Source organism: Nomascus leucogenys, chromosome 9 (genome assembly GCF_006542625.1).
Source record: "Nomascus leucogenys isolate Asia chromosome 9, Asia_NLE_v1, whole genome shotgun sequence".
Taxonomy (NCBI): Eukaryota; Metazoa; Chordata; class Mammalia; order Primates; family Hylobatidae; genus Nomascus; species Nomascus leucogenys.
In genome coordinates, this window is record NC_044389.1 from 38,070,968 (window position 1) to 38,215,146 (window position 144,179).

Sequence of the window (144,179 nt, forward strand, 5' to 3'; positions counted from 1 at the left end):
ATATGTTCAGGAAGGCAAATGTAGACTACAGAAAAGTAAAAAAGCATAGTCTCCCTGAGTTAGAAACTCCATGACTATGGTTAAATTGTTGTGTCAGTTTATTCATTTGATTTCAAAATGATATCAAATCCTAAAATCCCCACATTCTTTCATGAATTATTTGAATCTCTCAAATTTGCCACCTCTGTTTCCCCTGCTGCCTTAAACTAAGGTGATAAGTCGGCATGTTAGGTAACTGAAAAAAGTAAGTGATACATCCTATAAATCCTTTCTTGGCGATGGCCCAGGTACTACTTTAACTTAATACTGGCATATTCTGATTATTTTGTAATTTTAGCCTTTTTAGACCTGCTACTTCCTGGGGAATTTGTATTTGTACTTTAATTCTGTAACTTTGACATTCAGAATGATGGCTCAGACTTAGTTCCTTCATGGCTGCTCATTGTAGGTAGAATGTCTAGCTCTTCAAAATTTAATTTCTAGTCCCAATTATTTGGCTGGCAGTATACTAAGATTTCTTCCAATTCCTTGCATATAAACTTTGGGCACAAGACTTGCTCTAAATAGAATATAGCAAGACGTGGGGACTGGCAGTGATAGAAAAGGGATCATCGGGACATACACACTACATCTGTAACAGCTACTCATACCTCTAATGTGTTTTTGGGAACCACTGGTGATTTTCAAAAATTCTATAAACATTGATTATTTGATTGGAAGCTTTTTATTGTTTAGAAAAGGTGATTATCCTATTGATTCTGAGGAGCATAGAAAGAATGTCGTTACTTTTTCTTTATACTAATGATATTAAAAAGAAAAAAATGTATGAGAAAAACCCAATGCCAATAGTAAATTTGTATTTATTATTGCAAAGGACCCAGTGGCATTACCTGTTTGGCTCTGCCTCTGACCTTCAATATATCTTAAGAGTTTCAAAAAATATTCTTTTACTGAAAATGAATGAAACTGAAGCAGAGAATTTCAAGGAAGAGCTTGATGCCTCAAGGGATAGGCTGTACACAGATTAGTATGACTGGAAGTTGAACAAAGGGGCAGCCACCAGTTTCCCCTGACCTTTTCCTTTCACTCAGTGGCATTTATATGAGCTTAGACTGCAAGTATTCTAGAGATGGCAGAAAGCAGATCTGGACACAGCTCAAGCTATACTCATTCTTTTTTTGTTCCAAATCAAAGTAGCAAGTTATTTTTTTCTCTCTTTTTCTCCTGATCTTTGACAAGAATAATGAGAAGGAGGAGGAGGAGGAATAGGAGGAGAGAAAGGAAGAAAGGAAGGAAGGAAGAAAGGAAGGAAGGAAGGAAGGAAGGAAGGAAGGAAGGAAGGAAGGAAAAAAGGAAGGAAGGAAAGGAACTGCCTCACAGTAAATAAAAGACCCTAAAAAGAAATTCTAAATTTTATATTGGTAGATTAAAATCTAGTTTTTAATACTAAACGATAAGGAAATTAACTAAATATGAACTTAATCATATTCATCCTAATGGAGAGAAAATTCTCCAGAGTAGTAGAGAAAGATTTAGGAGGCACCAAAACAAAAACAGTTATGAGGAAAACTACATTTATGTTCAGTTCTGATATTTCCAATAACTCTATTTTTAAGTTTTCCTACAATATCGTACTTCTACAATAAGAAGAAAATGTTAATAGTCAAAAAATTAACACATCAATAGCTATTCTCATATACCACCATTTATGTTGAACTCATTAATTTCTCAAAACTTTACTAGCAATGAATTTCATGTTCTCAAGAAATGTTTATATTAAGGCAAAATTAAAGTATACATACAAGCATGCAGAATATATACCACAGACATACATACACACACACACTCCTGGAGTCACTTTGATGCATATCACAAAAACACAAAAGTCACTGGAGCAGAGGATGTTGATGACCCATCCCCAAATGAATTCATGAGCAATTTCATTTGACACTTACCAGCATGATCTCAGCTGTAGCCATTCATCTCAAACCCTTATTCCCTCTTGTCTGCCTGAGGACTATTGTCAACTTGGGACTTGCTTGAATTCAAGAAAGGACAAATTACAGGTTTTAGAGAGTTAATGTCCTTCCCTCAGGCAACACTGAAACCATGGAAAATGAAGTGGTCAATGAATAAGAGCAAGACCTCCATTCCTTCGGAGGGATAGTTCTGAATACTTTTCTACCTAGTTTCCCCAAGGGGCCACAGAGGGTTAAGCAACAATAGCCTATAGCAGTAATTTTATTAACACAAACTTTTCTGCTTCACCTTCCCTACTTTCATACTTGTACGTTCTAGATCACCACTTCCACATATTACTTGTACCCAACCTCTCATCTCTGAGTCTGTGTTTAGGCCCACTCAAACTTGGCATAGAATAAGGCAAATATACTTTGCTCATTTCAGTTACCTCTACTGTGAAATAATCAGTGCTAGATATAGAAAACCTGGTCAAACTGAACACTGACAGACTGTAAAATGACCTTCACATACTTACTGATTTTTCCTCTGAGGTTTAACAAGGAATAATCTACAAACAAAATTTAAAAATATTTACAGTGTATAATAACATATTTGGATGTATGTAGACATTGTGAAATTATTAAATCAAGCTAATCAATATATTCATTACTTCACATGCTTCTCCCTTATTTGTGATGAGAACATTTAAGGTCTGCTTTTCCTTTTTAGGAATTTTCATGTATAAAATCCATTATTATTAACTATTGTACAACACAGTGATTATAGATAATAATGTATTGACTGATTTTCAATTTGATTATTTCACATATATAAATCAAAGTCCTCTCATAATAAATAACCTTTTATCACAACTATCTAAATAAAAATATTTAAGAAAATTACACATTTATTTTTAGTAATATAGGATAGAACATAATTCTATAATAATAAAATACAGTAAATTTGCTTATCAGTATTATAACTTTTATTTTCTCTTCTGAAGTATTTCTGCTTGGCTCAAATTTCAGTTACTTAACCACTGTCGATGAATTCTGTTCCAAGTAAGTTTTATTTGTCTTTAGTTTCTCTCTTCTTGTCATAAAGAATAAAGTGCTTCCCTAAGAGGAAACTTAACAGAAGTGATTCACGCTACCTGCCTTAAAACAAATTTGTCTTTATATCCCTTTAAATTAACTTGAAATATTTATTCTACCCATAATACATGATCACTTACAGAACATGAGAGTGAGACTGTGCATTCGGGGTTGCCCACAGCCCAGCTCATTTTGAGTAACTGTAAATAGTAATACCCATAATTTTTTTTAATTGGCTAATGCTGTAAGGTGGCATCTGTCATCAGCATCCTCATATAAACTCACCATTGCCACAGCATCTGTTCCATCACACAATGTTCTATTTCTGTGTCTCGCACATTTAACTAGCAAGGAACAAATAGACTATTTTAAAATAAGTTGCCAGTGTTTCTAAATGAGAACGCAAAGCATATTTGCCAGAAAGGTACATGACAGGGCAGGAATAAACTATGACTTTTGACTTAAAGGAATATAAAAACTGAATTAGTTATTTCATTTATATTTAAATAGTAAGACTGGACAATTAAATAATTGGAGAACAGTTGTTGGATTAAAAGTACTCTACTTTTAAACTCACTTTTTCTAATATATGAACACAGTTTTTATTTTGTATCTGAAATCTATTAATATATAGCAAAAGAGTGTGATAAAGGTATTTGAAAGTGGGTAGATTTAGTCTAATGTTCTGTGCCAAAAACTTCTCCTGGGATATAATGAATTAGAATTAAAATATGAATTCAGCCATCCATCCATTCATTCATTCAATAAATATTGATTAATCACACTATGTGCCAGGATATAGGGACATAATAATTTAAAAAGCTGTGATAAAAGTACCTGGTTTCATGAAGCTTATGCCAGAGGAGGAAGGCAGAGAGTAAGTAAATGCATAAAACACTTAAAATAGGTGACTTCAGAGCTGTGAAGAGAAATAAAAAAGGCAATGGCAGAGGATGCTAGCAAAAGAGTGTGCTTCCTTAGAAAAGTTATCTAGGAATGGTTTCTGATTAAGTTGAAAATACCTCGTGAAGTTAATAATTAAAATCAAAGATTAAGAAAACATATAAACAGTCACTTTTTTCCTTTTAAAGGAGCTGATTGGAAAATATCTTGAATGGATAAAAGATAGTAAGTAATACACTAGGCAAAATCCAGTTAAAGAAGCCATCCCAAAGAAAGAGTCAGAAAGAACATGATCTACACACACATTTTTCAGCTTCATCTGCAATCCGAAGGCAAAATGTAAAAGTATGCAAGAAATCTCAAACAGGCCAGTCCCTAAGAGGGCTCACAATTGTGTATCAGTGCAAACATTATATTTTGATGCAAATCCTATACATAGCTTATATGGCAGTGGAGAAAAGATAGCTTTTTGTTTTGGAAAAAATGCAGCATAAATTATTACCATGATGTTAAATTATTATTCTTTCTGCTTTACAACTATTTGAGAACATTTTGCATGAGCAAAACATATGTCTAAATATAAAGAAGGACACCCAATATGTGAAAGGTAGCAGCATTTTGTGGCACATGGTGTGTCACTTGAAAGAAATGACATGATAAAATTCATTTTAGTCATTTATTTATTCAATTAATTTATCAAAACAGTATTCACTTCAGACTAAGGTGAATTGCCAAAAAAAGAGATTTATGGTTGTTATTGCTATCCACCAAGCATAAAACATTACTATTATTTCATTATGTGTTTATTATTTTTAAAAGCCTAGAAAATAGTACTTTATTTGTAGAACATATATTCTATATAAGCAGGAAGCCATGTTACATTTAAAGTAAGACTTTAAATGATACTACATTAAACTAGAATTTATTTTCTGAACAAATAAATCAATAGGTAAGTAAATCAATGGAACTATTTGAGCAAATGCAACCTCTTACTATAATGCTAATATATGATCTTTTCTTTTAAAATATTTATAATCTAGTTATAACAATACCAAATATTAAAATATTGGTGAAACACTAAAGAAACACTAAAACACAAATAACTAGGTATTATATGTAAGACTGAATCTACAAACTGGTGTTGTGTGCATATTGTCATGGTATCACACTCAGGAGTAAAAATGTATGGATTCTTCCTTTGCCACTGCAATGTTCTAACAGGGTAGGGTAATTTTAAGCCTCACTATCTACATGTTTAAAGAATGTAATATGTGAAGGAGAAATAGGGAAGGAGGGAGAGAGAGAAACAGACTCAAATGAGGTAACAAATAGGAAAAATATCTGAAACTCTTGATTTTGGTTTTCATCATCATTAACATAGTTTTTCAGAAGGGTACACTTATTGATTCATTCATCTGTTTATTAAACAGATTTTTACTGAGCCCCAGTTATAGGGCAGAAACTGCTTTGGACAGTGAACACATAGTGCAGAACAGACCAATCCCCTTCTCTGATCAAGTTTACATTCTATGGAAGGGAACAGAAAATTAAATAAACAGACATGTCCAATATCAGATAGTTGCAAGCGCTAGAAAAAAACAAAGTGCGATAAACAGGGGCAGCATAACAGCCTGCAGGAGAGCTATTTAGAAGAGGGCAATTAAAATTCTAGGAAATGGCAATAAGAAATTTGAATGACATGAGGGTGCAAACTGTAAGGGGTTTTAGGGTAAGAGCGTTTTAAGAAAATGGGTAAATAAGTGCTGGCATCCTAAGTGAAACAACTTGGTGTGTTGGAAACAGAGCATGAAGGACAATGTGAAAGGGACAGCATGGTAGGAGATGAGATGGGGGCTTCATGTACGGGGCCGGAGATGTAAAGAGGATGGAGATAGCCAGTAAAGGCTTAGAGAGAATGTGAATTTTACTATGATCTGGAAGGAATGTTGAGATTTGTGTGTTTGTGGGGTGGGGCGGCGGGGGGGGAGGCCGAGAGAGAGAGAGAGAGAGAGAGAGAGAGAGAGGCAGTGGCTCAATGATGAGATAAACATGAAAAATAAATAAAACAAACATTAAAATATCAAGGGTGGCTGGGTGAGGGGTCTCATGCCTCTAATCCCAGTACTTTGGGAGGCCGAGGCAGGCAGAGCACTTGAGCCCAGGAGCTCGAGACCAGCCTGGGTAACATGGCCAAACCCTGTCTCTACAAAAATACAAAAATTAATCAGGCATGATGGTAGGTGCCTGTAATCCTAGCTACTTAGGAGGCTGAGGCAGGAGAATCGCTTAAACTCAGGAGGCCGAGGATGCAGTGAGCCGAGATCACACCATTGCACTCCGGCCTGGATGATAGAGTGAGACTGTCTCAAAAATAGATAGATAAATAATAAATAAATAATAAAAATAAAAATAAAATATCAATGGAGTTAGGGTCATAATGTGAACTATATTAAGACTGTGAAAGATAGGAATAATGTAGAAATAAGCTGCCATTAAATGGCGGTTTTACATAAAAGTTACCTTGGCAATAGTAAGAAGGACGGTTTGAAATGATGAACACCTTAGATAACCTCATCTTAACCAAGCTATGACTCAAAAGCAGCCAGAAGATGATGTATCAGCCAGAGTAGCTAACTGATTTAACACAGAGATGACTAACTCTCACTGGATTTGCACCATTCATTTATTTCTTGCTTATAACACAGAAGAAACAGACCCTCATGGGGATGCTGCTTCACGGTAATCTGTGCCTCCAGGATTCTTCTAAATTGTAGCTTCCCCCACACCAAGGCCTTGAATTCCTCCCCTTCCAGCCAAATGATGGGAAGAGCATGGCTGAGGACATTGGAGGGTGTTTATTGTGTAGTCCAGGAAGAGGAGCAAATCACTTCAGATTCAATAAACTGGATTTAAGTGGTGAGGCCGCGCATCACTAAAAATGCCTGGCAACTGTAGTCCATTTGTGTGACCAGGAACAAACAAACAAAAAAGAGAGAAAATACAGTCAGAGATATGCACACACATTAGACATAAGTAAGTAGCACAAAGAAAATGTAGTCAAAAGATTATAAATATTAAAAAGAACAGCATATACAAAATAAGTGGTACAAAGAAAACATAAAATATACAATATAGACACTATTTCTCTTATTTTAATATTTCTATTATAATATAACCAAAAAAGTCATCATTGTTATAAAAACCATTTTGAACATCATTGGGGCAAAGTATAATAAAATGATCTTACTTTTATTAATGTATTAACTTTTGAATTGATTTTTATATTGTATTATTTCCTATCCTTTCATAGAGTAAATCAATGTGGATCATGACATTTGGATAATAGGATCATTTTAATCACTTATTTTTTCTATGTTCCCTAAGTGAATAATGCTGTTACATTATGTCTTCATTCTAAAATGCAATATGTGTATTCATCTGTGTAATTTTTGTTTATTGAAAAACTTTGTTTCTTACCAATTAGAAGCAAAGAGAACTTAAGTTGAGAAGTCTTTTCTTTTAATTTAAAGCAGAGATGTTATGAAAACAGCAATTTGGTATCTGAAACTATTTAGAAGCATCAATGAAAGCAGAATTTTTAAATATATAATAATATTCTTCCCAGATAATGTAATAGTTTTAAGTCCAGAAAGGATGTTAAAATCACATATGGCCTTACAAATGTGACCAATGGACAGTGCTGTATAATGACCCATGAAAAATTGGTTAAATTTCCTGTGCCCTAAACACAATTCATCATAGTAAAAGCAGCAGTAATAGTAATTATAATAAAGCAATTATACTTTAAAAAATTTATTTTGACATAGAAGTCTATTCTCAAACACAGGATGCATTAGGTAGCAGCAATTCTTCTAATCTAGAAAACGCAACACAGAATTACTGTTGATTGCATTCAAGAATACCAGTAATTAAACTTATTCCAGTAAAATAACTACTGGGACATTTTTTTATTGTACTTTAAGTTTTAGGGTACATATGCACAATGTGCAGGTTTGTTACGTATGTATCCATGTGCGATGTTGGTGTGCTGCACCCATTAACTCGTCATTTAGCATTAGGTATATCTCCTAATGCTATCCCTCCCCCCTCCCCCTACCCCACAACAGTCTCCAGAGTGTGATGTTCCCCTTCCTTTGTCCATGTGTTCTCATTGTTCAATTCCCACCTAGGAGTGAGAACATGCGGCGTTTGGTTTTTTGACCTTGCGATAGTTTACTGAGAATGATGATTTCCGGTTTCATCCATGTCCCTACAAAGGACATGAACTCATCATTTTTTATGGCTGCATAGTATTCCATGGTGTATATGTGCCACATTTTCTTAATCCAGTCTATCATTATTGGACGTTTGGGTTGGTTCCAAGTCTTTGCTATTGTGAATACTGCCGCAATAAACATACGTGTGCATGTGTCTTTATAGCAGCATGATTTATAATCCTTTGGGTATATATCCAGTAATGGGATGGCTGGGTCAAATGGTATTTCTAGTTCTAGATCCCTGAGGAATCACCACACTGACTTCCACAATGGTTGAACTAGTTTACAGTCCCACCAACAGTGTAAAAAGTGTTCCTGTTTCTCCACATCCTCTCCAGCACCTGTTGTTTCCTTTTTAATGATCACCACTCTAACTGGTGTGAGATGGTATCTCATTGTGGTCTTGATTTGCATTTCTCTGATGGCCAGTGATGATGAGCATTTTTTCATGTGTTTTTTGGCTGCATAAATGGGCTACAGTAACCAAAACAGCATGGTACTGGTACCAAAACAGAGATATAGAACAATGGTACAGAACAGAGCCCTCAGAAATAATGCCACATATCTACAACTATCTGATCTTTGACAAACCTGACAAAAACAAGCAATGGGGAAAGGATTCCCTATTTAATAAATGGTGCTGGGAAAACTGGCTAGCCATATGTAGAAAGCTGAAACTGGATCCCTTCCTTACACCTTATACAAAAATTAATTCAAGATGGATTAAAGACTTACATGTTAGACCTAAAACCATAAAACCTCTAGAAGAAAACCTAGGCATTACCATTCAGGACATAGGCATGGGCAAAGACTTCATGTCTAGAACACCAAAAGCAATGGCAACAAAAGCCAAAATTGACAAATCGGGTCTAATTAAACTAAAGAGCTTCTGCACAGCAAAAGAAACTACCATCAGAGTGAACAGGCAACCTACAGAATGGGAGAAAATTTTTGCAACCTACTCATCTGACAAAGGGCTAATATCCAGAATCTACAATGAACTCAAACAAATTTGCAAGAAAAAAACAAACAACCCCATCAAAAAGTGGGCGAAGGACATGAACATACACTATTGGGACTTTTAAATCTTCTGTCATTCTCTCGTATTCATACATGCTATCTTTCTCTCTCTCTCTCTCCATTACAATATACAAGTACACTTATGTAATGGTTGAAATATGATTTGAATTTTTTTTTTTTGAGATGGAGTCTCGCTCTGTAGTCCAGGCTGGAGTGCAGTGGCAGGATCTCAGCTCACTGCAAGCTCTGCCTCCCGGGTTCACACCATTCTCCTGCCTCAACCTCCTGTAGCTGGGACTACAGGTGCCTGCCACCACGCCCGGCTAATTTTTTTGTGTTTTTAGTAGAGATGGGGTTTCACCATGTTAGCCAGGATGGTCTCTATCTCCTGACCTTGTGATCCGCCCACCTCGGCCTCCCAAAGTGCTGGGATTACAGGCATGAGCCACCAAGCCCGGCCTCATTTGATCTTATCATTAGTAAGTTCTAATATAGATGGATGTTTTAATGATGTTAATCTAAAGCAGTGATTTTTAAAAGCATGCATTTTCCTTATATACTACCATAAGAATTTAGAATAAAATAAGTGTTCTCAAAAAGTTTCCAGGTTGATGATTAAATTGTAACAGTTTAAAGTAGCTAAGACATTGAAATTTTGCTTCTTTTAAATACTCATATTTAAAAGTGGACATATTATGTCAGTCCTTTAATTACATCCAATGGGATCTAACTATCAATGACACTCAACACACAGCACCACAGATTTAAAAGAAATACATGATTTGCACATGTTTGTTTTTGTCTTTAGATCAAAATTAAATCCCAATTCCTCCACAGGATTTTATTTGACTGTATATAATACACTTAAATATTTTGTTTAAACTCTTTCATTGTTTCTGTATGATATAAAATATGTGTTTAAATTTAAAATCATTTTTTAAAATTTCCTAGGAGCATAAGATAGTAAAAAGTAAAGAGTTTTTAAAAAGTTATTCTAGCTTGACATGTCTTTCCTATTACATATAAAAGTAACATACAGTTGATCAAAGATCTTCTATCATGTATCCATAGATGAATTTTATTTATCATGAGAACAGTGCAGAGTTCAACATCCATTCCATTTCTTTATGAAAAAATAGGTCTGAGCATGAAGAATCTATATTCATATAAATAAATGGATAGAACAAAAGTATTTGTTATAAGCATGTAACCGAATCCTTAAACCCTGAGTTTTGTACCAAAAATCATTGCTGATTTCCCATTAAAATATGTTTAATGAGCTGTCTCTGATAAAATTATTAAATCACTAAATTTGGTTCTCCTTCAATTTTGTTGAAAAGTGTGATTTAAAAAACACCTGAAAAAGCATTTGTTTTCTAGTCATCAGAATTATTCATTTTCCCAATTCTGACATCAATATCTAGTTTATCCTGTGTGCATCTGTGTATGATTGTGTGTGTGTGTGTAAAACACTGGAAATATTTACAGCTTGGCACAATACAAAGTAATTAGCCATTGAATAGATGAGAAGTATTCCTTTTTGGTATAAACTGGGAATAATCTTAATTGAAAGAGAAAGTAGGAAAGGAGTTGCTTGATTCAGAAGCCTTGTCAGTATTATAATATATACAGAAGTGAGGATTGGAAAATTAATTTCCTTAAAACCATCTGTGCTTTTATCTTATAACTCCAGGGTATGTATACTCCAGTTACAAGACAACTGGTCTAAGGAGGCTATTTGTAAATTCTTTGGAGTGTTTGAATATACAGACATAGGTTCCCTGCTTCATCCCTTTTTGAGTGGTCAGCATGTCACAGATGGCATGCAATGTGTCCTGTGTAAAGTGTAGAAGCTCCACATCCTGGAGAAACTGACAGTGTCACACTTAATCTTTTATTTTCCTAAGCATTTGGTGACTTCTTGAAGTTTGCACGTGCATAATTGAGTGGACTTACACACTATGATTTATAGTTTTAATTAACCAAACTCACAAACTATAAGAGTTGCTTACAAATATTTCTGCCAAATAAACATGTATTAAAGATAATATAAGATTTAATAATTCACATAAAATCAACCATCAAAAAATTGCAGCACTGACATTTATAAACCGAATTCATTATTGTTATAGGCCACACTGTAAGACAAAAGCGATGACAGTCTAAATTGAAAGGACAAGAGGTCAGCAAGATTTTTTCTAAGTCATCAAAATGATCATTTGAAGTATAATTGCACATATTAATTAATTAAAATAATTTTCAATAATCATTAACTCATCTGGATTTTGTGATGGTTTACAATGTATATAATCCATAAGTAAAGAAGCAGAATTACATACTTCATAAATAAATAAAAATGTGTTGAAATATTTGTCCAAAATATTTCAATGATAGAGTGTGTTATCAAAAAAACTGTGGGGCAATTAGTCTATAGAAAAAGGTTGTGTTAACTTTTCCATATGATGGAAAGAACAGTAGGTCACTAATTGCCTGTCCAGAAATTTATCACATTATATCCTCTCTATATAAGACACTAAATGAGAAAAGAGAAGAATCAGTGAGGTTTGGGAACAGTGCACTCTCAATGATGCTTATAACAATATAATCATGCTGCCCTACATGTATCAATAGTACAGGTGATATTATAATTTTCATAATAATTTATTTGTTTATAATTAAGGAAATGACTTGTAAAGCAACATAACATAAAGGTTGGGAAAAAGTATGTAATTAGACACAATTTTCTTTTAGAATGAGTGGTTTCCCAGCAACATTCTTAGTCAATGTAAATTCCAACAGAACTTCCAAAGTATTTGAGTTGTGAACTGAACACATTTTTGTTTCAACCAGGCATTCTTACCACAGAGAAGCAGAGGATTGCAGAAACAAATCTTTCCCAGTTTCACAAGCTGGCCACAGATATCTTCATCAATTCATTCACAAATACAGATTTTGCATTAAAGATTTTATGTGTGTGTCCTATACAGCTTGGTAGGCATTCTGTTTAGCAATAATATTGCCGTTAATTTATATGCTTTAGGTCAATGAACATTGAACAATGAATATTTTCCTTCCACTGCAAACCAAATTATAGACACTTAATTCCTAAAAGATCCATGACTTGAAATCCTATTGTGTTCCAATGTAATCAGTGGGCACCTAAAATGTCTTTCAATAGAGTTCCTTATTTCAGATGAGAACTGCACACAGACAGAAAGGATACAGAGAAAGTGCGATACAACTCAAAGCAAAATTCACACAACTTAGAACACCTAAACACCTGAAAAGAACTGGAATAAATAGATAGATTTGTCTTCACTAATTAGTAGTTTCCAAGACAGGGAAGATGTAAGCATGCCGGACTATAAGGTGGAAGCTGAAACTAACTAGAAAACAATAAAACAATTTAGTTCTATAAAAAGCTATAGGAAAGAATTGTAAAAATCGTGAAAATGGCTCTTCATCAGGCATTGAGCTTTCTCAGCCACACTTGCAAATACAATTATAGCAATTTTAGCAGTAGCTGTGTGCAAATTTGAATACCAATTATACATATGTAAAATAGGTGTACAGTTTTATTAGAAATTTAATGTATGTCTCTCCAAAATATGTTAACTAAAAGCTGCTTTTTACTTAAGTAAAATAGTAAAGCTGATTTAAATGACTTATAACTAAAACAAGGTTTGTTTTTTCTTTTTTAATTTAGACTTCTAAATGAAATTGACACCTAGGATACCATCAAAACTTTTTCATTAAGCTAGAAGAATAAAACTATTCCACTCAAGAGAAAAAAACTCAACATAAACCTAGATCCAAATTTAATCCTTGATATTATAGCGACTTCCATGATTTCCTTAAGGTAATGCCAAAAATATGAAGCAGTTTGTCTCAAATTATGTCTTCTTTCCCAATTTTGCTACTGTTCTAAAATAGAACATGTAAAAGAATGTTTAGTAAGAATGTGGAAAAGAGCAGAAAATGGGGGAAATGCATTAATGTATGTATTTATATAAATACATAATTTTGATATATTTTTGTGTTGCTAGACTAAAAATATGTATGTCTTCTAAATGCAAAAATACTTTAAAAATCACCATTTTATTTTCAGTGTTTTGCAAGTTAATATACCATTATCTTAGACCTTGAAAATATTCCTAAGACATTCAAGGATGTATGAGTTAGTCGTAATTCTAATATATGGTGCTTATAACAAAATTACAAAGTGTGATAATTTAGGAAAAGTTACCTGCTTATGAATTGTGAGACAGATAATATTAAAATCATTTAGGTCAATTCATAATACGATTTGAATACATAAAACATTTCAGATTATTCTAGAAATGACACTGTCAACAAATATGACTAGCACACATTTTCTGCCACTAAAGACTTCATGAAGTAAAGGAAGATCCTTGGAACCACCAAGTCCAACTGTTCCCTTGGAAGTAATAAAAATACACAAGAGTAGAGAGTCATTCATTCATTTTTTATTAAGATATAATTGACAAATAAAAATTGTACATATTCATAGTGTTCAATATGATGTTTTGATATGTATGCATTGTGCAATGGTTAAATAAAGCTAATTAAGATAATCCTCAGCAAATATTTTTCATATTTTTGTGGGGAGAACATTTAAGACCTACTCTCTTAGCAATTTCCAAGTACATAATCATTATTATTAACTATAATCACGGTGCCAAACTTATTTATCCTGTGTAACTGAAACCTTGTACCCTTTGACGAACATCTCCCCTGCCCCTGACAATTCAGTCTTTAAGATTGTGGGCTATTGGTAAATACTTAAATAAGAAGTTATATTTGAGCATATCATTGAAAAATGAAAAGAAACTCCATGGAGAAGTCAAAGGATATTTCATTTTATCTCATTGTTGACACATTCATGTATTTTTCTCTCCATCCCTTCAAATATTATCTAAATCATTAAAAAATTTTCTATCCATCAGGTTTTGTTTGAAAGGTCATTTTCTGGGTGAGATCATGCATGAACCAACAATACTAAATAGCTTTTCCCTGTTACTCAGCTTGAGTATCTTAACCTTTTTTTTTTTTTTTAAAGTTCTGGGATACATGTGCAGAACGCGCAGGTTTGTTACATAGGTATACATGTGCCATGGTGGTTTGCTGCACCTGTCAACCCGTCATCTAGTTTTTAAGCCCTGCATGCATTAGGCCTTTTTCCTCATGCTCTCTCTCCCCTTGTCTCCAACCCCGCAACAGGCCCCGGTGTGTGATGTTGCCCTCCCTGTGTCCATGTGTTCTCATTGTTCAACTCCCACTTATGAGTGAGAACGTGCGGTGTTTGGTTTTCTGTTCTTGTGTTAATATGCTGAGAATGATGGCTTCCAGCTTCATCCATGTCGCTGCAAAGGACATGAGTATCTTAACTTTTAATCAAGGAATTTAATCGTTTATATTTATTTCCATAACATTGTATTTGGTCCAATGTATAGTTTGATTTTATGTTTTTTTAATTCCTTTTTGTTACATCTTTTGTTTTGCTGACTTATTTTCTTCTGTAATTTTTAAAATAGGGTCCTGATTTCAATTCAAGTACTTAAATATTTTGACATGTTCATTTAAAAAAGATGAGTTACATTAATATTAAAATTAAACTATTTTTACACTCTTTTACTCATTTTCCTTATATTACTTTCCCAGCATTTTTCTTAGTTCATATTTAATATATCTTCAGGTTATAAATTTCATAAAGAAATAAATTTGTCTTTCCAGATTGTTTAGACTTAAACATTCTATTTTGGAGTTATAATTACAACAGTTATTTATATCCACTAACATCCTATCTCTCCCCACATAAGTTAGAGCTTTTGTACATTTATATTAGTTTTTACCTGTTGAATAGCCTTCCTTAGTTGATATTTCATTCATCTCTTTGTGGTACAGAAATTGTTAAAGGAAAATATATTAGGGTTTTGTTCTTTTGAAGTTATACATGGCTCTGGATGTTTTCTACACATATGAACAATATGTTTGCTAAGAATAATATTTTTGAATTACAATTATTTTTCTACAAAATCTCTATTGACTTTGCTTCACCGTCCTCCTGCATTAATTGTTGCATAGAAAAAACATGAAACCCCATATACTCCTTAGAGAAAAGACACTATCAAAATTTAACAATAAAGTAAATGAAAACTTTACTGAGAAACATTTGTCAAAGCTGAACTACTTCCTGCTTTGGGAGGGGAAGGGCAACAATATTTATCTCTTGCCAAACTTGAAATATTTCCATTGAAAGGTTTATAAGCATTTTAGGAAACAACTTGGCAATATTTAGTTAAGATTAAAATGTCCCTATTTACAATCCTTCAATTCAACAGTAAAAAAATGGATCATTAAATTGTGCATCAATCCATATGATCAGAATAGTGTAAAACTACACAAATAACCAAAAGATATACACATTTATTCACATGTATAGAAGCTGGAAATATAATGCTGAGATATAAAATCCAAATTGAAGAATGTTACATATAATATGTTAAGCATTTGCAAAATATTAAAAAAACACAAACCATATTATTTTTGCTTTAGTTTTATTTTTATCAATGTTATACATGCATGTAAGAATCACATAATTCTATATGGTTTCTGAGACAGTGATTCATTGTTCGTAACTTTGAATGAAATATCCAAAATCAACAATTTCAAACATTTTAGCTGATTATCTGTGCATATAACACTACCTCTAAATACTATGTACATATGTTAGCATCTCTATTTCTTAAAATTTTATGTATTATCTGTTGAATTTGCAATAATAAAAATAAGAACTTGATTTTCTTTCATTTCCCTCTACAACCATTCATTCCCATCTTTCCATCACTCCTACTTATCAAAAGTTTTATTGCATCTACATTAACTATTCACATTATTACCATGTGAATGCTATTGATAGGTGAGTCAAGATCTATCTTATGATTGCTTGTCATTTCCTTAAAATATCGTTTTTCCTGAATAATTGTCTGGTTCTTTCCACTTATCACTGAAATAACCCCAAATTATCTGCCAATGATCTTAGATGTTTCTCCTCGCATTAATATGTATCAGGCATTCCATCAATTTTATCTTTTTATAGAAATATCTCCAATAGCCTCTGATCTGTTCAATATGGACTGGTTGGCTGGATTCCATGCCTGAGGTACATATCTCATCTTGGGATCATCCTTGACCATATTCTGAAAATTCTGTTCTCTTTTATCTCAGTGCTGCATATACATTTTCTGAATCCAGTGTGTTGTTACTCCTTGATTTACACTCATGTTTTGATACAGCATATCAACCAGTACCTTCCTAAAAAAGGTTGAATGAGCAATACTAAGAAGATAAATGAATTCAATCTGTGTTGATAATTCAGCTGGATGAAAGAGTAAAGGTCTAAACTAATTTTTTTTCTGCATTTTGAAGACATGGCTCCATTGTGGTCTATTTTCCAGTCTTGCTGTAAAGTGATACTGATTCTGACTCTTTCCACATTTCTTGCTTTATTTTGTTATGTTTGTCTCTCTTTCTAGAAACTAATACCGTCTTCTCTTTTTCATTATTGTTCTGAAATGTCATGTCCATGTGCCTTTGCATAAGGTTATTTTTACCGATTTTCCTGATCACTTGGTATGGGGTATTGGCTTTCTTTATGCAAGCTTGAGCCCTTCATTTTTAGATGTTTTATTTCAATTATTTGACAATTTTATTACTTGCATTTCTGGAATTATTTTAGAATAATAATACATAATACTTTGGCCATTTTACAAGTCCTCTGAATTTCTTACATTCCTTTGTTGTTTCTCAGGTTTTTGCCTCATTGTTTTATTTTCTAAAAGTACAGTTAAGTGTTTTTTCACTTCAATCATATACATTTAATTTTCAAGAGCTCTTTTCTTGTACTCTTCCATTTTTTATGGCCATCTCATGACTTCAAAGCTGAGTAGGCATTTTCTCTTTTCACGTTCTCTTGCCCTTTGTAATGTTGAATGTGTTTGTTTTAAAAATATTCTTGGCAATTCTGTAGTTCAGTGAACAAAGGCCATGCGTGGTAGAGACACACTTTCTAAGATGTCCACCATAATCTCACCTTCTGATATTCTGATATTCTGGCTGACCCAAGGCCTTGCTTCTAATGAATTGAAGTTGGGCCTTGAGATGACTACAGTTCCATCCAACAACTTAATTTCAGCCTGTGAGAAACCATGAGCCACACAACACATCTATGCTGAGCCCAGTTTCTAGATCTACAGAAACTGTGAATAATAAATGTTGTTTTCAGCAAATAAGTGTTGGGATAATTTGGTTTACAGCAACAGGCAATTAATATAGCATATGATATTTACGAAGCTATTCTTATCTTCATTCTGCCTGATATAAACTAGAACAGAGCTTTCTGTATTACTTTTCTTAGTGAATAAAACTGCAGTTTTGAATGGGGTAAGGCAGTAGGCAATCTAGTTAGTTAAGTGACCAGATTAGTGACCAGAATCTGGAAACAGGATACTTTTGAAACACGCTTTCAACGAAACTCTGTTTTCATCCCGTCATTCCACTATCAGGGTTACCTAATACCACACATTTCAGAGGTTTCTTGTGGAAAAAGTCAGGTTGCTATTTAGTTTTCCTACCTGTTGATTTAGGATTTAGCTTTCTTGGTCTATTAGATTATTTACCACTCATTCATTTGCTGTTCACCTTCCAAAATATTTTCCTGTCTTCTTTTTTCCTGTTCTTTTGCCCTTTGTAATGTTGAATGTGTTTGTTTTAAAAATATTCTTGTTAATAACTTTAGTAAATTTTCAGGGGCCATCTAAAATGGATTCAATCTACTATATATAAAGCAAAAATTAATCAGTAGATTTTAATGATTTTAAACAAATATAAATTTAGTATTTATTCATGTGGGATTAAGGATACATTGATGTTTTCATATTAATCTTTGGAAATGTTTTGTTTTTAATATTTTATTGTCAAATTTGGGTTTCAAAAGCCTGATTAAAATATTTTATCTAGGTAATAAGGTTCTTGGGTTTTCATAGTATAATAATATTACTGCATGATAATAAACTAAAAGCCATGAAAACATCCAAAAGGGGAAGATATAAGAGGACTTCAAGTAAAACTCATAATATGAAATAATTAAGATGCTTGATTTTTACTTTGCAAGTGCTTTTTCTTTTTTTCCATAAAATAAACACTTTGCACACAAATAAATATATTTCCCCACAGTATGCTTGTACAAACCAAGTCACAATCCTATGCCCACATCTGTGATGATCTTTAAAAAGCGATCTGTTTCCATTTTCTTTAGACCAGCTACCTGACATTTCAAAAGATACGAAGTACTGCTCGGCTTGAATGAACTCAAAAGTATCTCTGCAAATGTATTTGAACACATCTTTTGAAATGTCAGTTTGGGACCAAGTGATATGAGTTACTCATTCAAATACTGGAATATAAGTGTTAGGAGTGTGGAACAATTTTTAAAGAGATAGAATAAGATTGAAGAATATATTTTGAATAAATCAATTAAGTAAAAGTTGTGTGGCTACTACTTCATTAAGATAATTATTTCTCTACTCTTAGGATGCTTCAAGTTTAAATATAGAAATACGTTACACCATTTATATACAAGGATATTCATTTGATATTTGAATTTTCCTCTTTTATTTATTTAATATTCCATTGGCTATTTCATTTCACTGTTTTTTTTTGTATATGTTGAATATTTTTGTGTGTTCTAATATTTTCTTTTTAAGGAGATTTATTATATTATTGGATCCAATTCATCTTGTTCTTGTTGGATAAGTTGAGGGTGCAATGGGCATGGCTATAACCACATATCATCAAAAATTGATGATGAAAATGACTTACCATACAGCCTAACAGTTGCCCCCTTGGGCATTTATGTCACAGATATGAAGACTTATTTTCACAAAGAAACTTGTACACAAATGTTCATAACAGTTTTATTTGTAACAGCCCAAAGCTGGAAACTACCCCAATGTCCTTAAATGAGTGAATGGTTAAATATGCTGTGGTACATTCATTCTATGGAATACTAATTAGCAATAAAAAAGAATGAGCTATTATTGACTTACAAATAACTTGGATGAACCTCACACAAACTATACTGAATGAAAAAGCAAATTTCAAAAGGATACAAACTACATCATTCCATTTATGTAACATTTGTGAAACAGCATAACAATAGAAATGAAAATTGGTTAGTGATCTCTAGGTGCTAGGGATAGCGGGCAGTGGATGTGTGGGTATAACGAGAGAACATGAGGGAATATTGTAGTAATGGTACAGTTGGGTATCCTGAGTTTCCTGATGGTTACACAAGGGTACCCATGAAATAAAATTACATAGATTCAGGTACACACACACACATTCACACTCACACATGAGCACTTTATAATATGTGAAATCTGAATATGCTCTGTAAAATGTGCCAATGTCAATTTATTGGTTTTGATTTTTAATTATAAATGTGTATTATGATAACATTGAGGGAGATTTGAGAAAGTGTACATGGGACTTCTTTATACACTTCTTTGCAACATCCAGCTAATCTATAATTATCTCAAAACAAAATGTTTACAAAAAAGTCACTTGATGTAAAATAATTCTGATAGGCAAAACATTAAGAGAAAATGCAATATTGCAAACGTTTACTTTGTGGAATCTTGTTGTTTTAAGGTTACTAATGTTTACTTCTTCTCACCTTCCGTTGGGGGCCAACGAAAGCTATTGTCCTTAGACTTGTTCACTGTGGATGTCTGCAGGAAGGCTTCATGTACATACCTATGAACAAGGATTCAAAAGTGTTTTTTTTTCCTTTTTTAAATATTGAAGGGAGTATTTCCATTCTGCCCTTTGCTCTTTTTGATTATTTTTCATAAACATAAAATGAAATTTGATGTTACAATGCAAATAATACTAGGAATATGTTTTATAAAGATAAAAAAGGAAGATTTTTTTTCCTAGGCTTTTGTTTTGTGGAAAATTTAGTTAATTTTTAAATATGTTTTTATAAAATAACTAATACACCATCATTTTCATAATTTATTAATTGTCATCTAATAACCAAGTTCAGAATTAACAATAAGAACTATTGATGAATTTCAAGCCACAGCTTTGGTTTGTGATTTATGATTCATGTCTAAGCCCTTTGTTAAGTCATGTACTTCCCCCTCAGTGGTCATCAGCACTGATGATTAAATACATTTTTAATTATCAAACATAAAGAACTGATAGTATCTGATGGAATCAACCAGTTTTACTACAAACCATCACTTACATTTTTATATTTGCCTCACATCCTTTTATCACTTTACGAAAATTATGTATCTCTTCTATCCACATAGCTTTCTGTGTTTTTATATAATTTTATAAATTTAACAAGTAGGAAAGGAAGGAAAAAGTATTATTTCAGGGATCAGTTTCATTTTGGGTCAGTATGAATTAAGAAAGTTTCTTATGGATTTTTTTGAATTATGATTGTTGAGGATCTGTGGGCAGAGCCTCCATGAGAGAGATTGGGCAATATATTAGTCTATCTTCATGCTGCTGATAAAGACATATCCAATACTGGGAAGAAAAAGAGGTTTAATGGACTTACAGTTCCACATGGCTGGGGAGGCCTCACAATCATGGCAGAAGGCAAGGAGGAGCAAGCCACGTCTTACATGAATGGTGGCAGGCAAAGAGAAGAGTGAGCTTGGGTAGGCGACCTCTTCTTTATAAAATCATCAGATCTCATGGGACTTAATCAGGCAGAGAAGGGTTTAACCAAAGACAATGCTTCAGGAAATATTCTTCTCGGTTGAGAAGATAAGAGTTTAGGTGCTTGAGGAAGAGGAAGATAGAAAATGGTTTTCAAAGATGAAAAAAGCCAGGAAAATGGACATTAGAAAACCATTTGATGAAAAACAAATTCTCTGTGATATTTTCTTAGTCTGTTCTCATGCTGCTCATACATACCTGAGACTAGGTAATTCATAGAGGAAAGAGGTTTAATTTTCTCACAGTTCCACATGACTGGGGAAGCCTCACAATATTGGTGGAAGTTGAATGAGGAGCAAAGTCAGTTCTTACATGGTGACAGGAAGGCAAGAGAGCTTTTGCAAGGAAACTCCCATTTATAAAACCATCAGACCTCATGAGACTTATTCACTACCACAGGAACAGTATAAGGGAAACCGCCCCCATGATTCAATTATCTCCACCTGGCCCAACAATTGACAGGTGGAGATTAATACAATTGAAGGTAAGATTTGGGTGGGGACACAGAAAAATCTTATCATTCCACCCCTGGCTCCTCCCAAATCTCATGTCCTCACATTTCAAAACCAATCATGTTTTCCCAACAGTCCCCAAAAGTGTTAACTAATTTCAACATTAAGTCGAAAGTGCACGTTCCAAAGGCTCATCTGAGACAAGGAAAGTCGCTTTCACCTATGAGCCTGTAAAGTGAAAAGCAAGTTAGTTGTTTCCTAGACACAATGGGGGTACAGGCATTGGGTAAATATAACTCTTCCAAATGGGAGAAATTGGATAGAACAAAGGGGCATCAGGCCCCATGTAAGTTCAAAATCCAGTGGGGCAGTCAAATCATAAAAGCTACAAAATGATCTCCTTTGACTTCATGTCTCATAACCAGATCACACCGATGCAAGAGGTGAATTCCCAGGATCTTGGGTTACTCTACCCCTGTGGCTATGCAGGGTACAGCCCCCCTCCTGGATGCTTTAACAGGTTGGCATTGAGTGTCTGCAGCTTTTTTCAGGAACACAGTGCAAGCTATCAATGTATCTACCATTCTGGGATCTGGAAAATGGAGGCCCCCTTCTCACAGTTCCACTAGGCAGTGCCCCAGTGGGGGTTTTGTATGGGGGTTCATACCCACATTTCCCTTCTGCACTGCCCTAGCAGAGGTTCTCCATGAGGGCTTCCCCCATGCAGCACACCTCTTCCTAGACATCCAGATGTTTCCATACATCCTCTGAAATCTTGTCAGAGGTTCCCAAACCTCAACTCTTGACCTCTCTGCACCTGCAGGCCCAACACAACATGTAAGCTGCCAAGGCTTGGGGCTTGCATCATCTGAGGCAGGGACCTGAGCTCTAGGTTGGCCTCTTTTAGCCGTGGCTGGGATGCAGGGACCAACTCCAGAGACTGCAGAAAACAGCAAGCCCTTGGATCTGGCACACAAAACTACTTTTTCCTCCTTGGCTTCCCAGCTTGTGATATGAGGGGCTTCCATGAAGACCTCTAACATGCCCTGTTAGAGGCAAATGTCTTGGTGATTAACATTTGACTCCTTGTTACTTATGTAAATGTCTGTAGCTGGCTTGAATTTCTCCTCAGAAAATGGGTTTTTCTTTTCTATCACATCATCAGGCTGCAAATATTCTGAACTTTTATATTCTGCTTCCCTTTTAAACATAAGTTCCAATTCCAAATCATATATTTGTGAATACATAAAACTGAACGTTTTAACAGTGCCCAAGTCACCTCTGGACTGCTTTGCTGCTTAGAAATTTCTTCCACCAGATGCTCTAAATCATCTCTCAAGTTCAAAGTTCCACAAATCTCTAGGGCAGGGGCAAAATGCTGCCAGTCTCTTTGCTTAAACTTAGCAAGAGTCATGTTTGCTCCAGTTCCCAATAAGTTCCCCTTCTCTATCTGAGACCACCTCATCCTGGACTTTATTGTCAATATCACTATCAGCATTTTTGTCAAAGCCATTCTCTTGGAAGTTATAAACATTCCATCTTCCTGTCTTCTTCTGAGCCCTCCAAACTGTTCCAACCTCTCTGCCTGTTACCCAGTTCCAGAGGTGCTTCAACATTTTTGGGTATCTTTACAGAAGCACCACACTCCTGGTACCAATTTACTATATTAGTCAGTTTTTACCCTGCTAATAAAAACATAAAGGAATTCATAAAGGAAGGAGGTTTAATTGCCTTACACTTCCACATGGTTTGGGAGGCCTCACAATCATGGCTGAAGACAAATGAGGAGCAAAGTAAAATCTTACATGGTAGCAAGCAAGAGAGCTTGTGCAGGTGAACTCCCATTTATAGATCTATCAGATCTCATGAGACTTATTCACTACAATGAGAATAGTACGGGGGAAACCACCTCCATGATTCAATTATCTCCACCTGGCCCTATCCTTGAGACATGGAGATTACTACAGTTCAAGGTGAGATTTGGGTGGGGACACAGCCAAACCACACCAGTCTCACACCATAAAACTTTAGGAAGTGAAATTTCAATTTTTACTAATTCTGTGATATAGTCTTCTCCTCTTTTCACATATTTCAAGAAAATTAACTATTCATAACCTACACATATGATAGCAAAGAAGAGGAATGTTACCAATTTTGAGGTAAACCAGTGTAGAAAGAAAATGGAATTAGAACTACACTCATTAAAGTTAGTGTGCTGGAAAATTTAGTGGGAAAAATGCATTGAAACATGAGGTACACAACAGAAATCATGCATCCTAGGAATTTTGGAAGACTTGTAAATGTTGTGCATACATTTTCTGTGGACAGAAAATGATTAAGTCAAACAAGTATTGTACCTAACTCTTTTTATAATAGGGGCAAGAGGCTAATTAAAGTAATTTTTACTGTACTATTTTTTGGTAATATAAAGTTACTAATTATTACCATCTTTGTACTCTTTTCTGTCTCTCCTTCTCTTCCACCTTTTTTCTTCCCTGTTCTCTCTCTCTCTCTCTCTCTCTCGTGTGTGTGTTTGTGTGTGTATTGATGACTGAATATACATTTTCATCTAAGATTTGTTTTTGTTTTTGTTTTTCAAGACAGAGTCTTGCTCTGTCGCCCAGGCTGGAATGCAGTGGCAAAATCTTAGTTCACTGTGACCTCCGCCTCCTGGGTTCAAGTGATTCTCCTGACTCAGCCTCCTGAGGAGCCAGGATTACAGGTGCCTACAATCACACCCAGCTAGTTTTTGCATTTTTGGTAGAGATGAGGTTTTACCAAGTTGGCCAGGCTAGTCTTGAACTCCTAACCTCAGGTGATCCACCTGCCTCAGCCTCCCAAAGTGCTGTGATTATATGCATGGGCCACTGCACCTAGCTTAGGATTTTTTTTTTAACTCATGTTTTTCTATTGTTATATGTTATAAATGCTAATTATTGAAAATGCAAAAATTAAAAGTATAAAAATCAATTCATCCCACCAGTCATATACAAATGTCAATAGTGGAATATAGCTCTTCAAACTTAAAAAAGTTTGCTTTTTATTAGCCAGGCTTTATACACACATATATATACATACACACACACACACACACACATATATATATTTATATACATATATTTATTTATATATTTATATATATAAAGATACATATAAAAATATAAATATTTATTTATATATTTATATATAAAGATACATATAAAAATATAAATATATATTTATATATGAAGATACATATAAAGATATACATATAAAGATATGTATGATATATATATATAAAGATACATATAAAGATATAAATATATATAAAAATGTAAATATATATAAATATATCTTTATATATTTATAAACATAAATATAATATATAAATATAAATATATAGATATATCTATATATTTATAAATATATAAATATAAATAGAGATATCTATATATTTATAAAGATATATATCTATATATTATATATATAAAGATAGCTTTAAATATCAAAGTATGGAAGTATAATACATATATATATATATTCTCATATTTAAATGGTCCTCCTGGGCTTTGTGGCTCACGCCTGTAATCACAGCATTTTGGGAGGCTGAGGTGGGAGGATGGCTTGGGGTCAGGAGTTCAAGACCTGCCTGGACAAAGTGAGATACCCATCTTTATAAAAAATTTTTAAAAATTAGCCAAGTATAGTACTGCAAGCGTGTAGTGCCAGCCCAGGAGTTCAAGGTTACAGTGAGCTCTGATTGCACTACTGCACTCCAGCCTGGTGACAGAGTGTCTGTCTCAATAAATAAATAAATAAAATTTAAAAAAATGATCCCTTAATATTCTATTATATTAATATACTATAATATATTAACCATTTCATATTAAAGATTAGAACACTTCTGTTTTTTGTCAGTTAAAAATGCCACTATGTTTAATCTTTTGGCCCATTTTAATTTACTCACAATATAAAAAATGTAATTGCTAGATCTGAAACTATGCATACCTTAAAAGCACTTGATGTTATTTTGAAACAACGATAATAAAGATGTTTCAGATTAACATCCCACGAACAGCATATCAGAGTACATGAGATTATCACTGCTAACTTTTAGCTAGAAGCTTGTTCAATAGACAATGAACAGTGGTATCAAAAGCCTGGGCTGGACTCACGGCTACTAGGGAGGCTGTATTCTTGGCTACTTGGGCAGCTGACATAGGAGCATCACTGCAGGTCAGGAGTTCCAGGCTGCAGTGAGCTATGATCCAGCCATTGCACTCTATACACTGTAGCCTGGGCAACAAAGGGAGACTCTGTCTCAAAAAAAAAAAAATCCTAGTTGCATATGTACCCCTTTATTATTTATGCTATTGAAAAAATTGATCAGTTTTCCCCTAGCAAATTATAGCAATTATTTTATAAAATATGTTTTTGTATGAGTAGATTAGCTATCAATTTCAAGTCATATATCAACTGAGATTAATAAACAGTTCTCTGAATGTGAAAAATATTACAGCTTATTTTTCACATATTTGCAAATACTTTTGGAGTCCAGAAAACAGGGTAGAATAGGTAGAATTTTAACTCTAACAGTAGTGTTACTTCAATTTTCTGACTCTTATGTCCACACATTTCCTACATTTTCAGTCCCAAAAGTCCATATTATCCCAGCATTCACATCGTCATCTGATGCCAGTTATCCGAGATGCTGGATGCAAACAACAACCAAAGAACTTCCTGGCAAGTCAATTTGGCTCATCATAAACTCCAGTAGCCTTGGCCTCATGCTATGCTGCAACATCTGCAGTCCTAGCACATTGATAAAACAATGATTAAAGAAGAAACCACCGCCATCAACAACCACCATGTCTCTTCGGCTCACTGTAATTCATTTGAACATCTTATTCTTTCTTCTGTGCTACATAACTTCCTATTAATAATCATGAATAGTGTGACAACTTTATTCTGTTCTCAATATTGATAGAAAAGAGATAAAGAGTGCTGATTGTGATATGGACATCTTTAATAGGTGAAATTTCTGATGAGTAAGCATTTCATGTATTGTTAAGTTATAAAATACTTTCTATATTTATATCCTCATTAATTTATTAAAATGGTATTAATGCATTATTTATTTAATTAAACACCCATCTGATAACTTGTTAAATTTAAATATAATTTAACTTCACATTAATAGGTAGAAATGTGAGTCATTAGCAAAAAGAAGAGATTCCAGGACTTCAGGAAAAAAATGCTTAAGAAATAATACTAAACAAAAAATATTTGCTGTTTTATGTTAACTTAAGACATAATATACACAATTATGGATACATTACAGTATTATCTATGTTGTAAACTTCAAGAGTTATTGATTGCTTAAATATATTTTAGTCAATATTTACCTTTGAAATCAAAATAATATCACCATACATCTATCCTCTTTAGAAAATTATGAATCTGAAAACTTCTTTAGGATATCTTATCGTTTCATTAGGGCATCATATAATTTCTCATCTAAAATCTACCATGGGTTAAAATTTTGCTTTGCTTGTATTTTTCTCCAAATTTCCCCAAAGAAAGAATCTAGCTAAGTGACAAAAACATTTAAAACTGATTTGTAAAAAATTGCTACAATTATATAATATGAGAGGAAAAATGCTCTTGAGTTTATGGAGTTTTATTTAAATTGTTTTAGTAAAGACTGTTGCTTATATTTTTTACCATGGTTTAAAGGGGCTGTGTGCCATGTGTTGAGCTAATATTATCTGACCACAGACGTCAATCTTGTTATTTCTTTGATTTGGTCCATTGTCTCCATCGTACACAAACAAATCGTGTGCATGTTTTTGCGTACATGAAACAGTATTTTTCTTTAAGTAATGCTTGCTTATGATCCTTCATTTCTTGTTTTCTCCTATTCATTTATCTGACCTATACTACCTATTTTGAAAATCACTTTTAGACTTAAACCTGAAAATTAAAATATTTTCATGTATTCATTGCTCCCATTCATGCAGAATTTTGGGGTAGTTCTCTTTTTCTAATCAACCTGTTATCAAATTTATTCTTTACTTCTGTTATGTAGGACTTTTCTCCAATAGACTCAATCCCATGGGTGAAAGTTTCTGTGTCTTACCAGCTGTGAGACTACTTGGATCACCTAATCTCATTTCCTCAGTTTTCTCATCATTAACATGGGGATAATAATTACACCAACATCAGGGTTGAAGTGTCAGCATTAAGTAAAATAGTTAAGGTAAAAATGTCACATAATGCTTTACACATAGCAAATCTTCAGGAAAAACTAGCAAGACTTTCTGTCAAAATTACTTTTCTTGAATCTTTGAATGCAGGGAAGATATATTTGGGCTTATTGATATACTGAACCTAACTATAATATTAAAACTTTTTATGAGGTTAGTAAACTTTCAAGGCAGCTTATCAAGGTTACTTTGAATATCCTTCCTTCAGGAATACTTAGTACTGAAGTCACACAAAAGCAGAGATCTTGGGAGACACTAACCACTTTCATCTTTTAAGGTCATAGTAGCCATTCCAAGCAATGAGAAATGCAAACAATAGGGCGCTGAAATCAATATTGATGGCGTGGCCTTTTGTTGTGCAAAACAATAAGTATAAAAGAAAAATATAAACCAAATCTAGTTTTCATGCAGTGCCATGGTTCAATGTAATTGTGTTTAAAAAAAAAAGTGTTAACATGCCAAGACATCAACACGTGGCCAAATGTGAATCTCCTTTGAGATTGAAGTCCAAGTCAAACCACCATCATTACCTTTTCTGATTAACCCTCCTTAGACCAAAAAATGATTTTCATTGTTGTCATCAGAACTTCATGAACTTTACAGCTTCAATGAACTTTACAGCTGTTCATTCTTTCAGAGATGTGTAATCAGTATTATTAAAGAACTATGAGAAAGATGGCTGCAATTTAAGGTGGAGAATAGAAAGAATTTTGCTTTCTGTATTCTCAATCGTGTAACTTAGCAATGTTGGGAGAAGATAACACAATTATGCCCATGCTGACCAGCGTCCCAGGTTTTCTTTGACAAACCAGATTTAAATTCTGTCTTTCTTCTCTTTAGATATAGTTAGACAATTTTATTCCACCTTTCATTCAGAAAATATTGGCATTGTGTTGATTTATGTAAAGCTATGAGTACTTTGAGGAGGAGAACAAAGTAACTTTTTTGTTGGGAAAAGAAGAATTTAGGCTTGAGTGCCTGGCTCTCCTAGGACACTGGGTATGATTTAGATGACAACAGTGTGTGTGTGTGTGTGTGTGTGTGTGTGTGTGTGTGTGTGTGTGTTGTGGTGGGGTGGGGGGTGGGAGTAAATATTTCCAGAGGTGGGATTTCTTTAGAATGGAATGACAGGCAGAAAAATCAGAGAGGCATGAGGTAATTTAGGGGAAAATTGAGTTTAACATTGTGGTATAGAATAAAAAATATATTTAAACCATTTGTGGTAGAAGGCTTTAAATTCTAGGCTGAAAACTTTGGTTATTTTGTGGCCAATAGTAAATAATTGGAGATAGATGAACAGGGTAGTCACATAGACATGCAACCAATGAAAGGGAAGAAGGCTTGAAGATTGTTTTCTCCAAACTCCTCATTTTACTGATGAGGATACTGAGGCCTGTAGAAGCAAAGGAACGAGCTCAAAGCCCCATTAAACTCATATTAGTTTTATTACATATTTCTGGGCTTTAGACATCATAGTTGGTATTCTGCTTAAATATTTTTAAGTAACTCAATTATAATTGTAGGGGAGAGGGGAGCTTACATTTTGAATGGTCCTCAAATAGAAACATAAATTTTAACTTTCCATCTCACTGTGAGGCTTTTTGCCAAACTGAGAGACTGATTCACTGCTCTTCCTCTAAATTTGCTTCATCCATTTGGAGCACATTATAATACAAAGAACCTGCTTTCAGACTTCTGGTGCCAAAACATTTCAGGAAAAAAAGAAATCAAAGATGAGCTTTCACCTCTTTACAAAATTGCATCACTGCTGCTTTATTCTTTCATCTTTATTGCAAATATTTAAACAAAAACAAATGTCACCAGCTGAAGATTGTGAGGAATTTATTGTGAAGACAAACAAGGCTCTAGATATGTCAAAACTGGTGAGCTGACTCACCTGTATTAGGTATGAACGGAAGCCCAAGCTTTACAGTGGTTACTATACATGCAATTAAATGAGATATCTTTCTTCTAAAATCAGACCTTTCTGTAAGTGCTTTCTCTGCAGCCTTTTGTTTTTTAATGCCTGTATACTAAAATTGTCCTTCAAATGTATCTCTTTGAAAAAATGAATAAATCGAGGGAATATACTAAAGCAAGAAAAGAGATAATAGAGGTGAAGCATAGAAAGTTGATAGTTTTAACTGTTTTTTTCACTTTGTAAATCTCCCAATGCTACAGGGCACAATCAATTAAAATAATTAATTTTTCAAAACCCTGAATTTATTTGACCGAGGCTAATTTCACTGGAATGTATGTCATGTATCTTCATATCGTACAATTTCTAAAATACTAAAACATTTTATCAATGAAATAAATGAACTAAATCGCCACCTATGAAAGTACCTGGCGCACTACAAATCTCAATAGTCAAATTCTTTGACTCCTTGAAATCTCAAACAATAAATAAAATAAAGAAATAGCCTCAAAAATAAAGAAAAAGCCTCTTTATTTACTATACAATTTATTTCTGAAGAAAACGTTGAGTAATTACCCTATTCCAGCCATCAAAGTATGGGAAGAACAGAAAGGGTCAGCACCCATAAGCGATATGGGTGTTTGAGAAACTAGCCACGGACCGGCAGAGCCCGCAAATGCGCGGCGATGTGGCGACGAGGTTGTTGGTGCCACAGTCTGGGGGGGGGGGGGGTAAGAGGGAAGATGCCACAGCCTGTGAGGGGCAGCAGGGAAGATGCCACACGGAGAGACCCGCGTCTCTAAGGGCCGCCGGCAGAGCGGGGGCTGATCTCCCTTCCGCCTCCCAGGAACCCCCGTCCTCGCCAGCGTCGTCGGGAGGATTCCTCGCCCTAATTTTCCCGGGAGGAAGACGCGCCTTTCCCGGAGACCGCGAGGCTACACTCACCGAGGCAGCCTCCAGATTACTTCGCTCGGTGGGCGTGTGACTTCGTGGAAGCAACTTACAGTAGATTCTCCCTGGCGAGGCTGCGAGCAGCAGAGGGCGGGGGAGCTGGGGAGAGGAGGAGGGAAGGAGAGTGGGAGGCGCCGAGCCGGGAGGCCGAGGAGACGCCGGAGCTCCAGACACAGCAGGAGCGCGCCTTGGCGGTGCAGTCTCCACCTCGCCTTCGCAGCCGCGCGCACTCCGCCTCCTCCCCGAGCAGCGGGAACCGCCGCAGCTCCCGGGCAGCCGCAGCACCGCTCCGCGCTCCCGCCGGCCGCCGTCAGTCCCGCCCCTCGCCAGCACTCAGCCCGCAGCTATTTCCTTCTGCCAGGCTCTTTGAACTCTGGATCTTTGCTTTTGCTCGCTGCTCTCCTGTTTTTCATTCTGCACCTTTTCTCCAGTCCTCTTTCTTTATCCTTAGCCACGCTGCTTTTTTCCTCCCTTTTTAAAAAATCGGGGATTTCGTCTTAAAATGATTTGTCTCCCTTACCTTCGTCCATTTCAACACTGAAGACTGCAAAGAACCTTCACCTTTCCCCTAGTGGCGTTTAAAAATTCTCAATCCGGAAAAAGTCTGTTTGAGAGGCAAAGGAACAGGAGTCGGGACCCTCTCGACACCCTTGATCCGAGCCCAGAACTGCACTAGCAACCAGAACTAATATTTCATTTAACCCCACCAAAGGGGAGGCCAGAGGAGCCAGAAGCAAACTTCAGCCGTCTCGGCGGATCCGTGGTTCCCACACTTGGAGGAGCCGCGTGCCAGAAGGCGTAGGACCCCACGGGGGGACAAGGAGGACTCCCGAGTCTCCCTCGGCCGCTCCGCGAGGCCGAAGCGGTGGACTGAGCCGCGCGGGACAGCGGCAGCGGAGGAGGCTCGGAGAAGATGCGGGGCTCGGGGCCCCGGGGTGCGGGACGCCGGCGGCCCCCAAGCGGCGGCGGCGACACCCCCGTCACCCCAGCGTCCCTGGCCGGCTGCTACTCTGCACCTCGCCGGGCTCCCCTCTGGACGTGCCTTCTCCTGTGCGCCGCACTCCGGACCCTCTTGGCCAGCCCCAGCAACGAAGGTAGGGACATGGGGGTGGGGACCGTGGCGACCTGGGGCGGAGGGGCGAGGCGGGGCCTGGGGAGTTCGGGTCTCAGCGCGCTGGACGCTGCTACTGCAGACTAAATCGCACTCTCATCTCAAATTGATGTTCGTCGTCCCCTTCCACCGGCCTTTTCGCTCCCCTCTGCGGTTTTTGGTTGCATTGTTTGACGTTAGCTGCGGAGTGCTGGGCAAGGAACATGCGTGTGGACAGAGGCTGGTTGGGGGGCTGGGAAGGTGGAAAACCTTGGGGGAAAGGAGGTCGAGGCCCGTACCAGGGGGATGGGTGCGGCTGGGGCTCGCTTAAGGCGCGTGGGGAAGTGACATTTCGGGCTCGAAGGAGTGGGAACTGTTGGAAGCTCAGCGACCAGGATCTCTGGAGCAGTGGGGCTTTTAGAAACCGTTATTTGAGGCCAGTGATGGGAAGCGTTGTGGGGGTGGCTGGATGCTTTTATTTTTGGGGAAAGTGCCTGCTGGGAGCTGTTATTTAGGGCATCACCAGCTGCTATTCTGGGGTGGGTGGCAGGAGCTTTTATTTCTCGTGGGAGGAGTATAGCGAAGGACAGAAGGCGCCCCACACAGTTGGGTGCCCTTCTTCTTGGGGGAGTTCATTGTCACACTCAAGCCAAGGTGGAAGAAGGCGAGAAGGTGGGATGCCGCGGGAGGAGGGGCGAGGGGGAGTGTCGCTGCTAGGAAGTTGCCGCTGAAACCCACCTGGGCATGTCTTAAAGAGGGAAAAGACCTGCTCTGGCCAGCACCTGACCCAGGAGTACCCAGTCCCCCTCCCTGCCCCCAATCCTTGCTCCAGACCCGGAATACTGTCCCTGCCTTTTTCTGGGAGAGCGGAGCCGGCGCGGGAGCAGCACCTGTGTCGCTCTTCGTGCTCCCGGAGCAGTGCTCAGCCCCTCTTCCCGCCTGCCTCTTGGACCCTAGCCCTCTGCCTCTGGGTCCCCTCCAGCCGCGCTTGCTCTTCTCCCACACCCGCACTGAGCTCGGGTCTCAGCCCAAGGGCGCGTTCCTCGCGGAGGGGCGGGAACAGTATCTCAGATCCAGATCTGTCAGCTCCACCATGAAAACACAGAAAAACCTACTCCCTTTGGCTAGAATGGTGAGGTTTCGGTTTGGGGCTGTGGATGCGACGCGTGAGGCTCAAAACCTTACAGAAATTCCTTCCACTCCTGGGCACGGGACGCTAGACCGGAAAGATGAAGCAGCAGTGGTGGAGTCGTGTGTGTCCTCGTGACTTGCATGGGTTCAGTCTCCGCTGTAGGAGAAGGCGCTGAGCAGCTATCCCAGCAATGCCAGCTCTAAAGGAAGGGTGTGAAAGCAGGGCAGATAGAGGCCCCCTTACCCTCAACCCATGAACTTTCTCTTTAACCTCTACATTTATTTTTTAAATGCTGATTAAAGGCTTATGTGTATTTATCTGCATTTATCTATATACATATATAGGTAATCTGTCATGCTTAAGCCAAACAGTTGGGCATTTTCCCTTTCTGATAAAGTTGAAAAGATGTTTCTGAGAGTCGTAGGCCTTTTATTAACACCTTATGTTAAATTCATTCTGTTAGGCGTCTGGAGGATTATAACAGATTTAGAGGAGGCTCTTTTATTAACTGTCTTATTCCACCGAAAGGGGCATCCTCGTTTGAATTTGAAGAGGTTTAACAGTAATATCATTCATCCTTTCGTGTTTCCGTTAGATTTCAAGTCCTCTCTCCAGGTGTGATGGAAGGGGAGAACTTAGGTGGAGATGAAAGGGAGTCACTCTTGGTTAAAAATGGGAAGAATTGAATTCTCAGGGAGAGTGACACTGAATGGGAACAAGAGCCAAGACTGTGCAGGGAGGAAGAGGCAGAAGGAAAGACAAGGAAAGGGAAGTAGCGCCGGTCTCCTAAGGTGTTGAAGGCAGAGCTGGAATCTTGTGGAACACAGCCTGGCTGTTGTTGCAGATGTAACACCCACAGATTGTATTGTCTTACCTCATCTAGTCCGTCACACAGCAAAACTTGGACTACACGGAGATGGGGCTTGGAGATCTAATCAAAAATGAGACGTACCGTACCACCTGGTGCTCTGAAAAAAGCCTGCTGTTTGGGGCACGTTTTGTAATATGTCACTATTATACTTAATTGGAAATAAAATTGTATAAATATCTATGTCATTATCTAATTCATCCTATCTCAGCTGAGCAGTTTTCCGTCTTTCCACCTAGTATCCTAGATCTTTATTTCTGCTCTGTGAAATATAGATTCTTCTCTTCTTGTTTCTCCATGCTATTGCTATAAATTGAGCAGCAGTGTATTAAAATATTTATTTATGCTAAAATATTCATAAAATGTTTGGGCTCTTTTAGAAATTCAGATTAGAGTTTTCCAATTTGTTTGTTTGCTTCTGGAGGGACTTTGGAAGGTCAGGGGGCAGAAAGATTTGATGTATATGCTGAACTCATTAATCACTTTTTCTCATATAATTTGACTTCTGCAATCTATAGATGCTTAGTGATTTCCCAAAGACTGTGTGTGTATGTGTGTGTGTGTGTATTATGAATGCTCCCATTATGTGAAAAAAAGTGTTAAAACATACAGAATAAATGTAAGTGTATATTCATAGCTGTTATTCTAGTCATTTCTTAAATTTAACTTTGTTAGATATGAGCAAGCAGAAGTGAATAGAAGAAGCCAAACATATATCTGGAATTTTGGACTGATATGAAATGTATTTATTTGGCATGTTTGAATATGTTGGATAGCAGACAATAAGAGGAAAATTTACCCTTTACTCTGAATTCTAGCAATTTATAAGATAAATATATCCTTAGTAGTTTTAGTATATTAGTCATAAACTACATGTGAAAGAAACTTTGATCTACAGTATAGTATTCAAAACTTTTTTATTATAAAAGATTTCGGAGGTATATTTAGAAACAGACTTGTCTCTGATCAAGCAGGACAAATATTAGCAAGTGTATCTGCAAGTGAAAATTTAAATAAATTTAGTAAGTAAAGGGTTCATGTCCACTGCTATGAATTTTGGAGGTGGCCCTGAACTTATTCAGTAACTGCCACTTTTTGCTGTCTGGAGATATATTTGTAAACAAGCATTATTTGACAAGTGCTTTTCACAGCAGGGATTCTTGGCCAATTACTGCTGAACAGCTCTGCATTGAAAATGATTCACCCGCAGTGAATCAAGCTTAATTCATTGAAGCTACAGTCAGTAATGTCCCAGTAAAGTGCTTCTGACAGTTGTCAGCAGTTTGGATTTAAAAAGTCCAGTTTCTTGTCTCTGAATGTTTTGTATGTTTAAGAAAGCGGGGTAGAAACACATAAGGTGGGAAGAAAAGGCTAAACTGCCTGAAAAACAACCATAAACTTGTAAATGTTTTCCTTGGAGAGATAAAAAAGGAAAAAAAAAGTTTGTTTTAGGGTTTTTCTTGGCTTATAATAGAACCAGGCCCATAAAATAGATTGGAGGACATAATAGATTTGTAAAACTAAATGGCTTTATTCTGTGGCCTTGTCATCCTGTTGTAATTCATTTCCTTTTAGATAAATCCGCAGGACCCCACAGAAAAAAGGACAGTAAAATCATTTCCTCACCAGGACATTACTGAACAAGAAAAGAGAGCTGTTACCCCTATTTGAATCATAGATTGTTGAAACTACAAGGGACCATGAATAGTTTTGGCTTTTTGCTTAATAAACCATGAAAAGGGGACCTAGGTCTTGACATTTTAAGCCCCTTTTGAGGTAGACAAAGATCTTCTTGGGTGTTAGGGTGACAGGTAAGAGGATTTCATTTACTCATATAAGACAGAGAGGACAGTGAACAATTTCTGCATTTAAAACAAAGATTTTCCTTTGATTGGAAATATTCTTCTTGTAATATTGTCATCTGGAAATACTGTTGGCTCTTTATTCCAATTCACATAAAATATAGGTGGTATGGAAAAAAAGGTTCACTTTTTACACCTAGAAGAACATTATTTACTATAACATATTTATATTATTATGCTCTATAAAATGTGACCACTTAGAGTATGTGTTTTTGTATCTTTACATGCAAAATCAAAATGAAATGATATAGCTATTTATAACAAACATTTCCAAACTTTTTAATTAAATATTTTATTCAGAATTGATTGCTACTGTTGAGAAAATAACTATGCTTTAGTTATTTCCACCACACTTTTGTTGATTGACTCCACCACTTGAATCTCCTTTGTCTGGAGTGCTTTTTTAAATGTATTTGCCTTAATGGCAATTAGTTTCTTTTTCATTTGATAGAAACCTTTCTACCTTTGACTGTAAAAATAGAGTATAATGTACATAATTATATTAGCTAACTATAGCTATTATCCTTTTTATGAGTCAAATTTAATGTTCTTTTTTCAAAAGAAAAATAGTGTTCATACTTCAAAGAAATAATTGCTGAACAAATTATTGATAACTCCTTAGACATTATTTTTTCAATTTAAATTAGCATATATTTAATATATTCTACTTTACTAATGAATAGTTCCAATTTAATTTAGCAGGGGTACCTATTTAAAGATTATGACATCATTTTAAACAATCTTAAAATATCTCACAATGGTTTTTATAAAGCATCAGAATTAACTGAGGTTTGAATTTCACGTCTTGCTTATTAATCATTAAAAATCGATCGTAGTATTTGCATTTTTGTTTTCAGAAAGAGTGAATTGTGATTATAAAAGCAACATTAGAGCTAAAAATATCAACTCTTACTTAGAAACTCAGTATGATTCTTACTGATATAATATCTCTAGTGAGTATATTTCAGGTGGAGAATGGCTCCTACTGCTGTGCCCTTCTGAGTAAATACATATTTATTTTATCAAAGGTTATGTAATTCATAGGATAAATAAGGGTTTCTTCAAAAGAGTTATTATAGTCCGTTGTATATTTATATACCTAATGGGATAGTTAACTGATTTTAAAAATTTATCATATGTTCTATCCTTGTGTAATTGGTACAGATATTCCTATGGGTGTACATAAAGGTAGATAAAAAGCAAAATGAGTTCTGAAGGCTTTGTAAACACAGATTAAAATGGGTTCATATGTTTTAGAAAAAATTATTAGTACCTATCTTTAATCAACAAAATGTTTATTGAGTGAGATGCATTAGAGATAGAAAATACATAAAGAACAAGAGATTTTCTGATGTACTAATAACAATTTTTGAAGGCACGATATGACAGAAAAAAACAATTATTAGATGTTGAAAATCTAGTCTAAATAATTGGTGCCACTGAAAATGTTTATTTCAAAATATGAATGATCTATTTTTTAAGTATTTGGTTTTGAACTTCCAAAACAATTAGCATGAATTCTTAGGACAGTTTTTCTCTATTTAATATTTACTTTTAGTTTCTGACTTTCCAGACATTTGTTTGTATTCAGTTAATGAGATAGATTTTAAAGTGTTTGAGCAAGGTAAAAATGGAAGCAGTGTAGCAATTTTAAATATAAATTTTGAACAGCATCTTATTTTTGACAATTCATTTATTAACATATGCAAAATGTTCTTGTAATAAAGAAGCTTTTACAAAAATAGAATCTGATGTCATATGAATTGTACTGTGAAATAGGTATTTCCACATGAAGCTCCAAATAAATAGTGGTGCAGTTATTTTTGAATATTAAGACTTTATTGGAATTTGCATTTTTCTTTTGACCCTATAGAATACCCATACAGAAGATTTATTCATTGCAATTATTCTTATCACATAAAAGAAACATATGGCTCTAATTTTAAAATTCCTATTATAATAACAATAAGAAATATTTAATTGAGTGGTTTAAAATGTAATTCTGATCAATTAATTTCAAGAATCAGATTTTAAAAATCACATTTAAACTATTTTATTACCATCTTAAACAACTGTTACCTGATATAATCTGTTAGTGCAAAGAAAAATACACGGAAAGAAAAAGTGCTATAGATACATAAGAATTTGAATTGTGTCTGGTGAAATTTGTAGTAATTGAAGGTCTTGTTTTCTTTTTTTTCCCCCCTAAAAGCTCAAATTTTCATCCAGTATCCCTAATGAGAATCTCAGGTGTTACAAAGTTCTAAAATAAAACTGTATACAATTTAGTAGGTGTCCCACTTGGAGTTCTTAAAAACTCTGTGGTTTGGTATGATGACATTTATTGTCATTTTCATGTTAGTGTAACTTTGTGAAATGATTTTAAATTTATAGTGATTTAAAGAAACCATAAGCAGTCATTTCTATATTTAAAAATTGCCTGAAAACCTCTTTCAAAAAAGTGTCTATGTTTTGCCTTTAGAGTGCCATTTAATTGTATCCCAGTTTAAAAAGTCCTAGTAGATTCTATTCATAATTAAACTTTTCTGTAGCTCTTCTTTTCCTGTAGGGTTTGCAGTCTTTAGTCTCTGATCAGCTTATGTGTTACTTTATTCATATCGCTTAAATTATTAGTTCTACTATAGGTGAGCATAACAAAACTTTGTCGAACAAAAGTAGAACCTAGGGCTTGCCTTCTTTCCTCTGTGTCTCTCAGTGATAAAGTGTTCATGCCTTTAATCGTTGTGTGTTTATTAAGCAGAGTGCAATAACTTGCCTGGGATTTTGGTGTATGTGCCCCTGGATGTGTGTTGAGTGTGTGGAAATGTTAGAAGGCTGGAAGAAAGGGTAGGAAGAGGGATGTCAATGTGGTATCACCACAAAATTGATATTAATAACAGTTTTGAGTATTGTTTTCAATCTTATTTTTAAAAAATATCACCCCTGCCCACACACACACTCTCACACACTCACATATTCTAATTTTACACTTGTTTTACTATGACCCTGAAGATAAAACCCCAGCCTAATGAAAAAAGAATAAATAAATCCCCAGTTCATTTTGTGTCATACATTTGTTGTTGTTGTTGTTGTTTCCTTCTATTTCTCTGTAAGATCTGTTTTGTTGAGTTATGCCAAACACTTGTTGTGTTGGACACCCCACAGATTAAATAATTGGGATTAAAGTGTCTGTGATAATTCTAATTATGTTTTAGTTGCTGGACTATTGCCCAGGCCATCTTCTGCATTCATCAAGCTTGTCTTCAGTTCTAAATAAACTAGCCACACAACTCTGTTAAGTAAATGATTCTGGTAAAAAATAAACAAAATTAAAGAGCCAAAACCTGAGGGTTGAAATATTTTACATATGCTTTGCAAGAACATGCTCCTACTTGGAAACATGTTTCAGCCTAAGTATTGCGAGATTTAGAGAAAATACAGTCTGTTCTTTTACTCAGAGATGGGTAATGTCTTTTTTCTCTTATATTAATTTTACACTCTTATTTTCGTTTGTCATGTCTCTCTTCCTTCCTCTCTTCCTCTTTCCCTCTTTCTCTTCCTCCCTCCTTCCATCCCCCACTAAGTCAAAACGATTTAAGAGGGTAAGAGCCCCTGCCTGTTTTGTTCCAACACCCTCAAGGAAGTCAAGATTTCAGATTGTATGTTTGTTAAGAAGAAATATATAGTTTTCTTGTAAATAAATTGTGGGACTCTGCCTACAGAATAGATTGTGTGAAACCCAGTTATACATTTTTTCACTTAATTCACGCATCAGAAGTTTTTAAGACATCTCTGTCAGTTTTGCCTTTCTTATAAGACTGCTAACTTATTTACTTTGCAATGACAGCACCTTCCCTTTCCAGGATGCTTGCTAATGTCTTTTCTATGGAAAGGCAAACTCAGTAGGCAGATCCGGCTGGCACCAGTTCAGCCCAGCAGTCCACAGCAGGAGCTTGCTTAGAGAGCCAAGTTCTAACTTTCACCCAAAGCTTTCACCATGTGTACTAGCAGAAAAGGTGAGGCTGACTGCCTACTCTCATGGAAGATGACAATGCACTGTCATCTCACTGAAGAGTTTTGCTCTAGACAGTGTAGTAATGCCATACTGGGTCTCCTAAGAGGGGGCATACAACCAGACTTCTGAGGTAGAAGATACTTGAAAACTGCTTTGTTTGAAGGATTTTAACCACGCCTAGTTTCGAACCATGGTATTTGATTTCTCTAGAAAGAGGGAAGGCAACAATAACATCAACAAAATTACCTTAATCATGCAGAGTTGAAGTCATTGTTTTTGATTTAAACTTGTGAAACAAAGTAGGGAAAGAATTAGTTGCAGTGGAAGTACAGACAAATCAACAACAACAACAACAAAACCATACAAACAAAAATAGTTAAGAAAATCTGTTTTGAATTAAAAAACAAACATGGTTTTACTTTTTGTTTGTGCTAGTCTCTAACACTTAGTAACTCTAAATTCTATGGCCCTTATATATTTATTTTAAACTTCAATTCAATTGTCTGTATTACGGCAATAATGGTACTGCCTACTTCATATGATGCTATGGACAACAAATGAAATAAAACCATTTTCCAATTATTAGAGCAATACACAAATACAGGTTGTAGAGGAGCAGAAGCAGCCTGGGAATATAACGGATTAAATGCCCTCCATGGTATCTGTGTGTTACTCTTTGTTTGCTGGGTAAGGATAAGAATAAAAGATTTTGTTATTTGAGGGAATTCCATTAAGAAAAGGAGGGCGTGGTGGCGGGCGCCTGTAGTCCCAGCTACTCGGAGAGGCTGAGGCAGGAGAATGGCGTGAACCCGGGAGGCGGAGCTTGCAGTGAGCCGAGATCGCGCCCCTGCACTCCAGCCTGGGGGACAGAGCGAGACTCTGTCACAAAAAAAAAAAAAAAAAAAAAAAAAAAAAAAAGGAGTAGAAAAATATTCTACTTTGCAAGTTGAACAGAAACATGGATTTTATGAACACTTTGCTCATGCCTCAAGTGGCCCATGTCCTTGGGGGTCCTGTAGCTTAATTTTTATTAACTTCATGATAATTATGCCTGTTGTGGGGTAGTTCAGAATGGGGAGATGTAGAGACCAGGAACACAGCTCAACCGTGGTCTTAGACAGTGGTATGGTCTTGAACCATCCACCTCAGATTCCACATAGTTAAAATGAAGATGTAAAGGCACACCCACAAGGTTGCTGTGAAAATAAAATAATAATGTACCTATGTAGCCTAGTACGTTTCCTAAGGCCACGTGGGTACACCAAAATGTTAGTCCCTGTCCTTCCTCCTTTTCTCCTGTTACTACATATAGAATATTTGAGGTATGATTTCACACTCACAGATCCTCATCTTCCTTACATTGTATGATTAAAACGAATCTAGGCTTGGAAAACGATCTGAGAAAAGGAATTCGTATGCACATTTTCCATAGAGCTATCCAAGGTAAAAACCAACCACATGATATCATCTTGATTTTTTGGTCAGTTTTCCTCATTATTTAACATTGAATATTGGAATTTGATTAGGAAATAAATGGAAACCATCAGTACAAGGGTCATGGGTTGTAAATGTTGTATTTTACCTCATTTGCCCTCAGGTAGACTGGTAGAGGGCAGATTTTTTTTTTTAATTTTTGCCACAAATCATATCAAGAAATATGTTCAAATATCTTGAATATTTAGTCCTATAATAATAGTATGTTATCAGTTTCACTTTTAAATAAACACACATATATGTATAAAATGCCATATATATAGTCTGTATAGAAATTCATTAAAAAGACATGAAAAAGTGCTGCTGAAAGTGGACAGTTGGAAGAATTAGATTCTTAGAAGTTACTAATATCATAAGTCAACACCTCTACTTTTAGTTTGAAATATATAGATTTCTTATCTGTTCAATTATTTGCAGAGTAAAAAATATTACCTGGAAATATAATTGAATTTTTATATTTTCAAAAGGTATTAATGTAATTTTATAAGGCTTATCTTTTTTACTTAGGTGAGCATAACCAGGTAAAATAAATTTGGAATGTATTATATTTAGATCCGCTTTTAAAATGTATGCATGTGCTTGCAGGCTCATGAATGCACACACGGGTATAAAGTAATCATAACTAACATTTATTACTGACTGACTGTGTGGGGGACATTGTTCTAAGTGGTTTCCATATGTATAAATTTATTTTCCTCAAAACAAGTCTTAAAAAATGTATGCAGACTTGGAGATACTTCCTCTCATACTTAGTCATAGCTACAATTTTTTCCCTCTCATTAAACACTTGATCAGCTGCTGGTCATCATACTCTTACACACTAATTTACCTCGTATTAACATCTTCTCTCTTCATTGTCCAGATCCCCACTGGCACAAGGGGAGAACTGTTCCCACATATTTTCCTCTTTCCAATTCACGGCATCTATGTTTTACCTTTCCTGTTTTTTTTTGTTTGTTTGTTTTGTTTTTTCTGTTACTCTAGTGTATAAACAATCCAGTTCCCAGTCTCTAGCCCAGACCAGGCACTATATCTCGGCTTGCACACCCAAAATCCTATGAAGAAATTGTTTAAGAAGTGCTATCAATTGCTGGTCACTACCTCTCGCTCTGTTAAAAATAGGGGAGAGCTTTTAAAATAGTTTTATTCTAACTCATGATAGATTATATTATTTTGGGCAGGACTACTTTTTATAACAAGAGAGAAGACAAAGGTTTCCTGGAAAACGTACTCACCTTTCATCTCCTGTCCAAGCCAACCCTTTGGATGCTTTTTTCCTCCTTTACATACAAGGTTATATTAAATATTTCATAATCAATATTTTGTAGCATATATTACGAAAAATGCTATTCCACATGAATCTCATAATAGAGCCTGTAGAATAGATTAGAGAAGCTCAATGTTATAAATTAGGGAACTGAAACAAGAGAGTTGGATCTATTAAAAAATTAGAATAGTATCAAAGCCAATTTCTTATTACTGAAGAATCAGTGCAACGTTTTAGCTGAGGTATAGCAAAATGGTAAAAACACGGGTTCAGGGACCTGGCTCAGTGACTTAGAGTTGTGTGACTGGGGCAAGCTAGTAAACTTCACTGTGCCTCTGTTTTCTTGTCTGTCAAATGGGATTATTATAACAATATGGTTTAGAATTGAAAAGATTGAATTATTATTAATAATGTGCTCCATAAAAGTTCTAGCATATAGTAAATAATATATATGTTAAGCATTACATGTATTAAAACAGTGTGGGTTGGCACTCTGACATTGAGCAAGGTCTACTTTTCTACATTAGTCAGTGAGTACTGTCTAATATTCATTGCAAATGGAAATGCCAGAAGAAAAACACTTGACTTCAGCTCAATAGCTCAAGCAGCCCTTATTTACTCCCAGGGTAAAACCTTTCAGTAGTCCTCCAGTGCCCTCAGGATAAAACCTAACTCCTTGAGCCTGAGTACAAAGTTCTCAGTATTTTGTTTCTGGCCCACCTCTCCTGCCCGTTCCCCTTCCCTGCACTCCAAGCTCCTGTAATGAAGAACTGCTCTTAGTAAGGTAGGATCCTATGAGCTCAGTCAGAAACACTCACCTCTTTTCTTCACTAAATAATCTGATATTTATGCTTAGATCTGTACAAGATTTTCCCAGGATTGTGTGCCCATTTTTATTCTAGGTGTTGCCTATCACACTGAGATGGAATTGTGTTTTTGCTTGTCTGTACATTTCTGATCTTTGATGGGAATAGAAATCCCTGTAAAAAGTAAAGGTTAACTAGAAAAAAAAGCTCTCTTCTGAACTGAGAATCACCACTGAAATAGTATGATTTTCTAAAGAAAGCAAGTTAGTTCCAAAAAAACTGGCAGTAAAATATCTTTTTTTTTTTTGCATATACCAAATGTATCAATATGAAGAAAGCTTGCCTGTCTGTAAACTCATTGAAAGCCAGCTCCAATGCTTGCTATTCCATATGGAGTGTCAGTGAAGTATGTTATAATCTATACATTTGTGTTTAGTGAACAAATATTATTAAGTAACTTACTTGTTTCTTTAAAGTCACTGCTGTTAAGTATACCCAGTCTTACCTCATTACTGTATTGCTGATGAAGCCAACATAGCTCTTTTCATTAATCCATAACTAATAGAGTTCAGAATCTCTGGTATTGTAGTCATCTTTCCTAAACTGAGAAGTTACCAACTAAAAGATTGTATGATTTGCCAACCAAAGTGAGTGAATTCCAAAAAATTTGTTAGTAGAATACTGTATTTTAGATTTACCAGAAGTATAAATGAGAAGAAAGTTCTACTGAGATTAGCAAGCTGCTAGAAAACAATTCATAGACATCCTGTGGTCACTATCTCTTTGTAATTTAATGAACTACAGCTTTCCCAAGACCCCTGCTTTCTTATGATAAATTCTCAGAATTCATGTAACTTGAACAGCTATCAGCCAACATAAAATTAATTTTTTTTGCTTTAAGCATGTCTTAATTTTACCTCCAGAAAAATAATTAATATAAAACATGTGTTTCTAAATGGTTTAAATTTCTTGGGGGGCAGAAGGATTTACTCTTTCATTTGTTCTAGATTTCTTGGATTATTTTGACTGTCACTTATTTTATGAAGTACTTTAGATATACAAGCTGGCAAGAATTCTTAATATTGGAGCAAAAACAGCAGAAACATTGATGTTATTAATTATGTGAACAGAATAGCATTTTAAGATAGATTTATGTGGAAGAAAGTTTAAAATGTGTGATAAAGACTAAGTACAGTTTGGTCAGCATCTGCTTAGCGTTTTTAATTAACTATTTCTCCAGAAAAAAAAAACCACACACACGTTTTCATTTACTCTAAAATAATATCAAATATATCCAAAATATCACAGGTTTAATATTAGATTCTCCTAATCTATAAGAGTTACTTGAATTAAATTTTCCTCTAGATGGGAGGGTTAAAATTATAACTGCTATGGAGACTATTATCACACAATATACAAAAAATTAGCCAGGCATGGTGGCGTGCACCTGTAGTCCCAGCTACTTAGGTGACTGAGGTGGTAAAATAACCTGAGCCCTGGGAGGTTGAGGCTTCAGTGAGCCCTGATCACTCCTCTTCACTTCAGCTTGGGCAACAGAGGGAGACCCTTTCTCAAAAATAAACAAATAATCTCACACACACACACACACACACACACACATATATATAATGCTACATGTAAATGTAGTATACTACATATAAATAGTATGCTTCATGAGAAAATAAATGAAGATAAAAATAATATAAATATATGCACAAGGAAACATGCATATGGAAAACTCATATCAAGAAAATCTCACTATCATCAATGCTAAAGCAATTATATAGAAAAGTTAAGCATAAGCTTTCAGTTACACAGTTCTCACTTCCTGATAGAAAACCTGTCAGTTCATCAGGTGACATTTTTTTTTTCCAACTCTGGGGTTTGAGAGAACCCCAGTGGTGTTTTTGTTTGAAAGATGCCATGAATAATATTTTTAATTTTCACTGATTATCTCATGGATTCTTGTATAAGTCATTGTGGAAAGCCACGGACATAAAGCTAGCAGTGGTTTTAGGGACTTTTTTTTTTTTTTTTTTTTTGAAGCAGCAGCAGCAGGTTCAAAAGAAATCACTGTGGAAACCTAATACCTAAATCAGGTAACAAAAGAATTATTGGGTTCCCTGGCTGTTTTTTGTCTCCTTTTTCCCTCCATATGCTTGTATTTCTGAGACGTCTTTTTAGAATCTCCAGGCCATTCTGAGCTCAGTTTAAAAACTACTGTGTTAAAATATAAAAGGATTGTTGTATAGAAGATCAATGTGATATAATCCTGACTTGTAACTTTCTATAAATCTGCCTAAAACAGAAATTATAATATCTGGTGAAGTTTACTTTAAACCAATGGTCCCTAATACAGAGGTACTCATTAGAGCCAACCTCAGAATGTTGTTAATTATGCTATGTCTGGGCCCACCTAAACTTATGGAATCAAAATTGATTAAAGCAAATTCTTTGGAAATCTATACTTTTGCAACTTGGAAATCTGTAGTTTTAGAACCCTCATAGATAATTCTGATCTTTATCGTTGTTAAAGAACCCTTGCTTAGAACGGAAGTACTTAAAGTGAGATGTGTACTGACACCAGAACCAGTCTGCAATTATATCAATATAAAGATTGAGAGTTAGCTTTTAGAGACTGTTATTGCAATTTGACATTGCTATGCAATACAGCTGTGTAATAGGTAGATTCACCTCATTGAGCCAAGGCATAGCTAGCTCACTTCTAACTCTAATTAAGTGAAGATAAGAATTACTTGGGTTGGTAGTTGTGCGGGAACTTCTAAAATGCAGTTGCTTGCATTTTCATCCCCACCTAATGTCCTGATTTTGTACTTTTAGAAGAGCCAATGGATTTATAGTTTAAAAAAAAGTACTTCTGGTGATTTGAATGTGGGTGATAGAAATACCACACTTCAAAAAAACTGTATATTTACTCACATGTATATATCACTTACATATGACTCATGCTTAGAAAATGCTATATAAATGGTTTCTATTGTTAATAAAAGAGAATATGAAAGTGTTCTAAGGATAAAGGGGATATAGATGATTATCAGGTAACACTATGTACATTAAGGAAATACAAGGTGCTAGAGAATTGTAAAAGCAAGTAACACTGTGCAAAAGAAAAATGAATTCTAAGTATGATTTGATGCATATTCAATGATATAACTACTGATTTGAAAAAATTGATCCTCAAGGTATATGCTTTGATATATATACATATATCAAAGCTTATATACATACATGCACACACCTATAAATAAATGTATATTCATATATATTTAATATATAAGTAAATATATATTAAAATACATATATATCCATAATGGTAAATGTTAGTGTAGATAGTTATATCCTATCTAATTTAGGATTTATAACAGAATAAAACTATCTAAATTAGATATTATAATTTAGATAGATAACTATAATTTAGTTAGATATAAAATATATACATTTATATATTTATATATAAATATATATTAAAATAAAAATATATATATATATGTATCTGTAAATGCTAAATGTTAACTTAGATAGTTACATCCTGAGAGTCTGATTTAGGAGATTCAGATGGATGACTTCACAGGTCATATAAATTCAAAGTAGTTTCTGTTCTCATGGCCGTGCTATTAGAAGACTGAATGATAATCAAGATACTTCCTGTTTTATTTACTGATGTATCCCCAAGGCTTAGAACTGATGTATCCCCAAGGCAGTTAAGTAGATACTCAATAAATATTTGTTTAATGAATGAACCCTCATTGTAGGTGTTATATTCTATAGAACTTGAACAAAAGTTAAGGCAATAAGTTGGACTTTCTCATCTGTTGTGTATATATTTTCCGCAGAACTGTATTAGGTTACAAATAGAAAAAACTATCCAACAGCGGCTTAAAAATAGTTTTTTTTTTCACGAAAGAAGTTTGAGGGTAGATGTCTGGTGACTTGGGTTCTGTGAAGACAGAAGTCTGGTTTTCTTGGCCTTATTCTCATGCTCATTGTGTTATGGTTGCAAGAATGCTAATGCATCTGCCAGTATCACAACCAATTCAGAATAAGAAAAAGGGAAAGAGAAGCACCAATAGCCATGTCAGCAGCATTATTCCTCTAGTTTAAACAACAAAACTTTCCCAGAAATTGGCAAGCAGATTGCTGTCCATATCTCATTGCCAGACTTATGTAACAAGACTACTAGATTCAAGGGAGGCTAAGATAATAGCAACATGATTATCATTGTTTGCTAAGACCCCTCTGATCCATGGTCTGATATGAAGCATATCACTGATATGATGATACTAAGGAAAGAAAAAGGATATGAGTAATTAATAGGCAGAAAACAATGTCTGCCACAATTATCACAGAAAAATGAAAGTACTTTTATTTTACATTATTTCTTTTATTTTACATTTTTTTTATTTTTTGTTTTCTTTGTAATCTTTGAGAAAGGACAAATAGCCAACTACTGCAGTCATTTTGTGACCAAAAATCGATTACATGTACTAGGTTAACTAGACAAAAGTGATTAATACTACAATAATTTTATACACTGTTAAGATATATAAACCATTGTATTTTAATAGACTAATTTTAAAATATTTTCCTGCTATCATGAATCCAGTTATTCTGAGATGGATAATTAGTTCCGAGTACTAAAATATTTGTGATCAGCCACCTAAAATCATTTGGCACAATGTTTGTAATTTGTTAGTATTTTTGTCTGTGTTAGTTTATATTTTGACTAGTTTTTAATGATAAAACATTAACCAAAGATTTAAAAATTTTAGATAAAAATCATTATGCAGGGTTTACATTAATATTAAATTTTGACTGAACTGCAAGACTGACATGAATATCAGCAAAAATTTGGGTCACTTCTCATTTTACATCAGGACTACTGGGTCATCAAGTTGTTTGCTTATTTTTGGTACGTGCCATCACTTTAAAATACAGACTGTGAGTTTGTGTGACTTTCTGTCTCCTGTAATCCTCATTTATCCTCCCCTGAAGTCTGGAAAGCTAATGATTATATAGGTTGTTTTGAAGTTCGATATAATTTGCTTAAGCATTAGGGGTAATTAAGGACTAAGGTAAGGATCCCTTCAAAACAAAGAATCAGCTTTGCTTACATTTTTTTAAATTCTATTTTAATATAGTAGTTTTTAGTGTACCTTTTGCCTTTTTAGGACAAATGCATATCCTGTTTTGCCCCCATTAACATGCTTAAAGCAAAGTGAGTAACAAAATAAAAAAAATAAGAAAAGAGGGTTCATTATTTGTTGCTTTCTCATTTGCTTTCTGGAATCTTGTAACTTACTTTTGAAAATTTGATTCGAAAATGTGATTTTTCCAGGAAAACCTAATGTCTGTTCTATTTAGATTTATATGCCTGAAGATTTTCATCTGATATACAATAAAATTGGAGCATTATGGTGATGCTGGCTTCTGTAACATAAGATTTTCAGTCATTGATCTCATAAAATTAATTGATATGTAGGATTAAGTGGTTCAAAAGAGTGAACCTTTGTATTTCACAAGTCAAACATTGGGGCGAGTATGATATAGATACAAGAGAAAGAGCTTTGGAGTTAGATATACTTGGATTTAGATTTCAGCTCTATGCTTATTAGCTCTGGTACCTTGGGCTCTTGCCCTATTAGTGTTCTTCACCTTCTATTTCCTCATCTGTAAAATGGGCAAAATAATATACTAAAAGATAATTGTTAGGATTAAGTGATATCATGTATATTAAGTACAGAAACATAGAATTTTAGTTTCAGTCACTGATGTTACAGACCTGAGGACTGAGGCCCTCAAAGTAAAATTATTTCCTCAAGGTCACACAGTAGCAGAACCAGAACCATAGAACTGATGAGGATTCTCTATGCAATGAAGCATTCCCAAAGTGAATTGTGAATATGCACATTTATTTCCAGTAGTGAGGACTTGACAATGTTTTGTTTTTGAAAGAAACAGCCTCATATTATCTATATACATAATAGGGTGGAATTAAGCTGCTTTATGTGAAGTATTCTGTGATGTAAAGATTTTCAAGCTTCTTATATCATCTAATGTTGGCTTTTCTTTATAGAATAAAAACAATATGTAAGATTATACAAAGTTTGGTTACCATACCTGACAAGGTAGCCGCTGAAAACCATATGGTGTTGCTCTTTTCATGCAATATGTTCTGTGAATATAGCAAACTGCTCATTAGTCATAATTTAGCTGTCAGTAGACTACTGTATTAGCTCTGCCTTAACACTTTGTACAGACGAACCAGTGGATACTGTCTCTGAATTCTTTTCTGCCATCTCCCTGGGTTTACACTTTTTTAGGCTATTAACAATTCAAAACTCTTGGTATACATTTCGGATTGATTTTTGCTTCCATCATAGTCATATGCTTTATGGTATGAATATTCTACTGCTTCATTTTTGAAGAGCAATGTCTGTAACTTCTTTGTGGTGATGAAAAATACTTTGGGGTAAAATAAATAAAGATGAAAATATTTGAAATAAAAAATTAAAGGCACTCATTATTTGCAGTAAACAAGCATAATATTAAGATCTAAAGGAACAATGAAAATCATGTCTTTTAGGAATCATTTCAAAGATAATGTGAAAATTTAAGTGACTAGTTTTTCAATGTCATTAGAATTCTGCGAATACAATTTATGGAAGTATTAACATGATGGAAGGAGAATAGACACTGGAACAGAGACGTAGGTTTGCCTTCAAGCTCTGCCACTTACAAGTTGTATGGTTAATATGTCTTCCTCTTCGAATAACAGCAAATAACTTCCCCATTGGATTAAGCAACAAAATTGATTTTTCTCACATAAAAGCAATTCCTGAGAGAGGCAAGTTTCAAGTTTAGATGGATTAACAACTCTATGATATAATTTGGAACCAGATACTTCCCATCCCTTCACTCTGCCAACCTTAATCTGTAAGCTTTGCTCCCCTGCTGATTCTACTTATTTTCTCTAGATGACTGTATCAGTTCCAGGAAATACATCCATTCCCAGCAACATCCAAGGCAGTCAGGAGTTTTCTTTACTAATATTTTCTACCAAAATTCCCTTCCTTTGTAGATCCCCTTCACAGATCATTGGAGAGAACTGAATCGATAGTGGGACCATATAATTGGAATTGAAATAAGTGCATTTTTGCTGAAATGGGAAAACAGAGAGACAAACAAGCTTGAATAAAACTGGAGAAGAAAAATCCTGGAAGGACTTGTGTCAAAATAATAAGAATATTACAAGATTGAAGTAAGAGAGGGACATGATTATATTGGTGGTTTACAAACATCTTTCTGGAAGCAGTATTTTGAAGAAATTGTTAAGGATCATACCTTTTTCTGCAGAGAAAGCAGTTAGGAGATTTTTCAAGTGAAAAATTATGGCAAGGATTTAACTGGACTGGTTATACTGTGGAATGAAACAGAGCAGGTGATTTAGAGTTATCATTGGCCGTGTTAGAATCAGTAGGATTTGGTCAGTGATTCAATGTGGGGCTAAAGGTGAGGAAAGGGTGACTCAGATATCTCAGATATCTGGATAGAACAACTAACAACTAGTTCTTTTTTTTTATTTATTTTTATTTATTTATTTATTTATTTATTTATTTATTTATTTTTTGAGACAGAGTCTCGCCCTGTCGCCCAGGCTGGAGTGCAGTGGCACGATCTCGGCTCACTGCAAGCTCCGCCTCCCGGCTTCACACCATTCTCCTGCCTCAGCCTCCCGAGTAGCTGGGACTACCGGGCGCCCACCACCACTCCCTGGTTAATTTTTTTTTTTTTGTATGTTTAGTAGACACGGGGTTTCACCGTGTTAGCCAGGATGGTCTCCATCTCCTGACCTCGTGATCCTCCCAAAGTGCTGAGATCACAGGCATGAGCCACCGTGCCCAGCCAGAGCAACTAGTTACATGGCATTGCACTCATTGAGCTAGGGAACATGGGAACACAACTTTTATTTTTACTTCTGTATAGAGAAGATACTTTGTTCATTTGGGGACAGGCTGAATTTGAGGATGATTATATACCATAAATGTGTTGAGAACCAGCAGTCAGTTTTACAAATTTACAGGGATTTTAGGAGAGACAGATGGACAAACTAAATGGATTTATGTGATCATTAACATTTAGGTTATAACTCAGAAGTTCGTGAGCTCCTCTGGAAGAGTCCTTATATTGGGGCATGTGCTAATATCTCCTTTAAAACCAACCATCCAGCAAACAGAAAGTAAACATATGAGCCATTCTCTATCCTTAATAGTCTGATTCAATATGCATGCACTTGTACCAAGACTTAGTTCTTTTAAAAAGCTCCTCTTAAATTTTGATGCTAAGTTTTAATCAAGAATTTTTGGTGTAGTGTGAGAACTGAAGGAAATCTACAAAAATGAGGCATTGATCAAAATCAAGATTTGAAGGGATGGTACGGTAAGAATAGCTTATAAAGGAAAGAGGAAGAAGTAGCTAGAGAGGTAAGAAAACCACAGAAATCTGTTGTCACTGAAGGTGAAAAGTGAGATTGTTTGTCTATCATGATCATGACCAAATGCTGCCAAAAGATAAGGCAAATTAGGAGCTCACAGCTACACAATTATCACTAGTGAATTTAGTAACAGAAGTTTTAGTAAAATAATGGGGATTGAAGCCAGATTATAATGGATTAGGTAAGGAATGAGGAAGATATGAGGAAATAATAGATAGGGGTGTTGACAATTCATTCAATAATTTGAGTTATGAAAAGGACAGAGATAGGACATTCACTGGATGGGAATGTGAGGTTTGTTTTTGAATATATTTTAATGAAAATTTTTAGAAAATACTTTGTGGTTAATACACAAAAGACCTAGTTACCCAAATATAGGTTTGTCAGGTAATGTTGATGGCTCATTTGAGGTCATTTACTTAGAATAAAATCAGTCTCCGGTTGTGCAGTTTTTCTCAAGCTATGTTCAGCTGCCTTGGTTCATGTACACACAAGGTAGATTCATTCCTGATTAGAGTCTTTGGATGTCCAGGGAAATAGGTGGTTGTAATAAAGTGATCTGATGTTTAGGTCTTAAGTAGGGGACTGACTTGGCTGCAGGAAACAATAAGCAGTGCTCATGGTCTGTTAACTAAGGTCTCAGTTACTGCTTTATACATAAATTGCCTAGTAGAGCACCTGACACATAGTAAGCATTCACCAAGTTATTTCCCCATATTCATTCTTCTTTTCTCTAAAAAAGACTATGCATATGGATTGCTCAGAATTGTAAAATAAATACTCTTCCATTCATTGTCTGTGAAAATACAGTTGGTTATGGCTTCCTGCCTTCAAGTCAAGGGATGCCAGAAATCTACATAACACTTCTAAACTTATAATTTTTCCCAAATTTACAAATCTAGTTTTCCAATGAGAAACACATGTCCTCTTTCTCTGCACTCATTTTGTAAACTGTTCTTTATTCCCTGCAGCAGTTGTCAAATTATGAAATTTAGCCTGAAAGCAAGAAATCACATCTGTGCTGAATGGGACCATGGAGAGAAGCTGGACAGCTGTATATCTGGGGTTTGTTCCCACAGATTAGTTAAATGTGTGTTATAATTGAATCCAGTAGCTTTTCTGATATTGTTAAATGAAAGTCAATAAGCAAGCATCCATCAAAAGTCTCTTGTATGCAATGTGACTTTGATTCAATGCCTTTAGAGAAAGAGAAGTCCATCTAATCTGCTACTAACCCAAATTATTCTCTTTTCATACTGTAGCGGAGGTTTAACTGACATTACAATTGTGTTTGTTAATGTGAAGATAATGGCAAAAACAGAAACAATATAAGTAAGAATATGCCTTCTAATTGTCTATCTTCATGTCATCAAGGATCACACATTCTCTTAAGGCTTTGCCCGCTGATGGTGTATGGTGGGATCACATGTCCTTGATCTATCTTTTGACTCTTCAAAGTCTGAAAACACTTTCATTCCAATGTGTCTATTTCCTGGAGAATCTAATACATTTTCCTGCTCATAGCGACTTAAGTTGGCAAGATGTTAAGGAGAAAGTAGTGGAGTCAGAGTGATACAGAACAAGTTAGAATGTTTTAAAGTTATAATCATTGAAGAACGTATTTGTATTATTAACCTAAGCTAAACTTTAATTATTAGAATGTGTGAAGTTGAGGATTTAGGAATCTTCTTATGCATATTCCATTTTATTTATTTGCTCTTTGCTCTCCTTGAATCCCAACAAATATAATGAGTTAGCAATCTGCTTTTTCTGAAAGTGAATTTTCTAAAAGCTTTTCTCTGTTCAAGAAAGCATTGAAATTGTTAATGTGAAGTAATACAATTAAAGCATACTAAAGACTACTTTGAATTAGTTTCTTTCATAATCTGTTACTTGGTTTGGCATTCAGTTAAAGTGACTTTTCCTTATTAAAAAGTTCCTGTATTAGTATTTTTCCCTATACATTAACTTTAGGAATTTGCAATTTAGTACGTATTCATTGATCCCTTTAAAGTTACTTCTCCTGGATAATCAGCCTTCTTAATTACTGATTAAAATACCAATACCAACCAACATGTCCATCTTAATCATAATTATACAATGGCTGAGGGAAAAGTCACCTGGAAATCTGTCTCTCAGTTGAATGGTATGACTCTATTTTAAAATATAAATAATAGAATGAAAAAATTTTTCATAAAATTTCTGATATCTAATGTCTTCTAGAATAACTGTGGCATCAAACATTTCCTCTAATTATATTCATTAGTGAGTTCTCCTGGACAAGTTTTAATTAAGTTGTACAATAAAGATCAATACTCGTGTATTCATTGCAATTTATAACAAGCATATATACTGTTCAGAACAATTTAATTACTGTAATTATAGCACAGAAGATACTTAGTGACTATGCTGTATTACTGCCAATCCCCACTTTTTAATAAATTTGGTAATGAAATTGGGAAATTGACTTCTGAAAATTCACATGTATATATACCCTATGTCTAAACTTCTTTTTTTTTTTTTTTTGAGACAGAGTCTCGCGTCTCGCTCTGTCGCCCAGTCTGGAGTGCAGTGGCACAGTCTCAGCTCACTGCAAGCTCCGCCTCCCAGGTTCACACCATTCTGCTGCCTCAGCCTCCTGAGTAGCTGGGACTACAGTCACCCCACACCCGGCTAATTTTTTGTATTTTTAGGAGAGAAGGGGTTTCACCGTGTTAGCCAGGATGGTCTCCATCTCCTGACCTCGTGATCCGCCCACCTCGGCCTCCCAAAGTGCTGGGATTACAGGCGTGAGCCACTGAGAGGTGACAGCCTGCTGGCAGTCCTCACAGCCCTTGCTCCTCTTGGCGCCTCCTCTGCCTGGTCTCCCACTTTGGCGGCACTTGAGGAGCCCTTCAGCCACCGCTGCACTGTGGGGGCCCGTTTCTGGGCTGGCCAAGGCGGGAGCCGGCTCCCTCAGCTTGCAGGGAGTGTGGAGGGAGAGGCGCGAGCGGGAACCGGGGCTGTGCGCGGCGCTTGCGGGCCGGCTGGAGTTCGGGTGGGCGTGGGCTTGGCGGGCCCCTCACTCAGAGCAGCCGGCGGGCCCTGCCGGCCCCGGGCAATGAGGGACGTAGCACCCGGGCCAGCGGCTGCGGAGGGTGTGCTGGGTCCCCCAGCAGTGACGACGCACCAGCGCTGCACTCGATTTCTCACCGGGCCTTAGGGGCCTTCCCGCCGGGCAGGGCTCGGGACCTGCAGCCGCCGTGCCTGAGCCTCCCACTTCCTCCATGGGCTCCTGTGCGGCCCGAGCCTCCTCGACGAACGCCACCCCCTGCTCCACGGCGCCCAGTCCCATCGACCACCCAAGGGCTGAGGAGCGCGAGCGCACGCGCGGGACTGGCAGGCAGCTCCACCTGCAGCCCTGGAGCAGGATCCACTGAGTGAAGCCTGCTGGGCTCCTGAGTCTGGTGGAGACGTGGAGAACCTTTATGTCTAGCTCAGGGATTGTAAATACACCAATCAGCACCCTGTGTCTAGCTCAGGGTCTGTGAATGCACCAATCGACACTGTATCTGGCTGCTCTGGTGGGGCCTTGGAGAACCTTTGTGTCCACACTCTGTATCTAACTGATCTGATGGGGACGTGGAGAACTTTTATATCCAGCTCAGGGATGGTAAACGCACCAATCAGCGCCCTGTCAGAACAGACCACTTGGCTCTACCAATCAGCAGGACGTGGATGGGGCCAGATAAGAGAATAAAAGCAGGCTGCCCGAGCCAGCAGTGGCAACACGCTCGGGTCCCCTTCCACACTGTGGAAGCTTTGTTCTTTCGCTCTTTGGGTCCCCGCTGCTTTTATGAGCTGTAACGCTCACCACAAAAGTCTGCAGCTTCACTCCTGAAGCTAGCGAGCCCACAAGCCCACCGGGAGGAACGAACAACTCCAGACGTGCCGCCTTTAGAATTGTAACACTCACCGCGCAGGTCAGCTTCACTCCTGAGCCAGAGAGACCACGAACCCACCAGAAGGAAGAAACTCTGAACACATCCGTACGTCAGAAGGAACGAACTCCAGACGCGCCACCTTAATTAAGAGCTGTAACACTCACCGCGAGGGTCCGCGGCTTCTTTCTTGAAGTGAGTGAAACCAAGAACCCACCAATTCCGGACACATCACCACGCCTCACAAACTTGTTTTTTTATATAGCTATCTTTGATTTTTTATTTTACTAGTAGGGAAAGTGGAGGCATTAATTACAGTAGTGGCAAAGTGCTTTTTCATGCATATTGTCATGAATACTGAGATTATGAAAGTGTATATAAGAACACCTGTAATAATTATATCGGTTATGTGAAAGATAATTTAATGGTGTTATGTAGTCAGATATTCTGTTTTTATTTTTATAAATATGACTAAAATTATTTTATCATTTTAATTTTCTTAAATAGGAGTATTATTTTGGTTCAAAAAGAAGGCCCCCAAATATGCTAACTTCTTTTAAATTTCTACTTTCACAATTCTTTATCTGGTACATTGATGAACAGATCATTCTACTGATGTACCATATAAAGAATTGTGAAAGTAGAAAATTTCTAGTGGCATCAATAGGTATGTAACAGGGTTTCTCAACTTTGGCACCAGTGAAATTTTGGCCAGATAATTCTTTTCTGGGGAGGTTGACAGTGCACTGCAGGATGTTTCACCGCATACCTGACTTCTTCCCATTAAATGCCAGAAGCAAGTATTCATCCACTAACGAACTCAGAAAATAGATAAATGCCTCCAAATGTGTCCAGACATTATTATATCTCCATGTTGAGAACCACTGGTGTATGCTGATTAGCCACACCCTCCGGATCTTCCCACTGACCAAATTATTCATTCATAAGATAAAGAGCTAATGAACTGAGGCTAGGTTCATAGGCCTGTGTCAAACATGGTGTTCTTCTAAGAGAATTCTGTGCATTCAATTTTTTAGAGATAGGAATTGAGTAGTCATAGAATATTAAGTAATAATACCTAACTCAGATTTAGGAAAGGCAAGATGAGAATAGTGTCCTGAAGAAGGAAGTTCCTGAAATATGTTTTGAAGGACAAAGGAAACGTTAGCAATTCAGAAGGTAAAAGAAAGATATGTATTTTAAAATTTGCACATTTTAGTTATTTTCTCTGAGAATCAAATCCTAATTTATTCTCCATTATATAAACAAAATCATAATGTAATAATATGCAAATAATCGCTAAAATGCCTAATTTTACTCTTTTTCTCAATTTCCATTTTATAAATGGGATGTGTAATTACCTTTTTAAGATTGTGAATTTTATGAAATCATTTGTTTCCAGAAAGACCGCAATTTTAGGCAGTAGTGGGAAGATACATACATGTATTTCTTGTGAATATCCTAGTCTATATACGAAGAAAACTATTTGACCATATCACTGTAAGATTATAGATTCCTAATGTAGTTATTCTCATGTATTCTGCAGTGTATTCCAACATTGAGAACACTCAAATTGTATTAACAGCCAAGCTAGTTTTTTGAGGTAATTCATTTAGTCCAACACATACATATTTTCCAGGAAAAAAAAAAAGGTAAAAATGGTAATTTAGTTTAAACCTAATTCAAGTGCGGTTAACTGAATCTTGAAAAGCCATCCGAAATTCTGTTGATAATAATTCATATTTCATATTAGTAAGAGGTCTACAAGGAATGCTGTGTTTCTCATGGTAGGCTGGTTATGAATTCCGGGAATTCCTATGCACACCAGTTTGCCGCCAAAGGATTAAGTTCCATTTGATCGCCATCATTAGCACCCTTAGTTTGCAGATTTGCTGTACTTTGTCTCATCTACACAGATACGCTGCTGCTCAATATAAAAGGTGAATCAAATGAATCATTAAGATGAATAAACATAAAATTTAGGTTCTGCAACCCCTTGGTATTTAGTCATGTCTAGACACAGCCCTAGTGTCCCAGAAAAACTAAAATGAGGACAAGGGCATTGAAGTTTAATGTAGCCTTATTCCCATGGAAACCAGAAAAGCCAACCATAGAGTAAAAAGAAGAGTATGGATCTGTCTGAAAAGTTAGATGTAGTGAGTGGCAGGATTTGCAAGGTCAGTGGGTATCAGAACAGTTTTTGTTTGTTTTTTTGTTTTTTAAAGAATAGTTTTTCAGTTAGGTCACCATTCCTTTAAGAAATTAATAGTTCCACAGATTAATTATTATTCCTTAAAACAAGTATGACTTGAGTAGGTTAAAAATGATATAAACATTATATTGCATGCATTTTATAGTTAATGAGGTCAGAAAATAGATGAATATAGTATATTTAGCAACAACCTGTATATGTGTATATATGGGTAATATTTAGTATATTTGTTTTTCTACAGATTTTGTTATTGATTTATTTTAATGTTACTAACATTATTATATACTTTCAATGTGGTTTATAAGATATGCATGTTCCCAAACGTGCTTTTGTCTCATTAATTTTTGCTACTGTGAAATAAATGATGCATAATAATAGTTAAATGTACATAATTTCTCTAAGATGTAGAAAATTTCCTCAGTCATAATAATGTTATATTATCTTATAAAGTATTACAACACATCCCAGCCTATCAACTGTTACTCCTTTCGTACTTCAGGCTTACACTTACACATAGAATCATCCTTTTAGAAATGGTAGCATTTCAAGATACTGGCTTTTGAATATAGCTTAAGGAAGCCTCAATACCTCTACACAGGAATAACTCAAGTGTTTCCCTTTCAGGTTCATATTCCAGGCTCATTCAAAGTTGTTCTGTTGCACAGCAGGCCAGGTAGAACCATGTGGGATAGGTATAATAGGTTGGAAAAATAATGATCTGTGATCCAGGGCTAAAGTATTTTGACTAGACAGTACCCTATAAGCTAGTTTGATTTCTCAGAGACAGTATGTAATACCATATGTATGATATGTATGAGTGTGTATGTGTGTGCATGGGTGTGTGTGTGTGTGTGTGTACATACTCATAAATGGCTTCCTTTTGTAATGACAATACTCAAACTTCCGTCCTGGAGTTTCTAAATATCTTGGGATTCCCATATATAATGTATCTGACAGTTCTACATGAAACATCCTTTTTAGACTATGGTCATATCTAAGAAGAAGATATCTTTGGGAATGCAATGGATTCTTAAGTATAACAACTATCTCAAGAACTGCTACAATTTCCTTGTCTTGGTTAAGGGTGTGTAGATTTATTTCTTAATTAAACTTGCAATTTGGATTACAGATTACTGTTAATATCACAAAAAATGTTACAAGCTTGGGAATAGTTTATTGCTGTTTAATGTAAATTATTTGTTAATTGCTGCATAACAGCTTTCCAGAAGAAAATAAAATACATTTAGCTACAATTTTATGGCTGCAGCTTAATCCCAAAACCTAGAGCTTTGTACAAGGCCGCATGAACCTTTCATTTTTGTGGGCTTACATTTTGTCTTTTTTTTCCTTATTAGTTTTTTTAATTTATTATTGTTTTGCAAGAAAAAAATTAGGGTAATGATTTGCTTTCAGAGAATTTTGCTGTGATTGTTCTTCAAATGTTTATTTAAAATCATTTGTTCTCTTGCATCAATATATTTTCTTTAAATTATACCCATTGTATTCATCATCATGAACGCTTAATTTCAGTTATGGAAACAACATGCAATTTTAATAACACTATTAAGATAGAGATACAATATTCATGATAATATACATTTCACTGAGTTTTTTGTTCTTTTCTTTTCAGTGAATTTATTGGATTCACGCACTGTCATGGGGGACCTGGGATGGATTGCTTTTCCAAAAAATGGGGTAAGTTTTATGAAAGTTTTTCTAAAACTTAAGCTGTGTGCATAAGCATCTTGATACTTGTAACACAGGAATGAATATGTACTGGATGCATATGTTGTTAAGACAGGAGGTGCTATGTGTGTGTTGGATGGGGTGAGGGAACTTCAAATAACTCTAATCAAAAAAGGAACACTAGGGAAGGGCTTTCAGTGACTCAAGAGTAAATATGTTATTTCCTCTCTGAGTATAGTTCCACAAAGAAATGTGAAGTTTCCTTCAGCATTTAGGAAAAGTTCACATTAAAACAACAAAGAAACTTTCAGAATTAGTTTATATTAAAGATAAAAGTATTTGATTTGCTATTAATTTGCCATCATCCTGGCATATTGCATAGGAAATAAAATTTAACAGGTCTGTGATCGGTGTTGATTCAAAGCTGGGACCAATTTAATTTTTACTTCGTTTACAGAATCAGGGAATAAAAGTATTACAAGAAATTCCTTTAAATGACACTGAAATAAAAAAAGATTCTAAGAAACTATTATAGTAGCATATACACATGCAATTCATCTAGAAAATTGTGCACACTTATATTTTTAGATGATATCAAAGGTTAATTTTAGAGTAATCAAATATTATAACAAATTTGGTTATAACAACCTAAAGAGGCAAAATTTTCATTTTCAAATTGAGTAAACCAGATGTGTGAATCAGTCCTTTACTAATAAAGTTATTGTGGAAATAACACATTTTATTAATTATTCTAATTCATAATAATTTGTATATTAACATCCTCATCTCAGTAGGCTTTTATATTTTTCATCAATTTGGTATTTCTTTTTAGTTGTTAAAAGTTACAGATGTATTTAAAGACATAATATTAAAAAGGAATGCTAGTAGATTTTTAAGATATTAGAACATAAAGGTAAGGCAAAATAAGAAAAAACAAACAAAAACATTGCATAACCCAGGTAGAGCCAGGCTCAAGATAACAGCATGTGTACTTTCAATGTGTTCCTCTTTTATCTTTCTCACACTCTTCCTTCTTCCCTTCCTTTCTTCCCTGCACCACTACACACTCTTTCTTTCATCTGTCATCACTCCATACAGAAAAATGGCTGGCTAACGTCTGTCTATGAGAACCTATATAGGTATTTTGTATTCTCCCTTTTTTCATGTACCAAAAATAATCTATTGAATGAATATTTTAAATTTTTTTCTTTCTGAGAGGATGGCTGATGTGCTGTGTTGAAATTAATTTTTTAGAATCCAGAGAAACTATATGAGATATTCTCTTTGAATTTAGTTTGGTGTTTTTCTCCAGTTTTCACTCCGACGTTATCCAAATAGAGCCTTGAAAGGGCGTATCTGGGAGAGTACATGTACGGTGTTGTAGTTGCTGTTGCAACTATAAATTTGAGGACAATTACTCAATTTTATACATGATTTCTGTATGAAATGCAATCAATTGCTTTATAAAAACATAATCCTTCTGTATTGGGAGTGGGATTTTTTAAATTATTCTAACAACTTCATGCTGTCTTTTTTTTCTATTATTATTGTTAATATAGTGGTGTATTTGTTCTGTTTTTTAAACAATGAGCATCCTTTTCAAAATTCTTGTAATTATGCTGAGTAATGTTTCCTTTGACATAGTGTACCAAATGTTAATATTGAAGACAGGAAAGTTAATTTAGGGGGGCTTAATGAATGTATATTTGAGTGTGAGAAATGTGTGTGGGATTCAGGCGTTATGTTTTGTATTATATCACTCAAATGCAAAATGAAGGAAAAAATGTATTATATTTAAGGGAAATGAATGTTCAAGGTATATACAATGATAGTAAAAATGTATACACTTAAAATATTTTTAGTTAGCTGGGCCATTTGTGATTAGATAAGCAACATAATCGTGGGTGAAATATAGATCATCAGAATGATGTACATAAAAACTGTGGGGTAATGAACTCCATTTTTTTTTCAATAAATGCCACAAGAAAACTGGAAAAAAAATGTTCAAGTCAATTGTTTTGGAACTCTGGAATTCAAATAACATCTTGGAGCAATATAGGGCATGCTTATTTAAGAAAAATGACTGAATCTTTTAAAAATAGCAAGGTTCGTGGCATTTTACTTGCTGCATGTCCTTTCTGCCTCTCTAGCTCTGAGGTAGTCTTGAAAAGCCACAATTCAGCCATCATGGTGAAAACCAGTAGCCTAGTAAGAACAGAAAGGAAGTAGGAGATTCTTCCCAGCCTCAATTTCAGAGAATTGTCTTTATTTGCCATGTCTGAGAACTCTCTAGAAGACTACATTGTAAGACACTCTTGATTTCACCTGGCTTAGAGCTCTTGAAGTAGCTTTTTCTCAGCTGGGAATTTGTCAGAAAGAGAGGCAATTGTCTGATTTTTCTTCTGTGTGAGGGGCTAGATAAAATTTGGGACAAACAATAGGCTTTTGCCAACCAGAAAACTTAGGGAAAGCTGGAAACTGAGATGTCCACATTGATTTTAAAATGTCTCAATGAATTATTTGGAATTTATAAGGCCATGCACATGTGTAGGGCTGTGTACATACCCAGGGATGTATGTATGCTCAGGAAAGACCTGAGAAAGACCTAAGGTTTTACTTGTGCACAAGCAGGAAGTGAAGGTTAAGGTAGGTCTTTAATTGCTTAGCTGAATATTGAAGGAATGTCCCAACATGCACATACAGACCCTCAGCAAAGTTGGGAACACTTACTGGTTTGAGATTAACAAAATATTCTGTCTAAGCAATACCTGGTATGTAAGCTAATAGAGCAATGACTTCAGCCGGGCGCAGTGGCTCACGCCTGTAATCCCAGCACTTTGGGAGGCCGAGGCGGGTGGATCATGAGGTCAGGAGATCGAGACCATCCTGGCTAACACAGGGACACCCTGTCTCTACTAAAAATACAAAAAAATTAGCTGGGCGTGGTGGTGGGCACCTGTAGTCCCAGCTACTCGGGACGCTGAGGCAGGACAATGGCGTGAACCCGGGAGATGGAGCTTGCAGTGAGCCAAGATTGCGCCACTGCACTCCAGCTTGGGCAACAGAGTGAGACTTCATCTCAAAAAAAAAAAAAAAAAAAAAATTGAGCAATGACTTCAATGTCTACACATGGCCATTGAAAAATACAGAGTTTACAGAATTATTTCAGAAGAGTCATTAAAGAAACAAACATTAACACACCCTGCAGAGTGGGGGAGAATCTAATTGTCAGAGTTGTCACATTACTTTATTTAATATGCCAGGTTTGCAATAACAAAAAACTGAGAAATGCAAAGGTAAAAAGAACAAAAACAATTATTAGACTTTGTACTGAAGATGCCCAGCTGTTAAAATATGTTGAAAGAAGTAAAGGAAAATATGTGTAAAGAACTAAAAGAAAGTGTAAGAGCAATGTATAATTGAATTCAAAATATCAATAAAGAGATAGAACCTCTTATAAATGAAAAATAAAGTGGAGCTGAAAAGTATAAAAACAAATGAAGAATTTGCAGTACAGGCTTAACAGCAGATTTGAGCAGAAAGAAGAAAGAATAACCCACTTGAAGATAGGACAACTGAGATAATCAAATCTGAGGGACAAAAAGAAAAATTAATGAGCAGAAATAAACAGAAACTTAGAGATCGGTAGGAAGAACACAGCTATAATGGGAGTCTCAGAAGAAGAGAGGCCAAATGGGTCAGAACAAATATTTGAAGTATTAATGGAAATAACGTTTCCAAATTTGATGAGGAGACATTAATGCACACATTCAGGAAACTCAACAAACACAAGCAGGATAAAGCTAGAGAGATTCACAACTAGACACATTATAGTTAAACTGTCAAAAGCCAAAGAGGGGGAATTTCAAAAGTAGCAAGATTCAAACATCTCACCTTGTATAAAAGATCCTCAGTACTTTGCACGGCTAATCTCTCACTAGAAATAATGGGGTCCAGAAGGCAAAGTGATGACCTCTTCAAAATGCGAGAAGAGAAAGACTGTGGAGCTAGAATTCGATATCCAGGAAAACTGGCTTTCAAAAATGAAGAAACTAACACATTCTCAAATAAGTAAACTCTGTCAACTATAAATGATCAAAATAAATATTTTTACTACCAGAAATATAATTTTAGAAATAGGTTTTACACATGTGCAACCCACATATTTTTTCTGAGAAAACTGCATCTTTATTTTCCTTTTATTCTCTCTACTTCATTTCCATAGAGAAATATAAACTGATTATTTTATTTCCCTCAAGTTTGAAAAATGCATTTTAAGTAACAACAGTTAATTTTACAATAGTTTATTTATGGTATTGTTTTATGATTTGATGTTATGTTTTAATAAAAACCACACAGTGCTGCTGTTTGCATTTATCCTTTCATAGATATGGCTTAAAATCATTTTATTTCAAATTCAAGTATGGTTTGCATATTAACATTGTTTTAAAGAAATCAAGTATAATTTGAATCAGTAAGTGGCCTTAAATATTTGTTGTATACAATATCTTACACCAGAGTCTGATTTATGTAAAACTTGGGTAAGAGAAGTGTTCCTGTCATTGAGTGAGTCTCATATAACTTAACCCTATTGCTCCATTCATTCAGGAAATATTTACCTGAATATTTTTTGTTTTTGAGACAGAGTTTTGCTCTTGTTGCCCAGGCTGGAATGCAATGGCACGATCTCAGCTCACCGCAACCTCCGCCTCCTGGGTTAAAGCAATTCTCCTGCCTCAGCCTTCCGAGTAGCTGGGATTACAGGCATGTGCCACCACACCCGGCTGATTTTGTATTTTATTAGTAGGGACGGGGTTTTTCCATGGTGGTCAGGCTGGTCTCCAACTCCCGACTTCAGGTGATCCGCCTGCCTCGGTCTCCCAAAGTGCTAGGGTTACAGGCATGAGCCACCACGCCCGGCCTGCCTGAATATTTACGTATATCATGTAAGTTATGAATTCTGCTCTAGAGATTGTTTTTTTTCTTATGCTACCAGAAAACTTACTTCGTTTTGTATTATTTACGTATAGTTTCTTCCTCTAAAGAGAATTCCTGATTTAAAGTGAATCAATCTTACTCAGATTTTTATCCCCAGTTGTGGAGATATTGCCTGGCATATTGCCTAATACAGATGATATATTTAATAAATATATATTAAGTTGTATTGGTCCCTTGGGAATTCAAAACGCCTTATAAATGATAAAAAAGCAATTGTATGAATATTCAATTAAAAGTACTACACTTTCTTCACATTTTTCAGAATATTCTTCTTAACTTTAGGCCTTAAGAATGGATATGTTTATTTCTTATACTGGTAGAAATGTCTACCTCAAATCTGGGCTTAAGAATTTGGCAAGAATTTAAGGGAAACATTATTATTCATTCCTCATAATCAGGCACACATACCATACATTTGTTAAAAACAATCGTTGCACCTGCAATACTTTTCTGTATTTGTCCTCTTTATTACACTGTAAACTCATAGACTTACTGTAATTATTTAATATTTGCCACTTTACAGTGTTTCTAAAACTTTACGCAATTTCCAGCTTGTAACAGAACTTCAATAAATATTTATTGGAAGGATAACTTATTTTTTATTTATAAAATGGGGCATAAATTACTTACAGTTTTCTGATAAACACGAAGTAAGTAAAACCTAGCAAAGAACTTGACACAGTATTGGCAGTCAGTAAATATCCTTTCCTTGACCTTCTATTGCATTTCTATTTTAATGCTAAGAGATCCACCACTCCATAAGGTTTTTTTTGTTTGTTTTAGCATATACGTATATATATATATATATATATGCAAAACTCATGGCCGGGCATGGTAGCTCACGCTTGTAATCCCAGCACTTTGGGAGGCCGAGGCGGGCGGATCACGAGGTCAGGAGATCGAGACCACGGTGAAACCCCGTCTCTACTAAAAATACAAAAAATTAGCCGGGCGTGGTGGAGGGCACCTGTAGTCCCAGCTACTCGGGAGGCTGAGGCAGGAGAATGGCGTGAATCCGGGAGGCAGAGTTTGCAGTGAGCCGAGATTGCGCCCCTGCACTCCAGCCTGGGCGACAGAGTGAGACTTTGTCTCAAAAAAAAAAAAAAAAAAAACTCATATGTGTATATATATATGCAAAACTCATATGTATATAAATATGAGTTCATTTTTAACACATAAAATTTGAAGATTTCATATAAAATCTGAATTTCAAGTTTCTGTTAATTGGATATTTCAGAAAGCCAGAGCCAGGAGCCTTTCATAGCTTGAATAGTCCAAAGCTGAGTAAAACTGCCCTATAGGAGAGTATGCAAATTCTCCTGTTTGACTTACTTACTACCCGACACTCCCCATTCATTTAAGTTACCAATCTGTGACAATGACAGCAATGAATAGTCATTTTTTTGCTATTGCAGAAGCATCCACATTTTTTTTTGTTTGTTTCGGGAGGGACCTAACTTAAAAAAAAAAAAAAAAAAAACTTTTCTGTGCCTGCTGGCATGGTTTCTTTTTAGTCTTTGAGTACTTCCCCTTAATTAGGAAACGCCATTTGAACGTTGGTATCTACATGTATTTTTCAACTGTTACATATGTGATAGACCGTATTTATTTGTGCGTGTTTGTGTGTGTGTATTTGTGTGCCTGTTGGTCTGCCTCATGATAGTAACTTTAACCCTCCTCTTTTTTCTTCTGGACATATCTAGCAGTACGATGTTACAGCAAATTTTATGCAAATTTGCTGCATTTTTTCATTCCACAAATATTTATCGGGCTCCTAGTGTATTTCCCTCAGTCTTCTAGGCACTGGGGCTACAGCAGTGAAGTAAAACATCCCAAATTCCTTACATCCTAGAGCTTAAGGGAGCATTATGGTCCTGTGAATGAGTAATCACGGAGAAAAAAGCGGTAGATAATACATTTTCTCGTATTGTTCTTTCTTTTTATAGATGTGCAAAAGTGTCAGAGAGATGATGGTATTTGATCAAGGTCACTCAAGTAGTTTGCGACACACCTGGGAAGAGCATGTATCCTGTATTTGGCACATGCAGTGTCATATCGCTCTTTCTAATTCTATCTTGCTATGAAAAAATACACTTTCAGTACATAAATATACACCAACATTGAGTACTAATAATGACAATGCACAAAGGGACACTTAATATTCTGTTTGTAGATGAACAAAAAATGAGGTTCAGTATGGGTAAGTGACTTTCCCAAGGCATTGCATTTACTTGGAGACCGAGTCCATTTCAATCCCAGGTCATCCAGCGTCCTGATTATTTAAAACCAGAGATGAGCTACTCTAAATAGTTAGGTTTTCAGAGTAATGACCAGGTTCTGGCAGGTACCCAGACGTTTAGTTTATACCTACAAGAGTCCATGCTAAAGAGGGAATTCACCTCAAAGAGAAGTTTTAAAATGTCCAGAGTGGGTTGCATTCTATCCACTGTTAGACCATAAATATTGAAACATATAGAACATAGCTACTCAAATTTCTGCAAGGTTTCCCCTTCTCATTGAGTGTCAAATGTATGTTAGCAAATTCCAAACCTGAATGTTAGAAAAAGATAAACAAAACCTTTAAGAACATAAATATCTTTCTTAAAAGGTAAAAGTTTTGTTTTATATAAATCTCATTTTTATTAAAATTATGAAAGCATTTAGAATCAATTTTAAAACTTCATAGAAATACACTAATCTCAATATTCCAATCAAATTGCTTGGCAGAATAATAGTAAACCCAATAGACTCTGTAAAATAAATATTTCCTCACTTAAAGCTTTCCTCCCTCTTTATCTTTCTGCCCTTAAGCTATCAATCTCATTATTCATAGCTTCACTAGCCTATATGTACACAACCTAAAAATGTATTTTGTTTTTGCTTCCTTCTAATTACATTACAATTGTTTCAGTCACTGTCTGGAACATTTTATATTGATTAATTTATATAGTCTAAGCCTTTATGTGAACATAATCATTCCCTGGAAATTTTTATCAAGTGTTTTCAAGGCTTATTCTTGTGAGAATAAAATTAATGGTTTGGTGTTTGCTTAGAACAGTTTGTGATCTCATGTCTTAGAAATTCCACTATTGCTCTTTTTTTCCATAAGCTACTGTTATGTATGATCACAAGATACACCTGCCTCCTTTGCTTTGGTGGAACCAGCCTTCTCCCCACTGAGTTGTCTGTGCTTCCTCTAACACACAGTGGGGAAACCGCTACATTCCCCTGAGCATCACCGCTCAGTTGTATTGCTAATTCTGCTTTGATTTTTGCTCTATTTTCTTCCTCCAGTCAAATAAAGAATATAAACATCATTTTAAATTTTTTTCTAATGCTGGTCTTAAGAACTTTTAGGATCATTCATAATCATTTTTTCATTTGAAGATTTCAGATTATTGACTTAAGTGGTATCTGTACTAAAATGGAGACAAAGTAAGTTGCTCTCTGCCTGGAGGAGACAGAAAAAATAACCCTACGTTGTAGATACTTCAAAACAGGAGTTTATGGCTTTTCTTGTTTTATTGTCGCTTTGTTCTATTATTTTTTTGAGACTGAGAACCCTTATGCTTACTTTTGAAGCTGGAAATAACTCAGGTTTTTACTCAAAATGGACTGTGAATACATTGTTAGTGTTTTATGTGTTTTCTGAATCAAGAAAAACTTAAGCTGGATTTTCCATTCTGGTACTCAGATTTTGACAATAGTGTGCATGTTTGTGTTTGTGTGCGTGTGTTTTGTGTATGATTCCTTGTCCCTCAAATTAAAGGCAAGAATGAGGAGAAGTATTTGAACTCTGCTGATCTCATATTTTGTTGAGGATCACGTGAGTTTTGCCAGAACCTTATTTTGGCTTTGCTTCCTACTGAAAGATGTACCCTAAAACTTAAAGTATAATAATAATAATAATAATAAATAAAAAATAAAAATAAAAAAATAAAACCAGCAACTCAAGTTGCATTGGTTTGGTTGAAACGAAAAAAAATAAATGACTAGCGCAGAAGCCCACCCTGAGCAAGAAGGGGCTGAAGTGGGTGAAAAAAGAGCACATTAGTGGATATAGAAAAGCTCTTTATTTGAACAGTGATAGAAAAGAATTCTAAAGGGAATGGATATTATAATATATAATGCAAATGCCGATATAATGAACAAGGCTGATCCAAAGTAGCTTTGGTTTCATTATTTTTTAGACAAATAAAAAGCATGCCCCATCTGTAAAATAATTAAGATAAATAATTTGTGGAACTCAAGATAGTCATTAAGCATACACTGAAGTATAGAAGACAAAACATTTGGCATTAGATTTCTCACATGGAAACTTAGCAATTATGAATAAAGTTCTTTAAAATGTCCGTCTCTGCTTCTGCATATAAGACAAGTGTTGCATTTAGTCTTTGATATATGCAAACACTTAAAATGAATTGATAATAGTCATAGCATATTCCTGCATAGTGTGATTGAGATATACACGCATTATTTGTTCATTAGCTTCGTTAGGTATCACTGTGTTTACCCTGGTTATATATTTAAAATCAATATAAATTAATGCCAATATTTTCCTCTTTAGAAGTTCTCAAAACAGTTTTCCTAATTAACAGAGAAACTCATAAATTGGAAAATGACCTTTATCCATAATATCATCTTATTAATCTCTTTTTAACCCAACTGCAATTGGCTAGCTAAATGTCCTACCCTTTAGATTTAAGTATTACTTCCTCAATAAAGTATGACATCCAGACAAACTGTTCCTCCTCATTAGCAGCTCATGCAGTGAAATCCATCTCTTATCCCCTCCATCCCAACCTGTATCTAATGTTTTTACTCCAGATTACAACGTGTACAGCTGTGTTATCCACACTTATCTCTTTGTCTAGTTTTGCATCCAACTGTTTATTATTCTGATTTTTTCTTCTTTAGATTGCTTTTTTCACTTGTTTGTAAAACAGCCAGAAAGCAAACATGTGAACAAAGAGTTTCAGGGCATTTATAGAGTCACATACAAGTTATTGTTTCCTACTTCTGTGACATGAGGTACCTGTTAACAGACTTGTACCAGATGCCTATTTCCCAGTATAATTTCCACAATCTCATATTGAGTCCAAATATTATCCTTTTCCCCATTATATATAGAGGGATACATAGGTCGCTGTCTAAGTGGTTCTCTGCCTAATGATATAGCCCATGCAAAACCTAGGCCTAAAGTTATTTTTCTTTTGAAAAAAAATCTCCTGACATTGATATTTGCACCAGTTTCCGTATGTGAGTGTAATTATTTTTTGTTTTGTTTTTTCCTTCCATCTTCCCATTTATTAATGAAAATGTTAAATAAAACCAGGCCTTGCAGAGTTCCCTGGGGACCAACCACCAGGTATTTTTCCAAGTGGTTTGATTGCTGTTTATCATGATCTTTTTTTAAACCGTCCTTCAGCTGTTTTCAATTCCTGTGACAGTGCTCCCATGCAAGTCAATTAGAATTAATTTTGCAAGCAAATGCTTTATGGTTCTGAGTACATAATCTCCCTCTCCCACAGAGAAAAAATATACTGTAATCATCCTGCATTCCTGTTGATTATTTCCATTAAAGGCAGCAGGGGAAGAGAGACTCCTTGCTTTTGAAGTTTTTTGAGGCTTTTGCTATTCATTGCCTTATTCTCTCTCTCTCTTTTGTGTTGTTCAGTGCTTGCACTAATGGGGAAAATGAGGGTCCAAACTGCCCAACCTGAAATTTTGGTCCTTTGTAGCCTAGCCATTGTTGTCTGTGTGATCCTATATCCCCCAATACCTTCCCTCTAATGAGCTAATTTCTTTCATCTTAACTCTACAAATGATTCATATGAATTTCTACTTCTGGTGTTTTCCACAAATCACTTGAAATACTTCTTACTCGCCATAAAATCCATCTTAATGATAATCCTTTTTTCAAGGTACAGCTCAAGTTATACAACATGAAACCTCTCATTACCACCCAGAAGTGTGGATACGTCTTTGGATGAATCAATATAGAAATTATTGTATATTGAACACATTGAAAATTAGATATTTATAGTGTTATCGATTGAATACTGTAAACTATTCTACTGTAAAGACCTTTTTGTCTTCACCTCTAGCACATCACTCTGTGCCTCAAATATAAATTTGCATTACCTATATCAGTTACTGATTGATAATCAGGTATTTAAATCTTTAGGAAGTAGTGATAGTTTGGAACCAAAAGGCTGCACTTTTTTTTTTTTTGCTGAAAATTGAACAGTGAAACAAAGATAGCAACCTTTGGATTTAGGGGTTTCTATTTATTTTGTATTGCGCTAAGCTGAACCAATCATACTTTACAACTTATTTTTACCAAAAGTGCTTATGCCAAGCACAGAGATTATGGTGGTAAACAGGACTCAGTTTCTGTCCTCAAGTATTAAAAAACATCAGTTTGAATGACGTCTCCTAGAGTTGTGACATATGCAACCTGCAGAAACATAAACACAACATTGGGGCTACTTCTCCATTGAGTTTGATCCAATTTACTAATGTATATAAATATTTGCATCCTTAGTGGCTGTATAGTTAATCTATATTAACTATACAGCCACTAAGACCTCTATAGGTCTTGACATCTGCTAATCTAGATCCCAGATATGATCCCATTCTTTACTACCTCATGTGTAGCAAATTAATCTTTTTGTTTCTTCATCTATATATTATGTATAATACGACCTACTGTACAAGATTGTTCTAAGGATTAGAATGATTCAATGATGCAGTGTTTAGCACAATACCTGACCCATATTGAGGACTCAGTGTGATGTTGGCATTATTCTTGTTCTTGTTCTTGGTTTCTGTTTTGGTTTTTGAGATATACATGCATTATTTGTTCATTAGGTTCACTAGGTGTCACTGTGTTTACCCTGGTTATATATTTAAAATCAATATAAATTAATGCCAATATTTTCTTCTTTAGAAGTTCTCAGAACACTTTTCCTAATTAATAGAGAAACTCATAAATTGGAAAATGACCTTTATCCATAATATAGTCTTATTAATCTCTTTTTAACCCAACTGCAATTGGCTAGCTGAATGTCCTACCCTTTAGATTTGATTTAAGTATTACTTCCTCAAGAAAGTATGATGCAGTGTTTAGCACAATACCTGACCCAACTTGAGGACTCAGTGTGTGATGTTGCCAAGGAGAGTCTGAGGCAAGTGTTAGAGCAGGAGTGGAAGTTTTATTAAAAAGCTTTTTTATTCTTACCGAATGATAGGTAGTGGTTGCGATAGACTTATAAGGTCATTATGTTTTGATCATTCTCTTCAGTATGTTTGAACTATATTTTAGTTAAAACTTAAAGATGGAAAAGATATTCACTTGTTAAATAAAGCATCTAGATAATTTATTAATAAACCCTTGAGTGGTTTCACCAAAAGTCACTCTGGCACTTTACTTGGTATTATGTATATAAACTTTCCTAAAACAATTAATTGTTTTTCACTGATATGAACAATTCAGTTTCACAAATCAAAACAGGAGTGCATACTAATTACAGCAAGAAGGGAAAATGCACAGTGAAGGCAGGGAATGTTTATCAAAAGCAAACTAAAGGATTGTAATTTTGTAGATTATTTGATGATAGGCTTACACAAATCTATGACAACACTCTTTGAAAACCTTTTTGTATGCATCACTTTACCCTCACCAAGAGCAGGGGTACAATGATGGGCATGTGCTCAATAATAAAATTGATCTTCAAAACAACTTAAGTGTTGTTTTGCTTTTTCTCTTAAGCAGTCAGGATATGGAGGAAGTATTTCATCCAAAAATTATTATTAAGATAAAATATTATCCTTACAGGGACAGTTTCCAGGAAATATTCTAACCTTAAGAGTTATCCATACAAACAAAGCTGATTTATTTATTTATTATTCTGTTAGTCAAAAGTCAGTTGGTTTCATTTAATGTAAAATGCAGCTAGGCAGGGGTTGCTTTCTCTCTCTGGTTCCTGCTTCTGACTGTTACCAGCGGCAAATCTGTACAGGTCTGCAGCAACCTCAATTCTTGCCTCCTTAGAAGAAATAATTTGAGGCAACCTAAGGCAGAAGGAGAGTCTGAGGCAAGTGTTAGAGGAGGAGTGGAAATTTATTAAAAAGCTTTAGAGCAGGAATGAAAGGAAATAAAGTACACGTGGAAGAGGGCCAAGCAGGCAACTTGAGAGATCACCGAGAGGGTGCACTGATGACCTTGGACTTGGCGTTTTATATGTTGGCATACTTCCAGGTCTTGAATCCCTTCTCCCCTGAGTCTTCCCTTGAAGTAGGCTGTCCACATGCACTGGCCTGCTAGCACTTGAGAGGGGCCGCATGCACAGTGTATTTACTGGAGTTGTACTCATGCTGACTTGAGGCATTCTTGCCTTGCCAGTGGAATGTCCCTCCAAGGTCATATACCAGTTAAACTCCATCACTCCTCATAATAAACATGCTTGAGCCCACCCACCCAGCTCCTGAGATCTCACAGGGAAGCTGCTGATCACCAGTTTCAGGTATTTTCTCTCTACGGAGAGACTATCTTTCCCTGGCACTAGCTGTGACCGAGATAGTTACTAACCACCTGACCATTACCTGATGATTACCTGACATTCCTGGTGTGTGTGTGTGTGCGTGTGTGTGTGAGAGAGAGAGAGAGAGAGAGCGAGTATGTGTAGAGGGAGGCCTCTTCTGCTATGCTTATGTCTGACAAGCTACCTACAGTAACTGACCAGTTATTTTTTCATTCTTCTCTGCAGACCAGATTTCTTTGCTTCACTTAGCTCATGCCCTTTCTGCAATTCCAAATTTGCCCTCCTATATTAAAGTGACTAGCTCACATTGACTGGAAATGTTCCAAATTCCACATTGAAATATTGTAATGGGCTCCACTTGGTTCACCTGTGCATCACTGATGCAAACAGCTCTAGCTGGGTAGGGGGAAGAGGGTGGAATCATGCATTATACACATTGCTGTAGATGTTGGCAGCCATCACTACAGTTAAGGAGAGCAGCTTTAGAAAAAAAAGTATCAAAAACTATTTGGGATTCATCTCAATTAGTGTCTCTTAGGAATTCTGGTGAGGAAGTAGTTCCATAAATATAAAATTGACTTAGTTATAAAAATAGTTACCAATGTGAGATATTTTATTCCCAAAAATTGTAGACAGATGCGTTGTTACAGCATATAATGTCCATTATATTTCTGAAGCCTGATCATACAATACATATGAATTTTATCCCACTATTTGTATATTTGGGATTTTTTGCAGCGATTGATTGTATGTCTTTTAGCTTTCATCATTCTTTTCCATGACAGAAATACTTCTGTTCCTCTGCGATGCTTTGACTGTATAATAATCTTATACTCCTGCCTCTATCCAGTTATTATGAGTAGGCAAAAAACTAATAACATCCTATTAGCTCATTGTTTCCTTAGAGCCTAAGAAAATCACCCTTGTGATTGCTGACCTGGTTCTGAAAGTCTCTATGCTGCATCTAACATTGGCTCTAGCTTAGAAGCATGTTGTAGATATGAAAATATAGAAACAAAAGAGGAAGACAACCTTTACTGTCTGTTTACATTGCTTTTCTTATGTGGAATTTATTTATGTTATTTTAACACTTCCAAATGTTATAAATATTTAATGACATATTTTATCAATGTGAACTCTTTGAGCAAATATATTCCAATTCATCTTATTTCTTAGCATTTTATCTAGAACACAGATAATGGAAATGGTGTGCATATACTTTATGAACACTGAACTTAATCCTTCATATATTCTACTCTACAATATATATATCAGGACAGGACAGCTGCCAAGGCTGTTAGAAGAAAAAATTTAAGAGAGTTTTGTATATTGGGCATGCATGGACTTTGGTTGATTATAACATGCGAATGTACGATAAGCCAATGAATCACACAGGCTCTGCTGTGCTAATAAATTGTTCAAATAATTCAAGACTATTCACAAATACTTCCAATCTGCACAGTTAAAGACATAACAATGAGTATAATCCTGAAATATAGTCACTTCATTAAACAAACTTCTCTGGTTTGCTGTTTGCTTTATTATGATGCCAGATTGAATAATGAAATTTTTAAAGGTAACTAATAGTAGTGGCTGTATGCTGCATTTATCTCATCTTTTAACGTTTTTTACATCCTTAAAATATATAGATTAAGGTTATTGTGATGAAAATAACGTATATAATCTCAAGGCTGTATCAGGAAAGCTGATGTTGTTGCAACAGTGGCATCAGTATGCCGTTATCCTGGAAGGTTAAAGGTAGCTATCCTGTCATCAGATATTGAGAGTTCTTTCTGACTAAGCAATCATCAGTAATTTTCTTGGTAGCATTATTCATACATTGAAGTTCGTTCCTGACACTTACATATATTGTGCTGTCCTTTGAAAGCAGAAATGGGGGTGAGGATACAGTATCATATAAGCAGTCAATAAAATGTTAAAATGAAGACTCCTCACATTTTCAGATGGAAGATTTATGACATAGCTATGAAAAATAATAAACTACAGGATTTTATACTTGGGATTCTTCATATTATTAGCCAAGTATGGTCAGTATGTTTCAATATACTTTAAAGATGTCCATTTTTTTCAATGAATTCAGGTGGTATAAAATTATGAAAACCACATCATAAAAACAGCAACAGTAACAAGAGCAAATAAAACTGACAACTTGAGTTCATACTGAGTTAAATTTGTGATTTATTTCAAACTTTAGCTCAGTTTACTCATCTATTAAAAAAGAACAGTTAATAAAAAGATTATTTTTAATACACATAGTTTATGCTTTTATTTTTTTGACTGATTTGAAGTCTGACATGATGGTCAATTATAACATGCATGAAGATATTAACACTAGAATTATTTCATAGTTAGACTTTGTGTAAATCTACTGAAGAAATTACTTCTGTGGTCCTAGTTGGGGTGATAAAGATGAATAACTGAAGTGTGGGTTTGGTGAAGTTTGAGAATGTAGGTGGCACTTTGCTAATTTTTATTTTTCTAAAAGAGTAACGAGGCATAATATGGTCAGACATAGAAATGGCAATGCTATCATGAGATATCTCTCTGTCTTTATCTTTCTCTCTCCTGCTCAAACTACACATTCCATCAAGTGCATATGCTTTCACAAAACGAGACAAACATTACAGTTGTGAATAACTAAAGAGGACAAAAGTTGCTGAATTGATACTATTTCCCAAAGTCATACTTTACTAAAAATTATCTGAAACAGAAAATAAATGTGTTAAGCCAAAGTGGTTCTACACTCAAGTTGAGTCTAGAAAATATCAAGTTAAATGGTATTAAGATTTCTCTACTTGCAGCATTATACTAAACTTTTAATATATTAATGGGCATGCAGGTTTTTCCAAATTATTTGATCAGGAAACATTTTACCCAGTATACTTAGGAACATCCTCATGAAAAATGTTTAGCAGAATGCAGTTTAGGAAACATTTTAATTCAAATGAGCTGGTTCTCCATTTAAAACCTTTCTGAATGCAGTGATACAGAGAAATAAGTGTAGAAAGAGTTTTTCTCTTTATCATAATGATGTATGGAGAACTGCCTAAGAATTGCTTTTCTATACATGTATGGAAATTTTGTCTGAGGCACAATGATAACAACTAGCTAGCCTGCACTGGGTATTATAACCTATGTATAGTGTTGGGTATGTTGGATGGCCAGATCCGGCATGTTCCACATCCATATCACAGAGACACAGTGACCTAGACTTGCAAGCTGTGGCTAGAGAGGATTTCAAGTCTACCTTTTTCCAGGGGGTAAATGAAATCAATTCCCTTTTAATTTACGTAAATGAGAAACCAAATAATTTATTTAGCTGATATTTTAACTATACATCTATATAATCTCATCTATTGATCCATAGTAGAAAAGAGAAGGCAGCTGTGTAAAACCCCACAGAAAGTTATATTGAACAAATGTCTCCTAAAAAATGTGTTTCCTCTAAATCTACTGCATTACATGTGAGCATGTAGATCGTCCACATGCAACTTTGATTTGCAACTATACATAATGGCCATAATGGCATATAACCTTGAAATCATGATTTTGAACTTAATTTCTTGATATAGTTGTAGATTCACTCATTCATTCATTCAGCAAATATTTATTTGTTCAAAAAATACTTATCCAAGTTCTGCAACTGGAGATTATATTACTGTGGAATTAAATACGTGAAGCAGTATAATTCTTATAAAGGTTTACAAGAAAATGAAATTTGAACTCTGAATTTAAATTAGTAACACCTAATTATTTGATCACAATAATGAAAATAGCTATTAGCAATATTTTTTATATACTCTGGAAAACATAGTAAGCAATTCTTGTGTTCTACAATGTGTTAAGCTTCTATTACAGTACTTATAACAACTCAAAAGTTCAAAAGTATTTTTTGAGATTTCATTAAATTATTATATTTTGTTCTTTCATTGTTTGTGATAAATTTAAATATCGAGCCATGTTTTACATAATCCATTTTTTCTAAATATAAAATTGTTACTCAAAGTGTGACTTAGCTATATGTGATATTCAATTAACATTTTTTAAAAGTGCATTCTTTTTTTATTTTTTTTTGAGACAGAGTCTTGCTCTGTCATCCAGGCTGGAGTGCAGTGGCGCGATCTCGGCTCACTGCAAGCTCCGCCTCCCAGGTTCACGCCATTCTCCTGCCTCAGCCTCCCGAGTAGCTGGGACTACAGGCGCCCGCCACCACGCCCGGCTCATTTTTTTGTATTTTTAGTAGAGACGGGGTTTCACCGTGGTCTCGATCTCGTGACCTCGTGATCCTCCCGCCTCGGCCTCCCAAAGTGCTGGGATTACAAGTGTGAGCCACCGTGCCCGGCCGTGCATTATTTAAATAAATGTTAAAATTACTGCAAAAGCATCTGCTTACTGGGATCTGGAAGTTGGTTGTGTTAGTTGAATGATGCCAAAATTTATTTTATTTATTTTAAATTGTAAATTGAATCAATTAGTATTATGTTGTGGACTATTTCTTTTCATAACTACAACCACAGTGACAAGGAGATTTTTAAGTTTAGTTCATTTTTTCCATGTTCTTTTGCAAATTAGGTCAAGTAGGTCAATTACTACAACTTACTAAAGATTATAATATTGACTTCATAGGAGAACTGAGAGAAAAATATTAAACACTGTTTAAATGTTTGATATCTTATTCTTGAATGTGATAGCTGGCATCAGTTGATGACTGGAGAAGGTGAGAATTTTCCTCTTGTATTACATACTGTATGATTGTATCTGCCTGTGAAAAGAGGCACATGTGTAAGATGCAAAAACCTTTTTTAGACGTGTATTTCTGTATACTTATGTAAAAAGAACAAGTAATTCATGTTTTTGGTATGACAAACTAGCAGTTTAAAAAAAATAGATCTATAAGGCACAGTAATTCTTTTCACTTGGCGTTCTCTTCTATTATCTCAGTCTATTATTCCATTCAATAGATTTGTTCTGCAACATAGCTCTATATTTTTATATTAAATAATTTATGTTCTGCAAAGTTTAATACGTTCTATCATATGAGATAACTTAAGTGTTTCCTTCATTATCTAAATCTTAAAACATCATTAGTGCTATATTTAATAATTGTGTAGTAAACACTGAAATGTGAGGTGTTCATTTTATCTATGCCAATGACAATTTTTTCTAAAGTGGTTGTTTTATTTTTAATACATTTATCTTTTTAACACTAACAGTCACTTTTATTTTGCGATGTGACATAAGCTGTTCTAAGCACATTCATCTCTTAAATATTTCATGAGTTAGGCACAATGATTATTTCCACTTTGTTGGTAAGAAAGCTGAGCAGTAGAAAAATGACTTGTACACAGTCATAGAGCTGGAAAGTGAAGCTGAGAATAGAATCCTAACAGTTTGGCTCCTGGATCAACATCAAGGCTCCTTTGCTTACATTATGAAATTCATCCTTGCTAGTAACCAGGTAGAAGCTGGGATAAATCCAATAGAGCGTTTTGTAACATTCAGTCAGAGAATTGAGGGGGATGAAATAAAGCAATTTTTATTCAAATGACCATTGTGTTTATTGAATTTTAAGGTTCCTTTACTTATGAATGATTTTCAATAGTTGGTACCCTAAAAAGCCTCAAATTTATTAAAATATTTTGAGAGTTATGACAATAGGATTTATTTTGTGATAATTTGAAAAGAAAACTCACCCTTTAGTAACAGTAAATAAGAGTTCTTGCCCGTCTGTAGGCAGCATGTCGCGCATCCATCAACGCGTGGCAACCACAGTCTGCAGTGAATTTGTGAATCGCTAATATGAAAGATACTGTGAATAATGACAAGTATGCCTAAAAGTGTTAAATTTTAAATTTTCAAGAGTCATGGAAATTGTTTTTGTATTTAAAATAATTCATAAAATTTTTATTAAATCTCATGATTATCTTATTCTCTAACATTCTCTGAAGCATAATAATTCTTTCATTTTACTATTACCTTTATTATCATAAATCTCTAAATATAAATAAGTCTTGGTTTTTACATCAAGGTTTTATTTACCTATTCTCCGATCTGTGTCATAATTGGTAATAGTGGAATGTGAAGTTAGCTGTTAGATCATGAATTTTATATTAGTTTTTTGTCCATCATTCATTTGTTTCTGATTGTACAAATATATACCTTTTTAGCATTTTCTAAAGTTTTGCTTGGCATATAGTCATTTTGTCAGATAAAACCTTAAATTTTCATTGTTAAATTTATTGCTAATGTTTGCCATAGTGTTGTCAAAACACATGGTTTATTGTTAAAGCATTTAATTCCTTTATTTGCATAAATGCGACACATATCCTGTATCACTTATAATCTTTCATGTGAATTCCTCAATAATTTTTGTTTTATGACAGAAGTTTGATGATTCTCATATTAGTAGATATGATCTATTACCATTATGTGATGAGGCAAAAATGTTTCCATCAGGCAGTCATTATGAAGTAACTGACTCCAGCGTTTTTAATGACTCAGTCTCTGTGCAGTGGCTTTTCTGAATATGCCTAGAATTCTAAAACTCTGAAGCCTCCTGCTTCATATACCCCTCTTGCAAAGCTGTAAGAGAAACACTGTATCTCCTCATAGCCCTTATCACAAACCTGATGCTATTACATTATAAGTTATGTTATATTCTCACATATTGTATACCTCTTATGATAGTATATTAGGTATAATATGTGAAGAGAACTATTTTCTTTCTGTTTCAATATTGTGTCTCCACAGCATAGTGAGTAATCAATGTAATTGTTGAATGAAAGAACAAATAAATGGATTTGAAGTTGAGATTGAAAGATTTTCTCTCACAGGAATTTGGTTTCAGGACTCTGGGACTGTCACAAAAGAATTATAGGTATCAGACATCCCCAATTATAATTTTTAATGTGATCCCCGTAGTAACAATATTAGATATATAAATTATATATTGTATATCTTGACAGCCTTTTGTGAGATTTATAGTGTACTAACCCGTCTTTTCTTAATAAAAGTAGGATTTTTTTGGTGGTGATACGATTTTCAAGTTTCAAATAATCATTATTTAACAAGGTTATTAACAAGTAATATAGGACTGCTTTTCATAAACTTAAACTACCTAAACCCATGTTATCCAAATCAGTTGATAAAAATTGTTATATGATGAATATATGCTCTTAAAGTTGAATGTTAATACACTGGCTTAACAGTTCCCAGCCTTGCTGAGTCTCTTTATGACATGCCAGACACTCAGTTCTTATTAATAATTAAAGTTAAGTGAGCTTGAGGTTTAAATATTCCACACACTTTATCTTGGAAGCCAGACCAAGTCCCTTCTAAGAGACAGCATTTGTTTCTTTTTTTTTCCACAGGTAAAGCCCAACAAGATCAATAGAATTATACAGGAGTTATGTTCATCATCAACCATTGATTTAAAAACAAAATTCAAAGGGTACCTTAAGTCAGAATCAATAAACCATCCTCTATTATCACTACCACATCATTAAAAATAGAATTCTAATACCAAAAATTGGCATATATTTCCTAAATAAAGAATAAGCTATTGCATTGAACAAATTTGGTTTTGTGAAATACTACTACATTTATTTTCAGTTTTTAAAGAATTAGTGAAGACTTTGTCATGGTCCATTGGCTAACATTTGGGAATTACAAAACATTTTATCTTCATTTAAAGGCAAGAACGCTTGAATTATTTTCTAGTTGTTTTTTTTTTTTTTTTCAAATCTGCCATGTTGCCTATGCCTTGAACATACTTTGGTGAACTCACCTAGTATCATATATGAAATAAGCTGAAGTGTAACTGTTTTTCCAGAAAAGCTCTTATGGTGCAATGACTTTACTGTTATTTCTAACCCAGTTTATCTATCCAGACAGTAGTTGGAAGATTTAATCAAAAACTATAATAAGTTTACAGTTCACTTTGGAAGAGAACACCAAATCAAATACTATTTAGAGTTGATTCTAAACAACAAAAAAAGTTACTTTTCTAGAAAATAAAGTAAGCTGAACAGAATATAGTTACATGGGAGTAATGTAAGTATTCTCAGAGCAAGTTGGGCCTGACTAAATAATTTTAAACTTAAGATACTCTTCGAAGGTTTCATCATACTACTTTAACTTCAGCAAAATAGAATCTAAGTGAAAATTTACTCAGATAATTTAATGGACTGTAGCCTTTCCTTTGAACTCAGAGTGCTGATCTTAATGTTCATGACCAATGCAGCTTTCCTTTGTTTATCTCTTACCATTCTCAGAAATACATTCACATACAGACACACAGACATACGTAGGGATGCAGACATATACAACCTAGTAGTAGACACCCAGAATGTTCCCAGGATTAAATCCGAAAACATGCCTGAACCCCTAATACAGACAGCACATGCTAGAACCCAGTGGAACAGTTTTCTGAAAACAACCCAACATTTGGACTCATGTCCTTGTCCCTGGGCACCTGACTATATTTCTGATTCTGTATATTAGTGTTTTTCCTGGTTTGTTATTTCTGAACACACCTTACTTTGATGTTGGTACCTTCATTTATTTGTTCTACAAAACATTTATTAGAAGCAAGTTTTGTACTAAGTACTATATACATTGTAAATGGAGAGATGGAAGAAACTTTCTGCTGCTCATAATTTAATGAGAAATCAGGCTTTAATATTAATTCATAAAAATTATTATGTACTTACAATGTGCTAATGACTATTTGCCATTAGAGAGCCAAATATGGGTATCTTATCATCTCCATATTGAAAAGGATTGTAGTCTAGTGAAAGTCACTTTGCCAGTACATTTTGGGCTCCATCCCACTTCTGGCCACAGTGAGATATGCTGCCTCTGGGTCTAGGTATCCTCCAGGTTGGGGCATATTGTCAAAACAGGCATATATAAAGAATGAGGCAATTTGTGTAAACAAGTGATGCTTCTCGATGTTTTTATTTCATCTTCTTCTGCTTAACCTTGGTAAGCATCCCTGCAGTATTCATCATTCAAACTAGGTTTTATCCTTATTAAGGGGAGAATCATTTTCCCAAGACCATATCTGAGGTTAGCAATTATTCAATTTGTTTTTTCTAATGAATTTCAGTGTATCATGGAAAAAAATGGTGACTTGGTCCATAGAGATACATATAAATGTCTGATTATATACTTGGAAGTATTGAAGCATGCAACTCTTGATATTCAGTCCTCACTTGCTTTTCCTCCTATCTCTGAGAAGGAAAGGCCCATACCACTTGCAGTTTTCCACTTTTTCCCACATATGGAAAAAGCATATGGGAAATTTATGCAAATCCATTATCCAATTCTTTAAGTTACCGGATGTTTTCTGAATACATTTCTTTCCATTTTCTTTGTTCCAGAAAATCTTAATTTCTTTTCTATTTTAGCATAAGCTTAGCCAAACAAAACTTCAACCAAGACCATGATCTGCCTTTATTTCACAATAATACATATATAACCTTTCAATAACTGAAATATCATTTTGAACTTCTATAATGTTTTCGTAGTGCAGATAGTTTTAGTAAATTTCTGTTGAAAGAATGTGAAAAGAAGAATCAACTCAACAAATATTCACTGACTACTCAGTTATTTTGCTGAAAATGTGAATATGTATATGTATATTTTCCCCTTCTCTCAAATACATTTTCATTTATTTTTAAAATTGCCACAGTTCAAATATCTTAAATTGAGTGTACTATGTCATCACATTTATTGGATTGTTGTTAAGACTTTTTTATAGAAATCTGGCTAGATGTTAGACTCATCAAATAGAAACAGTGTACATCGCAAGAAGTGAAGAGCCAGGATTCTGAAGTGAAGCTGGCAGATCATAGCTCCAAAACTTATTAAGTTGCCTAGTTTTCCCATCGATATAATAACAGCTTCTTCTTTGGATTGTTTTGGTGATAACTTGTGTTAAAACATATACAATGTTTAGGAAAGTTCTAGGCACATATTTCATTCTTGAAAAATTTTAAGCAGTTATTACTATCATATATTTAAAATATACATATTCCTCGGTCCAAGTATTCTGTAGATCTGGTGTAGTTTGGTGTAGATTCCAAAGAATTTGTTCTTTAACACACACCAGAGATAGTTGTGATACTATTGATAATTAAACTAGTGTTTAAACCTCTGTTCTGGGTCATTCAAATTGAGCATAGGGATGAAAAAAGGAGAAACTTTATAATATTATTATCAATTAAAATATTGAAGATATACTGTTATGAATAAGTATTTTAGAAAGAAATATAAGAAAAAAGAAAAACAATAGATTTTACATGCAAAAATTCTAAGCTAATTTTTCTGGACATGTATGTATTTTTATGTAAGTATAACTTCATTAAATTGAATGGAAATTCTGTGCACATAGATACTTAGGAAAATATCGCATATATATATATAAAATAATTAATGAGAATCAGTATTTCTCTTGCTGAATGTTTAATTCTGTCAGCCTAAAGTTATTTTAGCTGAAGAAGAAAATAAAGAGAAAAAAAGTACACCAGTCCTTACTCATTTTTCATTTAGTGATACTTTTTTAAAACCATGCTGCATAAATCAAATTTAATTGTTTAATGTCAGTATACAGGTTTTGTAGTTATATATTCCTTATGGTTACTGATTCTAATTTGAATAAAACTTTGTATCCATTATTAAATATCCCAAGGCTCCTCATTTAATGTCTTTCTTCTAAAAAGAGTCTATATTTTTAAAAATGCCTAAATATATGTGTATGCCTATGTATACATATCTAATACTAGTTTTTGAAAATCTGAAAAATCTTAACTTCTCAAATATACCTCATTGTTAGAGATAGTTTTTCAATTATGTAGGGAATATTAAATTGTTTATTATAGATTAGTGCAAATGCCTATGAAGTAATGTGTTATCAATAAGTGTACAAATGTAAACATCCAGCAGATTGTGAATGTAATTTGTTTATTCCTTTTTTTTTGTACGGAGTCTCACTCTGTCTTCCAGGCTGAGGAGCAGTGCCGTGATCTCTGCTCACTGGAACCTCTGCGCTCAAGTGATTCTCCTGCCTCAGCCTCCAGAGTAGCTGGGATTACAGGTGCTTGCCACCATGCCCGGCTAATTTTTGTATTTTCAGTAGAGACGGGGTTTCACCATTTTGGCCAGGCTGGTCTCAAACTCCTGACCTCAAATCATCCACCCGCCTCGGCCTCCCAAAGTGCTGTGATTACAGGCATGAGCCACCAGGCCCGACCAATTAGTTCATTCTTTTATGGCCCTTTCTGTAACTGACTTCTCTGATGAGGACAAGGATGTATTTTACTCATTTATTGGCTCTCTGTAGTTATGAATGGAATGTCTCCAATGGAAACTTAACAGAATTATAAATACAATTATCTTCTAACAAATTCAGGTTTATACTTTGTCACCAAATATAAGAAAAACATAAACAAGCATATTTGGGGCATGTTAGTATTACTGTAAAATTCATTGTAGAAATGAACTCTGTCAGCAATAAGGTTGTATAAAGCAATAAAGTAACTACTTAGAGGAAGATTGTAAAAAAAGTGTTTGTGCCTTGATCATCGTGTAGAGTGATCAGATCTAAAGCATGGCTCTAAATTCTTGTGAAAACTAATTAATTAAAGAGATACTGATATTTTCAATTAAAGCAGAAATTTAACTATGAATATTGAGACTTGTAAAATTTTTTTCTTTTAAAAATTTTCCAATAATTATATGCTTGGTACATTTTATAGTAATTAAATTTCTAATAATTTTCTTTTGATACCATTTACATGTTAAAAGGGTTGTAATTAAATACAATCAAATAATTAATGAAATTCTACAGCTTATCAGCTATATATCAAAGAAACTTTGGTATTTAGTTTTCTAATTTACTGTATTCATTTGGACCAAGTGAATTGGTATGTGTTAACTGGGGTCATTGGGGCTCATGTTCTCCTTCTCTGGGGGTAAGTGGAAGACCATCTGTGTCCCAGCGTTTGAACTTTACATTTAGCCCAACTAATTAGATCTTGTTCCCTGGCAAGATAGGATTTTCAGATACTATCATATAATTTTAACATTCTATTTTATATAAGAAGAAGAAAAATACTGGTTAGATCAAGCCTCCATCTCACATGATAATAAACCCTACTTTTATTTATATGAAGAGCTGAAGCTCTTAAATGTTATATTGCAACATTTGTGATGATTTAATAGAATTTTATAATCTTCTGAGACCTCCATGGGCTTCCCAACTGTCACTTCCTAGTGATAATTAGGAATGGAGATACACAGATAAATGAAATTCACAGTGATTCAAGTAGTACCCTTTTCCAACTAGATTCAATTCTCTTCACTATTAAACCTTCCCTGGAGCTGTCAACTCTTAAAAACATGTGACAGAATTGAGTTTAACCTTCTTTCTTTCCTTACTATTCTTCTAGTGGGGGTTATTATTGAGAATAAAAAAATAGTGGCCAGACCAAAAGGCTGGCAACATTTCAGAGTTGACATGCCAAGTGTTCTTTGACCAAATTACTTCTAGAAAAAGGAGGGATAAGTAACTGTCATTCAAAAGGTCTTTCTGTTTCCCTGCTGTAGATCCTAGTACACTATCAGTAAAGCAATTAAAGTAAAGAAAATCGCTGTTGGTATTTTCATTAATTCATCTATTCATTCATTCTTTCATTTTTACATGCATAAATTCAACCAACAGGTATTAAATGTATCCAGTTCCCTAAACATAATACTGGTGATGGAGAGGGCGATACACCAACAATTGATCACATCACTGGGGCAAATGGTTTGTCCCAATGACAAAATTGGGGCAAGAGAATGAATCCATTGGGGGATACAAATATGTACACTGACAATGTAACATAAATCAGGTGCACTGAAAAATGTGTGTAAGAGGAGTAAACAAGATTTAAGATAATATGATACGGTATTTCACTAAATGACCACACTTAGCGTAAGTGTGGTCTCGTAGCAGCTGTCAGCCACTATCATAACTTAGAATTTCTCCAAATATGGAGATGTACAGAAAAATGTAAATGTGTGTTATTAACAAAAGTTATCCCACAATACAAGTTTGGGAAATATTATATAAAACCAAATAGGATAATTTACTGTGTCACTTTACTATACATATTGCATACTATGCAGATTTACTTTACAGATATTCACAGAGTTCACAAAGATTTCAACTTAATATCTTGCAAATAGATAAACCAGGAAGAGCTTCATTGTGGTTTCCCTAAAGAACACTTGTTTTCCATGAAATATTTACTGAGATTATAGTTGTATAGCAAATAATTTAAGCAATATTACTTTAATAAGTACTTAAGTTTTAATTCAAAGTATAGAGAAATAAATGCAGAGTAGAATTTGGGGAATAAAAAAATGAATGTGCCTTTGAAAGAATATCAAAGAGGCTTCATTTACTCCATTCATTAGTCTGCCTCGGAACGACTGTTTTCCTATACTCTTTATCTTATTTTGTGAAGCATCATGGTGTAGTGAGTTAAAATATGAGCTTTGAAGCCAGATAAATCTGAATTCCAATTTTTGTTTTTATTGATCATTAATTATGTAACAACTTCTCCTGACTTTTCATCCTGTATATCTCAATTCTCCCTTCTCTTAATGCTCTTCTCTCTCTCTCTCTTTGTGTGTGTGTGTGTGTGTGTGTGTATGCATTAAGTCTGTACAATTCATCACCTGTGTAAGTTTGTGTAGTCACTACCTGTATGATGCCAAACAGAGACAATGCTACAAGATCTTTCATGTCATCCTTTTATGACTATGCTCATATATTGCTTGTTTACTTCTTTCCTCATCCTCAGATCTAACTTTTGGTAACTACTCAGCTCTTCTCCACTTCTAAAATTTTATTTAAAAATATTATAAAAATTGAGTCATAAAGTATTTAACGTTTTGGGTATGATTTTTTTCACTCAGCGTAATTCCCTGGAGATCCATTAGTTGCTTCTTTTATCAGTAGTTTGTTTCTTTTTATTGTTGAGTAGTATTCCATGATATATAATGTACTACAGTTTGTTTAACCATTTGCCCACTGAAGGTCACATAGGCTGATTCCAGTTTTCGCCTACCAAATAAAACTGCTATGAACATTCATGTACAGGTATTTCTGTGGACGTAAGTTGTTATTTACCCAGTACAGATGTTGAAGAGTAAAATTGCTCCTTTTAATGGCAATTTCACATTTCATTTAATATGAAATTTCCTGTTTTCCATGTGCCTGTACCATTTTATGTTTCCACCAGCAATATATAAGTAATCCAGTTTCTTCACATTCTCATCCGCATTGGTTGTCACTATTAAAAATGATTTTTTTATTCATTTCAAATAGGGGTATAGTGACATCTCATCAGAGCTTTAATTTGAGTCTCCCTGATGGCTAATGACATTTAGCATCATTTCATAAGCATATTTCCCATATTTATACACTTGTCAGTATTGTCTTTTCATGTATTTTCTGTACTTTCTCAGCGATTTATGTTTTATATTTTACTGTTTGTTTTGAGTGATCTTTCATTTGGAAAGTAGGTTTGCTAGATATAGAATTATTGGTTGATAGTATTGTTTTTCTAGCACTTTGACTGTCATTCTACTTTCTTCTGGCCTTCGTTGTTTCATCTGCAGTGTCAGCTTATTGTCGTATTCTTGTTCCTCTCTACCTGAGTTGATTTCCTCTTGCTGCTTTCAAAATTTTCAAAAATGTTTTAGCTTTTATCATGTTCAAGTATCTAGGCATGAACTTTTGTATGTACCCCAACTGGTTTCACAGGCATTTTGTATTTCTACCTAAGTTTTTTTTTGTCAAATTTGTAAAATATTAACTATTTAATTGACTATTGTACCTGCCATTTTTTTTCTCTTTTCCCTTCTTTTGAGACTCTCATTACATATATGTTAATGTGATACACTTTATTTTTCCTAGAGGTCTATAAGCTTCTGGTCATGAATTTAGCGTATTTTTTCTAGTTCATTTTATACTTTATCACTTTGTTATGAATGTAATAAAACACAACTTAGCATAACTGTATTCTTTTTAAAGTACAGTTTTCTGTTTTATAAATTTTACATTTTTCTTTATCATTATATACTTGTAAACTCCATATGACAATTACTATTAACTCTGGTATGATGATTTATAGCATGAATATAACACATTTATTTATTTCTATTGTTGGTTACATTAGTAGTTTATTTTTGATCATTACAGGGTTTCGGACTTTACTTTGGCACATGTATCTTTAGAAACACGTAAAATTCCCAGGTTTGAAACACTTTTAAATGCACCATGTATTTCCAAACGCTTCCCAAAGCTGGCTACTAATATATACTCCCAGCAGGAGCATTGAAGAGTACTTCTTCCCTATCGCCTTTATATCACTTGATTCCATTTCTGCCAAGTTTTCTCCTGATAAACAATCAGTTAAATGTATGAAGCATTAGCCTATATTTAGCATAAATAGCCAAAGTAGGGTGAAGAAATATTATTAAGAGCTTGTTATATCCAGGAGCCTTCTAATCCATCTTTGCTAAAGGATGGACTTATATAGCCGACAAACTATCAGATATAGTAAACAGAATAATAAAGGGAAGTCAGGGACATTTACCTCCTATGGGTAGCTTCTTTATCATATCAAGAGTTCAGTTTGCTCATATACAAATAGATATAAAAGTATGAAATAACATCTAAGATACTATGTTAAAATGTTCTATGTTTCTTTGCTATAACTAGATTTACTGGTTATCTGCATTTGTTCTATGTATGTTTTCTGTTATGAGAATACATGGCAAAAGGGATTGTGTTGATAAGCAGAGAAAAAGGCACTAAACAGCTTGTTTTAATATTAAGGCTAAAATCACACTGAAAAATTAATTTTACTATTGCCATCTGTGATTGATAACCTAAGCAACAAGCCTCAAGATAATTAAGGGACAATATAGTAAGACTAGGAACAAGTTGACAGAAGACACCAGTAGGAATAATAAATGTGAAGACTTAATTATTTTAATGTTTCAACTTCACTAAATCTGTAAATATATCATATTTTTCTAGAATTCTTGGCATTCTTAGAAACATCTGTTTTTATAGTAATTCTCAAGTAAAATATTATAGTGCAACAAAATGTATCGATTGTTGATAGATAAAAAAATTCTATAAATGTTGATCAATCACTGTCTTCAGATAGTCAATCCCTATTGTAAACTTCTATGGTCTAATGTTGGTCAGAATTAAATTTGCATTCAATTAATGATAAAAAAACATAAACACTAAATATTTAGAATTGTCATTGGAGAACTATCACTAAACATTTTAAACTTCCATAAGAGAAGTATACATTTATTCAAAAATATACTTTTGGTTGATATTAATTTTTTGGCCAGACACAAGCTTAACAAATTCAGGAGGAGGAATTTGCAATAGACATACGGCTGTTCATTTACTTCTATCTTAAATAGAGAAGCACTGGAATTCTTAATATATTTAACTAAGTGGCTAAACAAATCTCTACAAGGAAAACTACAGAATACTGATGAAATAAACCATAGATGACACAAACAAATTTAAGATCATCCCATTCTCATGGATTGGAAGAATCAATAGAGTTAAAATGACCATGCTGCCCAAAGCAATCTGCAGATTCAATGCACTTCCTTTAAAAAATGTCATCACTATTTTTCACAGAATTAGACAAAAAATTATGTAGTTAATATGACCTCCCAAAGGAGCCCAAATTGTCAAAGGAATTCTAAGCAAAATGAATGAAGCTGGAGGCATCACATTACCTGATTTCAAATTATACTACAAGTATGTAATAACCAAAACAGCATGGTACTGGCATAAAAATAGACAGATGAGTGGAACAGAATAGAGTCCCAGAAATAAAGCCACAGACCTACAGCCAACTGATCTTTGACATAGTTGACGAAAACATATACTGAGATAAGGACACCCTATTCAATAAATGGTACTGGGAAAATTGGATTGCTATATGAAGAAAAATGAAACTGGACCCCTATTTTTCACTGTATATGAAAATGGACCCAAGATGGATTATAGATTTAAATTTATGACCTGAAACTATAAAATCGTAAAACAAAACCAAGGAAAGCTCTTCTGGACATTGGCCTAGTTGAGTATTCATGACTAAGACCTCAAAAGCAAATGCAACAAAAACAAAAATGATAAATGGAACTTATTTAAACTAAAAAGCTTCAGAACAGCAAAATAAATAAATAATCATCAAACTGAATAGACAACTTGAGGAATGGAAAAAAAATTTGCAAATTATGTATCTGACAAAGGACTAATATCCAGAGTCTACAAGGAACAGAAACAACAACAACCCCAAAACAACACAAATAACCTTATTAAAAAGTGAACAGATATGAACAGATATTTTGGAAAAGAAGACACACAAGGAAAATAAATCATTGCGTCAATAATATTCTTGTACCTCTGTTTCTCACCGCATTATTCACAATAGCAGAGATAATAGAATTAACCTAAGTGTTCATCAAAGGATGATTGGATAAAGAAAATGTGGCATATATATTCAGTGAAATATTACTCAGTAATAAAAAAGAACGAAGTAATGTCTTTTGCAGAAACATGAATGGGACTAGAGGCCATTATCATAAGTGAAACAGTTCAGAAACAGTCAAATTCCAGATGTTCCCACTTATAAGTGGTAGCTAAATAATGTGTACTCACGGATATAGAGAGTGGAATAATAAGTTTTGGAAACTCTGCAAGGTGAGAGGGTGGGAGGGGGATGAGGGATGAGAAATTACTTAATGGGCAACAATGTTACCATTAACATTAAGAAATTAACATTAAGAAATTACTTAATGGGTAACTATTCCGGTGATGGTTACACAAAAGACCCAGACTTCGCCACTACGCAGTATATCCATGCAACAAAACAGCACTTATACCTCCTAAATCTGTTTTAAAAAATTAAAAATAAAGCCGTTCTCTATGGAAATGCCAGCTACTGACTGGACAATGCACTGACAGTAGATGGCCTCAGTTTCTTTTTCTCTTTTTTCTTTTCTTTTTTTTTGAGTCAGGGTCTCCCTCTACCGCCCAGGCTGGAATGCAGTGGCGCGATCTTGGCTCACTGCAAACTCCGCCTACCGTGTTCACGCCATTCTCCTGGATAGCCTCAATTTCTATAGAATGTCTTTAATACTGCTTTGGCAAGTGGATGGAGTGCACTTTATTATGTATTATGGCAATATAGCCACTTACATTTGAGAAAGCTAACAGCCCTAATGTGGCTGTTTTCCAACAAAAAAAAATGAGATGGAAATTTGTGTTGAATAGCCACTGATGACAAGAACATGATTAATGTGAGATATAGAATTGATTTATGGGTGCTGTTGTCAAGGCCTGCATCACAAGCATAATATTATCTACTGAAAAATGAGGACAGGCAGCATTATATTTTCGCATGTATTTTATAGAGTGGATATATAATCAAGAGTTTCACATGGTTTACTGAAATCTTTTTTTTTTTTTTGCCAGAACAACAAGGATGTAATTGTATTTATTTTGGCTGAAACATTAAGTGCACCAAAGGCTAATCTACTTTATTTTCATTAAGCTGAATCCCAAGTGAAATAGTTTCTTTTCTCTCATTTACTGAAACTTTCATTCTGCTTTGAAAATAAGGCTTCCCCACAGAATTTACAGCTATCTATAACAGGACAGTGCAATATTTATATTAAAGAATACCAATTATGTTCCTTTTCAATTTACATCTTATTGAGAATATACTCAAATATATTGAAATATATACTGAAATATATTGAAATATCACTAAAAGGACCATCTCTAATGTCTCACGATGACTGTTGCAAAGGAATTCTTAATCGTGGGTGTGTGCGCATGTGTGCATATATGTGTTTGTCATTTGAAGTCCTGAAACATGAAATACCTTAAAATCTACATGGTAAATTTGTACTCCAGCTTAAATAATATATAATTGAGATTGCAATCACTCTTAAGAAAGATATAAACTCACCAACTATGTAAACTTTCATAATATTACACAAAAGTTTATTTCTGTTGCTACAGTTGCATGATATCAAATGTTGGCCTAATCATCTCTTGGCATAGTGGGAGGCTACCATCACCTAAGTATGAAGGTGTCTCCATATACAGTGGTACCATAATGGACCTAAACTAGGTCAGTGGTTTATAAACCTATTTGTTATTTGCATCTTTTAAAATTATAACTCATGGCACACATTACTGACAAATTAGATCACATGTACCATATATAATAGGGTTGCTTTTTATAAAACAATAATGAGATCATTTAAGATTTTATTCAGTTTATTAATTTGTTAATTTCAGGCATGGTTACCTACTTTGCTCATTCTTTTAAAATTATTATTGACTGATAGTTTGCATTTGTTCTCATTAGTAAATTTTTCAAGGAAAAATATCCCATTTTATTTTTTTAATTAATTTATTTGTTTATTCTTCTATTTTTATTTTAGGTTCTCAGGGCACATGTGCAGGTTTGTTACATGGGGAAACTGCATGTTACACAGCCTTGGTGTATAGATGATTCAGTCACTCAGATAGTGAGCATAGTACCAGATAGGCAGCCTTCCAGCCCATACCGCCACACACACTCCTCTGTCAAGCAGTCCTCAGTGTCTGTTTTTCCTATCTTTGTGTCCCTGTGTATTCGGTGTTTCAATGAGAACATGCAGTATTTGGATTTCTGTTTCTGTGTTAGTTCACTTAGGATAATGGCCTCCAAATGCATCCATGTTGCTGCAAAGGACAGGATCTCATTCTTTTTAATGGCTGTGTATTAGACTATTCCATATATAGACTATTAGACTATTCCAATATGGACTGTTCCATAGTCTATATTTACCACATTTTTTTTAATCCTGTTCGCCGTTGATGGGCATCTTGGTTGATTCCTTGTCTTTGCTGTTGCGAATAGTGCTGCGATGAACATGAGTTCGTATGTCTTTTTGAATGCCTTATTTTAAAATTTGAAGTGTTCATGACATCTTTGATCTTTTATATAATGAGAAACTACTCAATATCTCTTATTAAAAGTAGAATAACAATAAATACATAATAAATACATAATCAGTCCTTATATTTATGTTTTTTGTTTTTGTTTTGGTTTGCATATTATGTTCATCATGATATTTAACTAAGAAATACTTTTCTTGATTAAATCATAAACTGTTCTAATTGTGTGTATTTTATCTGATATGCACTTTTGATTTTTCCATCCTTCTATTTATTGCTTCTGCACTTGGATAATTGTTAAAGGAATTAATGAGGAAAGGATCTATATGTTTTTGAAAAAATACAGTGACAACATTGAATGAAGAGAAAAACATTTTTTTCCTCCGGGTTGAAAAAAAAAATGTCTAGCTTGCCATTCACATGTACTGTTGAAAATAGATGCTCAATTGTCTGTGAATTTTGCTGCAAAAAGATTAATATTAACCTGAAAGTTTTAATCTCTGTGTTTCTCAAGTGATTTCATTTGTATTATGAATTGAATTTGAGCTCATAAATATTTGTGCTATTCCACAGGCAATAAAGTAATCAACTTCAGTTTTATTTCATACACAGAAAATTAATAGAGCCATTTCTAGCAATACTGCTGCATCATACTTATGAATTTTAAAGATGTTTTGAACAACTCAAACTCCTACTTGACGCAAGTCTTTTTTTTCCCACTAACATAATATTGAGGAAATATAACAAGGTTTTGATTCAAATGATTTTTGCTGAAAGTTGATACATTTTGTCATATTTATTTTCTAAAGAATCGTAGCTATTAGAGAAATTGAATTTCTAAAACAGAAACTGTGCTACCTGTTTTATTCTTTTAAAACCACATTTTTCTTGTTGTGATATGTAAAAATAGAGATGCTTCTGTTGCCCAATGGATTGCCCATTTTTTTCTTGATCCAAAATAAGGAAACTGAACAAGGAAGGATGGAATCTATAATTCTACAGCAAGGGCACATAATTTTGTCTTTTGAAAATGTAACCCAAATGTCCAACAACAATAGACTGGATTAAGAAAATGTGGCACATATACACCATGGAATACTATGCAGCCATAAAAAATGATGAGTTCATGTCCTTTGTAGGGACATGGATGAAACTGGAAACCATCATTCTCAGTAAACTATCGCAAGGACAAAAAACCAAACACCACATGTTCTCACTCATAGGTGGGAATTGAACAATGAGAACACGTGGACACAGGAAGGGGAACATCACACTCCGGGGACTGTTGTGGAGTGGGGGGAGGGGGGAGGGACAGCATTAGGAGATACACCTAATGCTAAATGACGAGTTAATGGGTGCAGCACACCAACATGGCACATGGATACATATGTAACAAACGTGCACATTGTGCACATGTACCCTAAAACTTAAAGTATAATAATAATAATAAAAAAAAAGAAAAAAAAAGAAAACTTAAATACCTGGTTCATTAGATAATGAATATTTTGTATATTAAAATGACCTCAAGTGGCCTTATATTTTATGCATAGTAATTTTAGCCTCTAAAAAGGAGAAAAAAATAATTTATAATCACAGATTTCTAATTGTAGATATTGATTTGGCTCTAGTATGCCAGTTGTTTGTGGCCTCAGTTTACTCATCTGCAAAAAGATGCAGTTGTATTCTGTAGTATAATTATGTCATGCATGCATTGCGTAACAGGAAATTGATCTAAAATTGATCTATATCTTTATACTGTTCTTCCAGGATCACCTTTAAATTAGTACACAATGTCTTTCAAAGGATTATAACCCAAGATGAAGTTTGCGCTTTTATTTGACCCTTTATTGTTTGAGCATTTGGGAAGCCAGTGTCTGAATTTCAAATTTTAGTGTGTAGTAAAACTGTTCCCAGGCATTTCTTTTTTTTCTTTTTTCTTTTTTTTTGTTTTTTCGAGATGGAGTCTCACTCTGTCACCCAGGCTGGAGTGCAGTGGCGCGATCTCGGCTCACTGCAGGCTCCACCTTGTGGGTTCACGCCATTCTCCTGCCTCAGCCTCCTGAGTAGCTGAGACTACAGGCACCCACCACCACGCCAGGCTAATTTTTTGTATTTTTAGTAGAGGCAGGGTTTCACCGTGTTAGTCAGAATGGTCTTGATCTCCTGATCTCGTGATCCACCTGCCTCAGCCTCCCAAAGTGCTGGGATTACAGGCGCCAGGCACTTTCTAAAACCATGAGGTGGTATTGCTTTTTTAAAATACTTTAAGCTCTGGGATACGTGTGCAGAACGTGCAGGTTTGTTACATAGGTATACACGTGCCATGGTGGTTTGCTGCACCCATCAACCCATCATCTACATTAGGTAGTTTTGCTAATGCTATCCCTCCCCTAGCTGCCTACCCCCTGGCTTCATCCATGTCCCTGCAAAGCACATGAACTCATCCTTTACTATGGCTGCATAGTATTCCATGGTGTATATATGCAACCATTTCTTTATCCAGTCTAACACTGATGGGCATTTGGGATGCTTCCATGTCTTTGTTATTGTGATCGGTGCTGCAGTAAACATGCATGTGCATGTGTCTTTATAGTAGAATGATTTAGAATCCTTTGGATATATACCCAGTATTTGGATTGCTGGGTCAAATGGTATTTCAGGTTCTAGATCCTTGAGGAATTGCCACAGTGTCTTCCACAGTGGTTGAACTAATTTACACTCCCATCAACAGTGTAAAAGCGTTCCTATTTCTCCACACCCTCTCCAGCATCTGTGGTTTCTTGACTTTTTAATGATCTCCATTCTAAGTGGCATGAGATGGTATCTCATTGTGGTTTTGATTTGCATTTCTCCAATGACAAGTGATGATGAGCTTTTTTTCCTGTATTTGTTGGCTGCATAAATGTCTTCTTTTGAGAAGTGTCTGTTCATATCCTTTGCCCACTTTTTGATTTTTTTTGTTCGTTTTTGTATTTTTGGGGAGGTAGATTCTGGATATTAGCCCTTTGTCAGATGGGTAGATTGCAAAAATTTTCTCCCATTCTGTAGGTTGCCTGTTCACTCCGATGATAGTTTCTTTTGTTGTGCGGAAGCTCTTTAGTTTAATTATATCTCATTTGTCAATTTGGGGCTTTTGTTGCCATTGATTTTGGTGTTTTAGTTATGAATTCTTTGCTCATGCCTATGTCCTGAATGGTATTGCCTAGGTTTTCTTCTAGGGTTTTTATGGTTCTAGGTCTTAGGTTTATGTCTTTTTAAAAAAATCACTGAATTAGTAATTTGAAATCAGGATATCTTCAGTAAAGTTTGCAAAACATAGTGTGTGAAACAAAACATACCATGCACATTTGCACAATGAAAATCACAATAAATGATATATAAAAATATTTTAATTAAATTTAAAACCTATATTTTATTTAGCTTTGAGGAACTTGAGAAGATATTATATTTAAAATATGTGACTCAGTGTGAAGAACAGCTTTCCTTGTATTTAAAGAGGCAGTTAGGTGATAAACAAGGTCTTCCTAGAAAGTTATGCTTTGGTCATGTCAGAGTAAAGCTGCAGGCAATTGATTCATTGCCAGATTTTTATGTCATTCTGAAAAGAAATCCCTAAGATGGTCCTAATATTATTTGACTGAAATATGAAATATGTCCATAGTTCCTTGAACTGATATGCTATATTCTGGGCTTTTGATTTACACAGAATGGTGAAGAAGACTACTGAGTGACAAAATAAAAACTTATTTTGAAAACATAGGCTCACAAATAAAATAAACTAAGTTATCAGTCACAATTAGTAAAATGTAACGCTAGTGAAAAATCATTCAACAGGTTAACAGGCAAAACTAAACTCATAAAAATTATATCAACAATGGAAATAAGACAATCTCTTTTAATAAATAGTGTTTTTAATTAAAAATTACAGAACTACTTTTTTTAATCTGCTTTTATAAACCTTTCTAATTTGCTGTTATAAAATTTTGATGATTTACAAAGAAGAAAATGTATTTTCTTGTTTTAAATATAGCACAAAACATTTAGCTATTTATTCAATATGTTTGAATTATTCCAAATTAGTGGGATCTCTGAATTAATAAGTTATATGTGTATATTTGATATTAATTCACTCATCATAAAGTATATATCAAGTGCCCTACTCTGTGCCCTGTTGTATCAGACTCTAAGATATAGTCGACGATAAGAAAATCATGCTTGCCTCTCCCTCATATTGGGGTTGAGTATTAAAATATATAGCAAAAGAAAAAAAAGACTTATTTATGGTTACATGGTGTCTGGAAAAAAATGTTGGGTAGCAATTAATGCAATGAATCAAGGAAGCCCATGCACAAATCCACACTTTGAGGCAGAGACATGCTGACAAGAAGACAAAGGAAGATATGCACAGAGGAGATGCCCAGTGGTCAGCTTGGTCTTGTGTGAACTTGAGTAAATCCTTTTTTCTGTCTGGTCTTCAATTTCTCATTTCTAAAGTGAACAATATGATTGGCTCTTTTAAGGCCCTTTCTGATGTTCTTTATTGAATATTCGATGCCTAGGATAGAGAGCTTTCATTCTCATTACAGAGTTGCATAGTTCTTATGCCAGAGATTGGATCTCAGCTTATACATCTAGATATTATAAGAGCTGGGACTAAAACTAGGGCTTCAGGCTTGTATTTTTCTTCTATACAAGACCAATACAGTGGCTTCTTTTTTTTTTTCAGGTGTCTACTCCAAAGTTTCTTACCATTGCACCTTAGCCTCAATAGATGACTCTCGATATAGAATCAAGATAAATAGAAACATAATAATGAACACAGAACTAGATAATGGGCACCCCTAATAACCTGAAAGGTTAAAATTGTCTCTGTTCACATGATGCTTCCTACTGTGAATTTGGGAACATAATGTAAGAGGGATTTCTGGCCCAGCCCAGGTGTCATGAGTCAGTATTTTCAAGTTCTGCACGAAGAAACGATGTATAGGCTGGGGGTCTGGAAATGAGAGCAATGCCAACAAGGTAGGAAACAGCAGGAGTTTGATACCAGAAGGCCAAGAGAGCAATGAGAGGCAGATGGGGCGAAACTAGTTCCTAACGGCTTGGGTAGGAAAAATTTGTAACTCCATGATACACATATGGTTATGAAAGTAAGTTCGTTCTTTCTTCCCCCCACCCTTCTCTGATGAATGTGGCTGATGTGAGATGCCTGGTCAGCAATGGGTTTAGAATGCAACTGACCTGGAATTTTCAGAGCCCTGAGGGAAAAGGAGTAACCCTAAGAATCTGGGAGATAAATCCAGCAAATCCAAGCTGTGTAACCAGTTATTTATTCTTAATGGGAAAGAATGGGCAATAAGGAAAAAATAAACATAGAGAAAAGCATGGGCTTAGGGGACAGCATTGAATAACTGCTAGACCTAAAGAGCAGAGCTACAGCCATCATATTGCATTCAGCAATCCATGCTTCCAAAATGTCCAGGTTCACCACTTCTAGTAATCAAAGGATCAGCAAATATTTTTATTAAATCATGAAGTCATGGAAAAATCCAACAAAAACGAACAGAAAATATTGATTCCTATCTGTGCCTTTTATTAAGTTACTGTAATATCCTGTACATGACATTTGTAAAAGTGTCTAGGAACACGTCTGCCACATTCTAAAGCTCTTGCTGAGTGTTACTTTCTCTTCATCCTCTTGGTTTTTTTTTTTTCTGTACCCGATTTTTGCTGAGGACAGCAAGATATTCTCTTCATATTAAAGGGCAAAGAAAGCTTAGAAAAATTCAAGGTTTTATTTCAGAGAGCCAGCCTACAATAAATAAAATATTTCTGTCCATTTCTTAGTATATGTGTCTCAATGACAGCAGATATTAGAGATGGATATATTACCCGTGTGATTCTCTGAATGGCTTATGGCCGTAATTATTTAAATTAAACTCATTCTGTTTGCTCACTTGAAATATTAAATGTGAGCCATCATTTATATTTTGGGTACTTGAAAAGAAAAATAAATAAAATCTCACCATGACAGTTTCTGAATTCAAAGAAAATTATAGTTTCCCTCTTCTTAATTGAGAATATTCAGAGAAGCAAGATGCTTATGCATGTACTTTGAAATTATCACCTGAAGCGGTAACTATTAAGCTGTCCTGTTAAGTGCTGCGTGGCTTGCATTTTTAATAATATTTGTGGTACCGTGGACTTTATAAGGACAAAGGCTGAATTGCTTGGCTTATGATCTTGAAAGATCCTGTTATTCTGCTTGCTTTTATTTGCTGGGAGGATCCTACTAGAATATATTGTCCAGAAATAGGTCATCAGTAAGTGATTCAAGGCAAAAAAATACATATTTGTGTTTTGTATTGGAATATTATCATAAAACAAATATTTAAAACAGAGATGAAGTAGCATTTTTATTTTCTTTTTATAGAGAAGAGGTTTTTGATATTATCTTTCATTTTACTAATTCAAAAAATATATAGTTAATCTTATTACGGTAAATTGATAATTCTTACCATTTTATTTGGTTAGTTGACATATTCTTTTGCATGAAATATTGATCATAATATTTGGTGCCATTTATAATATAAAGAGATTGATACTTAAATCACGTTGGAAAGGAAGTGTAAGTAGTTTAATGACGGAGTGCTGCAATAGGTATCTGGTTTAGAAAATCGGGAGCTAAGTAGAGTTTCTATACATTTTGAGAAGAGGACAAAAATGAGATTTAGTGAAAGAACTGAGGCTTTGGGTAATAACATAATATGGAAATTGTTTGGCAAGATAAAATCTTCATGTCTCTCTCTTGTGAATTTAAGGAGCTCAACAGTTTTACCTCATTAGCACCTTTTGCTTATGTCTGTCTGATGTGGCAGCTAGATTTCGAGAGGAGCCATCTGATGTATAAGATTTATTTGCATCCTTTGTGCCTCACATTTTTCACATCTTTGCTTTTAGAACAGAATCAAGAAATAATGCTATATTTAATTTCATGTCTAAAGAAATGAGTGTCTATGAAGTTTTTTTTTTTATCTACAATACTTAATGTCTGAAATCACACATTCTGGATTTTTTGAAAGTCAGTATGGTTTCATTGTTCTTTGTGTTTCAGTGGTATATTAAAGACTTAAAATGATATATCACTTTTGCATACACAGATTTTTTACAGGTTTCAGAAATTCCTTAAATTATAATTACATCTTTATGAAAAATAAAAATTTGGCTCTGTACTGTTCAGGAAGTGGTTATGGTACATCAAGATTCTCAAAACTGGAGTATTTTATTAGGAAAGAGATAGGTTTAGAACTCTTCTTTGGCCAAATAATATTTTGGAAGCTATATAAATTGTACTTAATTTTTTTTACATCCTGTATATCTTCAGAACTCTTAAGGCCATATGCATAAAATAATGCTTTGGTAAGAAAGAATGAATGGGGTCCCAACATATCACAAGAAGTTAGTTAGCATTCAAAATGACAAGGCTATCCATATTCTTAATCTGTAATTTTTAATCTTTCTTTCATATCTGTCTCCATGTTTATATATGTAGATAAATCTATGAATTAATATTTAGCTAGCCAATTTGTGAGAGTCCTGAATAGATGGGTTCAGTGAAATAAAGATCTATTATTAATTTTAAACTAATGGATTTTTCAACTTTTATTCCATTGATGTGTTATTTGTGACATGACAGATTCAAATAAATGACTGTGTTTTTATGTTACATTTTTCTCCCTTCTTTTTCAAATTTGTGGTCCTTTTTTCCCTTATTTCATTTTTTAATTGCATTTCTTGTATTCTACCCTATTTATGTATATGCTGAACTTTATTCAAAATATACATATTTTTCTTTCTTTGCTTCATTTTGTTAACCTCACCCACATTTAAATTTCTTTTATTTTTACTCTGAAATGCATGGTTCCCCCTTGCCCTGGGGCATATTAATATGTGTTCATCTTGGAGTTATGTTGGAGATGAAGAATAATAATTTCTTAATTTACTTTTAATTTAAAAATTACAATAAACATTTGTGATTCTCTTATCCCAATACTTTATATCTAGTTCCTTCTGTAAATACCACATATTGAGGATACGAATGTTTCTATATCTGTTAGTTTTCCTTTATAATTTTTGCTATAGTTCCTGGTTATTTTCTAATTTTTGAATTTTTTATCTTTCTATTTTATATTGTACAGTGGGAAGAGATTGGTGAAGTGGATGAAAATTATGCCCCTATCCACACATACCAAGTATGCAAAGTGATGGAACAGAATCAGAATAACTGGCTTTTGACCAGTTGGATCTCCAATGAAGGTGCTTCCAGAATCTTCATAGAACTCAAATTTACCCTGCGGGACTGCAACAGCCTTCCTGGAGGACTGGGGACCTGTAAGGAAACCTTTAACATGTATTACTTTGAGTCAGATGATCAGAATGGGAGAAACATCAAGGAAAACCAATACATCAAAATTGATACCATTGCTGCCGATGAAAGCTTTACAGAACTTGATCTTGGTGACCGTGTTATGAAACTGAATACAGAGGTCAGAGATGTAGGACCTCTAAGCAAAAAGGGATTTTATCTTGCTTTTCAAGATGTTGGTGCTTGCATTGCTCTGGTTTCTGTGCGTGTATACTATAAAAAATGCCCTTCTGTGGTACGACACTTGGCTGTCTTCCCTGACACCATCACTGGAGCTGATTCTTCCCAATTGCTCGAAGTGTCAGGCTCCTGTGTCAACCATTCCGTGACCGATGAACCTCCCAAAATGCACTGCAGCGCTGAAGGGGAGTGGCTGGTGCCCATCGGGAAATGCATGTGCAAGGCAGGATATGAAGAGAAAAATGGCACCTGTCAAGGTAAGAGTTTGCCTCCAGATCTGCAGGGGCTGTCTGCTTCAGTTGGATCATGTATATGTATTTCCTCCAATGATTATGAGCAAATGACCTTTTACTTTGCTAATTTATGGAGATTATTTCTCTCAAGTTTGATTTTTCTCTTTTCAGAATTTTAAAATTTCTGGCAACCGTGAAAGATTTAATGTAATATTTTATAGGGTATACATAATTAATACTCAGAGAGTGTCTGATTTGCAGTGTAGTATTTCATATTCACTTTGCTTTTAGAAATTTTATTTTTGAAAAGCTCAAACCAAGGGGCTAGTAACCTTCATTGTGTAATTATTGTCTGCTACTTCTATTTTCTCTCTGTGAAGTTGTTTTCTACTCTTTATTTGCTGTATAAAATTTAAATGCAAAATCTCAGATTAGACTAGTTTTGGCATGTTTTTAACTGCCTTTTAAAAATTCTTCAGAAAAAAAGTTCAGCCATATGAACTTTATAGCAAAACATTTGTAAACTGACAGGATTAGTTTACTGTGTTGTTTACATACGGTTGTAATTACATGCTTGCTTTTTAAAAATTACAGATATTTTTAAATGCATAATAAGCAGTGCCCCACAAAAATAACTATTTGAAGATAGAACCAATACAAAAGGTCATTTTAAAGCAGTTTGCCCTTGGGGATTTTTTTCTGTTTTTATTTTTCTTTTAAATTGAAACTTGATCATGCATGCTTCTCTCTTCATTTGAAAATGCCCTCGTTTTGCCCACAGTGTGGTGAGTTGGCCGTTTAAACTGGAAATTTGTCAATGGCTTTCTGGAACAGGGGAGTATTTTATATCAAAACGAACAGCAGTTTATGGGAAAGAAAGCAAGCATTTTTTTATTTAAATTATTCACCCTCATGATCCTGAACTTGTTTTCATCATGATGTGAGTGTACTAAATAGGTAATGAAAGTTAATGAGTATTAACTGAGGGAACTTTGAATGCTGAGCAGCCCCTTGGTCCCACCTGGTAGCTTCAGGTGCATTTATTTTTCCTAAGTCCACTCTGTTACATGAATCAGACTTTCTCATTTGTTCTTGCTTGACTGTAGATTGATTATCGATCCAGGGAAACAAAACCAGAGAAATTACCTGTAAATTATAATAACTTTGGTTAATTAATTCTCTCCAGAAACGCATTGCAGTTTACTTGAAATTCCTTTTTCGGCACCAGTTTCTATTTTGTATCTTTGAAATACCATCTACTATTAATTCTGTTGTTTTTCCATGCAAGCTACAACTTTCTACACCTGATTTTGTATCTACACAAGCACATCTGAAGGTTTTGTTAAATCAAAATTACATTTATAAAATGCTGATAAGCTTATTGGGGAAATGAATCATAATTTCTTCAGGATTGGAATTAAATTAATGTTCTAATATTATCTTTTATTTTTGAGGTATCTTATTGGTTTAAGGTGAGGTTTTATGTAATTAAAGGATCAAAAGCAGGAGTTATAAGCAATCCATTGAATATATTTCTGTCTAAAATATTGTAAATATAAATCTAATTATTTCTAAAAATTTGTTTATTAGTATTATAAAACAACATAATCTATTTGGTTGTTTGTTTCTATCATTTTAGAGAATATGTGATCACTTAGTTCAGACCACCATGACCTTTGTCATTATTTTGATTGACAGATAGTATAAGAGGCCTCTCTCCATGTTTTGAGGATGCATTTTGATTGTTGATGAGATTAAAACATTCTGCTGGTGATAGTCACAAAAATCCTGGGAGGCAGCGTTCTGACAGAATGCAATGCAGTCTTAATGCAAGTGTTGGCATACAGCTTTTCTTTCTCTTCTCATGTTATTCTCTTAATAATTGAAAAGTAGAACCTTAATTGAGGGACATTGGATTAACTGGAGACATTTCATTGTAGAAAACTTTACTTAACTGGACTCTGTCTTAATTCACACATTTATCTTCCTCCCCTGGTAGTAGGAGCAGTGGTTTGCAGAGGTGATGCAAAAAGTTTACTACAGAGCCCAGAGAACGTTTCACACATGTAGTCTGTATGATTGTTGGTATTTTACTATGTACAAATGGTATGTGATGGCACTCTAGGAAGAATTTCAAGTATTTATTCTACACATAACTTATATAATTGAATGACTCATTGAATGAATAAATAAATCTTGAGGGCTTGCTTTGGATAACTAAAGCATCATAGATATTGTTGAGACATTTCTATCTATACACAATAAGTACATGTAAATGTGTGCGTGTGTGTGTGTGTGTCTGTGTGTGTGTGTTATAAAATGCCACCATGACTCTAGCTCATTTTACAATCTTAACCTGCTAGGCTTAAACCTCTAAGTGGGGATCCTGATTTGGAATCATCCTTCTAAATAAGCCAGAAATTTAGGAATGATTTCTCTCATCTCTTTCCTACTCACTATCAAGTTCCAATCCATCACAGAGTGTTTATAGAAATTACCAGTCAACTTTCTCTTTAAATCATCTACTTCTCTCTATTTCCTTTTTCCTTCAATATAGAGGTAAACCTTGTTGAAACTTTGTTTTCAAATTTAATGAATGACTTTATATATAGTTTTGGTTTTTTAACCAGATGAATATATCACCTATAACAAATGCAAATATTTGTATCACACACCCATCCCACCCCTGGAACCTCCCCCTACACACACACACACTTTATACACTTCAGTGGTTTCCTTTAAGACAAGGTTTTTTCATTAAGAGGCTGCTTGGTTTTGCTCCAGTTATCTTTCATGTCTCATCTTAAATTTTGCTTTCTCTCCTTCCCTATGCACTAACCAAGCTAGCTGTTTTCAGTTTCTCAATTTGCTCATTTTCACTACTTGTTGTTTTAAGAATATGTTCTCTTCCATGGATTATTCTTATATCTAACATACACTGTTCCTTCAGATCTGTGCTCCAATATCCCTTCTACAGAGAAGATGCCCCACTCAATCAAGGCTAGATCAAGCGTCACTGTTTACTCATATATCTTTTGTCATAAAACAATTTATAACTATTATTTTACATATATTTGCATACTTGTTATCTGTTTAATTATTTTTTCTACTCCTGTTAGTCTACATACTCCTTGATGGCAGGAGTAGCAGGAGACCATGTACTCCTTAACTTAAGGGATGAGAAAGAAGTCAAATAGCACAAGAGAAGGACAATGAATTCAAAAGAGAGGAAAGAAAATCTGCAAAGGTGTAAAAGAGTACTATGTTATTCTACATTCAATATCACATTGTGTTGATTTATTTTACCTTTGTTTTATCTGTAAAATATTTCCTTGGTCTGAAAATTGATGGATATGTCTTTTAACTCAATCATTTCTTAGTTCTAAGACTCTCAGGCCAAATTTCATATTCAAGGTATTAAGTCATATGTGATTGGTACTTCACATATTAACTGTTAGAGAAGCCAATTTAGTGAATTTTACAGAGTACAGAACATCACATATTTAAATATAATATGGCCATATTACATGATGACATTTAATTATTCAGTTTCTTGATAAACAAACTATATTAGAATTTAATTAAAAATATACTATTGAAAAGCTAAAGTTTGAATATATCTGTGGCAATGATTTTCATATGTTAATATTTCTTACTCTGTGCTGGCAGGTGACTGAGTACTTGCTGTCATATCATGCTTATGTGACTTGTTATATGTGCTTTGTGTGATGGAGTTGACACACGGCCTTTTACAAACTAAACCTTCAGGATTCAGAATGCTAGGCAGCTCATTAACATATGGCCTCAATCCAGATGACCAAGCAGTGAGTCTGGAGTCCTGGTCAATTTAGCAATTTGTGATCTGTCATCTTCATATAAATTCCTCTCATTTAACTTTCTTTAAGAGAAATAGACTACCTCACCCATAATAATCTGGTTTTGACGAGGTAACAAAATACTTATTTCTATTGTATGAACTTAAAATAGAGTGTATGTCTATTTTTGTCTTACTTAAATGCCTAAATTTTCTATAATAAACTGATTTAAGTCTGCAGATTTCTTTCTTGGAAGTCTTTTTTATTTTCAGAAATAAATAATGTCTCAAATCCATTTATCCAAGTATGTTTCCCCACTTGTTATTTATTATTATTTCTGATGAAATTAATGCTGTTTTTTCCCCTTAAGACTCATGTGAGACTTTTTTTAGTAAAAAATGGTTAGCAAAAACACATTTTAGAAATTTCTGTCTTTTATTGAAGTGAATGTTTTTGACAGAAGTAATTGAGTTCACATGAATCAAATGTTGCCTGCTGAGTTCTCTTGTGATTATGTTACTGACTTACTTAGATGCAAGCAAGACCACTAATCTTCATCAGTTGCTAGTGGAATGAAGTAGTAATTTGAAATTAGCCCTAGATAATTATAGTTTCACTTATATCAAATGGAGGAAAGAGATTTAGATTGTGGGTCACTGCCAAAACCAGTCAGAGTGAAGAAGGTATATAGTACATGCTAGAATAAGGGATAAAGGAGGGTTACAGGTCGAGGGCTGTGGAGAAAAAGTACTTATTAATTGTCCAACTGGGAGATGATTGCACAGCAAGGAAAATGTAGTGAAAATACCCAATTCAAGAAAGAGCCTTGATTCAGAAACAGTACAGTTACAGCAGGGAGTAGAATGTCAATCATTCATACTTCTGGTGCATATTTATGATTGAAACAAAATTGGCTGGAAATACATTAGATATATTAGGTGTTCATGTAATTATGCATTGGAGAGCCTAGTTATTTTTAATTAGGGACATTACCAAAAAACATCAAAGGGGTTGAACTTATCGTTCTATTTAGTATGTTATTATGTGTAACAAAAGGAACCTATTTTAATTTCAAAATTTGAACAAATGATGGCAATTATGGAAGTACAGAATATCAATGGTGCCTGTGTGTGTTGTGTTGGTGTGTGTGTGTGTGTGTGTGTGTGTGTGTTCTGCTTTTGTGAGGAACAACCAAGGCAATTAAGTAGTCAAATCATTTCATCCATTTACAAACATTACACAAGAGAATAATTCAAATAGTCTTTTTCCCCCCCATTTTAACTGCTCCCTGGCCTACTTTTAGATTAGTTCTAATAAAATTTTAGAGAGTACTCTGCATTTGTTTTTTTGTTTTTTGGGGGTTTTTTGGTTTTTTTTTTTTGGTTTGTTTGTTTGTTTTTTCTAAATCAAGGTTTTTCAACGCTAGAGCTATTGATATTTTGGGCCAGATAATTTTTGCTGGTGGGAAAGGGGATGTTGTCTTGTTCATTGTAGACTATTTAGCAGCTTTCTTGTGTTCTACCCTCTAGACGCAGTAGGACATCCCACTCCCCATTTTCACAGTCAAAAATGTGTCTAGATATTGCCAAATATTCCCTGGGGGCAAAATCACTCCCAGTTGAGAACCACTAATCCAAATACTTGTCCCCTCCCCAGATGAACACACATGCCACTAACACAAAATATGTTTATAGATATGTTTATGGACTGGATACCTTTGCAAAAGTGAACATTTTTCTTTACATTTGGAAGAATGAAGGAGATGTACATGTTTCAATGTGACTAATTGAATTTGAATATGGTGGGAAATATGCTGCTTGTAAGAGGCGGCATGCCCTAGTGGCTTAACCACATGAATTCTGAGTGAAAATGAAAAGAGTCTTATTCTACCTCTGCCATTTACCAACGCGATATCCCCATGCAAGTTGCTGAATCTCTGTTCTTTGCTGTCCTTATCTCTAACTAGCTCATAAAAATCTTGTGAGATATTGGCCGGACGCAGTGGCTCACGCCTGTAATCCCAGCACTTTGGGAGGCCGAGGCAGGTGGATCATGAGGTCAGGAGATTGAGACCATCCTGGCTAACACGGTGAAACCTCGTCTCTAGTAAATATATAAAAAATTAGCCCGGCGTGGTGGCGGGAGCCTGTAATCCCAGCTACTCGGGAGGTTGAGGCAGGAGAATGGCGTGAACCCTGGAGGCGGAGCTTGCAGTGAGTGGAGATCGCGCCACTGCACTCCAGCCTGGGCGACAGAGTGAGGCTCCATCTCAAAAAAAAAAAAAAAAAAAAATCTTGTGAAATTATAAAATAAAGGGTAGCTACAGGTTATAAAATTATCTAGTTTTCTCTAAGTGGGTAGTATATTTCCGAGCAATTTAATTTATCAAAGAATAATACTACATTTTTTCCATTGGGTAAATAAAACTATGTACGTTTTATAGAATTCCTTCATAAAAATTTTGTTGGAAGGTACAAAACTGAAAAATGTGCTATCTGGTTAGACATTATCACTCATTCTATAAGTTGTTATTGTCGTAGGCACTCTATCCAGCCTATACAATTCCTGTATCCTAGGAATTTGGACATATATACATACAAACATGCATATAGACCCACATCTACAGTAAAATTTATGAAATTTTCTAATGGCAGTGTGGGTGAAGTGTGGTATTTTAGATAAGGAAATAAGATTTTTTCTTTTTCTGAAATGGTGGCATTTAATATAGAAGTGGGGGGAAAAAAACTGTGAAAAGTATGGGAAACAGTACAGCAAAGAGGGAGCTTCCAGTGCAGAAATCTATTTTAATACTTTAATTTTATGTATGTCTCATGTCTTTCTAAAATTACACTTTAAAAAATGTATTTGCTTACGAAAATCTGAGAAATAAAAGACCTGATGATTCCTGAACTTACCAGCTAAAATATGCTGTTCTTATACATTTATTATTATCTTAAAGACAGAAAACTCCTAATGAATATCTAGGGTCAAATGCATGCATATCAAACATGAAACAATTCAGTTTATTTATAAGTGGTGTTGGTGGATGGTTATTTGTAAATTATTACACCCGTTGAAAGTATAAAACCCATTTTCTTCTTAAAGAACTTGTTTCATTGGTTTGACAATGGTTAATAACTAGTGACTCTTCTGCTATACGTGGATGGACAAATACATGGACTTGGCAATGAAAGAAAAGACAGAAGAACCAAAAACCTTGTGATTTCTTTCTGGTCAAACTTTCAAATCTGGTCTGCACTCCTACTTTCTCACTCATCAAAGAAATTATGCTAGTGAAAGTCTTGAAGTTGTATATATTTTCAGTTTAGAATAAATGTAACAGGCAAATGCTATACCTCATCTTTACAGTAACAGTAATAACTACTTTGTAAATTTCACTTTGGGCAGGTCTCTAGGATGTTTTATATGATGATGACATGTTCCATATTGTTACTGTGCAAATGAATCTTAACACTAATGGACTTGAGTTTCATCATGGTTATATGGATGGAGAATTAATGATTATATTTTATGTTGAAATGTCTCATATTTGTGTAAACACCTCTTAATAATAAACATTTATTAATATAAGATGCACTGGATAAGCTCCTTTTATTATAATGCATTTTTATAAAATGATAATTATCAGGAGAAGATTTTAATGATAAAGACCTCACAAAATGCTTTGTATTATTTAAAATTCGCAACATTTAAATGTTCCAGGAAACCAAAAAATAGTCCTTTTGTTTTATTGTTTGCTTATTTTCTTGTTATTCAGATACCAGTCAAAGAACTTACATAAAGTCTGATAACATAAAACAGAACAGCTCTCGTGGGAAAAGTGTGTACAGAGAAATTCAATGGTGAAAACTCAGAGTGTGATTTAGCAAATATTTCAGTATCAGTTCTCAGATTCTTGAGAACTAATAGTTCAAAATATGAATGCAAATTATAAGAAACAAAGTAACCAACGCTTGCATAAAATCATTCAATAGACTTCCAACATTAAAATTGATCTCTGAAAGCATCAGGAGGTATTTGTGTGGGTAGCAGATTAATGGCACTGGGCTTAACAGTGATGCCGGCCTCAGCTCAAATCTCACTCTGGCATTTGGTTAATACGTAACTGTGGTCAAGTTACAAAACCAGATTGAGCTCTGCTTTCTTCCTCTGTGAAATATTAAATGTTATAATCTTCACCTGTAAAGTGTTCATGTAGCTGCAATTAATGTTTGCCTACTTAGAAATGATATATGGACCGGCAGCACTGGCATCACCTGGGAATTTTTTAGAAAGGAAGAATCTCAGCCTTACCCCAGAATGTTAAATCTGAATCTACATTTTAGCACAGTCCTTGGTGATTTTTATGGACACTCAAGTTTAAGAAGCACTGAAAGAAAGCACTCTTGCAGTGAGTGTGTTTTGCTTTTTTATTTCACAGATTGGGATACTTAGGTACAGATAAATTAGGACCGTGTTAGTATATAAGGTCAAGAACAGTCATTTATTTATCTTAATCCCTTGTATATATGTAAAAATAGTACAGTATCAATATTTTAGAGCCATTGTGCATTAGTTAAATATTTTCCCCCTCAAAATGTTCCTTAATATACTTTTATGATACATATGGTAATTATTTAATTTTTGATAGTATTAGAACTAATAATACTTCTTTCTGATAATTGCATTAAGACTTAAGAGCTACATATTTACTATCATTTCCGTATCCCATTATCATAAATAGACAATATTTATCAAATTAGAGGAAAAGTCAAACAACAGAAAAGTAGAGAAAAAAGTAGAGGTGCATCCATGTTCTAATGAGTTCAATTTATAAATTAGCTGTTTGTTTATTTTGCCCTCTCTTGGGATGCTTGTCTTTTTCTTATTGACCTAGAGGAGTTTCTCACATGATTTAGCATTTCCTCTTACTGATGTGCATTATTGGGACCAAATTTTGTCTAATTCTTCTGTGCTCAACATTTATGGTGCAACACAATCATTTTAAACAGCATTGTTGTCGGCCATACCAAGGAGAAATTCTGATATCATGGTATGGTGCGAGCCAGAGGTTCAGTATTTTTTAAAATGTTTATTAGTTGATTGTTATATGCAACCAGGATTGAGACGTGTTGTAACATTTTAAATTCATGCGTGTTTGGCTTTTGGTGGCTAATATGAATTTGCACCCCGAAACCTCCCCCAGAGAAGCCCACTGATTTTGATTCTTGAAGGTTGTGCTTGCTTCTTCCCATTAGGAGGTTATCAGATAACAGCCACTTTGTGCTTTATGGACAATTTTCTTCTTTTCTTTTCTTTTTCTTTTTTCTTTTCTTTTCTTTTTTTTTTTTTTTTTAACTCAGAGTCCTCTTAGGACGTAGCCAGCTTTTTAAAGTTTCAGGTTCTCTGAAGGTCTCTCCACTTGCTACAAGGCTATGGCCTTTTCTTGGATCTGGGGCATTAAAATTCAAGTTGCCTTGTTTCCCAGAGCCTGCGTCATCCCACTGAGCTTGCAGGGCTGCCAAGGATATGCTGTGGCATTCACCACTCCAGGCTTTGGCTTTCCCTGTGTTTCTGCCCTGTGTGGATTGACACTGCCAGACATTTTTAATTTATTAGTTTTAATGGAATTTGTGCTAAAACAAAACATAACAGAAACCTCAAACTGTTACACTTAGTTCAGGATTTTTTTTAGGTGCTTATACCTGAAGCATTTTCAGGTTTTCTTAGACCTTCACATGGTTGGTACTGAAAGCCTTCTGAGAACTCAGGAATTCTAAATTTTATAGCTCCCCAGGTATACCATGCCAAATACAAAATGTTTAATTAAAAAAAAATACTGTGGACTGATAGGAAGATAAAATTTGTGAAATTACTTGAACCCCCAAATACTAAATTCAGTTTTTTATTAGGTAAGAAATGAAGAATTTTTATGTTTTTCAAAGATACGTTTCATTTAAGTTTTACTCAAAACTCATGTTATTTTACTAAATAGTTAATATCTAAAAAAGTATTAGTTAAGCTGTCTGAAAAATTTGGCAAGTAAAGTAACTTTCATCTGTTAATAAGCATTGTCATTTTAACATTGTAATGAACAGAAGAAAAGCTGTGATTTTTCTTTTCCTTCTTCTGTAAGTAACGTTAGAATTAAAATACTTTACATGACTTAGGGAAAAAAAGTCCCTGTACTTCCTTACATTTTTTCATCTTTTCTGATCACAATCTCTGAAGCTTTCTTTAAAAATAAATAAAATTAAAATTAATGTAGGCAAAGTCATCTTGGCTTTGAGAAAGGAGTATGAAATAAATCTATGAATGAAACTTGGGAACACAAAACTAATTTTGAGAAAGGAGTATGAAATAAAGACATGAGGGAAACTTGGGAACAGAAAACTATTTTTTTAAATAGTTTTAGCATAAATACTCCTAAATGATATGATAAAGTTAAATTTTATTTCATCAGTCAACTCAGTAATTATAATTAAATCATGTCATCTGTATAAAGAAAAAGCATGAATTTAGAGGTGTTAATACTAGTTATTGCAATAAGATTAATCATTTCTTCATAGTGCTAAAAATGAAGATATAATACAGATGTAAATATTGGTCTATTTCATAATCTCTTCATTGCAAAACATAAGTGAAATGCAATGATCCTTCCATGTGGAAAACGGAAAACTTTTATTTTAGACAGGATAATAATATATTTACTTTTTTAGCACATCTTGTTTCATCACCTTCATAAAAATTTAACATGAGTTGAAAATTTCATGAAGGTCAGTAAGCTAATAAGGAAAATGAGATCTGGAGTAGGAGGCTGGGGAAGGGATTAACCTGCCTGGTATCACACAACCACCATATTTTAATTTTAGCCTTAGAGTCGTATTTTACTTCAGACTCTTTGTTTTACTTTTTGACTTTGTATAGTGTAAAACTACACTTAATTACAATGATCTATCTGTACTTTTAATTGTATATTGCATTAATGATAAACCTGAATAAAAAGTACTGCTACATCCTAGGTCCTTATTAGGAATAATATGCTAAATGTTTTGTGCTTCATCTGTATAGACTTACTTAGTGTACCCCCTGGATGGGTTAACCTTGAGAAATCTACATACCCACTTTCAAGGGTTGCATAGAAAACTATCTAACTAATAGCAAGTGTAGCTTAATTTGTATCTCTTTCTTTCTCTCCAATTTATGCTACTCATAGAAAAGTATGCCTTTTACTGAAATTGTACAATTATTGCTTTTAAATTTAACTCATACTTTAGAAAGACATGCCAATTATTATAAAGCAGGAAGGCATGGAATTACTAACCCTGGCATAGTTCTTTCTAGGAAGTGTATAATTCGCAATAACAATAAAAAAGTGAATTCTAAGCTATACATGATCTCATAACTGGTTTTCATTACATGAAAATGCTTTTATATCCTTTATTATTTCTTGTCATGCGTGTGGATCACATCTTATCTTTAAATATTTGATTGTCTTTGGTGCTTAAATGCTTTGTCTGCATTTACGGCTGACCAGCAGTGTTTCATCTATAAGAACCAAAGTGATTTGTTAATATGCTTTCATCTTTTCTGAGCTTGAAGATACCCTGCTCATTTGAGCACTGGAAAGGTGTAGTTTATAAAAGAAACGGTAAGGAAAGAAAGAAGAACCACAGTTTGGAGGAAGTAACAATTAGAGCAAATGATAATTTGACTGATGGATAACTGCATTTATCTGATGGAATTGTTAGCAGGAATCAGGCATGGAGAATGAATGCTGGAAAGTTCCTGCTGTGTGATTGTGAAGGAGAATCATAATACACTACTCCATATGCATAAGAGCTTTTCCTCTGATGAATTCCAAGTATTTTGAAAGGATTCCATTAGGACATATCTAAAATAAAATAAAAAATGAGACTATCAAAGTTTTACTTTCCATTTTGTGGGTTGGAAAAGTCATGTGATGTGATTTCACCAGCGTTTCCCATGTTTCCCTTAGGCTTCGTGTTCCCACACTAATTTTATGCCTCACAATCTGAAAGCAACATAAGTGCTTGGTCCTGTGAATGATTTTTTAAGATTCACCTATTCCCAATATTTTCCAATGCTAAAAAGCTTCTTTTTTTTAAGAACCAAACTGACCTGTATTATTTATTTATTTTAAATTCTCTTTAGAAGGTTCTGTGTGTCATCTGTGTTTGCTCTCTTGGTTCAAGCATGATTTAATATGTCAACACCGGTTTGCTTAACTGCATGTGATTGTCTTCCATACTTCACTTAGAGCCAGGCAAGTCGCCTTTCAAGAATGTTGCTGCCCAGATAAATGAAATGTCACAACAGTGAAGACTCCTTGTTTTCTGACAGCAGTGGCTTTCTTTGGCACAGTCAGTGGTTAGAGAGGGAGGTGGGGAGGGAACTTAAACAGTAATAATAGAGCCCATTTAAGTCAGGTTGTGCTGCTCAAGGCCCACACAGACTAGCAGCAATAGAATAATGTACTTACATTTGGGGAGGGCTTCAGTCTTTATTCAGGTGAAAAAAAATTTAAATCCAGAATAAGAATTTGTTTTCCTATTGTGAACAAGTTAAAAAAAAAGTCTGTTAGCAGTTTAACCAAATAACACTCAAAGAAATCAAGTTTTAGTTGGATTTCTTTCATACTTTCTTACCAGGCCCTGAGTGGTTATTGCTCTCAGTACATAATGTTACAAACCAATTCATACTAAAAAATGTTTCCACTGTCTCCCGCAGTAAACATATTGATTATGATTTCAAAACTTGGATTAGATTTTACATATTGGAGGCTCATAAAGCTTAGTACTTGGCACAAAGAAAATCCTCAATACATGCTAGTTAGATTTAAAAGTTTAAAGCAATTTCAAATTTCAATGAGAGATAATCCTAGATAAAGTGCTGGGGACTTTTGTTTGCTTCTGTTTTTGTTTGTGTGCTACCATTTGCTGGTATTGTTGCCACCACCCTGGCCATTGGAGCACTGGAACATAGAAGCACACTCAACCCGGTATCATCCGACCAGGCCAGCTACTCATGGCAAGCCCTTTAAAGACTCAGAAGCTTTCTAAGAGTTGTTGGTATGAATGCAAGTGTGCACATTTTCATTTCAATTTAAAAGAGAAATAAACCAGACCAACCAGGCATGTTGTTAATGATTAAATATATGTTATAGGAATAGAGAGACCATAAATATAACACCTTGATCAGACACTGAGAGTATAAGAAATTAAGCATTCAGGAAGCATAGAATTGGGTGAAAAATCTGACTTCCGGTAAAAATCTGATGAAGGGGAAAGTCTTAGCCAAGGGCAACCTGTCATCATCAAGGGAAAGACTGGCCAGACTGTTCCCCTAAGCAGATCTCAGGAGATATAGTTATTTTCATCTGCACTTACAGGGAATGGAACGAAAGCTGAGGAGGAGCTTGTTCCTAGAAAATACAAAAGTAGGCCAAAGGGAATAGTTTGACTTTCACGTGCAGTGTAAAAAGCAATAATAGGCCGGGCGCGGTGGCTCACGCTTGTAATCCCAGCACTTTGGAAGGCCGAGGCGGGCGGATCACGAGGTCAGGAGATCGAGACCACGGTGAAACCCCGTCTCTACTAAAAATACAAAAAATTAGCCGGGCGTGGTGGCGGCGCCTGTAGGCCCAGCTACTCGGAGAGGCTGAGGCAGGAGAATGGCGTGAACCCGGGAGGCGGAGCTTGCGGTGAGCCGAGATCGCGCCACTGCACTCCAGCCTGGGAGACAGAGCGAGACTCCGTCTCAAAAAAAAAAAAAAAAAAAAAAAAAGCAATAATATACTAGAAATAATAGTGATCCCGAGAAGTAAGATCTAAGATTCTGAATATTAGAATTGTCAGGATATTTTAACCGGAATGGTAAGGCAAGAGGAAGGGTTGACACATTTGCGAAAAGCTGCTATGTGCCTGTACTGTTAAATGTTTTATTCATATTCACCCTTTTAAGCTTGACAACATCCTGTGAGCCACCGTTTCAGGGGCAACTGAAAGCTCAGAAGGTTAATTTTACTAAGATCACACAAACTAAAACTAGAAAGTGGCAAATTGACATTTGAACCCCGTGTGTTTGTTTCAAAGTCTGTACCTTTTTACTATATGTTGTGCAATAAAATGCATTTGAAATTCATTTAATTATGTCACCTTGACTTAGATCACCTGTGAGCTTAATCTGTTGTTTGTAGGAGCTGCACTGAAGTGCACATGAGAGGGAGGCACCCCAGAAAGACACAGGAGCCACCAGAGTTGTCTTTACAGAAGAGAGATTCGGACCCTATTTTCAGACCTCACACTGAGGAAAAGGAAAAGTGGCTAGAAAGGGACAAAATATAGTAGCGGGAAGATGGAACAAATAAGCAAAGCAAGACTGAGTGAGCAAAGCAAAGAATGCGTAAGAACGTCTAGGATTCTGAAGCTCTTACCCTAGACAGTAGAGGCCCTATAATTAGGCTCTATGAATAGTCAGGAACCGAACTAGACTTTTTAACATATTTCCTATGGGAATATCCAGATGGGGGTCGGGGCACCTTTTGTCATAAGCTCAACATACATGTAGTTGAGGGAGAGATTGTGTACATGGGTTAAAAGTTCTCAGTCCATTTCTGAACTTTTGGTTTGTGCATTCTTGGAAACATAAGCTGCTTTGCCTTACTTGTCTGCTCCTGTAAATAGTACAGGATTTTTTTAAAACATGTTTTGGCCTTTGGAGTATTGAAGTGTCATTTGTATTCAAGTTTTGTTTTGTTTGTTGTTTTTGTTTTGTTTGGAGGTGTGGTATGGAAGTAATAAAACAAAACTGGACTGTATAAAATAAGGGAGACTTTCTCAGGATTCTGACATGGGAGCATCCTCTGTATCTCACGGACCTGGATAGATCTTTAGATTTTTCATTTCCGCAATAAAGAAGTTAAAGGATTCTTCATCTCCCCACCAATTCTGAAATTACACATTTAGCAGGTACAAGGTTTCTGACTGGAGGAGACTTTCAGTTTGAAGTGTTTTCATGTCATTCTTGATGGTGGGAAGTTGAAAAGAAGCAGAACACAAAACAAAACAAAGACAATTAAAAGCAAAAGCAAAAATAAAAATATCTTTATAAGCAAAATAGTACAATTAAAATAATTGCTACTTCTCTGATGATTGATCTAAATGAATTCATCATGCTGATAATGAAGACAAATGTCCTTATGTTCTAATGGGTAGAACAGAGCTGTTTTAGAAAAAACAAAATTCATATCCATGCATTATCTCACCCAGCTGCATGCCAGGTCTGTAGAAAAGAATTTAATCCTCACAATAACTTTACCAGATATATACTGTTGTTTTTAGTTTATAATTGGAAATAAATGAGGTTAATGTAGATTAAATATGATTTCCAAGAACCCTGAGTTAGTAGTTAGCTTCAAAGACAGCTTTGTTATGCTTAAATGTATGTTAGCTTTGAGAGAAAAAAAAACACACACTGGGATTTCTAACATTTTAGAATATACCACATTTTAGTTTTTAATTGACAGAGTAGATAAAGCTTAATTATTAGGATGACAGGGGAAGAAATGTATAGTAAAAGGACAAGGATAGAGGATACTGTAGCACTGATATGAAGAAAAATAGTAACTGCTACCTGTTTTGAAAAATCAAAATCAAAGACAACTATTTGCTAATAATTATATGAAAAGAAGATATAAAAAGAACTAATTATATTCATATGACTATATATGTTTATATATGGCATCAGTAATATGAAAAAATCACAATGAACTTAAGATTGTCTAATTATTATATAACTTGAATGCGGGACTTTTAGTGGGAAAAGTTATATTAAATTGGGTACAATTAAGAAATTGCTAATATATGATGATTTTGAAGTAGAAAAGATGGTTTCATATTATTCAAAATAACATATATGCAATCAAATGCTGTTAATACTTATTGATACTTTCTCATTACTTATATATTAAAATAATTCAATAATTAAGGAAAATTTGACTGCATATCCAGTTTCCCTAAGTGTACTCTCTCTCTTCCTCTTCCTTATTTCTTTCCCTCATTTTCCTTTTCTCCTATTTTCGTTTTTTCTCTGTATTTTTTGAAGACATTCCAAAAATGATAACTTTTGTATTTCTCAGCGTATTTGATGTAGAAAAGAAAGTGAGGCTGCAGGCATTTTTTCCAGTTTTATATTATAAATATTACTGATTTTGCAATAAAACTTGAAAAGGAGTATATGTCCATACTGCTGTAGAAAAATATATGCTCCTTTATTTTGTGTAAATTGTTTCTAATTCATAATTTTAAATGCTTCTTAGAGTTCATAGATTTAAAAGCACTAATTACAACAGCTGTTTCATGTTTTCTCTATATAAAGGAGAGATACACAGCTAAATGTAACTGTAATCTCCAATAATCTTCAGATTTTCTTGTTTTGTTTTATTTTGTTTTGTTTTTCCCAAGTAAGTGTTCTTGCTTTGTTCTTGGAAACAAAAAGATGTTGTTTTATTTGTATCCTGCCATTTCAGCTTTTCTACTAATAAAGTTAACATATCCTGTTTCAACTCACAAAAGCACTAACTACTTTAGCTCTTAAGGTCAATTAAAACACTCTTGGTAAATATTTTTTTTTCTCACCAAAGGAGTATTGGATCCTGAAAACCTCTCCGTTTCAACTGCTAGGGAAGATTTCAAACCCGGTTGTTTCTGATTTTTTTTCTTTTCTCCAATTCTTACTACTTTTTTCTAAAGTTACTTTACTTTGTGTTGTTTTGATTTCTTCTACTTACACCCCGTTTTAATCACCTGCTTTTTTCTCCTCCCTTATAAATTTTCTGTAATATAAATTCATTCAATTCATTTATAGCAAAGTCTATATATCACACACTATTCTAAGCATGTCATATTTATTACGTAATTGGATCCAGACACACAGACACACACACACACACACACACAAACACGCATGCACACACATATACACGCATGCATGTAGGCAGTGAAAAACAGAGAGGTAATGAAGATAACAGTAAGTACTGGAGCTGGAGGGAAGCCTAGGCCGTATCTTCCAGGGTCTCTCTGCTCTTAACTACTATGTCATTCTGGTCATGGAGAGAACAGCATTTCCTGTCTCCTAATTTGTTCTCAAGTTTCTCACCAAGGCATTTAAAGAACAGTTAAAAAGAAACAAGAAGGCTGTATATGTGATAATTATATGAGTGACAAATAATTAAATAGGAAGATTTTTTAACAATATTTTCATAAGTTCTTTTGATTAAAAATCTCAAGAACACTTAGGCACTTGATCCTTTTTATCTTGTAAAAAGAGACTGATTCAAATACTAAATATTTCCATTAAAAATGTACATGTACACAAACTCTAAAAATTAACAAAAATTGTTATGTACTAAAATAGTAACATTGCGATTTAAAATGTGTTAATATTAAAGGTATTAGAGACACTTTTCTAATAGGTATTACATTTTTGTTCATACTAGTTCCTCTTGTTTGCTGTGCTATTTTTAAATATGTCATAAAGGAAAAGTTGATATGTTTAGGTTATGCTTTGTCACATTTGAGTATTTTTGGGGGTTGAGGGGGCTGTGTCATGCCGCTCAAAAAATCCAGAAAGGGCTTTATCATCAAGTTCGTGCAAGAGAATATTGGAAAAGAAATTAGAAATATTATTTTTTATTTTAAAAATATATTTAAATTATTATTTGAATTCCATAGTTAAGACATTAAAGATTGGCATTTTCAATTAAGATATATTTCTCAGACATCAATATTACTGTCCATCCAGCAGTGATTTAGTCACAGAAGAGAAGCACATTATATTTTGAAGAAATTGATGAGTTTCTGTTTGAAGGAAATATTTTCATTACAAATTTTGTTTATACCTTATCCATTTTATTGATTTTATTATTTTAAGATAAAGAATAACTCTTAGGTGTATGAATGGATATAAATTGAAGAGATTTATAAGTCTAGTAGAATTGATTATGCATTAAAGTTTTAGCTGACTTTGTTCAAATTGGTTATTAAAATACATTATTTTACAATTTATTTATACTTAGCATATTATATATTACATATACACCATATTACATATATATTACATATATAGTGTGTAAACATATTTTAAATAAATTTAATTTAATGTTTAATGAATTTAATGAACCAGTATATACATTTGCAAATAAGAATATATATACCTATTGTATGTATACATTTAGTCTACCTTTTCAGAAATGCATAATGTCAAATAATAGAATTTATTTTTCATGATTCTGTGTGAAAAAAATAACAAAGATATCTTTCTTTTTTAACAAAATCAAATCTTACGTGTTCTGAAGGGTGATAACCACAAGCCATAGGGAAAAGCGCCGGACCACATTCAAATTAGCCTTATTGTTCTGTAGTATCTTCCTGGAGTACAAGGTTAATTAGTACCATAGGCGATATGCATTATTCATCATTGCAATCAGTCTTTTATTCTGCGGGGTCTTTATCAACTACAAATTGTTGTTTTTCTTGTAACAAAACCTTGATAAACTATTGTCATATTTAATTTTCCTGAATTTTATTGGTGATATATAAATTAATTCGTGTACTTTAAATATTCAGAAGATGCCATTCCAATCTAGAAAACTATACAGTAAGATTAAAGACAAAATGTCTTCCTCTTTGGTAGGAGAACATGAATTTTCAAGGCAATGAACATAGATTGCTATTGCTTATTTTAGTTTTCTTTTTTTACTTTTAAATTAATTTTCTATGTTACAGAGAAAGCTTTAATAATATTTGTGTTTAGTGGCAAGAGTTTCTCCTTAAATGTTGATTTTATAATTTTCTTTCTATATTATTAATTTCCTCTCTCCTTAGAATATAAACTCTCTGAGAACAGGAATTTTATATATATTGTTCATGATTTATCACAGCAGATAGACCTGGCTTATACCTTAAACATATTATTAAATGAATTTAATGAACAATTGTGTACACTTGCAAGTGAGAATATATACCTATTGCCTAAAATTTAATAAGACTTCAATTGTAGATTAAAAACAAAAAAAAATCTTGTCTCAATTCTAGTTTTTATATTTCTCCTCCTGTTACTTAAAAGAGACAAAGATATAATAAGAAAGCAAATGTGGAGGTAATGTCAAAGGCAATACAGAAATTATCATCTATTGTGTAATTCTAAGTTATAGAATCAACTGATAGCCAACCAGCAAGAATTTCAATGGTCATTTTCCTTTATTTTATACCTTTGCAGACTTTTGAGTAAATATATGTAAATTGGCAATTTTCTCCTTTACCTCTTTTTTCAGAAATCACATAATTAAAATTGCACACACACAACACAGCTGCAAGTAAGTTGCAAGAAATGTTGGAATTCATTTTTTTCCTCTTTCCTCAGAGAGTACACAAGTTATTTTCATAGACATCTGTAACCTTCACTCATCTGGAGAAGAGTTATCAGAAAATTTCAACTTCAAGAAAGCACTTCAGTTTATTTCTTTTTGATAATTTGCCCATAATTTTTTTATAGAGTGAGATAAGGAATACTTCGGGATTTTCTTTTTTTTGTTTGTTTGTTTCCCAATTGCTAGTCCCTTTTGGTGTCCAAGCAAAAATGATTGAGCCTTTGCCATCCAGAGGAAAAGAAGATATTTTATGAGCAAAGAATACCTGACTTTCCTTATCTGATGCACAGTTTCCCTTGTCATAGTTCATATCTAAAATTTAAAATGGAAAATTATACAAGGTATAGTTAAAAATACCTACTCCCTTGTCTCAGTCTAAGAATAGAATTGTGGCATCTGGAAAATTAGTCATAAATTGTTTGTCATATGGAAATTTTTATACATATCTATCTTATCACAGCAACAGTGCTGGTTTCAAGCTATTAAATTATTTTTTTTCCTTCAGAACACACTGAGGAGTTCCTTTTATTTATTTATTTTTTCCTAAAATATCCAGTCATATTTATTGCAGCCCAGTTCCTGAGGGATTGAGGGGGAGGACCATTCCTATATGCTTCATAATGTCTACAGCAAAACAAGCAAACCAGCAAACACAAAAGATGTTGAAAGGTGCTTACACACATAAAAATGTTCACATTATTAAAACATGAATACTTCCTGCCTTTTCCGTTAACTTTGTTAACATAAATTACTAGAATTTCAAGTGTCTATGTGTAAAGAATTACAAATAAAACATAGTTAAAAGTCTTGAACAGTTACTTCACGACTTTAGCATATAAACCAAGTTATTGCCCATTTAGAAACCTTCCATTAAATTGGTACTAAAGAGTTTTCATGTCAATAAATTAACTAGTTCAAGCCTATATTTTATTTAAGGAAGTAAAGTGCACTGAAGACATTTCTAACTCAAAACCTGGTAACTGTTAAGATACAACAAGAATTTAAAATGTCCCTATGGCTGGTATATTTTAAGATTGATTACCTTTAGTCAACATAATCTATATAACATTGTCAAGTGAAAAAATATTAGGTTAAGTTGCAAAGAACCCAGATTGATAAATAAGGACCCATGTTTCAAATACCACCTCTGCCAGAAATAGACCAGTTTGGGTAAATCACTTTGCTTGCTGGGACTTCAGGAGATTAGTCTTTAAAATAAGAAATTGACTTTGTAGGAGATTTAAAAATAATTTACCCTCTAATCTTTTGAGTTCTTAGCTGAGACCTTTGTAACAAAAGACAGATTAACAAGAAGAAAAAAACAAACAGAAGTGTATTAACATGTATTCATACTTCATATATACGTGAAAAATAACCAAGAAAAATACTGAGAAAATCTGAAAGAGATGCTTAAAACTCTGGCATATAGAGCATCTTCAACAAAGAACAATATACTTTTAGAGAAGTGACAAGACAAAGGAAAGGACACGAGTCACTGAAGGAGCAAGTTGTTGTGGGCTGAATACATGGGGGAACAAACGATAGATAAAGGCCAGTTGGTTGGTTTCCCTTTTCCTAGTTGAAGATAGTAAGTCGGTTTCTAAGCCGTATACTGTGTTTGTTGGTGGCAGTGACATCAAAGATAGAGGCAATGGATAGAAATTTTTAAACTGGAAAGAAAACCTGAATTACACTACATTTTTGAAGTCTCTTGTAATTACTTGGGATATCAACAAAATTTGATTCATCTGTCTAATCCCACTGCTAGTCTTAAATATGTCTTTAACATATTGTATCCTTTAATTCTTCATTGAAATGGAAATAAGTAGATGTTTCAAACTAAAAAAAAAAAAAAAAAAAGTAAAGTGTGTTTTTTAGATTCCTTTGGTGTCATCTCCAGGCTGATAAGTGTCTGAAGTCTATGCTCAACTTTTGTGCTCTTTGAGAGACAGGGAGATCTTTGTAAATTTAAGTTCTAATTTTAGTCAAATAGGGGAAGAGCAGAGGGCTTTTATTTTATTTTATTTTTTTTGATATGTGTTTCACATTATTTACCTTCAGCACAAAATAATCCTTATGCCAAAGTGGCATAGTTTTTGGTGAAATATTCTACTACCCTTGAATTTAGTATCATGTTTTTCAAAATGGGTTATCTGGACATAGTCTTCAGTCACTGAAGATCATCATTGGAAGGACTGCATTTTATATTTTAATTTTATGTTAAACTTGAAAATTTCCCATGTAATGTCAGACAGTACAATTTAAAGTATCGCTTAGTTTCAGCAAAATAACATGAATTGTCACATTAATTAGTATTGTCAATTTGAATTTTATTGGCTCTGTAAGTTTGTTTGTATTAATTCTGTAAAATTGTTTGGTTCTGTAGTTGCAGCAGCTATAACCTAATAATTTTATTTTAAGTTTATATATGCATATTTTAATGAGTCCTTAAACATTTTTAAGGTTTTAAGTAAATACTGAAAGTGAATTTTTTTCTTTCAAAAAGTGACTAAACATTATTTAACCTTTAGAACTCCGTTCTAAAATGATCTCTAAGTCTCATTCTTGAAAATGAAGCCATTGGATTAATATCAGGCTCAGTACTCTGTTGTATGCATATTTACCATCAGCTTTACACTCTTTAGGACATTTTCTCAAATATTAATAAAGACTATTAAATTTCTCATGATAGAAGCAATATTAATCTTTGTTGTGTAATCAGTATTTTCATTAACTTAAGGTACTTGCTTTTTAAATGTGAGTCACTGGAAAATTATTTTTAGCACTTATAGATGTGTATGTCTGCATGGATGGGCTAACTCAGAAGGTTCTATTATTGTTGGTTTGAAATTACTACGCTCAGAAAAAAAAACAGAATTGATAATTTCAGCTGTCGTGATTGCCACGTGATTGATTGGAGATCCACTTTCTAAAACACGAGAATATTCATCTTTAAATCACAGACTCAAGCAATTAGTCAATGGTGTATTTTATTCAACAAATCTGAACATTATTTTAATAAAACATGGAGATAACAGATACAATGAGAAATAATTAGTAATTATTCTCATAATTTTATAATTAGAAAAGATTTTGAAGATGTTGTGCAGCATTCATTACATATAGCAAAACATTCCAAATACAATTAGGCTCACGTTTTGCCATATTCAGGCATCTCACATTAAAACTTTATTTAATCTATACTGCCACAATCCTGAGATGACAAATGGCAGTTTAGAATAAATATTATATATATATATATACACGCACATACATATATATATTTACACATGCAGGTTATTCCCCACTCAATTACATCTCTTTTCTGTCTTCGAGTTACTCAGTCATTCTTACTTAGGCAGAACAACACTGATGACAACTAATATGATGTGACAGTAGAAACTTTATGTTCTCATGGCAAATTGCTTATTTAGTTATTTTGTAGTTGAAGAAAATACAACTTCCATAAGCCTTTTTGAATAATATTTAAACATTTTTACAAAAGCTAAAGAAAGTACCCTTTCTTCTTGCTATAAAAATAACCTTCATATAGCTATTTTTATTTTAGGTTAACATTTTGAAACACTAAAAAAGATCATTCTTTCCCACATTAGGCTACCTTTTCTAGTTCAAAGCCTAATTGAAGTTTAAGTTACCATAGTACTAGATTATTTTCAAAAATGTAGTCTTAACATTTTTCAGTAGCAGGCTTTAGCATTTTACACCAATATGGAATTCTCTGTACAAAAAATTTATAATTATAGGCTCTAGAAACATGCTAGATTGAGTTATAGTCAGCATTGAGTTTCTTTTTTAATTATTCTCCCATATTTTCTTTAGCTTGTTGCCAATTATTGCCAAATCTTTATATTAAATATTGTCCACGTATTTGTTGGGAAACCTCAAAGACATATTTTCTAAAGTGTCCTTTCGGTACCCTCGTCTTTTTAAAAATCAAATAATGTACACACTTTCAATTGCAAAAATTAAAAGGTTTATTTTTACAAAACTTTAATTTACATACATTCTTTACATAGTAGAAGTCTTCACAAGTTTACAACGAATTGATTACTGCCGACATTCTACACTGCTCATGTATTAGTGGCTCAGACAGTTTAGAGCGTGTGCAGTTGGAGCAGTTGTCTGTGTGTGTGTCCTTCTGGTGACTGGGATGGTCCAGGCCCAACACAGCCTGGTTCCCTGAGAGTGCCTGGCCTGTATCCTTTTCCTCCACCCATAGTGTCTGTTACTGACCTTTCCACAGAAGAAAACAAGGATGGAAAACCCATAACCATCTTTTTTTTTTTTTAGCATAAAACTATAGGAAGAAGTTTGGAATTAGCAAAGCCTACTGTTATGTCTTGTATGTATGTATCCCCCGCCCCCCGACAAAAAGAAAAAGACTAAGGATGGAGGTGGAGTGTAATTGGGAGGGTGTTAGATGAGAAACTCAGAAAATAATCTGCCAGGACTTGAATTACACATTTGGAAAGGGTGTGGTGATTGGATAGAGATGGATTAGATATTGATATAGGTATACTGATATATAGATAGAGATATCCCAAGAAGTAGCTTATTTTTATGCATTGAAATTATTTATAATTAACTTGTATTCACTTATTCAGAAAATATTAATTGAGGATAATTAAGTGCTATAAATTCTAGGAATTTCTGGTGAGGCAGAAGAGAACAAAAACCAAAAGATTCCTGAGTTCATGGGGACAATTTCTAGTCTAATCAGTCACATACCAGTCTGGTGAGAGAAATGTGACAGGATTTATAAAGGCACCTTAGTTTTGATGCTAAGTACATACTTACCCTCTGACCTTTTTTTTCTTTAACATGATTTCTCGAAATTATGGCTGGATATCTACTGATAGTTTAGAATCCAGGGTTGTTAGTGGCATTTCTGCATGAATTAATATTTCTGTCTAAAATTGAATGTTAGTAGTAAGTTACCTAGTCTATTTCAAATTAAAATATGAATAATGGTATATATACAAAATTTGCTGAAAATGTTATTATAGACTAAGGCATAGCAAGTGAATTAGATTAAATTATAATGATGTAAGTGAACTGACTTGGAATGCTTTTTCCTGTGTTGGTTTCTGAACACCACGTCACTTATGAGCCTCAACAAATGAGTAGTAACTTACTATATAAGTTACTATTACATTACACATAATAAAGCAGATTTTAAAAATCTCATTAAAATATGCAATTGTCACTAATTTTTAAATGCTTTTGAAATGAAATGCCCAACAAGCACATGGAAAACATAGATGAAAGTATTAATTAAAGAGGAAACCTGAAAATACTGAGGTTCAATAGGTAAAAAAGACCTTTCAAAAACAGCTTTTCTTACAAATTTTGACATACAATATAAATTCAGTGAATATAAAGTGTACCCATAAACAAATCAATAAAAATGATAGTGGCAGCAAATTAAATGTAATTATGTATCCAAAGATTAAAATAATAATTAACAAACAAACAAAAACCTTACTTTCAAAAATGATTCTTAGCTAATTCTTTCTTTGATTGGAAGTAAAGTTCACATGCAAACATTCTATCAGCAACAGTGTTAGAAAGTTTTGTACCTGTCCAAGAACACTGGGACTAGTTTTACCATTTCTATAGAGTGTAAAATTCCTCATTCTCTATGTGGACAGAAAATGTCACTCAAACTGATAGACATGGAAAGAGGTACCAAGGGACGGAGCATTTGCATCAGGTATGAAGTCAAGGTCAGAACTCCCAGTAGTGCTACTTCAAATGCCCACCTGTCCTAACTTGCTGAACTTTTCATATGTGTCTAGGGTGAGAGATTTCCCAAGTGAATAGAGTTATATGACAAGTGACAATCCATAGCAGCAAGTAAGGAAAATATGACAAAGTCTGTGATAAGTAATAGAAACTCTTAGTTCCTAATTTTTATGTCTTACCCTCAAATATATACATAACTGGAGGAAGACATTTAATCACTGGAGCACAAATCTGCCTTATTTGGATAATTCAGTGATTGGCCTATGTACAGGCACTATCCATTCTAAAGTTCTCTAGTATGTCACTATTTACACATTAGCTTTTTGAGGCTTAACAGATTTTTTGTGTGTTTGTGTTCAAAAACCATATTGTGCTACATTTGGCAGAACATAACATTCTTTTATCTACCACCTGCTTCCTAAATGCCCAATATATCAGATGAACCAAAGTTAAGAAAAATGACTGTAAAAAGGCTGTACTTCTTCGGTGAATGAGATTTGCACATTCCACCTACTGCATACTTTGAGCTTGTTTAATTATTATACTTTTTTCTCCACATGGATGCAGAGTTCCACACTGGGCATGTTTCTAGAAACCAAAGGTTTGGAACAAAATTGGCAAATGTCATGCATACCCTTGATTAATTTTCTGCATTTATTATCCTTTCCTTTCCTTTCCTTTCCTTCTTTCTTTTTTCTTCTTCTCTTTTCTTTCTTTCTTTCTCTTTTTTTCTTCTTCTCTTTTCTTTCTTTTTTTCTTCTTCTCTTTTCTTTCTTTCTTTTTTGCTTCTCTTCTCTTTTCTTTCTTTCTTTCTTTTCATTCTTTTCTCTTTCTTTCTCTCTCTCTCTCTTTTTTGATGGAATCTCGCTTTCTCACCAGACTGCAGTGCAGTGGCGTGATCCCGGCTCACTGCATCCTCTGCCTCCCAGGTTCAAGCGATTCTCCTGCCTCAGCCTCCCAAGTAGCTGGGATTACAGGCGCCCAACACTATGCCTGGCTAATTTTTGTATTTTTAGTAGAGACAGGATCTCACCATGTTGACCAGGCTGGGCTGGTCTCAAACTCCTGACCTCAGGCCATTCACCTGCCTTGGCCTCCCCAAATGCTGGTTTTACAGGCGTGAGCCACCACGCGCAGCCTTCTGCAGTTATTTCTAATAGAGTTCTCGCTACCTTAGAATGATGGAGGTGAGATTACTATTAGGCTTATTAATGGCCTTTTAACAAATCTCATTTAAGACTGCATCTTATTGTAAGCTCAATTGCCTCATAGGATAAAGGAAGGCGAAATGGCAAAATTTATGTGAGTAAATAAGCCACTCTAATGGTTCCATCTCTTTGCAGAGTGTTAGCAGAAGACATTGAGACCTGAACAGATAGTCTCACTAGGCAGTAAAGTATTCAGGTAAGCTAACATTTCCATGTTGAGTTACGAAAGTAGTAGGTAGAGAGAACAGAATATTTCTATACCACAAAGTTGCTAAGGAGTGGGGTTTGGACATCGAGTGAAGAAGGTGCATGGAACCACTCAGCTTGCGGGAGCGCACCGATTTGGGTAGCTGACCATCCAAGGTTGTGAGCAGTAGAAATGCTATAAAATGTGGTCTGTCAACTTTCAGTGGGCCAGAATGATTGCCAGGATTCATTTTGGACTTTTCTTTATTATTATTATTATTATTATACTTTAAGTTTTAGGGTACATGTGCATGATGTGCAGGTTTGTTACATATGTATCCATGTGCCATATTGGTGTGCTGCACCCATTAACTCGTCATTTAGCATTAGGTATATCTCCTAATGCTATCCCTCCCCCCTCCCCCTACCCCGCAACAGTCTCCAGAGTGTGATGTTCCCCTTCCTGTGTCCATGTGTCCTCATTGTTCAATTCCCACCTATGAGTGAGAACATGCGGTGTTTGGTTTTTTGTCCCTGCAATAGTTTACTGAGAATGATCGTTTCCAGTTTCATCCATGTCCCTACAAAGGACATGAACTCATCATTTTTTATGGCTGCATAGTATTCCATGGTGTATATGTGCCACATTTTCTTAATCCAGTCTATCGTTGGACATTTGGGTTGGTTCCAAGTCTTTGCTATTGTGAATAGTGCCGCAATAAACATACGTGTGCATGTGTCTTTATAGCAGCATGATTTATAGTCCTTTTGGTATATACCCAGTAATGGGATGGCTGGGTCAAATGGTATTTCTAGTTCTAGATCCCTGAGGAATCGCCACACTGACTTCCACAATGGTTGAACTAGTTTACAGTCCCACCAACAGTGTAAAAGTATTCCTATTTCTCCACATCCTCTCCAGCACCTGTTGTTTCCTGACTTTTTAATGATCACCATTCTAACTGGTGTGAGATGGTATCTCATTGTGGTTTTGATTTGCATTTCTCTGATGGCCAGTGATGATGAGCATTTTTTCATGTGTTTTTTGGCTGCATAAATATCTTCTTTTGAGAAGTGTCTGTTCATGTCCTTTGCCCACTTTTTGATGGGTTGGTTGTTTTTTTCTTGTAAATTTGTTTGAGTTCATTGTAGATTCTGGATATTAGCCCTTTGTCAGATGAGTAGGTTGTGAAAATTTTCTCCCATTTTATAGGTTGCCTGTTCACTCTGATGGTAGTTTCTTTTGCTGTGCAGAAGCTCTTTAGTTTAATTAGATCCCATTTGTCAATTTTGGCTTTTGTTGCCGTTGCTTTTGGTGTTTTAGACATGAAGTCCTTGCCCATGCCTATGTCCTGAATGGTATTGCCTAGGTTTTCTTCTAGGGTTTTTATGGTTTTAGGTCTAACATTTAAGTCTTTAATCCATCTTGAAATAATTTTTGTATAAGCTGTAAGGAAGGGATCCAGTTTCAGCTTTCTACGTATGGCTAGCCAGTTTTCCCAGCAGCATTTATTTATTTTTTTTTTTATTTTTACTTTTATTTTTATTTATTTTTTTGAGACGGACTCTTGCTCTGTCGCCCAGGCTGGAGTGCAGTGGCGTGATCTCAGCTCACTGCAAGCTCCGCCTCCCGGGTTCACGCCATTCTCCTGCCTGAGCCTCTCCGAGTAGCTGGGACTACAGGCGCCCGCCACCACGCCAGGCTAATTTTTTGTATTTTTAGTAGAGACCGGGTTTCACCATGGTCTCGATCTCCTGACCTCGTGATCTGCCCTCCTCGGCCTCCCAAAGTGCTGGGATTACAAGCGTGAGCCACCGCGCCTGGCCTTTCCCAGCACCATTTATTAAATAGAGAATCCTTTTCCCATTGCTTGTTTTTGTCAGACTTGTCAAAGATCAGATAGTTGTAGATATGCGGCATTATTTCCGAGGGCTCTGTTCTGATCCATTGATCTATGCCTCTGTTGTGGTACCAGTACCATGCTGTTTTGGTTACTGTAGCCTTGTAGTATAGTTTGAAGTCAGGTAGCGTGATGCCTCCAGCTTTGTTCTTTTGGCTTAGGATTAGTCGACTTGGCGATGCGGGCTCTTTTTTGGTTGCATATGAACTTTAAAGTAGTTTTTTCCAATTCTGTGTAGAAAGTCATTGGTAGCTTGATGGGGATGGCATTGAATCTATAAATTACCTTGGGCAGTATGGCCATTTTCACGATATTGATTCTTCCAACCCATGAGCATGGAATGTTCTTCCATTTGTTTGTATCCTCTTTTATTTCATTGAGCAGTGGTTTGTAGTTCTCCTTGAAGAGGTCCTTCACGTCCCTTGTAAGTTGGATTCCTAGGTATTTTATTCTCTTTGAAGCAATTGTGAATGGGAGTTCACTCATGATTTGGCTCTCTGTTTGTCTGTGATTGGTGTAAAAGAATGCTTGTGATTTTTGTACATTGATTTTGTATCCTGAGACTTTGCTGAAGTTCTGATCTGCTCATTCATTCCAGTTTGTCTATCCTTTCTGTTGATTGCTGTCATCTAAGATTGCTCAGTTGTTTATATTGTTTCCCTAGATTTATTCTTGTTCATACCTAGCAACATTCTTTTCCCAATTTAAAGCTTACCTCACTTTTAGCAAGTGTTTTTCTAAAGTACACACCTGTACTAGCCTCCTCAATGTATCACTAGAAAGGAAACGCTGTTCAGTAAAACAAGTTATTTCTTGTATCATAGGTTCTCTAGCTCTAATCCTTGAACTGACCGTGAGATGCCAGAGAGCCCATTTGAAGTTGCAGGGGTTTTATAAGAAAAGTTTATTAGTGATGGAATTTTTACAAAAACAGTATTACTAGAGCAATCTGCCATAGAATTCAATACTCTGAGAAAATTACTGTATATATATATATATATGTATATATATATATATATATAGACATATTTATTCTGGCAATTTATTTAATAATTTTTCTATTATTGGACATTTAGACTACTTTATGTGGAATGATATTTTAATAAATTTTATTTACACAAATATTTAACTACATTTATAATTATTTTCTTAATATAGAGCCTCAAGAGTATGAATACATGTATTTGAGTTTTTTGAGTATTTTTTCTTTTTCTTTTTTTTTTTTTTTTTTTTTGAGATGGAGTCTCGCTCTGTCGCCCAGGCTGGAGTGCAGTGGCGCAGTCTCGGCTCACTGCAAGCTCCGCCTCCCGGGTTCACGCCATTCTCCTGCCTCAGCCTCTCCGAGTAGCTGGGACTACAGGCGCCCGCCACCACGCCCAGCTAATTTTTTTGTATTTTTAGTAGAGACAGGATTTCACCGTGTTCGCCAGGATGGTCTCGATCTCCTGACCTCGTGATCTGCCCGCCTCGGCCTCCCAAAGTGCCGGAATTACAGGTGTGAGCCACTGCGTCCGGCCCTGTATTTGAGTATTTTCAAAGCTTTTGAAAACTATTCAAACATAACTTGCAGAATTATCGTGATAATTATTATTTTTATTATTGTTTCTTTCTTTTTTTTTTTTTTTTTGAGACAGAGTCTCACTCTGTTGCCCAGGCTTGAGTGCAATGGCATGATCTTGGCTCACTGCAGCCTCCGCCTCCTGGATTCAAGTGATTATTCTCTTGCCTAAGCCTCCTGAGTAGCTGAGAACACAGGCGTGCACCACCACTCTTGGCTAATGTTTGTATTTTTAGTAGAGACGGGGTTTCACTGTGTTGGCCAGGCTGGTTTCAAACTCCAGACCTCAGGTTATCTGCCTGCCTCAGCCCCCCAAAGGACTGGGATGATAGGCATGAGCCACTGCACCCAGTTTGTGATAATTATTATTACACAAATCATAAATAAGTAAAGGACATGCTCTCTTAATTTTGTTTTTTTCCATTTCTAGTTTTCTATACACAAATATTTGTCATGTTCCATACATATAACATGAAACTATTGGCAGATAAATAGGTTTACAGTCACAATTGTTATACAAATTTTTCAGCTAGCATATGGCTCATTATGCTACTTAAGGTGACAAAAATTGATAAGTGTGTCTTTTGCACTAAGTATCTAAATTATTTCCATTTATTTTGTAGATGACTGGGGTGATTTATGCTTGTTAGCATTTAGAAGCAGTGGGGGCCTAAGTCAAAATATCAAGCCTTGATTCTGTTTCAAGTCCATATGCTCATCGCTAGCATGCCTGTGTTGGAGAGTAAGTGATATATCAAGGGGATAAAATAACTGAAATAAGTATGGTGATACTCTCATAAATAATTAAAAGTAGTATATATACTTGAAAACTAATTTCAGAATAATTAAATTATTTTCTTTCTAATAATTTATTTTCCTCAGAGTTCTATAGAAGACAATAATTAAGCTAATGAGAAAATGACTCATTTAATAATGTTATTTCTATATGGAATTCACCAAAATCTTCATTATGCCACGTTATTTCTGAAGATATTTTCAGTTGTAAAACTAGAAAAAGAGAAAAAAGAATATCTTAACCCCTTCATATTAATATTTCCTTCAATTACAGTATTTGTATTAATTCAAAAATTAATTTAAAATAATTAGGAAGGGAGTTGATGTAAAAAGTAAAAATTTTAATAATTATTTTGGAGAGTTACATTTCTAACATGAAATATACAACTATATATAACAGGTTTTTAAAAGACATGTTCTAATTTGTTGATTTAACAATATAGAAATAATATTTGGAAATGTAATTGGACTTTGGACCCGAATACTGAAATACTGTTATGCAACTGTAAGAACGAGAATTTTGATACATAGAAAGACCATACCAAAAGTCTAAATAAAAACCCACAAAAATAAGCCCCTTGTGACAAAAATACATATTTTTATTGAAAAGTAAAACATACATAAGACCTAAGAATCAACCTAAGTTAAAAAATAAGTTCTTGTGGGTGCCACAGTAAAAACTAGAAAAAAAGATGGGAAAAGTTGAAAAGAAATGATAATACTGTTTAGGAAGCAAACCTCTTTTCTTTCAATCTTTTGAACTTACTCATTGTTCAACCCTATTTAAGATTGGTGCTTAAGAAGAAAATGTTAAAGAATTGATATATAGACAGTTTCATTCATCTTCTCAAGCGGTTTCATGTGTTTATTTTAAAAACAATACTAGTATAGTCCTCTTTTAAATTTTGTGTTACTCCATTAAATCTACTTTAATGCTTATTGATTAAGACATTCAGGGAATGTAAATTTTTGATCTTCTTTTTTTTTTTACTTGTAAACAAGCCATATTGTTATTTTACTATTGAGTGGGCCATATTGTGCATTTTAATTAATAAGCGTTCCTTTTTAAGGTAAATTTAAGAAATAGTCTTCCCTGGTCACATTTTTCCCATTCCATTACTTCCATAAATCTTCCTGTTTCTTTGTTTCTTCCTTGTCATTTTCTCACACGAATAAATGTTTTGAAAATAACTTGTATATTTTCTGAATTTGGAGAAGGAGTGGAAGAGGGAGGGAAAAAGAAAGAGGAAAGGTAGGAAGAGAAGGGAGGAGGAGGAAGAAGGAGAGAGGGGGCAGAGGAAGGGAGAGAATGAAATCAATGATTGCTATGATCTTTCTTGTTTGTTCTGGTCATATTATGCCCAGTCTTTCCAGAACCCATGACACTATATCACCACTTGTTTGTTTACTCTCCATTGCTATCTTCCAAATGTATCTCAAACTTAAATTTGTTATTAAAATATGATAAATTAACTATATATTAAGATTTTTATTGGTTTTAAATGGAGAAACTATTGTATAGTCACAGACTGAAAGTAAAAATCATGCCAATGGTTAGAAATATAGAGAGTCAATGAAATTCTGCTTAGAATACTACGACTTTTTTCAGAGACAGACAATTATAGAATACTCATACATAACTATGCTTCCACCTGAAAGAGTCATCTCTCTACTTTGACTGCTCTTCATGGTATAATCAGACCTTTTTTTTATCCTAGAGTAAAAAAACATTGATGGTTGATTATGGCTATTCTGGAAAGGAAAGCTGACTAAGGTATTAAATCAATTTCAAGGCCAAAAAAGAGGATTTGGAACATTTGCATGAGTATCTGTATGAGGGTAGAGTTGGGGGAGGTGGAAAAAAAAAGAAAACCAAAGGCCATCACACTAAAGAGCTTTAACCAACCATAGCATAAACTAAAACTTTAGGAATAGATTCAGAAAGAAGATGCTACCTCTTAACTTGGAATAGTGCCTTGAATTCATTAATGCTTCTCTGAGATTAAATAGCTTGATAATATCTGATTTTAAAGCTTTCTGGATCATAATACAATATTAATTACCTGAGGCAGTGACCCTGATGTAGTTTGGAATTAAGAGTGAGTGTAGTTAGGGGTACAGATCTATCATCTTTTTAGGAATGAAGAATATCTTGGGAGTGGGAAGAACTTCTCTGAACTCATACAGCATTGGAATTACTCAGTTGCCCAGTGGTCTAGCTTCTTTTCTGGTCTATAATGTATAATTATGGGCCTTCTCACATAGTGAGTTACACACACACATGCACACACACATTCATTTAGTAAATATGTTGTTAGAAATTTAGGACTGTAGATATTTTGTTGCTTAGAGAGGGCATCATCTATAGCAGGAAGATTTCAAACTTTTGTCAAATATTTGATTGAACTCTAGATGACTTTTGTTTCCAGAAGTGGAGGATGAGGGTGTGCAAACACCAGGATTGGGAATTATTGTTTTAGGCACTGTACCCTTAACTAAGTTCCAGATACTTCATTTTGAGATGAAATGGCAAAGATTCTGCCCATATTAAATATAAAAACTTTAAAATTTTTCACTTGTATATTTTCACAAAAATGAATAATTAATGGTCATTCATTTTGTTTTTGCTTTCATGTGTGAAACTATATTCTAATTTTTCATGCATGTTTCAAGTAGAAGAGAATAATGTATATCTTTAATTAGCAAAATCATCTTCTTTTAATGTCTTAATTTATCTGGTCTGGATTCAAGTTGACTCAGAAATATTTGTATTGTCTAAGGAAATAAATTTGAAAACTCAAATAAAACATTATTTTAATTACTTGGGGGTAGGGAAAATATATGTGTTATTCTGTTCTTATACTGATATATCTGTTTTATGATCCTCAACCATGCTAAGTAGCTTACAATGGCACATTTTTTCCTCTTAAGTTTAAACATTCTTTTAAAAGAACACTTAGGAAATAATTGTACTAATTAAGATAAAACAAAAATAGCCATTTAAATTGATAAAATGCCATTCACCCTTAGTAAACATTATTTACTGGATTTGGCTTTCTAAATATTTTATTTGGGGTTAAACAACTTAAAAAGCACTTATTCAAATATAATGAGCCTAACCTAAATTTTTTGTGTCTTTTAATATTGTGATAGATCGTTATCTATTAATATATCTTCAAAATAGATACTTGAAATACATAATTTTTTTGCAATGGCATGTTTGCATACATAAGTACATTATTCTCTGAAATAAAATAGTGAGCTAAATGTTGCTTTTCAATCATTTAAGCATTTTCTCTGTTATTATGCTTTAAAAATTAAGCTAAATTATTTTTTAAAAATCATGATAAAGAAAAATATTGGTCACACTGAGTTTTAGAATATATACTGATTCTTATTTATTAAAACAATAAATTAAAACTAAAGATCACTAGAGAAACACTTTGAATGCCCTTAAAAACAATAAAGTTGGAAAATTCGTTGAAGATAGATTTATTTTGTTTTATTATTTTTAAGAAGCTTTCTGTAAGTCACTTAATCAGTTATTTTTTGCAAAAGTGTATCTAAACTATTTAAGATATTATTTCTATTGATATGACATATTTACCTTTGAAGACAAGTACTTCCCAAAATAATTTATTCTTTGAAAATGGGATGATAGTAATTTCACAACATTTGCTCATTTATCCTTTAATGTAAAATAAAACACAATATCAGAGGATGAAGATTAGATATTTAAAAAAGATGGGATGCTTTGTTGTTAATTATTAATAAAACTTTTTAATATTATATTGCACATTTGTTTATAATTGATATTTAAAATCAAATTATAGTCCAAATATATGATTATTTGATATTTTATAATAAATTGTGAGTAAATCTAATTTTTTTATATCACAGGACAGAGTTTTTGATTATTTGAAATAGTTAATTCAAATGCAACAATATTTTGAGAGAGAGAATTGTGTTAGGTGTCAAAAAAGACCTGCATATTCAATTCTCCTACTTAGTATTTAATTATCCTTCAACAATTATTATTGGAATCACATTTTAAAGGGTGTACTTTACTTCCTCAATGAGCTGTCTACCTCTAATAAAAATTAAAAGTTGTTTGAAAATATAGTTGGCCTCCGAGGTAACAGACACATTTTCTCTAGAGCAGATAAAATGATATGGGTCATGTTACAAATTTTACCCAAAACAAAAGAGAGAGCCTTTACATGAAGTTAAACATGGTTTTGAGTGAAAATGAAAACACTTTTTCAATGTCTGTTATTCATGAATATATCTCCAGTTTTTTTCTGCACCAACATTTTGAGTATGAAAACTAGCCAATAATTTATTGCCCCTGAAGAAAAAAAAATTCAAAGAATAGGATTAGTTTATCAGCAGGCAGAATTTTCAACAGGAGGATCAGAATAAAGGATGACTGTAAGTCTGAAAATATAGGCCAATGTCAATTAAAAGAGAAGATCAGTTATAAAAGACTTTTCCAAACTCCCCACAGTAGAAAGATCCACTAATACATATTTTGAGTTTCACTATTTTGAGCTGAACATACTACTCAAGCACTTTGGTTAATAGGTGCAGTCATATTCTGTATTTAGTGCTCTTTGCAAAATATGCTTTTAGACATATGCACTTAGATATTATGTGTTGAATTTCTGTATAAATCATTTTTAAAAGTATGGCATTTTTATTCCATTACATTTTCAATAACAGAATGCTATATACTGACAGTTTGGCTATCACCAACTTCTACTTGAACATTTACTTTTCTTACTTGTCAGAGCCCTTCTCTTAAGCTGTCTCTTTTTCCTAATAGGTAGAATACTCAGAAAGCCAAATTCTGAAGTTATTGATATTAACTTACATACACCAATATGTCACCAGTACATAGTATATGTTTTTGTAATGATGAGGATTGTCGGTTTGACATATTATAAGCATTTCAAGGCCAAGTATTAAAACTTAGAGTATAAGTGCTCTGACGAAACCTCGTTGAATGATGGAAGAGAGGGGTTTACTAAGAAGTTCATTTTTGGAAGTAAATTATCTACCAAGTTTGCTGATTTATGCATTGTATAGAAAAATAATTTAAAAAACCAACTTTTCAATACATGAAAAGAAATTTGTCTTATAAAGATCTATGAACTTAAAGATTGTTTTTTGGTTTGCTTTTTGCTTTCACAGCACTTCAGAAATAAATATTTTTAAGTTTCTGTTAATCATCAGAGTTTGATGAATGCACAAATAAAAGTGTGGAGTGTTTGTATATGGGTTTGTGTAGTCAAATAATGTACAGTACTTTTATATTAAATATATAAGACCTATAAGAGGTTGACCATGCATAAATATACATTCCCACTATTTACCCTCAAAAACAAGCCTCCATCATAAAAAAATTTTAAAAATTATCAAAAAATAAAGAAATGTAACAAATGTCAATTTATCAAAACAACCATTGTATTTTTTAAATGACCTTTAGTGATGTTACAGTTTGGGGGAGAAAAAAATGTAATAATTAGCATGCTGTCAATTGCATCTTACTTCTGTTAAACGTATGAGTGGCATAATACAGACAAGCCTCACAGCTGACAGGAAGAGGCATTGCTAACTAGCAGATGTTTCTAACCACCTTAGAGCTTAAAGCTCATACGCTCAGTGCCTCTACTGTGAATTAAATTGGAGTAGCACTTTGCTGCCTCTCTAGATTTCCATCAAGAAAATAAAATAAATAAGGAAGAAAAGAAAGGAAAAATAAAGAAGATGGGTGGCTGGAATTGAAGAAAGGGCGTGAAATTGATTTAGCAAATGGTTCACCATTGGCATTGCAGTTTATTTCTTGAAAAAGTTTGATATTGAAAGGTATTTCAGAAGAATCTTAGTTTCATAGAGTGGATTTTTTAAGGAACTTTGTGAGGTGTCAATTTGTGTGATGCAACTGGATGTGAAGAATATTAAGTGGTTCCCTACAAAATATCTATACACATCTGCCAGAGAGAATTGTGTGTTTGATACACACTGCAATTTAATCCATTTAGACTGTTATTATATTGTGACATGTACACTGAACATCTTTGTTGCATGAATGGAATTGCTAAACAGAAAGAGGAGACCCCATTGTTTTTCACGTTACACAGTCATGAGAAAATGGGAACAGAAAACTCTTAATTACCATATTTCCATGTTGTAGAATTAGGGCCCCCACAGCGGTCTCTTTGTAATGCCAAGGGTAGTGGAATTATGAAAGACAAGTTTGAAAAGATATTTTGAAGGAATTGGAGAATTCAAGGTTATAACCCATGAATTGACTAAACAAAATATCATAGCATTTCTAACCTACCAAATTTGAAGAAAAGATCAGCAGGGAGGAAAAAAATGAGATAGAAATAGTCTCCAAGTTTATTTCCTATTCAAAGTAGAATAGGAAATAAAAAGTGTTTATTCAAAATTATAAACTTAGAAACAGTTTTAATTTAAATTAATATTTCATTTATATTCTGTAATTTTTTTATTGTATTTTAACTGCCACATATATATTTCCCATAATATGTATTAGCTAGAGTTTGGCATCTTCCTAGCTTTACAGATTATCTTGTATTTTTTAATAGTTATTGTTGTCTGCTATTCTTTCTTTTGCCTTATACATATTCAAATTTTCTAAATTTGCTGAAAGCAGAATATTATTTAGAGTATTGTTTATGAAAACAAGGTAATAAGTAGAATCTTATATTTTTATGAATATATTTTATTACCAAAAATACTGAAGTAAAATAAAATAAATTGGAGTACAAGTAAAATAAAATAAATTGGAGTACAAGCAAAATAAAAATTACTTTAGGCCTTATTGGAAATATCTTATTAAATTTTACTGAAAAACATTTATATGACTTTTCTAATTATATGTTTGTGAGTCCCTTTCTCATGTAAGAGTAGAAGTTTCAAAATGAAATACTTTGTGAAGGCTTTGAAATGAAATTGGATTGAATATATTGGGAACCACTGTTAAAGCGCTCTTTTGAAAAGATTGCATAATAATATAAAATTTATTCTGCTAAAGTTCTATTAACTCTGATCCATTTAGCAAATTGGTCACCATTGACATTGAATCTTATTTCCTGGAAAAGTTGGTTATGGAAAGGTGATTTGGGAATAGTCTTAGTCTTTAAAGTGAATTTTTAAGGAACCCTCTGAGGTGTCCTTACATTGCAATTGGATATGAAGAGTGTTAAGTGACTGCTGTGAAATATCTATATACTTCTGCCAGGGCTCTATCTATTTTTAATAAACCGTATAATATTTATTAATAGATTATATATAATGAATAAGGGGAAATTATAGACTACTATAAGATTTGTTTCTGGATGCAACTGTGTAAAATTAGGTCATAAATTAACAGTGAATGTATTTTGAAATTTATTTCCATAGAGAACACTTTGTATTAGAAATACAGGTAATGAGAAATAGAAGCCCCTGATAAGTAATGCTGTATCCTTGCATTATTAATTGCTTCTATAAATGTATATGTGTATCACCCTAAATACAAATATACTGCTTAACTCTAGTAGTGCTTCATTTTTTTTCCATTACAACAGATATTTATCTACCCTTGTAACGTCGGGAACTTCATGAAATGTATAAAACATTGCAGAACATAAGCCACTCTACTGTGAGATTTTTAAATAACTTGGTACATATAGCTAAGAAGGGTTTAAAGTTTATAGTAATAGGATTGGTATAAATAGGGACTGAGCTCGATTAACACGCACATATGCTTATAAAATCATACAATAAAAGCAAAGTCACAATATATTCATAGCCAGGTCACTAGAAAGCAAAATGTATGGCAGTTAATCCTGGATTCACAAAAACCGAAACCATATGAAAATGAGGAAGAAAAGAAATAAGTAATTTTGACAATCTCCTAATGTAATATTTAAATTTCTAGCAATCAGTACCCCAGCCATAACCTACACTTTAATAGGAACTGTCATTTAGAAATATTTGTTGAAACGGTTGTAGCATTTTAGTCAAAGCTTCTTTTGGGTTGAGAACTCCTATGGGTACTTTGATTTAGAAACTAATGTTGGTGTCCATGTGGTATTCCTGGGAGCACCTTCAATTAATATATAAGAAAAATGATTATCTTGAGTTATTTGTGATACAAAAATACAGGGTGAAATATGTATGCAAAAGTAAAATCAGGCCTCAAAGAAATCATTTTTTGTTTGTTTAAAAGGGTATGAAGCATAGCAAAGAGTAAGTTGGCTGAACAACAGATGATAATTTTGTTCAACACTTAGCACCAAATCCTTTGACAAAGGATATTTGGCAAAAAATAGTTTGAGAGGAAAATTTCTAGCATTTGTGGACTATGTTATAGCACTTGTTTTGATTTATTAGCCTTTGGTATTTTTTAAACGGATGGATGATTTCTGAACACATACTATTGATGTCATTTAGGTCCCACAACTTTGCATATAAAAATCTCTTTCATTACTCATCAGACTCTTCAATAGGACAGAAATGTGAAAAATAGCTTTTTATTTTCCTCCAGTTACAAATTAATCATGTTTTCATGTGCTAATTTCCAAATATTTTCATCAAAAGAGTGCTTGCTTCAAGTTTTTTAATTTTCACACTGATTTAGAACAGGATATGTGGTTTTGGTACTTTCTGCTACACATGATTTAGGCTGATTCTTCAGTATCTTCCCATTAGAGTAATATCTGGAGAATTTTGCCAATAAATCTGCCAACTAAATATTTAATGTTTAAAGTTCTAACTCTACTTCCTAAAATCTAACCATTATGTAATTTCTTGTTACCTGCTATTTTAGACAAATAATTATATTCCTCCATATAATTATGTTAGAATCGGAAGCTATTTGTGTGCTGTGATTGAAGCATGCTGAAATATTTTTGCTTCTCTAAATAATTTTGAATGCTTTATTTCTTGAATCTTTGAGTGAAGGAACTGAAGACTTCTCTTAAAATGTAAATATTATCTGATAAGTGATCAGTTTTGTTTTCGTCAGCCATCAACGCCTTAGCAGCACCTGAGAAATAAAATTCAGCAACTTTTGAACAAGGGACAGGTCTGCCAAATGGGGATCTAAAGTAAGTATCAGCCAAATAGCTCCTCAGAACCATGCATGGCTAAAACAATAGGAATAATGGGAGGGTGAAAATAGTGAGAAAAAAAAGAATTTATATCTACTTGATCTACTTGAAAGTATATTTTATCATGATCACAAGGTTTTAACTAAAGCAAAGCTTTTACATGTAGTATATTTATTTTATTCTAATTTTATTTATTTATTTATTTAAGAGACTGGATCTTGCTCTATCACGCAGTCTGGAGTACAGTGGCATAATCAAAGCCCATTGCAGCCTTGAACTCCTAGTTTCTAGCAATCCTCCCCCCTCAGCTTACCAATTACCATGTATACAATTACAACTATAGGCATGTACCACCACACCTGGCTAACTTTTTTAAATGTTATATTTAATTAATCAGCATCTTCAGTGTCTTGAAGACCTTTGAGATTTTCTTAAAAACAGAATATTTCAAAAAAGTGAGAAGAAACTCTAAACAATAATCTTGTCTTTTGAGAATTGTAACATAGTAGAAAGTCACTAACTTTCAGAATGTCAAGAATGTTTTGGTATGCATCTTCTCTGTGACCCCCTTGCATAATGAACCATATGTCTTCCACACGTATGGATATACAGTTGCAAAAATTCTCCTATGAATTTTTATATGAACTGCTTCTGAAAACAACTTCAGCTATCTAAAATTTTTATTTTTCTTATGTTAATATAAAATTTAGTTTCAAGAAGAGCCAAATGCATCTTTTTTTCCCTAAAACATTAGGGGGTTTAAGCTTACCTCATGGTCTACAAATATTTATGGTCATTTTGGAGAACCCTAAACGTCTCCAAAGTGTGCAAGAGAAACAATTGAGAAGCATGGCCTTAAAAGTTAAAAACCTAAACTTTGGTTACTTAGTGTCAATAAAATTTTATACAAAAATATCCCTTAGTAGTAGGGGAAATTTATAACTGATTCATATTATTTAATTATGAATCTTCAAGTTTACTTGGATTGTGGTTGAGATATGCAACCCGATTGTGTCTGTAGCATAAATAACATGCCTAGCAAGCCAAATTCTTTCAGAACATGACAGCCAGTGACCTTCAATCTTGACTCAAAATCCCAAATAATCAGACAAATCAAGAGCTCTGTGGTATTCAGTTGAGGGTAGCTGAGTTTCTGATAATCAGGATTATCTAGATTGCAGACATTTATCAGGTTAATTCTGAATATTTTCAGATTGGATGATCACTAGAAATGTCTCAATGAATAATATTAGACCTCAATGAGAGTCTAGACAAATTCTTCTGTATTGAGAGCTGCAAAGAAACTTTTATAGGCACTTATGTTTATATTCGATTTTCTGGTATATCAATCTTACTTAAAAATTATTTCCTAGAATGGTTTCACCTTCTGCAACCTTTTGTGGTTCATTCCACCCTATGGTTTCCAAGAAATATACCACAGATCAATACATGTATTTGGCTTTTAGTATAATGGAGGTGCATGGACTTGGTGATGAGTCCAGGCATTGAAAGATTTAAATCAATACAATGTGTCTTAATTTCTGGGGCTTAATGTTCCTGTTGCTCTCCCTTTCTGCGTTTACTTAATCCTGCATTTATATACTTGCAAGAAATTAGGAAGTGAACATGTGATCAATGGACCACTGTGAACAGTCCAAATCTAGAAACACAGCTGCCAGCTAAGCTGTTATGCCTCAGCACATTGCACTCAGTCTACTCCCTGCCTGTGAATGATTCCCGTGCTTATGAATGATGGATCGGAACAGAGGGACAATGAGAGACTACCCTGGATACCCTATATGCCTATGACTGTGAATAACATCAGTATTTTGTACTTTCTTCTGGCAGATTGCCTAATAAAGTGATCGGCATTCTAGTGATGCTGCTGTCATGAGTATAGGCATTTGATAGGTCTTCCCATTCTTAGATAAATATCTTACAAAATTCATTTATTTTTAAGAACAAGGGGATCGAATAGTTTTTTTTGTTTTGTTTTGTTTTGTTTTTAATGTATGTGTTTTTTGTCCCTTAACAATGTTACAGTTGGTACTGAGGAAATTTTTTTTCCATCATGTCAAAGCTTTCTAGCCTATCTGGGATAGAAAAAGTATGAATTCCTATACTTAATTGGTACTGATAAATGCCTTGTACTTACTAATGGAAGTGATTTAAAGTTACGTTTTACTCAATATGAGATTTTTATTCTAGTCAAGAGTTTATGAATTAGTGATTTAAAGACTCAACATGGATGGACAGAGGATCCTCAAAAAGTTACTTGAGCATTCAACATGGAGTCATTTAACAAAAACCAAATCACTGCATTTTACTTAGAAATAATTTTTCAAAGGACTGAAAGCATAAAATCTATATTCTATATTAGTTTGTTTATCCTCAGAATATTATTTGAGTCATTTA

General features: G+C 34.3%; 1 protein-coding gene across 1 annotated transcript; it reads left to right on the forward strand.

Moving 5' to 3' along the window:
• The first annotated feature begins 30,430 nt into the window (after positions 1-30,430).
• On the forward strand, positions 30,431-109,641 carry LOC115836658 (ephrin type-A receptor 5-like). Its single transcript, XM_030818480.1, has 4 exons — positions 30,431-31,733; positions 59,448-59,512; positions 101,320-101,983; positions 109,553-109,641. Exons 1-4 carry the CDS (start codon positions 31,553-31,555, stop codon positions 109,639-109,641), a joined length of 999 nt encoding a protein of 332 aa, XP_030674340.1. The 5' UTR covers positions 30,431-31,552.
• Positions 109,642-144,179: the final 34,538 nt, after the last annotated feature.

Bases quoted from the DNA above. Each gene is read 5' to 3' on its own strand.
- LOC115836658 (XM_030818480.1), top strand. From the start codon at position 31,553: ATGCGGGGCTCGGGGCCCCGGGGTGCGGGACGCCGGCGGCCCCCAAGC. The intron at 31,734-59,447 runs GTAGGGACATGG...TTTTCTTTTCAG, and splicing joins GGCCAGCCCCAGCAACGAAG to TGAATTTATTGGATTCACGC. The intron at 101,984-109,552 runs GTAAGAGTTTGC...CTTGTTATTCAG, and splicing joins GAAAAATGGCACCTGTCAAG to ATACCAGTCAAAGAACTTAC.